The sequence below is a fragment of the Diceros bicornis genome, chromosome 10, assembly GCF_020826845.1.
Source record: "Diceros bicornis minor isolate mBicDic1 chromosome 10, mDicBic1.mat.cur, whole genome shotgun sequence".
Lineage (NCBI taxonomy): Eukaryota > Metazoa > Chordata > Mammalia > Perissodactyla > Rhinocerotidae > Diceros > Diceros bicornis.
In genome coordinates this window covers 69,463,829-69,574,078 of record NC_080749.1, presented here as the reverse complement: position 1 = coordinate 69,574,078, position 110,250 = coordinate 69,463,829, and the positions used below count along the sequence as shown (strand labels likewise).

Genomic DNA, 110,250 nt, shown 5'->3' with positions numbered 1-110,250 from the left:
ACCCAATGGGAAAACAGAGCAAAGGCTTTGCAGGAAGGATGATAACTGAGCTAAGCCTAAGCACAGAAGGAGAAAAGACATTCCAAGCAGAGCCAAGTGTGTTGTGGCAAAAACTGAGTTGTCTTCAATATCCTTCCTTCTTCCTTCCCCAGGATCAGAATTCCTGGGCCCATGACCACTGGAATGAAGACTACATTTTGCACCTCCCTTGTAACTAAGTGTAGTCAACGGACTAGGTTTTAGCCCATGGGGTTAGGTATCCCTTTGATACAGTGTCCTTAAATGGAGGAGGGAGAGCTCTTCTTCATTTCCTTCCTCCTCTCTGCTGGCTGGACCACAGATATGATAGATTATAGTGATTTAGAATGCTTCAGTTTAGCCGGTCTGAACTACTTTCCCCAGAATTTCCTTTCCTGTATGTTTCCATTTAGGGCAGGCCACAGGGAGAGTCTTGTGGGAGATCTAGACAGCTTCAGCCATTTTGTAGCTCTCACAAGTGGTTGCTAAGCTACTGACTCACTTCACTGGTGTGAGGAAGCAGCTGGGTGTGAGGCAGCAACTGCTCCATCTTCCCCTGGGTTGTCCTTCAGCGTCTGATTCCTGAGCCAAGTATGTGTGCTTAGCTCTGTGATGACAATGAGCCTTGGCTTCTGTGGGATACTCTCACCACCAAAGAAGTTAGAGGCAATAAGAATTGGCGTGGGTTTCAGTCAATCCTCATGCGGCTCTAAGCTCATGCTTGTGGGTTTGGTGTGTTCTTGATCTCCATCATCCCTTTCAGACTCTGCCTGCCTGGTGGACTTCAAGCTCCAGGTTCAGATGTGAAGACAACAGCCTTACAGTGACTGCTTAACTAGCTCCCACAGTTCAGGAAAATGAAAACTCTGTGTATATATACATACATATACCCATCCTAGTGGTTCTTCTCTGATTGAACCCCGTGCTGAGAGTGGAGTGCTGCCATAACAAATGCCTAAAAATGTGACTTTGGAATCAAGCATTGGGTGACAGCTGGAAGGAGCTTGAGAAGCATGTTAGAGAAAACCTAAATTTCTTTGAATAGACTGGTAACAGAAATCTGGACTTTGAGGATGCTAGTGGTGAAGACTCAAAAGGAAGTGAGGAACACTGGAAGAAGGGAGATCCTTGTTATGCAGTGGCAGAAATCTTAGCAATGCTATGTCTTCAGTTATGTAGAAAGCAGAGAATATGCCTAATGAACTTGACCATCTAGCTAAGGAGCTTTCCAAGCAAAGTATTGAAGGTACAGCCTGCTTATAGTAAAATGTGAAAGGAAAGAGATAGATTGAGAGGACTATTAAGCTAAATTCTCAGCCCCTCTAGACAGCAAAAGTTGATAAATTAAGAAATGGCTTTGGGGTCAGCCCAGTGGCATAGCGGTTAATTTCGCATGCTCAGCTTCAGTGGCCCGGGGTTCACTGGTTCGGATCCTGGGCACGGACATACACACTGCTCATCAAGCCATGCTGAGTCAGCGTCCCACATAGAGCAACCAGAAGGATGTACAACTATGACATACAACTATCTTTTGGGAGAACAAAGGAAAAAAAAAAAAGGAGGAGGATTGGCAACAGATGTTAGCTCAGGGTCAATCTTCCTCAGAAAAAAAAAAAAGAAAGAAATGGCTTTGAGTAAAGTTCAAATCCAAGGCACTGCCAGGAGAAAAGAGTGTGACATGTAACCTTTTGTTAAGATCATCAAAGATCAAAAGTGGTTCCTCAGAGTACAATTCAGTGACACAATGGGCCATTTAAAAAGATTTAGAGTGCGCCTTACAGATGCTTTTAATCAAACATTAGGGCCTCCAAAAAGCTTAAGAACTTGTCCTTGAGCAGTCTCTGCAGGAACAAAAGGTAGAGGAGGGATTTTGCAGGTGTGGAGTTTGTGTAATGGAGTGAACTGCAATGAGATTCACAAGAGACCCACAAAGTTTTTTTGAGAGAATTTTATCTGCTAAGACACTGCCAGCTTGGACTGAAAGGGACAAAAACAGTACAAAATGATGTTATTTTGATAGTACAGTATTGGAATGGTATGTTCCTCAAAATATCCAGAACTAATGGTTATTTAAAAAGTAACTCACTATAAAGATTAAAATGTAACAAATCCAAACCAACTTCATTAATTTTAACTTAATTTTTTTTTTTTTTTTTTTTTGTGAGGAGATCAGCCCTGAGCTAACATCCGCCAATTCTCCTCTTTTTTTGCTGAGGAAGACGGCCCTGGGCTAACATCTGTGCCTATCTTCCTCCACTTTATATGGGACGCCGCCACAGCATGGCTTACCAAGCAGTGCGTCAGTGCGCGCCCGGGATCCGAACCAGCGAACCCCGGGCCGCCGCAGCGGAGCGCGCGCACTTAACCGCTTGCGCCACCGGGCCGGCCCCTTTAACTTAATTTTTAAAAAGGGAATTAACAGTAGTTGCTGTAACAATTAAGTAAAAACAGTTGTCCAATATATAACATTTTATACACAAATAATAGTCACTCAAGTATCAAACCATTCTACCTTCCACCCTCTACCCCTCCTGAATTTCCTAAAATGGTTCAGGGAAACCTTGAATTAGGAGTAAAGAGACTTGGGTTCCATACCTAGAGACATCATCAGCACCATGACTTTGCGTCAATCTCTGTACCCTTCACTCCCTTGGCTTTCCTATTTGTCAAATGACAATGATCAATGATAATCAGTCCCAATCCAGGAGCCATCACCTAACTTTGCAATACAGCTTGAAAAATAATTTCATGATGAAAAATTATAAAGCTGCCCTTAGTGAACTGCTTCATAAATATGCCCATATATTATCATTTTAGTGGCTAAAAAGCAGTGTCACTCTCTCATTGATGTTTTTCAATTCAATGAATTGGGTAATGTAAGTTCTAAGACTACATTTCTCTGTGAGACCTAAAAAACCTATTTTCAATTTGGAAGGGGGAAAACCGGAACCTGTAAACTCTTTTGTTACCTTGAATGGCAAGTGAAGTTTGCTCACCTCTGGACTGGATGTTCTTTCTCTATGATGCCTTTGAGTTCTAATATTGTTCAGCTCTATCCCAACTTTGACCCAAGACTGCTTCAGGAGCTATTGCTTTCTCCACCTAAACAGTCTTCTGTATCCTTAAATAACTTTCTGTACCTCCTAAATGCATTCTAGGTGTCAGAATGTACCTGGGCAATCTGGCTCACCTAGCGGCTGGGTCACGTTATCACAGTTGAACTGACCTGACAAACTCAATGGATCTAAGCTGATAGTTAAGAAGTTCAAAGATGGATGGAGCCACTGGCAATAAGGCAACCCCTCTCCCCTCCTCCTATCTTTCACCACCCAGTACACATGAGCACATATACTACATAAAATGCAAAAAATAGCCTTAACTCAGTAGGTCCACCATGCAAATTACCATTGGCTTTTGGAAATTTTTAACTCTTTTAAAGAAATCTTTGGTCATCTAGGCATACAATATCAACTGTTGGCTTTCTGAAGTGGTGTTGGATAGATTAGGGCAGATATAAATACAGAGTGGGTATATAATGTGCTCATTTAACTTATATAAATTTAGCTATACATGAGAGAGAGAGAGAGAGAGAGAGAGAACGGTTTACACAGTGAGAATGATTCTGCTCTTCATGCTAGTCCATATGCTTGGGCAGTGGAGTGATCACAATACGGCAAATAGCTTTCATGACATCCTCACAGTGAGACCCTCATCTTATGCTCTTAGATAGTTACTGGAGCTCTAGCCATCAGGTCTGCATACTCTTCAGCCAGTAACAAGGGGAAAGACAAAGAGAAAAGGTACACCTACCAACTGGTTTTACCCTTTCCCCCCAAAAAGGTGTCTTCTAGATGTCCCTCCCAACCACTCTTCTTACTTCTCACTGCCTAGAACTGGATCACATCACGTACCTATACGGGAAATCAAGGGGGTTTTGCTGGGGTTTTTGTTTTGTTTTGTTTTGTTTTTTAAGCTGGGAACATTGCTACCCCAATAAAATCAGAGTTCTGGGAGAAATAAAGAATATAGGAAGGGATAGTGAGTAAAAATCAGTCTCTCTCATGAACCACTTTTGTTTATTCTCACAGTTAACTACAACTTAGTCATCCCTATATTTGCTTTTGACCCATGAGCAATAAGGAAAAAAAGAACTATGCACTCTCTTTCTCACTTTCATAACATACAAAAGTGAGTAGAATGTAATAAACAATAAAAGCAATGAAATAAATCATAGTGCATCCATACAATGGAATATCACTTAGCCATAGAAATTTGGAGAAATATATTTAATGACAAATAAAATATTAATCTTATATGAAGTGAAAAAAATCAGCTTCCAAAATAAAATGTGCAATATAATCCTATTTTCCAAAAAAATGGCTTATAAATGTATATTATATGTGTTACAAAGGTGTTTTATACACACACATATACACATAGGAAAAAAGAAGACTGAAACTATACACGAAAATCTTGATAGCAATTATCTTTGGGGGGGGTGGGATAATAGGAAACTTTAGTTTTCTTTTTTGCAGTCTTCTGTATTTTCCAGTGTTTTAATAATAAATGGATTACTTTTGTCTTGAGTAAGCAAATGTCTTAAACTGTATTTTAAAATTATTAGCTCCCTTTATTTATTTATTTATTTTTTTTGTGTGAGGAGATCAGCCCTGTGCTAACATCTGCCAATCCTCCTCTTTTTTTGCTGAGGAAGACTGGCCCTGGGCTAACATCAGTGCCCATCTTCCTCCACTTTATATGGGACGCTGCCACAGCATGGCTTGCCAAGCAGTGCGTCGGTGTGCGCCCGGGATCGAACCAGCGAACCCTGGGATCGGAACCAGCGAACCCTGGGCCCCCGCAGCGGAGTGCGCGCACTTAACCGCATGCGCCACTGGGCCAGCCCCATTAGCTCCCTTTAAATAAGAGAATATTCTAAGATAAAATCTAGCTATCTTTTTTGCAAACCAATATGAAGTGTCTGAGTATTTTTTTGAGACTACATTTGTTTGGTTATTTGTCACCAAATCTATCGCAACGCATTTATATTTATGAACTATCAAACACAATCCTAAATCTATGAATGAAATAGAAGAATCATGCTGTAAGAGTTACTGCTGGTTTCCTTCTTAACTTTCAAAAATTTGGTATTCTTCAAATGATCTCATTATTTACGCAATTAGTAAGCTCCCGGTATACTACGAAAGGCTATCAAATGCTTTATGAATTTCATTCTGCCCATTGAAGATAAGTAACTATACTAGTTATCTATCACTGAGGGACAAATTGGCCCCAAACTTGGCAAATTAAAGCAACAAACTATCTCACAATGTCTGCGGTCAGGAATCTGGGTAGAGCTTAACTAGGGTCCTCTGGCTCAAGGTTTCTCACAATGCTTAGATCAAGGTGTTGACTGAGACTGCAATGTAACAAATAAGAGTCATTTCAAGGTTCAGCTGGGGAAGATCTGCTTCCAAATTCACAGGATTGTTGGCAGAATTTATTTCCTCCAACCTGTTTGACTAAGGGCCTCACTTCTTCTCCGGCTGTTGGCTGGAGACCTCTCTTAGTTTCTTGCCATGAAGGCGTCCCATAGGACAGTTCATAACATGGCAACCAGAGTGAGCAAGTGAGAGACCAAGAGAAGATAAGCAAGATGCAAGCTAGCGTCCTTATGTTGTCTAATCTTAGTGGTAGCATCCCATCACTGTTTGTTGTGTTCTATTCGTTAGAAGCAAACCGCTAAGTCCAACCCACACTCATGGGTATGAATACCAGGAGCAAGGATCATCAGGAACCGCGAGCTGCCAACCACACTAACTAAAGGATAGTTTTCCAGCATTCTTATTTCAAAGCTGCAATGCAAAGTTCTGCTACAGAGATACAGAAATCTGTTCAAAATCTTTGTCAACGTATGTCTCCATATAGCAGGGATAGGTGTAGGCTTTTACAAATCAGTGACAGGAGTTCCAAGAAGAAATAGACTCAAATAAACTTTTGAAACCCACAGCAGGCAAAACTATGTGGTTCTTCCTGGTCTTGAGGGTATAGCTGCCCAATTTGTGCGCCACAAGTGGATGTTATGGTACTCTAGATACTGATTCCTTAGTGGAGTGGGGCGCGACATTGCGTCCCAAGATTCCTGCAGATGGCAAGTAGAACAACGTTCTTTATCCCTACTCTGCCAAGAGGCAAGGATTGCAGCCAACAAGGTCCTTTACCACCTGGCACCTCCTTCAACAGGCCACTTAGCGAACGCCAACATGGACCCAACATGAATGAAGAGACTGTCCTCCTGCTGGGGGAGTTTGTGTTCTGGGTGCCCCAGGCGCAAAAAGAGTGGGATTGCAGGGCTTGGACAGGGGCTTCTGACCGGTGTAGTTCCTGACCCAGTGTTAGCCCTAAATCTCTATTTTCACGTTTATTCAAGTCTCCCACCTATTTGCAGCCAATATGTCCTCTTAGGGACATCTAAGGTAGCTGCAGGGTAACTACACGGTTAATGCATTCACGATAGGAACACGTTAAGTGGATTTGAAAGTTTTTGATAGAATTCAGAAACCATTTATATTATCACAAGAAATGTCAACATTATGTTTGTCAGTGAAGAAAAGGAAGAGCTGTTAGTCTTTATATATGTTTTCAATAGCAGTGAATTTTTGAATTGCTATTAAAAAATTTTTACTTTTTCTATCACTCATTTGTGAATAGTTTCTCATCAATAGTGACTATCAAGAATTTGAAGAGCTCTTCACTGTAGAGCATTGATTGGAAGTACATGAAGCCATTTCAAGCATAAATCACAACATAAAATGTCATGTTTATGGAAGTAAGCACAAGTTTGTCATTAAAATTTCAAAATATTTTATTTGGAAGTTTCAGACAAATTCAATATCTAATATTTTTCCTTACACTTTGTATTGTAATTATTCATCATAACTATAATACAAGTAAAATTTAATAGATAGTTTTACCAAGACCCACATAGAGATCCCCAAATCTTCTCCAGTTTATCCCAATTTCTTTTTTTTTTTTGAGGTTCTACATAAGATTTTATTTTATTATATTTTTTTGGTGAGGAAGATTGACCCTGAGCTAACATCTGATGCCAATCCTCTTCTTTTTGCTGAGGAAGACTGGCCCTGAGCTAACATCTGTGCCCATCTTCCTCCATTTTGTTTGCAGGATGCCGCCACAGCACGGCTTGATAAGCGGTGCGTAGGTCCGCACCCAGGATCCGAACCTGCGAACTCCTGGGCTGCTGAAGTGGAGCGCACGAACTTAACAGCTATGCCACCGGGCCGGCCCTAAGATTTTTTTTTTTTTATTGTGAAATTTTTATTGTATGTTATTGTTTATCAGTCACCACATAAGTGCATCCCTCCACCCCTCCTGTCCACCCCCCACCCCCTAGCCCCTGGTAACCACTAAACAGTTCTATCTCTCTGTGTGTCGGTTTATCTTCCACATATGAGTGAAATCATGCACTGTTTGTCTTTCTCTTTCTGGCTTATTTCACTTAACATGATACCCTCCAGGTCACAGTTTATCCCAATTTCTATATATGCTATACCTAAAAAAAAGTTTAGGAAGCTTTGCGTTAGAGCAAGTTGCCTGACTGTGCTGATTATTTATCTGCTGTTTCTCAGCTTTGTACATAACCTTTCGTAATCTACTCTATATTACTTAGGGCTGGGAGTCTGCAAATTATATTTCTCAGACTGCTCGCCAGTGGCTTCCTGTTATATGTGCCAGTGGTGGGCACTGGGAAAGATCACAAGGTTGGAGGAAGGGAGAGGCATTCCACTTCTGAAGTCAGCAGCAGCTACTGTGGCACAGAGGGGTGGTGTGGCGGCAGGCTCCAGCAGCCAGGCAGCCGCAGAGTCTCTTTGTTGATTACAGCCCTAGCCACGGAGGGACAATTTTGACAATTCCAGTCCTTGAAGTGGCAGCATCTATTGCTGCCCAGTGGCAGGAACAGGCTCCTGGGTGGCAACCTAGAAGTATCAGGAGCTTTCAGGTCTCTGTGTATCATCCCTTCTTTTTGTTCCTTCAGCCCTTCCAATACTTTGTCAACAATATCCTGTATTAAATCCTTCATGTTTGAAACACCTACCATTGTTTCTGTTTTCCTAACGGAATCCAGAATAGGATATTGAGTTTTATGTGAGAAGGAGTTACTTTTCTATTCTGGAAGGCCCTGACAGCCCCTGGGAAAGAAGACATGATGCTTGGGTTCCGTGAATCTAGGTCTGCGGGGAGTATTTGAAGAGGTGTCGCTGCAGGTTATCCTCTTTCCTAAAGCTTGGAGAGAGGGCATTGAGGATGGACAGTGGATGAAGAAAGAAGCACAGTCGCAGCAAACGGCTTACAGAGGGCCGGCCCCATGGCTTAGTGGTTAAGTGCGCGTGCTCTGCTACTGGCGGCCCGGGTGCGGATCCCGGGCACGCACCGACGCACCACTCCTCCGGCCATGCTGAGGCCGCGTCCCACATACAGCAACTAGAAGGACATGCAGCTATAACACACAACTGTCTACTGGGGCTTTGGGGGAAAAATAAATTGAAAAAAATAAATTAATTAAAAAAAACAAAACAAACAAAAAAAACGGCTTACAGATCTACTGAGTGGGCCCTTAAAAGCCACCGGCAAATCTTGATTGGCTGGATAAGGACTCCTGCGTCAAAATTTACCTTGGTGTCAGAAAAAATATTCCTATATTGCTGATCTCTCTTAGTTGCAATCTCATCTCTTAGTTAAAATCTATACTTCTCTTTGGTATTTCCTTACTTGATATTATTAGTGGCTTTGCATTCCATTAGAAAATTACTACATCTGAACAGCATGTTGAATCCCTTTATCCAGCTTGAATTACAAATATCAAACATTACTATTTCCCTAGAATTAGAGAAAAACTTATAAATTTTTATGTGTCCCTTTTCTTGACTCACCAGCTATTGAGTAAGTGAGGTGCTTTTTTCTTCATTATTTGCTCTAAGATCAATGGAATAAAAGATCTTAAAATATACACTATAACTCTACTCTAGAGAAAAATAAAAATCACTTCTTTTTTAGCCTCTTTCTGTGTTAACCGACTAGTTGCATTCCAAGATATCTTGCATTTCCAGAAATGTCAGCTATTGAATAAAATATCATGTAAATTATATTTCACTCTTAAATTCCTCAAATACTTGCAGAAAAGGCAAATACACCTATGCTGATTACCTGTGCAACTTGATGTGCATTTGCTTATGTGCACCCACACTGCTGTGCAAGAACACCACAACACAACAGCCTCAAACTGCAGCCTCATGGTCTGCGTCTGCCTCATAATGTACTGATTGTTAGAGAGCATGACAGCTTTTCTCTACTTTCTCTCTGCCTCTACCTCTCCTGAAGCCTTGTGAGAATGGAGTAGTGTACAAGGCAAAGGCTGATGCCTGGAGAACCCGAGCAGGCATAGAATATATCAGCATGACTGAGGAGAAGAAAGGAATTAATTATATCCTTTTCTGCCCCATTTATTTTGACCTTAATTGAAATGAAATTTCCCTGGGGAAAGAAAGGTGCATTTTGCTTTAAACCCCAAACTGTCCATTCCTAGTAGTGGGCTGGTGATTGGATTTGAAACACTATACTCAGAGCCAGAATGTGAACTGCAGCCCATCTTACCTCTGCAGTGTGGGGTGTGTGGGATGTGTGTGAAATGGCAATTAATGATGCTCAGCTTGCCTTTTGGAGTCATTGTGGTAGCTATATGTTTTTAATGACTTTCCATGTAGTGGTTTCCAGTAAGACTTATTTGCGGAAGTAGAAAGGGGGTCCATAAATACGAAGGTCTCAATTGTTAATCTTAATGCAATCACATTAAAGTTATGTGGGGAAAGTGTTCCAGAATATTAGCCCAAAGATTTAATGTACAGTAGCAATTTTCTGTCTTTCTGGGCTCTCTTTATTAATAACTCAAGTTCAAAGACCTTATTTAATCCAAAGTTGTGTAAATGTTCTTTTGTAATATGCTTTCTTTTTGAACTTCGCTCAGTGTCATATTCTCAAGTTTATGCTTGATGCTAGTATGCATTTGACCCTATTTCCCAAAAACATTCCTATAGTTATTTTTATGCCACCACCTCCCCCCTTTACGTATTTCTTATACTCCTGTTCTTCTGCTCGGGTTGCTCAAGAGTCTGTTGTGACAGCAGAAGTGAGCTGAGAGCTTCACATTTTTAAGGTCACTGCAACTTAAAGTTCTGCATTATCAAGTTGGATCTGTCATTACTAGGGAAAAATATTTTCCCTCAACCTGCCTGGAGCCCAGCCCAGACTTTCAAAAGTCTTTCTAACCATAGAGCCTATCAGAAGGTGCGGTTTGAACACACAACCACCCAACAGCAACAAAAGTCTTCAGAGACTGTCTGCATATGCTGCTTTCTTTCATAAAAATAAGACTGGTTCCCTTTGGACAATCTCTGGCTGCAGAGGGGCAGCCTAACCACCAGGACCTTGCACTGTTCATGAAATTTACCTTTCCCTTGGGAAAGGTGATCTTGGTTGCTCTCTGGCCACAAATGAAGAAGTTAACATTTCCTAGCTTTGCTCATAGCGTGACTTCGATTCGAGGTAGGGAGGTCACAAAGGGGAAACTAGGGGCACAGTCCTGGGAGTGGCCAGCAGGGATCCCCAGAAAGGAGTGTACACACCTCAATGTGAGGGGATTCACTGGCGTGTGGGATGAAAATATTAGAATGCTCTACATCTATCTTTTATCTCATTCTTTCAACATTATTGTTTATATGTATGTTCTATGATGTACAGAAAATATCAGTATAATGTACATATATATAATATATACATAAGTACATATAAAGTTAAATATACATGTCCAAATTTGTTTTGGGGTACATAATCCAGAAATTTTGGAGACCACTGGCCCAGAGCACACAGTTTATAAAGGATGGATGGTTCTCAGTCCCATGAGGAATAAAAACTCTTGCTCAAGAATTTCCTCTTGCTCTTTTTTTTTTGTGAGGAATATCAGCCCTGAGCTAACACCCGTGCTAATCCTCCTCTTTTTTTTTTTTTTTGCTGAGGAAGACTGGCCCTGAGCTAACATCTATTGCCAGTCCTCCTCCTTTTTTTCCCCAAAGCCACAGTAGATAGCCAGTAGATAGCTATATGTCATAGCTGCACATCCCTCCATTTTCTGTATGTGGGACGTGGCCTCAGCATGGCCGGAGAAGCGGTGCATTGGTGCGTGCCCAGGATCCAAACCCAGGCCGCCAGTAGCGGAGCGCGTGCACTATAACCACTAAGCCACAGAGCTGGCCCTCCTCTTGCTCTTGTTTAACCAAATCTATTGATCCGGCTCAAAGGAAAAAGGAGGGAAAGGCTTGGTATTATTTTCAGAGACATACATCGAAGGGGGTAGGAGACACAGTAATCTATTTTTGCTGTCCAAGAGCAGAGGACGAGACTTTAATTCTGCCTTGAGGAGGCAAAATGGGAAGGTTTTATGGAAGAGGCTTCTCAAAAGAAGTTTCACATTGAAAATGGTGATAGAATCTTGATAAGAGAAGATGGATAAGAGACCTTTTGAGAAGGAATTGATAGCGTAAACAAAGGAAAAAGGAGGCAAAAATACAAGGCTTGTTCAGTGAGCAGTGTGAGGTTCCAAATGGCTAAAAGGTATAATACAATGAGTAGAAGAGAAAAAGATTGGCCTAGTGGCTGAGGAGGTTCGTGGAGGCCTTGAATGCCTTGCTAAGAAGTTTAACATTATTCGGAAATCAGTGAGAAAAAACTGAAGTTGTTTTGGTCTGGTTTGGTTTTAAAGCTAGAAACTCACTTATTCCAAGATTTACATTAGGAAGATTATCTTGGCAGCACTGTGTATCAGTGTGACTGGGAAGAGAACAACTAGGGAACTGATGCAATTGTCCAGATGGAAAGTATGAGGGCCTAAGTTACAGCGATGACGGGGCTGAGAACGCAGACAACACATTCAGGAGACATTATAGAGAAATGTTTGGAAAGACTATCAGCCAGTTGGGTGGGAGAGTTCTGATTCTGAGATTATAAAATTGGGGGACTGGAAGGATAGTGGTACAATTAACTGAAATAGAGCTGCAGGGAAGACTGGGTCTTGGATTAGCAGTGAGGAGAGGGGTGACTTAGGTCAGGTTTTCTGAGATGATGGAGATTTGCATGCCGGAAGCTTGCTGAGGAGTTGGGTGATTTGCTAGAAGGACTAACAGGACTCAACATGTAGTTGTACTCAGAGATAGAATTTATTACAGCAAACGGATGTAAAGAAAAATCAGCAAAGGTAACAAGGTGTGTGTGACAAAGCATGGAGGAAATCAGATGTGAGCTTCCAAGAGTCCTCTCCCAGTGGAGTCACACAGGACTTGTGTGGCAACACACACAAAATGTTGTCTACCAGGGAAGCTCATTAGAGACTCAGTGCCCAGCTGAGTCACATAGGAGGCTGATCACATAGGTATCCTCAGCCTAGTACATACCAAAATTCCAGACTCCCAGAAGGAAAGCAGGTGTTTAGCATAAACCACATTGTTTTTACAAGCAGTTTAGGCACAGCAAGCTGCTCTTAACAGCTCTGCGAGTGGTATAAACCCTGCTGAAACCCAAGTTCCCAGATACCAGCCACCAGGCCAAACTTCTAAGCAAGTGTTTTGAAGGATAGCAGTCTCTGGGTGCTATGCTAACTCTTTTCTGCATAGGTGGACCATCACCTGTACAGAAGGAAAGGAAGCAGAACTAGGCAGAGGGAAAAGTAGAATCATGAAGCAGTTGCAACAAAGGCCTTAGCCAATCCCACAGAAAGCTCTGGAGCTGGATGCCCCTTTGAAGATGTCCTAAATCAAGCACAAGGGGTCAGACTTTCCTACCCCTACCCTGAGCCCCCTTCAGCTGAGAGCATTTCCTAGGGAAGGAAGGAAGGAATTAAGCCCTCTAGGCAATCTCTCAGAAATTTGGGTCAATGAGTGTTTCAGTGCTGTGGTTGGCACACCCCAGCATCCACCTCACAGGGCATAATGAATTGAGTGCTGTGGGTTGTATAAATGGCACCATTGCTTCTTCACCAAGGGATCTAACCACTTTGAGGATGTTGGAATTCTAATAGCAGAAATTTGAGTTCCAGAGGGTCTAAATTCAAGCAATAAGGGTGTATAGGTATATAAGACAAGCTATACAGGTATATAGGATATATAGGACAGAATATTTTTAAAGCATCTTGGCACCTAAGGGCCCCCGGAACAGCCCTGACTTTTCTCCAGAAGACTATATGGGGAACTTGACGGAACAGGCATTGATATCTGCCTAGATCCTATTACCAACCCCACCAGCTGTTAGAGGAATTCTGCACTGGAATGCCTTGCCCAGGACCAAGGAATCTGCCCACTGGCAGATAGAGGTAGCATCCGATCCTTTAAAGGAGAATGAAAGTGCCCAGTTTCCGAGTAATGACACTCACAATGATTTTCAAACATCATTTTGCTTGACATCTTGGTTTTCACATCTCTTTACAGATATCAGGTCTTCCGATCTCACGTAGACTTCAGCAGGCGGTGTTACAATTCTGATAACTGAGGAAATTGAGGCTTACGGGTTACAGGATAAGGCCAGAGTTCCGCTGCCAGTAAATAACAGCTACGGATCTGAGATTTGATAAATCTGCTCTCTGGCATTCTTTCCACTGCCCCACACACGCCTCCTCTGCATCGTTGTCAAATCCCTCTCCTAGAAGATGGAACCAGAGCCCTGGATGTGCTTCAGGGAGATGGGAAATTTTTGTTTTAACTGAAAAAAATTAACATTAAAAAAAATTTGACTTTGTTTTATTTGGGACCAAAGAGCCAGAATCACTGGCAAATGAGAGACTAACAGACATACACTTAATGAACAAGGAGATTGTGGAGGTCTGCAAAGAACAATTCCTGCTCTGGGAATTCAAATATTCTGCTGTATGAGAAAGATTCTGTTGGTTTTGGAAATACCATGAATCATTTCCTGAAAAAGCGAAATAATGGAAGCTTTTCATTCCAAGTTTCCAAGAAATGTTGTCTAACAGCAGAAGACACTTGGGAACACTAGGCCATGTGTAGAGGCCTGTGCTGTGCCCTGGTCAGGGCTAGACCCTTCCTCTTAAACACTGGGCAACCATTTGAGAAGCTCCTATGCACTGGCGGGGGCTTCTTCCTCCCAGGTGGCTAGGCAGTTAAAGGAGAAGATTCGTTTCTCTTCGTTCTCACAGATCACATGGGTCAGGAATGCATTACTTTGGTGGTCAATGAAAGGTATCAGAGCCTGAAGACCCAATTTTCAAAATGTTAGTAAGGGTCTTTTTACTAGGGAATTTCCAGTGAAGTCAGCACATCTGCTGCCTCCCTCATCGATAACCCCACAAGAAACTCAGAAATGCAAGATTCGTGTTTACATCTGTGAGATTTAAGTAGAGTAGATGCTTGTCAGCACTGGTAAAGTCAGAAAGCAGTCAATATTTCCATTCTAAACCTCTCACGTTCCCCTTCAGTCTTTAGCCCTTCGTAAGTCAACCATAGAAATTCACCACAAGTTGCAACTTGAGGCCATTTTTTTTTTAAGGCTGGGAACAGTTTTTCTCAAATGATAGAGTTGAGATCAATGTGATCTTTCCCAGGGAGCATCAGGGAAGGAGAGTGGCTGGGAGACATACAACACGATGAAGGGTTCTGTCTCCAAGACTGAAATTGAGTGGGGATTGTGTCCCATAGGGACCATCTTTCTTAGTATCAGCAGGAAGATATAGAAAATTATGGGGATTTGTAGAGCCCAGAACAATCCTTTCCTCAGAAGCCTTGGAGCTGTGGAGAAGCAGGTAGCAGTTGACACTGATAGTCCCCAATTTAGTTGTCAAAGAATCGCCAATTTCTGTCACATTGCCTTTGCTGATGATCAAAATCAGCCTTCTCAGTTTGACTCAAACGATCTATTTGTATTTCTCTGTTATCTTCTTACTGGGGAGAAGGCAAAAGTTCAAGCTGTAATGATTACATTTGGCAGTGAACCTTTTTAAACAAGTTTCTTAGACATTTTGGGGATCTTTCTTGCTTTTTCGAACAAAAAACTAGCAGGGTGTAATAGGGGCTCATGCAGCAAGAAGTAGTGACCTCCACGAGGTCAGTTGTTCAAAGGTAAAAATGAACTAAAGTGCTTGGATGTGCTGTTTACACAACTGTGTTCAGATGTGTCTTTTTATATTGATAGTTGTCGCCTTTGCTTCTCACACCAGAAAGATATCTAAGGAGAGGATGTACAGGACACGTGGAAGTTTCTCAAGATATCTACAAACATCAAAGATGCCTGTAGTGGTGAAGGCGTTCCGAGCCTTCTAGCTAAACTGCTTGCCTGAATCCTTAAACCTAGGTAAACCATTTTGTTCTTATGGTAATACCTACCTCAGCTTGATCAGTTGCATGCAAACCAATGAACTGGACCTGTATGTTTTCATTGCACTAGGTTATGGGGTGTTAGAGTCACAAATAAACACTCTGTCCACACATAACAAAACTGAAACACTTAATTGGGTACTATTACAAAAATCACAAGCTTTGATGGTAACACCCTGGCAGTGTATTTGCGAAAGCTGAGTAAAATAACAACTTTTAGTTAGGCAACCAGCTTTTGTATAATGATACTAAAGCATTTTACAATCTCATTCATTTCAAGAAAATCCAGGTACTTAATAGAATTATAAATGCTTAGAGTTGTAAGGGATCTACTTAGCATCAAAATGTTGGGATGTTCTTCTAACTCCAATGATCTTCCCCACCTGTTCATTTCAGCCAACACTCCCAGGGTGACCCCATGCATCTTCTCATCATCTGGAAGTGCTCCACCTCAGAAATCTTAGATTCCAAAATCTGCTCTTGGAAAGCAACCTCCAAACATTTCTGCTGTCCCCATAGCTGCTTTTTTTTTTTTACCATCTGGCTCATGATAACTGCAGCCTCATTGACATTCCTTCCCTTGCCCTTTGCATTCCATACTGATATGCTTGGGGATCTCCCCACTCCTGTCCCCCTAAAGCTATGTGTGTCTTGACCAGGTGACTTTGCCCACGCTATCATTCAACTACCCAACAAATGTTTATTGAACTACCCCTCTGTGAGAATCACTTCGCTGGCCCCTCTGTCTGGAATGTCAGTCTCCTCTCACCCACCCCCATGGTGCTCCCTCCTTCTTATAACTCCTACACATCATTTAAGACACAATCGTGGAGATACATCCTCTAAGAAGTCACATCCCTTCCATTCCACTGTTCGCCTTCCATTATGCTGTCATGTGCCCCGTAACAATTTGTGCATATCTGCATCAATGAATCAGTCTATAATTGTTTGTTTCAACCTCCTCCACTAGACTAGCCTACTCACCTTTGGAATGAGTACAAGGTAATGGGTAGAGTTAGACAGCCTGTTGTCACACCCTATCTCTACTGCTTATTAGCTATTAAGATCTTAGGCAACTTATTTAACTTCTAAGCCTGTTTCCTCATCTATAACACTGGGTTACTAAGAGGGATTGTATATAAAGCACTTTGCACAATGCTTGATATACAGTAAATGCAAAAATAAATACATGTTGGATAGATAAATGTCACAGGAACACCCTTAGAAGACTCCCTAAAAGGAAAATATTTATCCTTTAAATGCTTGTAGTGACAAAGCTCATTCCATTGTTGGATAACTCTAATTATAGTGTAATTCAAACGATATGGCTTAACTCACACAAGTGGTATTGACATAAATTAGCCCCCCAAGCCCAGTGTCCCCTGCTACGCTTAAGAATCTTTAAACTCTCAGAGTCCCCTGCAGTGCGTATCCAGGAACCAGTGCCTCAAGTACCCCTATTTTGGCCACTACCTCTAACGTAATCGGCTCCTGTGAGATGGTCACTCTTCTCAGCTGGTGCCCAAGGCCAGCTGCTGCCACCACCACTGCAACCTCAGGACAGGAGTCACAACCCTCCTCCGTTTTGCCCCAAGCGTGGTTGTAGACCTTTGTCCTTAATTTCCCTCAGGACATCGGAAATCAAAATATGTTAGACACTGATCAAACCTTAACAAAGTTTCAGGGACAATGAATGGGAGAGAGAACACAGAATGAGTCAGTGCCGGAGCCTGGGCTCCTTCCCCTCCCAGAGGAAGCCTTCTGTCTTTCCCAGCAACCCACGTGCTACGGGGCACACCTCTGGCCTCAGAAGGTGCCCTTCCTGGGAGATCCGGGTCCCAGAGTTCTGATTCCCTGCCCCAGCGCCGACCTCTTCTGAGGACAGCTGGCCGTGAGCTGTTCCAGTCCCTTCAGGGGAAGCCCCACCCGCATAATCACACAGTGATTCATCACCAGTGCATTTCCCCAAAGCCGTATCATTCAGTCTTGCTTGTTGCCATTTTGTTGTTAATGAAAATAGTAGCTACCGCATCTGGTTTATCAAACAATTCTAGTTCATAAGAGGGTCAAACATAAAATGATTTTATTTTTCTACAGTCATTGCCTTCAACTCTGCAACGTTCACGATCCCCTCGTTGTGTCCCCTGACATCATCTCCAGCAGATCTGTAGGGTTCCCTTCATTTTCAGCGATAAAAAGCCCAACCCAGTCTAGTCCAGTTTAAATTTCAATCTCACTTCAATACAATGACCATGCCCCCTCTCTCAGCCCTGGCCTGTCCCCCTACCAGAGGGACTTAAAGTACAGAGGGGCTTACCTGCTCTTGGGCACCTTCCTCTACTGTCTGTACTCCTCCTCTCTGTGTGGAGACAGGAAAGAGGGACAGGAGAGACAAACAAGTGTTTTTTACCTGCCTGGCATGTTGAAGGACTCTCTGGCCATTGCTGGCTGGCTGTTGGCTCCCCTCTCTGTGGCAGACCTCCAAATCTGGCTCCTTCATTGGTGCTTATGTGAATTTTCCAGAGGCCCCATACAGGGCCTCCCACTTCACCACCTCCACCATCTGCTCCTTCCCTTGGTGATTCATCCCACTGTTTCTCGTTACCAGCATCCACTTTCCGGGCAGCCAGTTCTCTTGGGTGGGATACTGGTGAGACGGCCTCAACAGCATCCCTTTGATCCATGGTAAAACCACGTATCCATCAACCAATGCTAAATGTTGGGCGTGGAAGCAGCGCTGCACTCCTTCCCTCCGCTCTGCCTTCTCCTTCCCATTCTCTTTTCTACTCTTCAAATTGGACAGAGGTAGCCCAGCCCAGCTGTGCTATAAGCAGACACCCAACTGATGAATGAAGAGGGAGAAGGAAAGGCATCTTATCATAATACAGCCTTCCAAGGATGCAGACGACTTCCCAGAGTTCACTCCCGACTCTTGCCTGCCTATGTGGACTGGGAGCAGGTAGCAGAGAGGAAGGTTGGGGAAGCAGAGCAAGTTCAGCCACTTCTTGATAAGCCCTGAAAGGAATGTCTCATCCCTGTTCTTTTATTATTTATTGTTTGGTCCCCGACACTTCTTTGCCCTCAGCTTTGGATTCCAGTTGTTAATTCTGAAGCAACAGGAACACTTCCCACGAACATTGTGTTGTCACTACCCGATACTAGACATTGCATCAGGGCCTTTGTATGTATAATCTGATGTGAGCCTCAAAACCCTATATTATTACTTATATTTTGTTGGTGAGGACATAGTAACTCCGGGAGTTTAAGTACATTTCTCAAGATCACGCAGCTAATAATGGTTGATCCAGGACTTAGACCCAGTGCATCAGACTCTAAAGCCCTTCCACCCTTGTAAACTCTCTGTCATAGAGAGTTCTTCTTGTGGTTGATCTGAATTCTGCATCCTTGGAACTTTAAATTCCCCAGTCCTAATTCTGCCTTTGGAGCCACACTAAAGAAGTATAATCCCTTCTACATTCTAAGAGTTTTGGATGTTGATTGTTCTAGAATTTGGCATATGGCTGGCTTTATTAGGAGGTCGGGCGATTGTGGCTTTCCATTTAAACATTTGAAGACAGTTATCATGGTCCTTATGGCTTCTTTTCTCCAAGCTAGGCATCTCCATCTCCTTGCCCTGGTTCTCTCATGCATCAAACTCTGAGTAGTATTTTATGAACATACGTATTCAAAGACTAGGAGAGCTCTTGCCTTCCTTGCTATTTCTCCGTGTTTCCTTTTCCCTTCTCCCTCTCCTACCTCCAGTTCCTACTTTCTGTCCACCCTCTCCACTCAATTGCAGACTTGGTGGAGAAGTATTGAATGAAGTCCTCCCTTTAGGCCTCAAAGCTGTCAGATGTAGCCCGTGAAGGAGGTCAGTGGGCTACTAGGTGGAGGTGAGGGTGGAGAGCTTCTCAGATTTCCACCATGATCCATTTCTGATCCTTTTCTTTCAGAATAGGCCTGCTGATCCTCCTCACTAACTGGGAATACCACTGTACTGGTTCTTCTTCCTTCTTCCTTCCCAGGCCCACAATCTCATGGGAAACAAACTAAAATACCTGGGCTCACCCCCAGAAGATAATGATTTAATTTGTCTGGGGTGGTCCCCAGGTGTAGATAGGGTTGTAAAGCTCCCCAAGTGAATCTAAGATGCAACCAGCATTGAGAACAATTGCTTTAGGTGAAGTCCAGCTTCTCAGCCTTGTCCCGCCCTCGGCTGTGTTGCACTGAAGATGCTTATCTATTCCACAAGCTTGTCTGCTCCTACGAATCACCACAGTGGACCTCAAGCATTTTCTGTTTCAGCCCCCTCTTGAACTGCCCACTATTTTCCAACTGGAGAGAGATCCTAGTTCTCCAGTAATTTTCAGGGCATTAGTGATTGGCTTACTCTAGTCCATAGAATAATCAAGTTCTTCCTGACTCAGGTCACCAGCTTTGTTGGCTCTCTCAGATTCTCTTTCAGGCAGCTTTACCCCCTGCCTCTGCCTCTCTGGAAGGATCTCTGTGAATACCCTCATTAGTAATAAAACTAACATGCCTAAAACCCAGGAAGTCCAATTTGTATTATTCACACCTATATACTTCCTTCCCACAATCATTCTAGGCAGGACTAACCAATTAGGCTCTAGATTCCTCTGACATGGCCTTGGCATTCTCCTCAATGCAGCACTCCAGGTGGCCGCTACTAACCAATTAGAACTGACACTGAAAATGAAACTTATTAGCCTTAAACTCGCAATGAAAATGGCTGTAATAATATCCAACAAGTGAAGATAAGGGGCATCATTCTCACCAGCTCAGATCCTATTTTTACACCGTCCTTAAAAAGGAGTCTTCAAACAGAGAGATAACCTGCCCTGCGATAACTCGAGTTTAGATGTGATGCCACTAGTGACTGTGTCCCATTACCCAAGTCATTCACTAACCTTGCAATAACACTGGTCCTCATTTTACTTGACTGTACTTTTTGGACTCTGCTTATAGCATAATGGTGAGGTTTGACTCTGTGTTAAACTACGGTTTGCCTGTTGTTTGGGGCTGAATGTTTGTGTCCCCCCACCAAATTCATATGTTGAAGCCTTAACCCCCCAAGTGGTGGTATTTGGAGATGGGAGGTAATTACCTTTGGGAGGTAATTAGATTTTCATGGGATTATGAGGGTGTGGCTCCCACGATGAGATTAGTGCCCTTAGAAGAAGAAGAGTAAGAACTCTCTCTCTGTGCACATTCACCAAAGTAAAGCCATGTGAGCACACAGCAGAAGGTGTCAGTCTGCAACCCAAGAAGTGGGCTCTCACCAGACACAGAATCTGCTGGCTCCCTGATCTTGGACTTCCAGCCTCCAGAACTGAGAAATAAATGTCTGTTGTTTAAGCCACTCAGTCTTTGGTATTTTGTTATAGCTCCCCGAGCTAACTAAGATATTTATACCCACTTATACAATACTTGAGAGTCAGATAAGGACTTCAGGAAAAATTAGCATTTAACAAATTAAGGGCTGAAGGAGGATTTTATCCATCCTTTTTGTTCTTTTCCTTTCTACTCATCTCTTTCTAGTCTTGTTATCTTTAACAGAAGAGTCAAGATTAAATTCCCAACTCTTATATATTAAGTTTAAGAGGTGAAAAGGGGACATTCCATATTCATAATATATTCAGCTTTGTAAAAATATGCATAAGAAACAAACTACGACATTTAAAAGTCAGACCAAAATACAAGCAATTGCCTTTTTAGGCTGGTGGGGTTAGAATTGATTTCCTTCATCTCTAGTGTCTATATTTTTAAAATATAATGTGGGTATATTATTTTATAGTGAAAAAATTAGTGATTCATGTTTTGAAATGTCATAAAAATTAAATAAAATTAGTATTACCTTTTAAAAGAAGACAGATTAAATTACTTTTTTGTAGATGTTCTATCTTTATAGGGTTTTATATAAAATATTCTCTGGGTGATAGTGAGACAATAGGAATACTGAATTTCAATTCACAAGGAATGATTAGGTTAGTTTTCCAGGGTTTCATTTTGAAGATCCTGAACAGTCTGCTGAAAAGCTTAAAAAATAAGTAAAAAGACTTTCTCTTAAAATAGGATGAGTATAAAAGTTGAAGAAACAACTATTTCTCTGATAATTTTTTCCAGACTTTGATCAAGATCCATTTTTATCTAGTAGATCAGACCCAGTTTAAATACTTGTTCAGCCAATATCTGCTATACTTCACCACAGACGGGTTATATCCACTCTGGACATCCATGTCTTCATCTCTAAAATAATCTCTATCTTGCAACCCTGTTGCACCTGATGGAAAGAAATATATATGAGAGCACCACTGTTTCATATAAAAACATGCCTGAATATAGTTCATTACAGTTGAGATTCTGAGATCAAAATCTAATGTTCTTCTAATTTTCTAGCACAGTTTACTGATGTGAAACTCTTTTAGCAGGTACTATGCAGAGTTGTATGCTGTACTTCCTCATCAAATATTTAAACCATCAGAATTGTATTGACACATTTCTCAAAGGAACATACAATAATTTAGGTTGTAAAAACACGTTATTGAAGGAAATGGCATTTATACGTGAAGTTGGTGAAAACATTTCTTCCGAGAATCCTAACTTCAGTACAATTAAATTTTTAGTGTAATAAAGATTGGCTTCTCTATAGCACCAGATGGAACCAGCAAGGAGACTCTTCCCCATTCTAACTCCACCTCTGAAATACCCTGGGGGATCTCCTTGCCCAAATCTTGCCCAATATTGGCAATACATGCCCAAGCTTTCAGTGGCCTCAGCATTCCCTTTACTCGTGACTTCTCATATTTCATACACCAGTTTCTAAAGGTACACTAGAGGATAGTTGGAACCAGGTGGTTTCTGAGTTTGTTTTCACCTCTAAGACTTGATCATTCTAAAACATGACAAAAAAAAGTTAACTTTAAAAATTTTTCTTTTTTCAGAAAACTGTGGCTGATTGAGTAGCTGAACAGACGGGCAGGTCTCATCTAAACTGGATTATAAAGTCTTTGAGAGTGTATTCTTCCAGATACACTTCTTGCCATTTTCCACATTTTTGAAATGAACAGTATTAAATTTAAAGCAAAGAAATGTAAATGAAAATGTCTATTCTGCAATAGTGCATAAATTATACTCCTACGGAAAGCTCAAAGTTATCAAAAAATTTGTTATAAACATAATTATTTCCATGGGAGATGGGGTTAGGATCTAGCGAGTTTCTTATGCACAATTCTTATCACCTTCATTGTTATTACAAACAAAATACAAAATTGGTATGAGATAAACAAAAGAAAGCAGTTAAATGAGCAGCCAGCCACAAAAGCAGCAATGTATTCCTAGCCAGTATGAACCATAGCGTTTTCATTTTTCTTATTTTGGTGCTAGTTCTTGATTGTAATTGTTATAATCAAAAGAAATCTGTGTTATGCAAATCGCGTTCTCTAATTAGTCAATTGTCTTTCAAGAAATTCATGTTAAGAAAACCCACTTTGAGGAAGAAGTGCCTGTACTCAACACACATGAATGGAGATGTGGTCCACCTCACTCCAGATCTTTTAAAGGGACCCAGCCGATCCATCCAAGCCCTTCAGAATCCTTGATTTTGATTCTTTGCCCTATTTTGGTTCCATACCTTGGCCCTTGGTCTCCCAACGGGCCTCCAGATCGGTATCCGAATTTCAGACTTTGTATCTCAGAAGCCTCTTCGGGACAGAGTTCTCAGGTACTGCCACCTGGCATCAACCATCCCAACCGTGATTAAGAAGAGATGCTCTCTCTCTGAGCACTGGCCACGGCATGTGAGAGCTGCCAGCCTTTGCCCAGTTCTTACCTCGTAAGGGAGGAATGCTGTATAGGTGTGCCAGTATGTGAGGAGCACCCACAAGTGCTCTCAATTCTTTTTCAGTCTAATCTGTGGAGACTCATTGATATGGATGATCAGAGCAAGACAGATTCTTATCTCTGTGGGAGGTTTGAGCCAATCTAATTTGGGAAAAAAGACTAGGATTTCTTCCCATCTGGTGATTCCATAACCTATTCTTATCAGTGCTTGCAACTACAGAACAAACTTATTTTGAGCAAGGATTTGTAGTTTACGGCTCAATTCCTTCAGTGAGAACAAGCAGTGCTATTTATAGTTATCTCATTTTACTGCTTTAATTTATGTATCTGAAAGAACTGCTCTAATTGTGGGTGATCATCAGGAGGGAAATGTGCTCCCATGCACCTCAGGGGATTTGTTTGTGGGCCTATGGTTTTAAATAGCCCATTTATTCCCCAGTGGGCAGAAAATCAATTTTATGGATCTTCAAACATACATAATAACCATCGTGTATAATAAAGTAAATATTAAAGTGGTATTGGCACATTATACGTTTGCTGTAATGGTTTTTCTTTTCTGTCTGTAAACAGTGACCTATGTTTCTACTATGTACTTTCAAGGGTATTTCTAGTGCAATATAATACAAAAAGGGACTTTGACCCTCTCTATGGATTACTAGAAGTAATCATGAGCGGTTAATGGCACTGATGGGGAGATACAAGCAACAGAGGAGACCCTCCAAGGCATAAGAAATAGTAGGACTGAATTTCTGCTAGCTGCAGATGGCCTTAAGGAAGCACAATATGTCCAAGCAAAGCTCACCAGCCCGATCAAATATTTGATGTGTATCTTTCCAATCCAGCGCTCTCATTGGCGTAGAGTTATATTTCTCATCCAAAATTTGGATGAGAATCTTCTTCTCAAAACTGGAGATGCATTTTTGTTGCTTTACCTACACTGTTCCCCCAACAATGCCATATTCTCTGATACTCTAGGCCTTTATATCTTATTTCACCTGACCCTAATGCCATTGTCCACTTATCAAAACTCTACTCACACTGAAGGATATTAAATGACATCACTTCCAAGAAACCTTTTCTGATCAAAATGGACCATCCCCAATTAAAATCAACATCCCTCCTTCCTCATTTGCAACCTATTAAAGTAGTTATTTCATTTTGTATGTCGTGACTAGTTGCTGGCATACTTATATTGCCCATTAGCTTCGACACTCCTGGAATTCAGATTGTCTCATTTATCTGTGTGTATCCCACAAGGTCTACATGTATCTCCTACACATAAGTTATAAAGAAGTTATGTAGTTGCTATATGAGCACAATACTGAGAGATAGGATAAACTAGAATATCCTCCTCGTAGTTCCAATCCTATCAAGGGGAAACTTGGAATCCAAAGAATCTGATCGAAGGCTGAGCCACCTCTCGGACAGCTGGTGTGGTGGTTCAAGTCTTCCAGCCAGGCCCAGTGAAGAAACAAATGTTTCTTGGCACAAAAAAACAGCGGGTTCCATTTTTCTGAAAAAAGTAAGAAAAAAATAACAGGAGAAATATCTTTTCTTCGATGTGAGTTTGGACTGCTGTCCTAGACAAGAAGCAGTGCCTGCACTGGTGAAGTGTGATTACTTGCTAGGCAACCATCGGGGAAATTGATTGCCATTCTCTCTGTGGGGAAACTGATTCGAATAGCTACTTTCACCCTCATTCAGGGTCCTGGAGCCTGTCCATCCCCTGCCCCAAAGAACACCTTGTCAGAGCCTGAGGACCTCAAGTTTGCAAGATCCAAAAAGGTTTCTCGGAACAGAGCCTCCTCTTTCTCATGTGGAAGTAATTTCCCCTCTTTCTCATGTGGAAGGAATTTTCCCCAGAGAGAGGATGGGCCCTTTAATGGGGCAGGGAAAGACAGAGGGAAGATAAGACAGAAGGTTTGATCTACAGAAGATATCTTCCCTTGAAAGCTCAAGTTGGGAAGGGCTTTTCCTTAGATGGGATAAGGGAATATCTTGCATAGAGCCAGACCCAGTGTCTCTCTCACACTGCCCTACCATCCCAAGATCTGACACTCCCGTGGGAAAAAAACAATAACAACAACAAAACACTTCACATACTTTCATTGAGGCTCTGTTTGGTCACATAGAGACTGGCAGTCCAAGCGGTCAGGCAGAGACAGAGCTGAAGGATTTACTTTACTAGGAGTGGCCATACCTGGTTAATGGCAATGATGAGGAGACCCACCATCTACAGAAACAAAGAATATGATGAAGCATAGAGATGGTCACACTGGATTGCCAGACTGTACCCATGTTAGCAGAGAATATCCAAAAAACAAATAGGAGTGGCCTCATCATTCTCTGGTAATGAGTAATAGGGACTCTGATAAGGGAAATTTTCCTTTGGACTCTCATGGTTGGGGGCTTAGGGTGGGTTTAGTAGAGATTTAGGGTACCATAGGTGGACTCTTTGCTGAAATAAATCATTTGCATAGGGAGAGAAAGCAAAAAAATATAGACAGAGGCCATATTGAAGAAAGCATTAAAGGCTATCTGATCTCCCTTTCCCAGATGGCGAATGTCAGGGTATTGCTCCCCAGTTGAGTCAAATTTGTCAGAGGACATCATTGGCTGCACTGTATGGAGGTGAATTCCAGAAGTGTCTTTTGGGAAGAAGCTCAATCCAAAGCCAAGCAGGTATCCAAACTCACTATCAGTCTGAAGGGGCCAGACAACAAGAAATCTGGTGATGAGACACGGGACAGAAGGTTTGAAGTGCCAGGTAGGAGGATCCTCTGAACCAAAGCACATACTTGGCTTTTTCTAGTGAGCCCGGGGCGCTGGCATCAGTTAGGGAGAAAACTCTTAATAGTATTGACTTAGCCTAAAAAAAAATACTTGCCTGGGGAATTTGGATTTTACTTATTAGCAATGGAGAGTCATTGCAATGATTGTGTTGTGTTTTGCTTTTCTTTAGCAGGGCAATGAATGAGAAAATTAATTTGAGGGGAATCATTCGGGAAACAATATACAGAATGGATTGGAGGATAGAAGAAATTGAGATTGAAATTGCATGAGATGATATGGTGACAATGAGACTAGAAAGAAATGGACATATGTGTGAGAAAATACGAACGAAGAATCAGCAGGACTTGGTATCTGACTGAATGTGAAGACTAGAGAAAGATAAGTTCCAAAGATGACTCAGGTTTCAAATCTAAGTGAAGAGAAATATGTTGGCACCGATCAGGAGTAAGAGTACTTGGACCTTCTATTATCTCTCCTTCAAGTTTTCCCTAAGCATATTTTGGTGGAAATAGCTCATTTTGTGGAAGTTGATAAACTAAAAATATTTGAAGCAGAGAAATAATGTGAGCAGAGAAAGAGAAAGAATAAAACTTTTTCCCGATTACAAAATTCTTCCAACTAGATAGGGAAGATAATATAAGCAGAACCCAACAAAGATATCATAAATTCAAGCCAAATATTCTTTAAATATTGTTCTACATGTGTTTAAGAGGGTTGGGGATAAACAGATTTTTTATTAACAAAAGTTATATACTTCTTTATGTTCAAAAGAATTGATTTATTACATGACCTGAATGTAGCATAACATTTTCACTTTTCACAGTTTTCCACCACCCTGTCAATAACATCAATCAAATTTTGTTTTGCTGAACCCATTGGAATTTGCTTAGTTTGGAAAATAACACTGTTCCAATTTCAATCAGCTTTCAGTTACAGAATCTTAACTGGCCCAGAAGATATCCAACACTGTTCTATTTGATTTTTCCATATCACAATATTCTGCACAAGAAACTTTTTCAGAAGCAAGAGAAAGACACATTCATTTAGGGATTTTGTCCTATAGCCTAAAGTCAAGACTAAAAAAAATTGGTCAAAAGATCTCGTTTTTCTATATTTCTCTCTCTCTTTCTCTCTCTCTCTTCAGTTCTGTTTTGCAGTTTTTTGAAGTAGGAGACTTCTTGGGTGTCCTATTAAGGGTTCAAAATTTAGACAATGAAACAGATCACTTGTTGCCAGTAAACAGCACCATGCCTTACCATATTTGGTGTCATAATTTTAGCTGGTTGAGACTTCAAGAGACCATCGGTTGATCTCACGGTTGGCATCCAACTTACGATTGCAGTGTGCCACGTGCACTTATATGTTGCAAGATACTCACCGGTGATTGTTTGATATTTCTACTTAAGAACACCAAAGGAGTAGGACAATTTACATTTAGCCTATTATACAAGGAGTTATTTAATTAATCAGCATGATATTCCCCATTTGTTCCAGTGCATCCACGTGAACTCTTATAGCCTAGAGTCCCAAGATAGTCAACAAGCTAATTACCTTTTAAACCAGCTCTGAGTTTAAAATAATTCCTTTTGTGGGAAATCCTGTAGGATTCAATAACTAAACAGTTATTTGGTTTGTTTCAGAGAATGTTGTTATGAACTCATTTGAAAATGTGGCCATTTCGCTACCTGTGAGGCCTTCAGTCACTAGCTGGGCTGAAGGTGTACCTTTTTTTCTGTTCTATAATGACATGCTTAGCTTTACATGGATAATACCAATGTCTTCTCCCTGTTCCTAAGAAACCGCAGTTATAATTCAATGAATCTTATAGTCCGTGATATTAGGAAATCCATAAAATGCAGACATTAAGAAATTTCACTTGGAAAACAATGTTCTAGTGCATTAGTTCTCTAGAGCTGTAACAAAGTGCCAGACTTAGTGGCTTAAACAACAGAAGTTTATTTTCTCAAAATTCCAGAGGCCAGAAGTTCGAAATCAAAGTGTCAGCAGGGTTGATGCCTTCTGCGGGTTGTGAAGGAAGGATCCGTTCCAGGCCTCTCTCTTTGGCTTGAAGACAGGCATCTTCTCCCCGCGTCTTTACATCATCTTCCCTCTGTATGTATCTCTGTGTCTAAATTTCCTCCTCTTCTAAGGACACCACTCATATTGGATTAGGGCCCATCCATAGGACCTCATTTTAATTTAATTACCTCTTTAAAGGCCCTATCTCCAAATATGGTTACATTCCAAAGTACTAGGGGGGGTTAAAACTTTAACATATAAATTTTTAGGGGGACACAATTCACCCCATAACATCTGGAGATGAGGTTTTATGGATCTTAAATCTTTAGCCCCTATTTGAATCAGTGCAGGCTACTGGCTTTCAGGCAAAGTAAGTCCCAAATGTGTCCCCAAGACCACACTAGCACTGCCTGACATGCGCCCTGGGCTCTTTCTTCTACTTCTTTTACTTCAGCTCCAGCTTTCTCACATCTGCTCCTCACAAGGCTGCTAGGAGAAGGCTCACTGGGGCCACCAGCCTATGGGATCTCCAGAGTCTTTGTCCAGGGTGCAGGGTCTGCTCCCACAGCTGCCAGTCCTTGCTGTGTCTCAGCCGTGCTCCCAACCACATTGTCATCTGGAGTCCTGAGGCAGCTCTGCTTGTACTTAAAATCTCACAGAGTCTTCTTGACTAACTCACTCAGCTCCAGCCTCCAACCCCTCACTGCACAGAGGACACCAAACCAGTCCACGGGATTTGGAGGAGAGATTTCCCTCTGCCTTTTCCAGCCTTGTCTTCCCTCCACCTCAGCCTGTCCATCCTACAAAATGTCCTTTCTCCAATCACATTTCCAACATAGGAACTTTAATCCTGAAGAATGGAAACAACCAACTCTGGAATATGAACTACATGGTGAGGTTGGGCAGTGTGGGCAGGTGGGTGATGATGTGCTGTGTGGGTGATGAGGAGGTATGTAGTGTGTTTGTATGTATAGAAGGTATTGGTTATTCTAGCACAGAATTTGATTTTTTTATATCAGCTTTCTGAATGATCAGCCTGTAGCCATCTACAGATATGGTAAGATAGAGTCATAGATCTTAAATAAAGAGTTATAAGAAATCTTAGAGATACTTTTTGTAGGCTCTTTATAGTTTAAGTGAAAAAACTGGGGCACAGAAATACTAAGTGACCAAGGTCACATAATAGTTCATAAAAGATTAAATTTTATAAGTCTGAAAGCTAACATGCATAATGATCTGATACAACGAATTATAACTGTGTAAAGAGTTTCATGTGAAAGCGCTTTGGAGTGTAAGCCCAGTTCACAACATCTCCCTAAAATATACCCCCCACCTAAGCTGGCTAAATCTCCACGTCCCTTTCCACAGTTGGTTGGACTGGAGTGGACGCCTGACCCAGGCTAAGCCAAGCAGAGTCCCTTCCCTGGGAATTTGGAATTGGACTGGGAGATAGAGAGCAGCAATCTGCGTGACCCTGCGACAAGGTCAGTTTCCCCACTGTCCAGTAGTATCCAAGTACGGGTGCAGTGGCATCGTTTCCCCGCTACCACTAGCCCCCTCTGGGGTCAGGGCCCACCCTCGGTGGTGGAAGGCTTAGGAATGTCTTGCTCTGTTGAAAAGCTTGATTGTCCACATGGGCAGATTGGATGGGGATCTTCTAATTCCTGAGTCCAGGCGACCTGCTTCTGCTGGATGGGCCAAGGTGAGGTGATGTTCTGGCTGCTGTCAGTGAAAGGGCCTCTACAGGTAGCAAAACAACAAAGCCCAGCTAATTGTGGCTCCTTGGTACAAAGGACCAAGGCCAGTGTGAGCTCACTCCAGTGGTGACCTATGATCTGCAGACCTGCTTGGGCTCCCCATTTGGCTCCCAGCCCTGGTGAGTAAGGTGCTCATGGTCTCTCTAGGCCTACTCTGTCTCCATCCACATGGCTCCCCCAAGGTCCTGGTCCCTTATCTCAGGCTCTACTGACCTCCTCTCCCTTCTCTCTGGGGAGGAGGTAGTTATAGTCAGGGTTTTCTTCCAGCCTCTTTCCAATGTATTATTGTTAGGACATAAATTCTGTGCCCTGCTTCCTTCAAGGCCTGTCCTTTCAATTCTCACAATCTTTTTTTTTCTCTCGACAAAACCCACTTCATTCAGGTCAAAGGCCTTGGCTTCTATGCATGAGTAGGGGTAGGGAATATCAGGAAATCTCTGTACCTTCCCATCAATTTTCCTGTGAATCTTAAACTGCTCTAAAAAAATAAAGTCTTGGAGGGGCCAGCCTGGTGGCGTAGCGGTTAAGTGCGCGCACTGCACTGCTGGCGGCCTGGGCTCGGATCCTAGACGTGCACCAATGCACTGCTTGTCAAGCCATGCTGTGGCAGCATCCCACATAAAAAGTGGAGGAAGATGGGCATGGATATTAGTCCAGGGCCAGTCTTCCTCAGCAAAAAGAGGAGGATTGGCATGGATGTTAGCTCAGGGCTGATCTTCCTCACAAAAAAAATAAAAAAGTTAAAAAAATAAAGTCTTGGGTGGTGTAGTGGTTAAGTTTGCGCACTCCGCTTAGGCAGCTGAGGGTTCACAGGTTTGGATCCTGGACGAGGACCTACGCACCACTTATCAAGCCACGCTGTGGCAGGTGTCCCACATAAAAAGCAGAGGAAGATGGGCACAGATGTTAACCCAGGGCCGATGTTCCTCAGCAAAAATAAATAAATAAAGTAAATGAATCTTACTAAAAAAAAAAGCTTTGGCTTCCAGAACTATTGTTTCTGATAGACTCCTACAAAAGAGCCGACTTTGTAAATCAAAAAAAAGCAAGCATTGACCGTTTCTTCATTTTTGCCTACCTACTGGAACCTTGGAACCTTCTTAATTCTCTTTTAGTCAGTGTGAATGGCTCTGGGGGAGCAGAAGGAAGTACAAAACAGAAACACACATACAAATTCATATTTCAAGAAATCACCTCGCTAAGTGGGTAAACTCACTATCGTTGGCTGTCATATTCCACCTTATGAATTTGGGAACAGGTAAAAGCCAGTCGGTTGGGATAATAATGAAGTGGACTCACAAAGAGAAGCAAAGGAGACACTGGAGAGAGGACTGTGTGGGTTCCTGATACTTTTTAGGTTCCCAGTTTTTGCCCAACTAGAGCTGCCTTTTTTTCCTCATATCCTTAAACATCACCATATTTCTAAAATAAATTTCTAATTTTTCTTAAGCTAGCTCAAGTGAACTTATATATTTAGCAATCAAAACAGTGCTAATGAATACAGTTTTATAGTTTCAAAGCTAATCTACATTTTTTCAACTGTCTTTAAAAAAACACTATAGAGATTAGCGTTAATAGGCGGTTAAATGGTCCTATAACTTTTATTATGAAAATCTGTATGATTTATTGCAACTCTGTAGATTACACTTTCTTGAGGAAGATTTCAGGATGTGGTTGCAACATAAAATCTTAAGTGTTGGTACCCATCTGGAAAGAGATATGGACAAGATAACAGACTAGCTCCCCCACACTAACTGGTAGTTGCTAGGCTATGGACCTCTTCTCCAGATAAAGGCTCTCCCTCTGAGTGTGGAGGAGTAGCAGGAACAGACTGGTCCTTGGGAGCAAGCGTCAGTGCTCCATCCTCACTCGCTACCAGACGCTCCTGATGTTGACTCCCTTGCCTTGATTTGAGGTCTGCCGTATGCTGGGGATGCAAGTCATTTCCTTTCCCTATTATTTGACCTCTGCCGAACATTCTCCTTTTAGGGAACCTGTGCAAGCACCCTTCTCAGGAATTTTGCTCCCAAAGCTCCTACTAAGCAGACAGTGATGTGACTCAACTTCTCACAGCTCACTGGAATGTATTCCTGCCTTAGGCTGGAGCAATCAAATTCTCCCAGGGAATTTGGAACTGGGCTTTCGAGACTCTAGTCAGTCTTGGTTGGGGTCTGGACAGAAAGTCATTGTTGGGCTGCACCGGGCGGCCATGAGCATCCTGAAGTAGACACTGCTGTCTGACAGATAAAGCCGACCGGCAGAGGGAAGAGGAAACCAGGAAGCATTCAGCTTCTCTGAGAAGCGGGAGAGAATAACCTTCCCTTCTGAATTCCCAACTTCTTGGGCTCTGGTTCTTCCTGAGACTGCGCTGACTTCCTACCTGGGATTCCTTGAGAGGTCCTTGTATTCTTTCAGAAAACTTCCCTGTGTGCTTAAACTGACTTGAATGGACTCTATTGTAGTCAACCAAAGGCTCACTGTAGGGGTCAGTCATTACATAGTTGATACAGTATGTAGCCTGTCACCTGTTCACCTGATTCTCAAAATAGGTAATATCAAAGAAAAAGAACAAAATCCAAGTTTATTTCTTCTCTTTCCATGTATCTTTTCAAGCAAAGAGATATTTCAATTTCTTGAATTTGCTTTTTAGTATGAACAGAGATTTAAGAACTTGTTTTACAAAGGGCCATTTTATTTTAGTTGTAGGCCTAGATGTAAGAGACAAAATTTATCTATGCTTAAAATATGAGATGATAGATTTAAGAGTTCCCATTTCAAACAGTACTGAGGCTGTAAGATCCTTTTCCTCACAAATTTCAACTGTGTGATGACCTTGTGCCAGAAATCTGCTACCATCTGTAGGATTCAAGTTGAACTCTAAGGACTGAAAAACTGACTGAATATGGAATGCCATCTTCATCCAAAATAGATACAGACAGCTTGGTTGTAGCTTTGTTAGATGATTTAATCTAGAAGAGATCAATGAGGTTAGGGCTTTTTAACCTGGAGTCCATTACATATTGAGTGAGGCTGCGAGTCCACTGAAATGTATGCAAAGGTTGAGGCTGGTGTGCATTATGAAGACAGGATCAATATGCTTCATCAGGTTATCAAAAGGGCATGTGAGCAGCTGGCCCGGTGGCGTAGTGGTTGGTTTGTGCGCTCCACTGCTGTGGCCCAGTGTTCGCAGGTTGGGATCCCGGGCACAGACCTACCACCACTCGTCAAACCATGCTGTGGTGGCATCTCATATGCAAAGTAGAAGAGGATGGGCACGGATGTTAGTCCAGGGCTGATCTTTCTCACCAAAAAAAAAAGGGCACGTGACACAAAAAGTTAACAACCAGTGAAAGCCCAACCTCTTTTTACATTTGTGGAAATTAAGGCACAGCAAAGATGTGACCTGATAAGTCACACACAAAGACAATGGCAGAACCAGGGACTGGAACCCAGGTTCCTGAACCTTAGTCAAGTTTCCTTTGCTGCATGACTGCACCTCCTGAGTGCTCAAATAGGTAAGACGGTATCTGTACCTCCTCAAAGACTCTATTTTAGAGCACCGTTTGTCTTTTATAGGCCGTAATCCCATCACGATCCTGGATTTGGAGAGCATCTCTTATGATTCCTATCTTACAAATGAGAAAACTGAAGGTCAAAAAGCTTTAAAGACTTGCCTAAAAGACTCGTCACCTGAAGATAAAATAAGTTATAAAATGGACACTTGTGGACCCCCAGTCCTTTGATCTGAGGTGCATGGCTTTGAGCTGCCAAAGTGGACTTCTCTGGGTAAGGGAAATGCAGCTATAGATACGGAGATATAAAGTGACTTGGTGGTGGCAGTCAAATAAATGGTAGATGAGCCAGGACTCAAATTCATGTTTCCTGAATTTTCTCTACCCACGAATAGTAAAAAGGTTTTTGTTTGTTTGTTTATCTGTTTGTCTGGAGAAGTAATAAACATCTCACCTGATGGAGAGGTGGGGTGAAGGAGAAAGAGCACTGGACTAGAGACAGGGTCGGGGTCTTGCCCTGGCTCTGCTACTTGTGGGCTGTGAGACCTTTAATAAGTCACTTAACAGCGGGGCCCGGGGGAATTGGCATGTGATCCCCACATTCAACACTTTCAGTAGAAAAGCTTCCTTCGATTCTTCCATCAGCATGTGTGTATCACCGCCCACGCGATAACATCGACCTCATTAGAATTCTGCTGCCCCATCTGCAGTCAAACAAATATAAAATGGACACCGTGGGAGAGATTTTGAGAGAATGAAGTGAATTTAAAAGCTGCTTTTATTAGTTGAAAACAGCAAATTACAAAGAATGAGGCCAATTAGTCTAATTTCCTTAACTCAGAGGTTTTCATAAAAGTTAATTACAATGTACTTTAGCTCAAGAATAGTGGATGGTAGGCTACTAAAATTTTAATTTTTGTAGCTCTTTACTTCCCATTCCAAGGTTGAGTTTGGGTGGGTCCTATCTTCCCAAACCCCCAGGATGCAGTTGGGCACATACTCCTTTTCAGGCTCTGTTATTAATACATTCACTCCCTTCGGTGGCAGAAGCAAAGAGCAGATGTATCAAGTTTGCTTTCACAAAATCAAAGTCATCAAAATTCATCATTCCTGTGAGATCAGGGAGGAAATGTTTAGGCTGAATTACAGCTATTAGAGTGTTCTATTCATAACTCAAAGCTGCCCTTAGCATGAGGAAAACAAGTACATTCTAGAGGCTAAAACATATTTCAAATCTTTTAAAAAATATATTTATTGGTGAATTGTTACTGTTTTCTTCTAAACATTCTCTTCATTCTTGATTTTTACTACCTATTTTTGAAGCTATAAAAACTGCAAATAAGCAGTAATAAAATAAATGCAGTGTTTTAAACAAAGAAACACAAGATTATTATAAACAGCCAGATGTTTGTGATAGTGGCCTGTTATCGTGGGTCAAGAATCATTACTATTTTACAGTTAAAAGGTCATTTTACTGAAATATATAGAAAAACAAAGAAAACAAAGAAAAACAAAACCAACAAACAAAGAAAAACACAGACCGAATGTTTTCTTTTACACAGATCTGTTCTGCTGTAAAGTTTGGTGTCCCAATCAGTTGTACGGGATTCTACTTCCGCCTTTTGAGATGTCGACTGTGACGGGATGGGACGGGTTCTAGGTGCACTGAACACTGGCTTGCATAGTGAGCTTGGATGTGTCAAATAGCCTTAAGTAAATCTGTCTCACCTTCTGTGATGAAGGAGGGATGTGGTGTTTATCAAGGAATAGGCAACCCTTAGATTTGAATAAAAGATGCCTTATTTCAAGTCTGTTACTAATTTCTATACTTTCTGTTTACTTTTATAAGTATGTTGTGTTTTACTTTAGCAAATTGCACTAAACAATAGCATCAATTATTCTTCCCAATTGCCCATTTGGTAGCACTCTGTTAAAGGTTAACAATGACCTACTTAATAATCAAATCCAGCAGCCTGTCCTCATCCTAGTTGACTCTTGTCTAATTTGACATTCCTGATGACCTCTACTCCGTGGCTTCCAGAATGTCACTCTCTTTCTCAGTTCCTCTCTCTCTGACTGCTCTTTCCTAGTATCTTTGGTGGCTCTCGTTGTTCCACCTGCTCCATATGAGTTAATATTTCCCAGGAGTCTATCTTTAACTGTCTTCTATTTTTATCCTCTCTCATTCACTCCTATGGCTTCAACTACCATTTATGAGGCATCAATTACTCCCTAATCTATGACCCTAGTCTTGACACGAGCTCCAGACTTTCCTAAGCTCCAGACTTTTGTTTCCAAGTAAATCGTAAATAGCTCCTCTAAGATAAACTGAAGGCCTCACAAACTCGACATGTCAAACAGAGCTCTTGCCCACCTCGCTGTAGAAGGCAGCCTCCAAGAGAGGCCGAAATGATACCCATTTCCTGGTGTTCACGCCCTTGAGTGAAGGCAGAGAGTGGGTCTGGGAGATGGGCACAGTTTGTGATTCTTTCTCTTATTCTTTGCATTCGTTCAGAATAATGTTATTTTATGTCATAAATGTTTCAAGTTCAGGAATCGTACCTTAATTTGTTCTTATAGTCACCTTGTCCTTAGGCGTGCCTAAAAAATGTTAATGATGATCATTTTTGTTGTATTTAGAAAAATCCTTGAGTTTTTAAAAAATGTTTTAACAAAACAACACATGATTTCTCTGTCTTAAAAAAAGACCCTCAACTTAAGAAAAAAAGTACTATATATATATATATATATTTCATTTTGAATTTATCCCAACCATCAGTGCCTATGCTGCTTCTTCCTCAACCCTTCCTTAATGGTCTCACTGGAGCCCTCACATCGGCCCACATTAAGGAGCTGGAGGCAACCTATATTTTTTAAATGCACAGTCTGATTTTCCTTCCTCATTAAGGGCAGAAACAAAAACAGAAGCCAATTATCGCCTGCAAACTAATTCCTTCTCTAGGTATCAATGAGTTCCTAAATCTTTTGTGCAATTTTCCTCTTTTCATAAAATGAGGAAAATAATGCCAAATTTGCTGGTTTGTGAAAAGGATTAACTGGCTCACAACTGTAATGATGAAGATAGCTTTGCAAGCTTTAAGTAAAGGTGTTATTTCTAGAATTTTTCCACTCAGTTCAGGAAAAGAGAATAGACTAGATTTCACAATTAGCTTTTTCCCTTTGTAATTAATAAACAATTTGTGGGTGAAATTTGAAGATGCAAATGAAGTTGAGTGAACCGTGGTTCGAAATCTAGCTAATTTATTTTCTTCACTGAATCCTTCCTTCCTCTCCTCCCTCAAAACAACATACGTCTACAAAGCACACCTTAACCTTTTATCATGGGATTATTTAAGGTTATTAATGGATTATCAGTTTATCTGGAAATAACTTTGCTCTTGGTGGAGTCTCTCTTGGAAAATGACTTCAAATTCTCAAAAATCCTTAATTCCAGCTTGGACCTTTTACATTATCTTTGGTTCGATATCTCTTGCTGCCTCTATGGCAGCCCGACTCACATATACCAACAACCCCAACACTGGATGTGTCTGAAGCAAAATATTATTGAACACCAGACTCTCTTTGCTTCCTAAATTCTGTTTTGGAAAGTGGTGCTACTACTCCCTCCTTTTCCCAGGGTCACAAGCGTGGATAGTTTTCATCCAATTGGTCAATATGTTTCTTTCTCATGAGCCAGACATTTACTTTAGTCAGTTATCAAGTCTTGCCACTTCATCATCAACAATTGTTGTCTTCCTCTACTAGACAGCAAGTGTCCCTCAAAAGCAGGGATGATGTCTTATGATCTGTGTATCCCCAGTTCCTAACATTGTGCCTGGATATTTTTAAGCAGGTGGCTTACCAAATGTTTGCTGAATGAGTGAATTATTGAATGACTGTATAGCCTTCGTTCTTGTTTTCCTTGGTTCTTATTCTCACTGCTGGAGTTCACTTTGACCATCTGAACGCTGGACACTGCAACAGCATCCTGGTCACTCCTTCCACGCGTCAGAGCCAGAATCAAGCTCTTTGGGGGCTCCTTGGATCATCTCATATTAAAGATCCAATTTGTATTACTTTGTCCTTATGGTCCAAACATTTTTAGACTGTTTCACTTTCCTCCTCAAAAGCTTCATATTCCTTCCCAAATTAAATGAGAACTTTGCATGAGTTTCAAAAAATTCCATTCAGTGGGCATTCTTTTTTCTAGATGATTCATCTCTAATTTTTATTTGAATTCTCTGCTCTAGGCCATTAGATTTCCCAATGGTATCTGAATGTGACTTTTCTGATCCCCCATCTGGGCCTTTCACATGTGCTGGTCCCAAAGCAATGTGCCGTCCTTTCACTTCTCTGCTTAAATACCTGCCTTCAGAATGGCTTGATATTTACTTCCTTTAGGAAGCTTCTGCTGGAATCTAGACACTACTGACAACTAACCAGCTGATTAAGACTCACATGTAGCCTAGTTATTTCTATATATGTATAAAGTTAAGCTTTATCTGCATTTTAAAGTGTTTACTGTGTTAGAATGTAAAATGTTTACACAGTGCAGGCCACTCAGTTCAAAGGAAATTTGACGGGATAGAGTGCACCCGGACTTTGGCATCAAACAAGTGGACTGGCCCAAGTTGCAATGTACCTAATCTCAAGACCTCCGTTTTTTCTCATCTGCAAAATGGGGGTGATAATCATGACCTCCTGGAGTTGCAGAGAATTAAATGTACAGCAGTTGGCCCAGTGGCTAGGAAATGGTAAATATGATATATGGCACCACGTACTAGAATTACCACTGGACTACAAGTATAAGCCTGAGTTTTAGACCATTTGCTTTACAGAGCAGAACTAGTTCCTGTCTTTTTAATGAGGGAGCATAGAAGAAAGTGACTTATTTCTCCTGCAAACTATCATATACATGCTTAAAGTCTTGGGAAATGAGATCCTTATCTCTTCTCACTTTTAAATATTACAGTATGTTAATTTTTTTCTTTTTTGCTTAAATTAGGTGAACTTGAATTGATTTCACCTTGAAATGTTAATTTTTTTTAAAAAAGTGTAAATTGCCGTTTAATACCCTAAGAATTGGAGTTAAGTACCTAGCTATATCTGTGATGTCTGTCTCATTATACAAGCTGTCTTCTCATTGATAAAAATCAGAGAGATATGTCCACCTTGAGAGTTGGCCAATGCATGCAAAAGAAATTCACTCAATCAATATATGGGCATGTTCTGATGATAGAATCACTGGCTGAAGTCAGAAAGGAAAAGGATGTAATATTTTAACTGTTGATGGACAACATCCTTACACTATGTTGTCAGTGACTTGAGAGTGGAAAGAGTCTAATTTTTTTTTTTTTTTTTTTGAAACATAACTAAAATGAGACTCTGGAGGGCCTACAGTGTGAGAATATGCTACCAATGAAATCACTGTCTTCTGGGAAGGATAATAACTGGCAGGGTATGGGGCTAGACCCCAGATGTTTGGTTTAACAGTTCACAATTGAGCATGGTAGATAGTCTCAGAAAATTATAAAATGCCTCTGCTGAGCCAGTTACCGGTAAGATTCCACCTACGTATGCACTACTTAACTATCGGCCTACATACTTGAGCCTAAGTAATCTGTCAGCAGAGCGTGTCTGTGACAATAAGAGAATGGCCTTGCTTGCTTAGGATTGTGTGTGGGTGCTGAACATGGCACTTTAAACATAAATTTATGAGGTGCAAACTTTTAATGCAAAGATGACTCATAAGGTTTCAGAATGTGTAAATATGAAGCACAATCTAACTTATACCGTCATCGGTGCTCACCCACAGCAAAACTAGCCTAGGTGATTACCAAGTTGTTTGGACTACCAGGAAATTCAGAAAATTTGCCACTCTTAATAAGTTGACGAGAAAAATTCTTGGCTTGATTTTAACATTTGTGTGCACTACCATCTTGAACCAGGGTTATATGTACTTGATCTGCATTTTACAACACTATGTTTGATGACAGCATTCACTTAACTCTATTTCTCTGAGATTGTGAAGAACTCAATTCTCTTGAGACGTTACATTAGAAAACTTAGACAGCAATTGCATAAAAAAGTAAAAAAAATTAAATACAGGTAATTTCTCACTTAAGTGTCTGGAATCAGGCAATAAGACGACGGAAAAAGGATCATAACTAAATAGTTCATATGGATGTTGAAATAAAACTAAGATTGGTATTTTATTGGATTCATTTCCAATGTTCCTTGTTTCTGAGAGTTTTATCCAATTGCTACAAAAATGTCATGAAGATTTCCTTTAATTGAAGGTAAACTGGTAAAGACTAGACCTTTAACATTATTGGAGTGACAATTTGGAGGCAGATTATTTAGCTGTCAGAAGAATAACCTTGGAAATTGTGACCAAATAGACACAACCAGGAGACACAGAACTGAACACGATGTTGCTTTAATACCTAAAAATTTTGTGGCCCTTAAAAGACAGGAAGAATATGAAAGAATAAAGAAATAATGGAGCTAAATTAACCAATTTCGTAAGTGGAACCAATCATTATTCATGGTTCCTTTAAAAGTGATTGTGAAAATTTGCTAACCTTATGGATAGAAAAAGATTTGTAAGTTGAATTTAAAAACTTAAAGTTTTTGGATTCTAACTTGAATAAGTTGGTTATAACCTTAAAAAATAAATTTGATTAGCTTTGCACACAAAAAATAAAAACACCTTCAAGATGATGATTATTATTTTTTTTTAATTTTCATACGTCAGTAGAAACAAAGCCAGAGAAGAGGTTTTAAAGCTTTAACCTTGCATACTCAAAAAGTAAAACGCTAGCCCTAGCATTTAGCTTTTGATCACTTCTGCGTAAAATACAAATCATCTTACAGGGTCACTAAGGAAATAGTTAACAGTAAGGTTTTTGAGATTAAACATATTTACAATAAAAATAAATTTCTGGACATTGGATCATTCTTTTAACTCTGGAGGCCCACTTGAGACTCTCACTTAGGAGGACACCCACAGATAATAATGAATAAATAAGCTTGGATTCCCTGAAACACCCACTACCCATGCACACAGCTGGACCATAAGGTGGTTTTTAGTTAAACAGCAGCTACCATATTTGGTCATATGCTTCAAGCTGTTAGAAACACAACACATTTGTTTGATTCTAACTTCAGCTCTTTACTAACTGAATTCATTTCCTATAAGAGACAGACCTCCTAGTTTCATTAGGTTAATACTTTGGTTGACTTTCTTTTGAAGACTCTGCTGTCTTAGGCGAAGTCACAGCAAAATGGGTATTGTGTCAGTAATACTTCAACATTTGAGCAGCCAACTGAGCAGACCATATGTTAGGAAATTCCTTGCCTGCTTATTAGGTTTTAAGTCTTAAATACCATCAACTGTAATTGTAAAGGTACACTAGATGCTAGTAGCCTCATAATCACCAAATCCTAAAGCTTTTACCCAAGTGGTTTTACTAATTAAAGACAGGTAAAAGCACATTTTTCCGTCTTTTGACAGGTTCAGTGGTGGGACTGTGAAAAGAATTATCATCCCGGCAAGCAGATGTAACCGATATTCAAAATAAAACTGTTATAACTTGAAGTGGCCTCAGAGTGAAATGCACTACCACTATGGCTTTATGTCACATCTCACTTCTTTCTGTTAAGAGACCCTGGCTAATCTAAGTCTCACTCACTAACTCTGCTTTCTCTCACCTGTAAGGTGCCTACTCCCATAACACCTTCTGAACACAGAACACACCTAAATGTTAGCTCCTTATTCATCCCAAGTCTGTAACACACTCAGCTTTGTATTTTATCTGAGTGGGATTAGTTTCCATTCAACTAGGCCTTGGGGTCCCCAAGGGCAGGGAGCAGGTCTTACATTTCTCCCGTGGCCTCCACCCTCACCCCAGCACCTAGCACAGTGCAGACGCATTGAAACTCTGCATTCATCTACAACACTCGTCAATTACAACTTCGCTGCAAGGCTTTTTGCTAGTTCTCTACCACAGGTTAGCTCAATTTCATATAATTAGCCTGTAATACTGAGGCCAAATCACATTAACACTTTTACAAATATTAGTATAAGTGCTAAATCTTAACGTTCCTCTTTTTAATTTAGTTGGTTAGATATGGTGGGTAGTTTTTTAAATGTCTTTGTAAGCTTCCCATAAGTGAGAACAATGTAAACCAAACTTTCTCTGCCAGAGTCAACTGAATACCTATTTGCCAAATAACTTTCTGGAAATAAAGATAGCTGACAATAATATTTAGTCTTAAGACATAAGCCCCTGGCCCCTAACACCCAGGCCCAGCCCAAATAATCAGGAGGGGAGGCAGAGTAGGCTAATATTACCTACTGCGGAAAGTGCTAGGCAGAAAGTTCTATAAACGTCAACGTGTGAGGCACAGAAAATCTTTATTGCCACAGGAAGCAAGTGTACTCGTCCCACCTCACCAACAGCTCTAAGAGTCACAGAAACACAGACTTCACATAATAAAGTACAACACAGACTTGGGGAGAAATGGTCCCTTGGACTATATTGGCTGTAATACTGAGGTAACCAATTGACCTTATTCAGTGAAAATACCTCTAATACAACGAAAAAAATCAACTAGTTATAACATCCAATTCATATATACAATTCAAATAAAAATATATATTATTTGTTTCAATGTATAGCAAGTTTAATACATTAGTGTTTACAAAATAAAAACTATATTCTACTGAAAATTTTCTTGTGCTTCCGCTTTATCACTACGCTCGAAAGACCAGAAAAGTATGATATTTAAGGAAACTTATTCATGGATTTAAAGATGCAGTTTGTGGGGCTATGAAAGATGGATAAATATTAGTTGGAAGATTACTGCATCTTTAAAAATTGTTGCTTATTAAAATCCATAAACTCGAACTCGAAGACAATTAAAAAAACCCACAAAATTTCTCAAAATAGATTAGAATACAGGAAACGTTTCATGAAACTACTGAGATACTAACCAGTTCTATGGCTAATATTAAAAACTCAACAATCTATTTAAATCGTACTCATACTATTTCTACACACAGGGAACGATACAACCACAATAATCAACCTCAAGCTAGCAACAAAGTTGCAAGGTCCATAGAAAGCTTCTTCAGTGGGCAAAACACTATGGTACAATTAAAACATTTAGGAAGGGAAAAAGCCTTTTAATAGTATAAAAGTTGTTTACTGGTGTTTCTACTGTAAAGCTTTTCTACAAATCGAAATGAAAAGCAATTATATATGTGACAGTGATCAGAGACTACAGTGCAGACATTTCATCTAACATTTGGCTGATGAATTTTAGTATAACAGATTATGACAATATTTTTTACACAGTTATGACCTAAAGCAGAACTGAAAACAAAAAAACACATATTCCAAGTCAATACGCTCTTCTTGGCAATATCTGGGTTTAGATGAATCTGGAAGGAAGTAGGTAAAACTGTCAAATATCTTTTCCTCTTAAACCAACAGAAAAAATTAAATTGGTACAAGTGGTATTTGTTTTTTTTTTTTTTTTACTACGGATTACAATGTGAAATTCACATAAGTATACAAGTACGTTATTAACATTTAAGCACACCCCCATATATATGCACACAGCCCATTAATTAAATAGGGGGAATCAATACATACTTTCAAGTTAAAATGGGAATTTTTAGAAAAAATTGCATTCACAAATCTGAAAGGTGTACAAAAATGAAACTGTAAAATAAATAAAGAATATAGGTGTCAACTAAACCGTGACAGAAATACGCCTGCACATGTGGATGCAGTGATTGCCCACACTTGTGATGGTCTGGGTGGGAAGACATTCCCCAGGGAGAGCCACCTAGTTCCTCTGACTCTGGTACGTAGAGAAGAATTTCTGGATATAAAATGGTACCAACTCCATTACATATTATAGCCTTGCTAACAGTCACCATCCTGATCACATTTAGCGTTAACCTCCTAAATCTTAATCTATTGAACACATTCTGAAACAGCAACATTTAAGTCAAGCTTTTACACATCAGTCTACTTGTTTCAAGTTCTCTAAGTAATATTTTTTGTTTTACTTCCTATTTTTGTGACATCTTAAGTAGCTATCATATAATGCAATCTGGGTCAACTAGGTAAAAGAGATTTTCTCTGATGCTCATCTTTTTAACTTTACTCCAATATTTATTAATTGTGTAAACGTGCCTGATTAAGCCAGTAAAAATGACATTTTACTACTAAAAATGACATATTTCTTATTAAACAAAATCAGTGTTATCAAATATTAAATCCACAATATCGTCCTTCGTTTGAGTATTTGCTTTCCATTTTTCCAAAGTCACTGCAACCTTGCCAATAACTACATCACTTAAACTTTCTTTTTTATGACTGAAAAGATTCTAAACTCTGACACATAATAATATTTATGCTAAATACACTTAAAGTAGACAACGAAATTTCAAGTAAAATAAACTATATCCACATCTATTCGACCGAACAGGTCCCAACATCTAGATTTTACTTCTATAAATTACACAAATACATTGTACATTCTTAAATAACGAATGCTTACAATATTAATTTGTAAGCCTTTCCACATAAAACGATTTACACAGGAATGTGAATAGATCAATATTTCTGTTACAGATTGCAACATTCTCTCAATTTTCTCTTTTGTGGCTGTTCTGTCTTCTTGGTTTCCACAGACCACTGTATCTGTCCTGATGCTTTGGCTATGAAATCTGTTTGAGCTGAATGAGGCAACATTGGTTATTAAGGCTTATTTCTATGATGGAGCATTATCCTTAAATCTGATGCCATTTCCAGAGAACAGTGGGAGAATCACAGCTATCTTGAATCTTCAGGCTCTGTTTTGATGACTTTCTTTTCTAACGTAAAAGCTGAGTGAGGGTAGTCTTTTAAAATCCCAAGGCTCTCTGCATAAAAATAGAAACAAAAAGTCTGTTGATACTTTAAATCAACGGATCACAAAAAACCAACTCAAACAAACTGATAAAACAAACCCCCAAATTCCAAAGCAAACAGTACCAACTATTCATGATTCTGCAATTCCATATAAAAAATTTTATGTTTATAGAATTGCAGTTAAGAGCTTGGATTCTGGATTTAAATTCCATCTCTGCCAATTACTAGCTGTATACACCTCTGGGCAAGTTACAGCCTCTCTAAGCCTTACTGTCTTCATCTACAAAATGGAAAGAGTATCCATATAGGGTGGTGTGAGAGTCAAATCATGAAATGCAAATAAAGCACTTAGCATATAGAACATATCAATTTTTGGGGCCGGCCCCATGGTTTAGCGCTTAAGTGCGTGCGTTCTGTTACTGGCAGCCCGGGTTTGGATCCCGGGCGCGCACTGACGCACCACTTGTCCGGCCATGCTGAGGCGGCGTCCCACAAACAGCAACTAGAAGGATGTGCAACTATGACATACAACTATATACTGGGGCTTTGGGGAAGAAAAAAAGGAGGAGGATGGGCAATAGATGTTAGCTCAGCGCCGGTCTTCCTGAGCAAAAAAGAGGATTAGCATGGATGTTAGCTCAGGGCCGATCTCCCTCACAAAAAAAAAAAAAAGAACATATCAATTTTTATTTAATGCTTGGCCCAATATGACAAATAAAATACATAAAACCGGTCACTCATATACAACAAAATTACTGGCTAAAATATTTACTATCAATGAAGAAATGAGACAGAAAAACATCTTCCATGTTTAAACAAGGAACTATTTTTAAAAGTTTCTCTAGCCATGGAACATTACAGTGGGAGAAACAGGGACAAAAGAATGAAGACTCTCCTTTCATGAGGAGTCAATCCTTGAAGTTACGTGTGTATTGTTAGTTCAATCTCACACAAACACTACAGAATGACAATAAAATGTAATATTCCCGTGAAGTACTAATACTGGGGGTTACATATACACACACATACACACACACGTGTGCTTACATATACACACACACTCTGAAAAGGATTCTAGAAAAGTAAGCAATACCAATAGCTTATCTGAAACTAGGCAATTCAATTTATGAATTTACCCTCTCTATATGAAGTGGATTTTAAATTCCGCATAATAATAATAATAAAAATAGTAGCTACCACTTATTGAATTCCTATCAGCCAGGCAATTCATACATGCTATCTTGTTTAATCCTCATAACTACTCTATGAGTTAGAAATTATTTCTATTTTACAGATGGAGCAACTGACTTGAAGTGACTCCTAAAGTTCCTTTAACTCCAAGATTGAATGATACTAGATTCTTTCAAATGGTGTTGGTCTCTAACACTTTAACTTTGTCTAACTTACTTTACTTGGGTAAAAATATGTAAACATCTATCTATAATAAGGAACAGCTTATCCTTTTATGGAGGAGTTCAGTTTACTTTTGAGATATGAATATCATCCCCAAAATGCATCTGCATGAAAAGTTTAGATTTTGGTACACAAGGTTTTCTTACCATGAGAGCAAACATGTAACCCACCAATTTCATATTATGAAAGGCCAGAAAAAGGCAATTACATAACTCAAACCAGCCATTTATTATTTGGCTTAAAATTCTGTATAAAAGTCACTATTCATGTAATAGCTAATCAAAATAATCTCAACCTTCATGAGTTTTTCCCTGTCAATTCTTTGGATACCATGTTCATAAAGACTGGCTATTATTATGGCAATCTATTATTTCCAAGGCAAGAAAAACTGACTAGTAACATGGTTAGTAATGACCTTTTTTGTGGGGGAGACAGTGGGAGGTAGGAGAACAGAATTTAAAGATGCTTTATTCGAGTGTTACTCTCTCTAATCATATAGCACATTCTCACCTGACGAGTGGGACTTTGCCTCACTGGGGTAAAGTCTACTCAGCTCCCCATCCACCACAAAATGATGGGGCTGTCTGTTCTGTAAATTAGGCATTCGGAGATTCAAAGGTCTTTCTCCTAATGAAAACGAGAGAAAAAAAAACCCAACATGAATAACATTAAAAACACACCATGGTTTTTCTTAAAAACAAGTTTTCACAAACTGCCTAAACACTCCTTAGGAAAGAAGTAAGGACAGTCAATAGGCACTGAAGAATTTAAATAATAGTTGGAGAAATATTTTAAATAATAATTGAGGAGGAAAATGGCAATTTGTGCTAGTCCCAAGGTTTACAGTTCTGCCTGGACATTTTTAAACGCTAAACATGAACTAAACAAAAGACTGATATTTCCAGTAAGCACTCCAACTTTGGCATGTAATACATTCCCCCCTGGAAGGCAGTTTCTTACCAGTGGAACCATTTTACCAAAGCATGTCATTAACCACATAATAACAAATACTAGAGAGACAGAGATGGCTTCGAGCCAACTGCCTATTAATAAAAATAACAACAAAACCTATGGCAAATCCATGAAAAAACAGAATTAGCACAGATACAGTAAAAAATGCTTTATACACCACATCATATTCTTTGTCATAAACCTAAATCTATCACACTTAGCAAATTGCCACCCCACACCGAATTATCCTGGTGTCACAAATCAGAGTCATCAAATCTTTCACTAATGCCTTTGCTTCTTAACTCTTAAGTCTTACCTGTCAAGGATGACTGGGGAAGTTAAACAAGACCTCAACTAAAAAGCTTCTGTAATATTTAAAAAAGGAAGAATGTTCTCCAATACTCTGATCTGCTGACACGTAATATTTCACTCTAGAGCTGGAGAATGCTGGCTAGGATGGTATTCTTACTTAGAAAGAAATCTTATTTTTTTGACAATAATAACCACTCTCTAGAAAAGTATAACAATAATATATAAAAAAAAGAACGTTCTACAAAATTATTGTTTTTCTTCACTTATCACTCTTTGAAACCAGAGGATATATTTCTGCACTTATATACTGTACATCTTCCTCCACTAGAGTATAAGCAGCAAGTGAGAAGGGTCTATGTCTCATTCACTGCTGCATCTTCAGTGCTACTACAACTGTGCCTGGCACATAGGAGACACTAAAAAAATGCGTTGAATGAGTGAATGACAATGACTGGAGATTTTATTCATGTGCAAATACAAAAAAATGAAATAATTTTTTAAATCGTAAAAATATCCATGAATCCTAGTTTTCTAAACCTAAGAGTTTAGTATACACCACATGAAATATTTTCATAGGGTCTGCAGGCCAATGTGAAACCTGGAAGAAGACAAAATTTCATCAAGTCTCTCCATTCGTATACCATCTCTTCAAATCTCTGTATTCTTTTTAAGAAATGAAAACTCTCCATTCTTTTTATTTTTTTTTTGTTTTTTGTTTTGTTTTGTTTTGTTTTTATTGATGTTTTAATGGTTTCTAACATTGTGAAATTTTGGGTTGTACATTTTTGTTTGTCCATCACCCCATATATGACTCCCTTCACCCCTTGTGCCCACCCCCCACCCCCACTTCCCGGGTAACCACAGTCCAGTTTTCTCTGTCCATGTGTTGGTTTATATTCCACATATGAGTGAGATCATACAGTGTTTGGCTTTCTCTTTCTGGCTTATTTCACTTAACATAACACGCTCCAGGCCCATCCATGTTGTTGCAAATGGGACGATTTTGTCTTTTTTTATGGCTGAGTAGTATTCCATTGTATATATATACCACATTTTCTTAATCCAATCGTCAGTCGAGGGACACTTAGGTTGCTTCCACTTCTTGGCTATGGTGAATAATGCTGCAATGAACATAGGGGTGCATAAGCCTCTTTGGATTGTTGATTTCAGGTGCGTTGGATAGATTCCCAGTAGTGGGATGGCTGGATCATAGGGCATCTCTATTTTTAATTCTTTGAGGAATCTCCATACTGTTTTCCATAGAGGCTGCACCAATTTGCATTCCCACCAGCTGTGTATGAGGGTTCCTGTTTCTCCATATCCTCTCCAACGTTTGTTGTTCTTTGTCTTGGTGATTATAGCCATTCTAACGGGCATGAGGTGGTATCTTAGTGTTGTTTTGATTTGCATTTCCCTGATGATTAGTGATGTTGAGCATCTTTTCATGTGCCTATTGGCCGTCTGTATATCTTCCTTGGAGAAGTGTCTCTTCATTTCCTCTGCCCATTTTTTGATCGGGTTGTTTGTTTTTTTGTTGTTCAATTGTGTGAGTTCTTTATATATTATGGAGATCAACCCCTTGTCAGATGTATGTTTTGCAAATATTCTCTCCCAGCTGGTTGGTTGTTTGTTCATCTTGATTCTGGTTTCATTTGTCTTATAAAAGCTCTTTAATCTGATAAAGTCCCACTTGTTTATTTTTTCTTTAGTTTCCCTAGTCTGGGTAGGCATGTCATCCGAAAAGATTCCTTTAAAACCCAAATCTCTGTATTCTTGTCACAATACTTTAGAAGCAGTTACCATATTCTCTTAGGAACCAAATGTTATACATTTCACAGACAAATCTGTTTTAGAAGTCTAAAAAAACACAAAGTTTTGATCTTTTAAAAAATGATAGGGGCCGGCCCCGTGGCATAGTGGTTAAGTTTGGCGTGCTCCACTTCAGCGGCCCAGTTTTACAGGTTCGGAGCCCAGGTGCAGACCTACACCACTCGTCAGCCATGCTGTGGCGGCGACCCACATACAAAATAGAGGGAGACTGGCACAGATGTTTGCTCAGGGCTAATCTTCCTCAAGCAAAAAAGAAGAGGATTGGCAACAGATGTTAGCTCAGGGTGAATCTTCCCCATCAAACAAACAGACAAAAGTGATAAACATCTCTCACAGAATCTGTTTCTTTGGGAAAAACGATCTCTACTCTTTACACATCTCTCATTCCCACTCACCCTTTACAAAATACATGTCAACTGCACGTGCCAGCTACTGTTTAGGGATAATAAGGTAAAAAAAAAAAAAAAAACTTTACAAATTAAATTTGTAGGATGAATTCTTTCATTTTTTGAAAAAGGAACAATTTAAAAATTAATTTTGATAGAGAATCTATAAAACAATCTCTATAAAATATCAAGATTTAAAAATCAGCAAATTCTTGTTTCTCTTTGAAGTGCACATAGTAACTGGCTCTAAAGGTGTAGGATTTTCCAGAGAGGTACCTTGTCCCTCAGGGTTATCAGAAGTCAAGCCATTAGGGCTGTGCTCTTCTGAGCTTTGCCTGTAAAGCCCTGCAGATAGTCTCCTTTCAGCATGCTGCAGTCTCTCATAGCCAGCTTGGGTGCAAAGGAACTCCATCTGCTTTTCCATCACCTTTTCAGGCTGCTATAAGTAAAGCAAAAATAAAATCAGTAAATAAAACATTCTAGATTTTTTAATGGTTTAAAGACGCCAATTTCAGACTCCAGCAAATATATTTAGTATTCATTAAAATTAGTTTGCAGTTCATGTAGGATACATGTTCCATAAATATGCACAGATGTCTATATCATGTTAAAACATAAAATGTTGGATTTTGTACAAAAAAAAATCTTTCTGCTCAATCCTATAAAGAGAATTCCATTTCAGCTCAAAGCAAAATAACCTTAGCTTTGTTTTTCAAGGTACTGAGTCCTTTAAAAGATTTTTTTAGAAAGGACCCTCAGAGCAACAGCAACATCTGCTATAAACTGCTTCTAACGCATAAGGTGAGATCTTGGCATTTTTATTTTAGGATTTGGCACTACACAGATTCTGATATGATGACAGTATGTTTGGGGGAGAAAAGGTGTAAAACGGTTGTCTAGAAGAACAAGACAAACACACCTCCCACTAAAATTAAACAATGCAAATTATGCAGAAAAACATCAGTGCCAATGAGGATCTTCACCTTCATCATGGAATGAAAGTGCAGTATTTTCCAACCAATCATAAAAAAACATGTTTTAAAATCCACAATTAGTTGGCTGACATATAAATTTATCTCTGCATGTGTTTTATAAGTTCCTTCCCTATGCATGGCTCTAAATTACTTATACGTGATATTCAAAGCAGCGCACTTGTGATACTTTGCCAAGGAGGTAATAGTCAAAATGCAGATATGAATCACTACCATGCTATATAAAAGAGTAGTACAAGGAAGCTGCTATATAAAATTAGTTAGAAAAAAATCCCTATTCACAATAGTAAAAACCAATAGGTAAAATATATTAATTCACAGAATAGAATAAAAGCTTATACTATTTTTTTGAACACACATAAACCAGATCAAAAGCAACCATAACTTCAATTCATTTGAACTTGTTACTTATTAATTGATAAAATTTCAATAAGATTTCCAAGGGGGAAATGTATTTTTTATCCTCTTAAGGCGAAAAAACAAAACTTGGCACCACTAAATTTGACCAAAAGCAGTCACTAGGGAAAAGAGCAACAGGAATAAAACTTACAGCGCTTTCTAAAAGGTGATGCTTGCAGAAAGGACATTTTATTTTATTTTATTTTTTATTTTTTTGTGAGGAAGACCAGCCCTGAGCTAACATCTGATGCCAATCCTCTTTTTGCTGAGGAAGACTGGCCCTTGGCTAATATCCGTGCCCATCTTCCTCCACTTTATATGGGACGCCGCCACAGCATGGTTTAACAAGCGGTGCGTCAGTGCGTGCCCGGGATCCGAACCGGCGAACCCCGGGCCACAGCAGCGGAGCGCGCGCACCTAACTGCTTGCACCACCGGGCCGGCCCCAGAAAGGACTTTTTAAAACATTAATTTCAGCATACACAATTAAATAACTTAATAGCAAAAGCACCTGAAGCTACATATTAATTTAACAATTAATGTTAATTATTTTCATTTAACAATTAATATGTTAAATCATTATATGTGAAATAAATCATAACTATAGCTACAATGTTCACTATTGATACTTTATTGAGAACAAGTACTATTTTACTTTATCTCAGAATTGTATTACACACAGCTATAATCAACACGGCTGTTTCCTGTACCAAATTGCTTCTTTTGAGTTTTCTTGAGAAGGGAATCTGTCTTACTTCCTACAAAAGTACAAAGAATAAATAAGTATCACTGTATCAGATTCTGCTCATCACCCAAATCAAACCAAGCTATTACTGCTATCTTGTTTATACAGCTGTGGGTCAGGTGACATTTTAAAAACCACCAGAAATAAATTCAGTCCTTGGATGCTTAGAACTGTAGCTAGTTGAAGCAGCCATTTATTTTCAACCTATAGATATTATTATGAAATATTAACTGGTGGTTCCTGTTACCTGTGAACTAAGAGCAGCGAGTTCTTCACTCTTGGCTTTAGCCTGCTGGAAGAGTGTCTGCATGGAGTCCTGGAAATCTGGAAACCCATCCTGTGGATCAAAGAATAAGTCCTTTTTACTTAGTGTTTGTACCTAAAACAACCATATTATCAAAAACTCAGAAAATAAAGCAAACTACCATAATCCTACTACCAAAGTAATCGTGATTAAGAATTTAACGTATAATATTTAATTTCAGTCTTCTATGGTACAATTACCTTATTTCTACAGTTGTAACCTCAGTAAAAACACAAATGAAAAAGATAAAAAAATTTATACAGCCATATTGTTTTCATCGGAATGCAAACCACACGATCACTGATAATAATGGTTATAAACATTTCATATAACGTTTCATTTAGCAGTTTGATATTTAATCACTAACCTCATACTGGACATGTAGATTCTTTTCCTTAATTTTGGTTTTATGAAAAACACTGCAAAAATATTTTCATGGAAATAGCATTTTCCATAGTTTAGATTATCCAATACAATAGATTCCCAGAAGTAGAAATATTGCAGAGGGATGAACATTTTTATGTCTTGCACATACTTTCCCCAAGGGCCTTTACTGGTTTATCATACCATCAGCACTATATGACAGTTTTTTTGCCAGCACTGGGTGGTGGTGTTTTCTTAATTTTTGCCAATTTATATTTTAGTTTTGATATTCAAAAAACTTTGTAATTTTATATATTGTAGTTGGATATACTTATAATTTATTTTGTGATTTTTCTTTTGCTATAAAGCTATAAAGCTTAGAAAGGCATTCTGCTTTAGAGATTTGATAAGTACTCAAATCTACCCTCCACTTTTTCTAAACCTTTATTTTGTTGTTTGTTTTTTTAATTTAACTCTCTAATTCATCTGGATTTATTCTGTTATATATAATGTGGTAAAGATTCAAAGTAAATTTTCTTTAAAGTGCTATTCAATAACCCTAATCTGAATTTCTGAAGAATTCTTCCATGTTGACTTGTGGTTTCTCCTCTGCTGTATCATGGGACAGGCAACGGGGCTTTGGAATCAGAAAGATCTGTATACACGTGCCAACTCCACCACTTTTGAGCTATGTGACGCTGGATGAGTAACTTAACCTTTCTGAACTTTAGTTTCCTCATATCAAAAATAAGGATAAGAGAACCTATCTATTAGGGTTGTTGTGGGGACCAAGTGAGATAGAGCAAACGAGATATTACCTTTAGCATGAAATAACTGCTGAATAAATTTATCAATATTACTAAATTCTTATTTCAATAGAGCCCATTTGGGGAACTCTACACCTGGACAACACTTCAACTTAAATTATTTCTGTTTCATACCTTATATACATTAGTGCCAATCCATCTACCACTTTTTTCAAGTTTCTTCTTTCTGCCTGTTTATAGCTTCACACAAAACTTATAAACTACAAATATCATGATGGGGATTTTTCCCCACCAGGGTCTTTTCAAAAAATTATTTTTCCACTGCAGATCTCATGTTTTCAAATACTTCATCTACCAAAATTCATTTCCTAAGTAATAATTAATTTGCCCCTTTTTTTTTTTTTTTTTTGCTGAGGAAGATTCTCCCTGAGCTAACATCTGCTGCCAATCTTCCTCTCTTTTTGCTTAAGGAAGATTAGCCCTGAGCTAATATCTGTGCCAATCTTCCTCCACTTTGTATGTGGGTGACCACCACAGCATGGCTAACAAGTGGTATAGGTCAGCACCTGGGATCCAAACCCACAAACCCAGGCTGCCAAAGCAAAACATGCCAAACGTAACCATTATGCCACGGGGCTGGCCCCGATAATCTGCCATTTCTTAAAGTTCAAAGACATGAAATAAAATAGAGTCAATAGCAAATAAATGTTACATCTTTACATCTTGAGATAGTCTTATGTAGCTTTATGCTGGGTCTAGTATAATCAGCATTTTTAAAGTATTGAAAATAGCCACCTTTCTAGGCCCCAACAAGACCAATGACCTTTGGCTTAGAGGAATGTATAGAATATAATCATTAGCTGAGCTAGAAGGAACTTTATACAGGTGTACATACTCTAAATCTAAATGAAAAGTGCACTTTTTCTTAGTCATTCCATTGTTCTCCTAAGAACTTATGTAGACCTAAAAATCCAACTTTCTCTTTAGCCAACTCTCCTTTAAGTTCTAAGTTCAATGCGGTAGGCTAGATAGAAGACTTAGAAAACAACATCAGTGAGAGCAGCTACCATTTTTCAGTGCCTACTATGACCTGGCTCCTGCCTATGTTCTGTATTTTACATTTTTATCTCATTTAATCCTCACACAAACAACCCTGGGTTTCCCTCATTTTACAGCTACAGACAATGGCTTCCAAACCTATGCTCGAACCATAAAATCCCAGAGTCACCACCTTTATGAAACTCACAACAGTAAACAGAGGCATTTCTCCTACAGCTCTATGTCATAAGCTGAACTGGTTTAACTCTATGATTTGCACTGAGTTAAAAATCCAATTCTACTGCTTATTTGCTGTGATACTGGAATGATTGTTTCATCTTTCTGTGTCTGTTTCCTCATCTGTAAAATGGGGATAACAAGAGTACCACAGTACTTGGCACACAGAAATTGCCCAATAAGTGTTTGTTACTGATATTTATTAAGTTCACTCAAAAAGCCATCAGATTTAATCTGAGTAAAAAACAGCATACTATGAGTGACTTACTACATCTCTGTGATACAGGGGAATAAAATAAACTTTAGGGATATTTACACAGTACAAATGAGCAGGAACTAGGCATTTAACACTAAAACCAGCAAGACAATATTGACTATACTGGTGAGGAACTGTTTTAGTGGAAAAACAATGGAAATCTGGAAACACTTGTTTATTCATTCAACAAAAAGATCTTGTTTGCCTAACAGGTTCTATACTCTACTCAGTGCTAGAGAGACAATGAGTCCTGCCCTTCTGACAAATACAGTCTAGACAGGGAAACGGACAAAGATCCAGTGCACAGCGGAGGACCTGACGCTTCCCAGAGGGCATTCCGTCTTGGCTGAGACTTGAAAGAAGAGAGTTCTCTAGGGAAAGGGAGCAGTTTATATAAAGGCCTGGAGGCAAAAAGAACAGGATACTCCTGCGAAGCTGGAAAATATTTAACACAGGGAATACCCCGAGAAAGAGGGAGTGGTGAGAGAAGCTGCTGACGCAGGGCCAAATTCTGTGAGGCCTGGTAAGCCACGTACGGAATTTTAGATTTTATCTTGAATGCAAAGAGAAGCCATTGCAGGTCTCAAGGAAGAGGCTAATCAGATCCACACTAGAAAGCCCAACCTGAATGCAACGGGGACAGGATGGTGGTAGGGAGACTGATTAGAGGGCTATGGTGAATAGAGGGCCACAGAATAGTGGCCTAGCCCCAGATGGTGGCAGATGCAACAGAGAAATACAAGAATTCCTGAGATGTGGCTTTGGCACCCAAGGGTTTGGTGGTAACATTCACTAGAATACGGAACTGAGGACCAGGAAGTTTGAGGAGCAGAAAGTTGATGATTCAGTTGGAGACATGTCAAGTCTGATCTGCTGGTGAGACCTCCGTGTATGTCATCAGGTCAGTAGGCAGGTACACTGACTTTGGAGCCTGGGGCAAGATCAGGGCTGGAGAACCAGACTAGAGAGTCATTAACAGGGCCTGAGTGGACTGTGCCCAGACCAGAACCCCCGGGAGCTCCAAATCTCAAAAGTGTTCAGGAGCTTGCAGAAGGAGAACACAGTGATCTGGTCTTCTCATGTTAGGAACTAGATGTGCGCTCTCAGGCAAGAAAGTCAGCCTCATTATTTCCAGAGTTCCCAATTTTTAAACGGAGATTAAACCATCTGCTTTATGTGCCAAATGGAGATCTGTGGGGATTAAATGAAGTAATGCAAATGGTAAATCTTGGAAAAGTACATACTGCTATACAAATACAGGGTGGCACCACCGTCAGGATCACTCAACCATGAGAATATGGAAAAGCTGGAAGGGGGAACTTCAAACTCTACATGTGAAAGGTTTTGGAAAATGGACACTGCTCCATCATTAATAAAGAGAAATAAAAGCATGCAATAAGCAGTAAATAACAATATCGAAGTAATTAGTGGTCTCTCTATAACTGAGTATGTTAGTCATCCTGATTTTCCCCACCAGTCTTTGACAGCTCATCATGAACAGGAAAACTACAGGACTGAGCAGCTATCACTTCATGACATATAAAGCAGGTTTTAAGTACCCAAAATATATGACTTAGAAACAGAAGTGAGAACATTCCCAAGAAACTGGTCCCTTGCACATTATATTTGGTGGAGGACTTTTGTTATGCGTCTCTCAAGCTTTTTTCCCAGGAACCAGCTGTACCATGCTATGAGCAATTTATCTTCATGTCACATTCTTGGCTGCTGCCATTAATCACTGTGTTCCCTTACTGGCGAGAGTCTGAGCACTGACAAAATAAAGGATATAGGGTGGGATGCTGTTCATGACCTAATTACTCTCATCCCATTGGTCTCCACCCCCATTCCTCCTCAACCTTCTCACCAAATACTAGCAAGTTGCTTTAAAGCCACTGCTTGGGTGTCTTTAAAATGACTTGTTGCAGCAGATGTTCTCAGCCTCACACGTGCATTTTCCTTTTCTCTACTCACACTTTCTATATGAATAGCAGACTGTAATGCTTCTGTTTTTCTGGTCCAGAGGTGAACACTCTACATCAAATTAGACCAGCTTTCTTTTCAAAAAGCTTAGTAACAGCGTAGGTGGATATTCTGACCCTCTTCCCTCCCGCTTCCTCACTACCCCCAACCACCCTCTGGAACTGCTAACAGATGTTTCCTCTAAGTCTTTCTTCTTCAAGCCCCACTTCTCTGACTTTCTGGTCTCTATTAACAAATTTCATTTCTCTCATCCAGTTATCTCTGATTGCTTTGCACTCCCAGCCCACACAGGATCAAGAACACTGTCACCTCCCATCTCTTTGCTGAGTCTCCAGGATTTCAGTGAAGGAAGAAAACTTGCAGATGAGATCAGAACAGTAAGAGCCCATTCAGTCAGCTACACAGCTGGTCCTGACTGCTTGTTGTACATATCCTTCCTCTCCTCTAAGATATTACTTATAACACTGGAGGTAATGACAGTGTTTGTTCATGGAACATGATAAGTTCTTAATGAAAAGGAAAGGCTATCAACTGAATCCACTTTTAACTAATGTTTAAAAAAATGAGGGGAGGACAAGAGTGCCAGGGACTTTGGCTCTTGGTTTTTCATCTCCTTTAACTGGTTGTCAAGCTGTCTTAGATACATTCTGTCACAGGTACAGTATAATAAACTATTTTTTCTTGATTTACTCCATCTCCCCAACACACTGTTTTTCCTCATTCTAAACAATTAGTTTGTCAAATGGTAATGACTTACACTGAAATACATTTTGTAATTTATACTGTTAAATTTTCTACTCAAAACTAAAAATTTTTTTGGATAAGCTTCCTTGCATTAGAAAATGATAACCGTCACTCTCTCCCCGTCTTCGAAGACTCCCTGTCCTGTGTACACTTCGCCCTTCACATCACACTAGTAGGAGGAAAGGTATAAACCCAGTAGTGTTTTTCATACTTAAGTGCTTTGCGAATGAGCATTAGCACCCAGGAAGGTGGGACTGCTTTGAAGTTTAGGAGTCAGATCTAGATTTGAAGCCATGGCTCTGCCACTAGATACCAACGTGGCAACCTGGTCAAGTCACTGAGCCTCTCTGGGTCTCTCCTTGGCTGGAAATGGAAACCACAAAGCCTCCATACAGGGCAGACAAGAAGGTTTGTGATAAGGAACTTCAAATGCCCAGCAGGGACAGGCATGCAACAGAGTCAATAAAAAGTAGTTATTTTTACATCTGCCCCAGAGCTAGTCTTGGGGTCTCTGATGAGAAATAAAAGAATAAACATAATTTATTTTCATTTTAGCTGCAAGTGGATTCACACGGAGGGTTGTAGTGCAGATGGACAAGCTACTCATCTAGCCTGGGCAGGAGAAGTATTCCCAAACCTCGCTTACTAACACAGAGGCTAACGAAGTGCTCTCCCTAGAGACTTCATTCCGAATGATGGTACCCTAAGGCCTCCACCCAAAACTACAGCTTTTGCCTCCATGTCTATCTCATATTTTCTAGGAAGTACAGAAATAAAAGTTTAAAATCTCTGTTTTTTAACATCTAACATGCCCTGGAGGAAGGAGCGCTATTTAAGGATGACAGATTAACCCGAGTACTTCACTACAACACATATACTGATATTAAACAACAACAACAAAAATAAAAACAATCAGGGGCCGGCCTGGTGGTGCAGCAGTTAAGTTCGAGCATTCCGCTTTGGTGGCCCGGGGCTCGCCAGTTCAGATCCTGGGCATGGACCTACTCACTGCTCATCAGGCCATGCTGAGGCGGCGTCCCACATAGAAGAACTAGAAGGACCTACAACTAGGATATACAACTATGCACTGGAGGCTTTGGGAAGAAAAAAATAAGATAAAAATAAATCAATAAAATAAAAAAAGTAAAAACAAATAAATCACTAACCACCCTTAAGGGGGAACAATCGAGTACATAATATGAGGAGAAAATCAGACAAGGATTTTACAACTTCATTCCACCCAACCCATCACAAATAGATCAGGAAAACACAGCCTTTAGCAACAAGAAAACATCTCCCTGAGCTTGAACAAAGCACTAGATTGATTAGTGTGTCTTAAGACTCTGACAATGGCACGTGAGGAAATGTTTCTCTTCCCCTTACATGTCTATTTGATGTCACTTCTATTTCATCTCCTAGACTTTACATTTCTTTTTGTTCACTGTAAAAATTATCTTTAAGATGGAAAGAGAGTCAGCAACATGGCATGTATGCTCACTGGTTGTTGTAAAGGATTCTGGAAAAATAAAGAGGAAAAGGCAGAGAAAACATTGTCTCATTAATTTGGGCTTAGTAATTAGGAATCTTATACTTTACAATGAGCTAAGTTTAAGTTTATATTACTTTCTTTTAATAGAGAATTAGTAAGCTAAGAATCACAAAAGAAACATTCAAATGAAATAAGAGAAATAGTATGCTCAAAGAATTCTAAAATCTCTCTAGTTCTACTTATGAAGTCCTTTGTGTCAGTCACATCTCCTGGACAAACTGGTCTCATTGTTCCCTAAACATGCACAGTATTTTCTTACCTCTGTGTCTTCACCCATGCTAGTCTATCTTTGTAACACCCTTCCACCCAGCAGCCCTACCTTTTGAAATTCTACCCTTCTTTTAAAACTCAGCTCAAATGAGAGCTCCTCAATAAAGCCTCCCCTAATCTCCTCTCAAGAGGAGAAATTCTCCCCTCCCCAGCAGCCACACAGAAGGGAGACATAAACAAAGCACTAATACTTGCTGAAAAGGCTTCTTAAGGCAAAAGTAACCTTATACAGCCAATAGTAACTACCTCAGTATCAGCTTTCAGAACGAAACGAACAGCTCTAGTATCTCAAATTTGACTCAGAGTACACCACAAGAGAATTTACACAAGGATTTATGCCAACACTGCATATTTTGCAAAGGAGAACACTGGAGACGTGCAGGTACACACACATGCATAACACACACACACTTTGAAGAGATACTGATGCCCTGCAATACATGAGTGGTTTTAAAAACCTAAGCAAAAACAAAACAAAATTAAAAACAAACAAACCAACAAAAAAGTAAACCATTGTCCTAAATTCAAAGCTAAAGTCCCTACTTATTTCTGGGAGACAAAATCAAGAGTTTAGCGTCTATTAGAGCATTTAAAGAAGCTTGGGGTTGATTAGTCTCTTGTCTTATTTAGGAAGGGTTAGAATTGTTCTTCACAGAAAAAGGAAACACAGATTATCTTAATTCTAAATCCAGAACTGTTCAAATGGCTTTGTGAATTCTAATAAAACAATAAACTAACCCTACAGAACTAAAATTCAATTATCTCTACGGGAATATACTTAAAGAAACAGAAGGGCCCCATCTAATGCTTTAACTCAACTCTGAGCTACTAAAAAGAAACTCAAACACTGTAACTGGAGACAAGAAACAGTTTGCTTAAATTTCAGATCAGGGCCACTGAGATGGTCAGAAAGACTTACCAATATAGCCTAATGAGAAAAAACTACAGCTCAAACAGGCCATGAGAGTCAGGATCTCAAACTTCAATGTTCAGCAGTGATCGCTGAAGACAGATAAAAGGAAAGTGGGGCTTAAATGTGACAGCAGCTTGAATCATCATCACATGGGGGCCAATGGTGAGAAACAGAGGTGGACATAATTTTTAGCCTAGCAGCTGACTACTTTTCCTGGCCACTGGGTGGGTTTTGTACCTTCTTTCCTGTAAATCCTTCGATGGCACAAGCCTTCTTAGCAGTTTGTTTACCTGCCTTCCCTTTCAGTGGCAGAGTCACTAACAGCTAAACCCACAGGGATCCTCTCTCACTCATCATCTTGGGGTACAATAGGATAAAACTATTTCACTAGTTAGATCATCTTACAATGGCCTTTCAGATAATTTCAACAAATTTTTTGAGTGGTATCTGAGACTAACCCATTTTAAACATTGCTCCAGAGCTAATAGTGAGGTAGATTACAAATATAAGCACAATTTTTTTTAATGTGCCCTTTTTTAGACAAAATTCTTCTTTCTTTGAGAACTACTGTTTTAGGCTAAAGTTTTTAGAAGTAAAGATGCTTATCCATAGCCATTCATTATTTCATCTAACAGATTTTATTAAGTGCCTATTAAGCGCAAGGTACTAGTATAACGCTGAATGTAAAGTAGTAAGACTGACAGATAAGAGCTCTATTCTCATCTAATGGGGCAGACTGATAATAAATTAAAAACAAATACGTAATAGTTTCAGGTCTATGGAAATAAACAAAATAAACCAGGAGAATAAGCCTACATGGGATTTCGGGGCAAGGGTGCCCCTTTAGAAAGGGAGGCAGGGAAGTCAGTGGAACCTCTCAGCTAAGAGCTGGAGCCACATGAAGGTCTAGAGAAACATCTAGGTGGGGGAATAAACACTGGTTGCTGCAGCACAGAGGAGTTTGGCGTGTTCCGGGAACAGAAAGCGGTCATTGCAGATGGGACACGGTAAGAATGGGGAAGTGTGGTAGCAGATGAGGTCAGAGATGGAAGCCAGAGTCAGATCACAGAGGGTACTAGATGCCTCAGGAAAAGGTGTAGATTTTATTCTAGGTACAGTAGAAAGCCACTGGAAAGATTTAAGCAAGAAAGGGATTTACGTTTTTAAAAGATAACTCTGGCTTTGCTACAAATGAAAGATTATTCCATACAAACAGATGCTTAGTAAGATGAACTTGATGATGGAAATTTAGGGTAGTCAAACATAGCTCATTTGCTTTAACTTGCAATTAAATAATGGATGACTAAGAGAGTACCGACCCCCGTCCCCTGCCCAAGAAAAAAAGGAAGGAACCACCTGACTTCAAATTTCTACTCTGCTGCAGACTGGCCTTTAAAACAGTATTCACTCCAAATTAAGGAACAGTAGTTCTGAAACCATTCTACTGTTCTGAGAGCCCTATGAAAAGCACATTTTTCTTACTCAGCTCCCACCTTGCCACTTACAGGTCTAAAATCAGAAGGACACCCTCAACATGATCCTCTAAAAGAGCCTTTAATAACATTAAAGTCGCTGTAACCTGCAGCTATAAATTGTCGTTTCTCTCAGTTAACATAAAGAAATTAAACCTTAGCTCCTCTGAATGTATTTGATAAGATGACTAATGATGTAAACAAGATTATAAAAGGAATATTTTAACTAGTAAAGAGTTTTAAATCTGTAAGAAATACCTATTTACAAATCAACCTTTGACAAATTGACTGGACATCAATCTCATCATTATTGTTTCCTTCTAAGAACTTCCTTAGTATCATAGTTCAAATTACTATAGATACTTCAAAGCAACAAAATTCTGTATTGTTTTTAAGATTCTACAATTCACATTTTTCACTCATTTATGGGACCATCCTTTTATTTAGTTTGAACTAGTAAGCAAACATTATCAGCATAAGAAACTATAACATGTAATCATACCTCCACTTTAATTCTCTTTGGGGATAATTCATCTCTTTCTCCACATTTTGACCTGAGGGGAATGGGAGAGAGAGAAAAATTTGAGAAGGTAACAAATCTTATTCTAAAGGCATCTCAATCTATACACTTCTACCAAAACATATAACCCTGAAACCCTGATACTCGAAATAAGACATTCATAATGAACACTGAAATAATGAAAAAGAGCCTTTTCATCATTTCTAAATTAACATTAGGAAAATATGCAGACACAATTATATTATAGATTTTAAAAGGCCACTACCTAAGAACTCCCCACACAGAAAGTACTCAAAAAGTATGTAATGATTATCATATAATGAAAAAAGAAAAACAATCAAGGAGGATACCTTTATGGATCAGTAGGAACAATTTTGGATAAAATGACAAAAATGGCCATTTAAGATGAATGCCTAAGGCTACATGACATTAAAATGTATTTTGTCTATCTATGGACACTACAGATGCATTTTCCCTTGACCTAGAGATAACCTCTGCTGGGAATCTATCCCACAGAGCTACCTACACATATATGAAATACTATTGCCAACTGAACTATGACAAGCCATCAATTTTAAGTTATATTTCAATATAAAAGACGTTAAAATGCAAAAAAAGTCGGGCCAGCCCTGGTGGGGGCTAGTGGTTAAGTTCAGCACACTACGCTTTGGCGGCCCGGGTTTGGTTCCCAGGCGTGGACCTACATCACTCGTCTGCCAGTGGCCATGCTGTGGTGGCAGCTCACATACAAAAACAAAGGAAGATTGGCAAGAGATGTTAGCTCAGGGCCAATCTTCCTCAGCAAAAAAAGAGGAAGACTGGCCACAGATGTAAGCTCCGGGCCAATCTTCCTCAGCAAAAAAAAAAAAAAAAAAACCTACATCTCAGAATCAACAAAATATGATATGTATGATGTTATTTATTGTGGTATTATTTCTAATGACAAAAGACTAAAACAACTCAAGTACCCATCAATGGGGGGTTGACTAAATGAATCATGGTATATCCACACAATGCAATACCATGCAGCTCTAAAAAATAATGAGGAACATATATATGTACTAATATAGTGAGATCTCCTAGACACGTTAAAAACAAAATATAGAATAATGGAGACCCATGCTACCTATTGCTTTTTGAAAAACATGAAAATATATTTATATTTGTTTGCATGTACATAAACAAACACTGGAAGGATGAAAAAGATCCTAATAAAACTACCTACATTGAGAAGAGGAACAGGGTAAAAAGGGAGGAATGGGAGTGCAACTTTTTTGTACGACCTATTTACATAGTTTTGGCTTCTATATTATGTAAAAGTGTTATGTATTTAAAAATATGTTTAACTTAAAAAAGAAATATACAAGTAAATACTACAAAAAACAGCCAAAAATGGTTGGAAGCAGTTGCCACTAGGGTGTGTATTCAGGAGGGGTGGGAGGTGGGAGCAGGGACCTGCTGAGTTTCATTATAAGCCCTGTGTACTACATGACTTCTTAAATCATGTACGTGTATTACTTTGATTAAAGAAAACATTTAAATAAAGCACTCAAAAAGTAAATTTTGTATAATACAGTTAGGAAAATGAAAAATCACTAAATCAGCTCCTGATTAGCCAAAAAAAAAAAAAAACTCTGTAAATAATCCTGCAATACTGCTGCATATTCCTACTCTCTTCCCTTTAGTCTTCATAATTTTACTTGTCAGTTTGTGAATATGCGGGTTCTCGAGACAGGGTAGAAAAGGAAGCTGCTATGAGTTAGGGAAAATAACGGTGGTGACAGCAAATGCCTGTAACGGTAGTTTTCAAACTTGAATATGCACAAGAATTATCTGGGATGCTTATGAAAGCTTGGATTCGAAGGCTCCACCCCCAGAGACCATGATTTATGAGGGCTGGGGAGGGTGCTCAGGACGTGGTTTTTCCACACCTCTCAGTTACTCTAATGCAAGAGGCCATGAGCATCTACTCAGAGGCGGGGCATGCGCGACTGATGGAGCGCTGGAAATCAGGGTCCACGTGGAACCCAGGGAGCAAAAGCAAAATGGACCCACACCTGCAGACAATGCTTAGGGTTCAAGTGAAGATAAGACCAAGAAAAATACGGCGCGTTTACATTAAATTTTAAAACCGCAATTGCCTTTCAACATTAAGTTTTTTATTTCAAATGCATGTTCCATATTCTACTTGCTAGTAATAAAATTATCTTCCAATTTTCCCTTAAATGCTGGTCAATGGAGTCTTTCTCTATTCAGCTAATCTCATTAGATTACAAACACCTTGCAAAAGGAACCACTCTGCTTCCTCTGCGAGTTCAACAAGTTCATGTAGTTAGTGGGCGTACAAGTAAGTCTATAAACGCTGACTAACTAAATCCCATCACCACACTCAAAACCAAAGCATCTGAGTGAGAGACGAATGTCTAAAACCACCCGCAGAACAATGCTGCAGTGCTAGGGAGCTGTCTTTCAAAAGACAGAAGACAACAGAGAATTAAACAAAACAACAAAAAGCACTTCGGCGATAATGTTTTGAAAAGTCACTTCGCTGTTTAATTTTACAGAACTATAATCATACTCCTACTTTTTGAGAAATGCTTATATTCTATCAATGGACGGTGTTTCACACTCTACTTCTATCAAGCAATACAAAAAATACTGCCAATTAGTTAAACACTTACTTGGTGGTTCTGTAAGTATATTTATAGGTGACTTCTCGAGAAATCTGCCTAGCCAGGGCAAAAAGTTCATCTCTTCTCGTCAGCAGGGCATTATCCTTCACACAGAGCTGAGCGGCCGCTTCATTAACAGTGAGCTGCATATCCAAAATAAAGTTGTAAAAATTACAAACATTTTTATTTCATTAATAGGCAAAATGTTTCACTTAAAGATATGAAAATGTCACAGAATTATACAATGAAATCATAATTTATAAAAATCAGGATGGTCTTTATTCCTAATTGGTTCTAATGCCTAATTTCAGAAGAAAACCAAGTTCATCTACCATCTCTCAGAACTCAAACTGATCAACATAGTACCTTGGTTTTATTTATTTACATGTTTTATCTATTTTTGTTTAGGTATGAGAGGTTATGGAAAATAAGCAAAATAAAAACAAAAAGTAAAAAATGTTCTGCATCTCATTTTTCTAATGAAAAACCAAGGGATTTGATTATATGATCTACGGTGATAATATTCCCCTACCTAACAGTGAGCATACACTGTCTGACAGATATTTTTTTTTCAATGTGAACTGACATGAAAATTCTTAGACAGGAATAAAAATCAAATTATTTTATTTAAATATTTATCAAATCACTTAGTAAAAAATAGAGTTATCACAAACTAGGGTTATAATGGAAAATCAAGGTCTTGGAGTCACTAAATCTCTAAGATTCATCTAATTCTACTCTTTCACCTAAGTGTTAAATACTGCCAATACCAAGTTGCTAGCTGACCAAACACCTTGTACTAAAACTTAAAATAGTAATCGTTATCCTAAACTCAAAACCTATAGTTGTTCAATAAACTAGAAAATGTTTTTTTCACATAATTTTGTCAATTTAAATAGATGTAAGAAACTGCCAAGAGGTATATCAAACAAACTTTTTTAAAAAGCAAGAAACATACTCATTCAAGGCATGACTGATGGCCAGAAGAGGACGTGATTTGATGGCAGACAGACCCGAGAGGAGCTCGTTCCACACTTACCAGCTGTGTGACTCTGGACAGGTAAAAACCTCTTAGAGCCTCAGCTTTCTCAGAGGCAAAGCGGGTAACATCACCACCTCAAAGGACTCAAACGAGGGGAATGACGAGACAAATGCGGCACAAAGCTGTTGTTAGTGTGAGTTCTTGTTTTCCTCTCATAAGAAGTCAGGCATTTACTCTTTCTCCCAACCCAGGCATCCCACTTTATTCACAATAATTTTTCTTATTTAAAATTTTTCAAAATACAGAAAAGCAAAGGAGGAAAATAAATGCAGCATATAATCCTTCCATCCAGAATGACTATTAATATTTCTATGTAGACTATTCCAATATTTCACTGTGTATATATCACATATAAACGTATATGTGAATACAGATTTGTAATCTCCTTTCTTTCACTTATGTACGCTGTATTTTTTACTTTTATCAGGTATTAAGGAAGAGACTTGGTTTGTTTACATCAGCATCTGGCATGAGTTGAATGCCAATAAATATCCGTTGACTGATTTGACTTTAAATATTCTTTACAATATCATTTTTACTACCTAGACATTTAATGTTCCACTGCAGGAAAGGGCAATACATTATTTACCTCAACTTCACTCTGGACATTAAACTACCCCCATTTTTCATGTACTACAAAGGAGGCTGGAAAGAACATTCTTAAATGTGCATCTTTGCATGCATATTCAATTATTTCCTTGGAATAAATTCCCACAAATAGACTTGTTAGGTCACAGAATAAATTTTAAGAGATTTATATGTTTCATCAAATTACTCTCCAGAAAAGTTGCTCCAAATCGTAACACTACCAACAATTATATGGAGAGTCCTTTTCCCAGAATCTTGACCAACACTAGTTATTACCTTTTAAAAGCTTTACCAACTTGATATGCTTTCAATGATATTTGGTTATAATGTACATTTCTTTAACTAGAAAATTGAACCATTTTCTTATGTTTTTGACTTATTTTAAAATCTACTTGCTCATGGCAGTCACCTGTTTCTGTTACTGCACTACTTTGTTTCCCACAGACTTCAGGAATTCTTTATGTTTTAAGAGCATTAACTCTTCATCATATGTAGTGGTTTGGTTTTTTTTTAATAGTCTGTCACTAGTCTTATAGTTTTTGTCTTGGGTGCCATGCACAGAAATTCCCTTCTCACCCTAATAATACGTAAACATTCTCCTATAATTTAGTCTAACAGTTTTTTTTTCTACTTAAGTATTTAATCCATCTAGAATGTGTTATGGTTTACAGTATATGGTGTGATATAGATTAGCTATTTAACATCCTTCTCCCCAGATTTCTGACTGTAATTTACACTGGCTTATTCTCAGAGAACGTGGCTACCGACAACAAGATTATAATAAGCCCAGGCTTCCTATTTTAAACCCATAGCTGAACATGAAAGCATAATAGGAGGAATTTATTTTCAGTCTTCTCCCCTCCTGCTAAAGAATCATCAATAGATAAATTTCTTCCCTTAGTGCTTTTGAAAGACACAATGTTACTGGAGCTAAAAGTAAAATATACTTTAAAGAATGATTTCCTAAATAAATTAACTTCAATTTCAGCTTAGCAGTAGCTACCATGACCTTGAAGACCCTTCTCAAGTTGCTTTTTATGTAGCTGTTTCTTTTTTGTATTCATAAATCTAAATCAGTTTGGAGAACTTCTGATTGTCAGTAAGATATTTTAATTGACATTTCAGAGGTACCAATTTATGCACAACCACAGAAAATAACTTTTCAACATAAACTGAAAACAACGTTCTAGTATTTCTTCCATCATCCTACCAGAAACCAAGAAAAACAAACATAACACATTCTTTGTTACTGAATTCAGGCTCCAACAGACCAAAAAAGTAGATTGAACTCTCCAGGCCCACAAGGAACCTTCTGGTAGAAAAGCTGAGGCTGGAGAAATAACCACAGTTCAGCCCAGGTTGTAATAAGAAGCCGACTCATCAAGCTTCCCCCTCAAAGAGCATTTTCTGTCAGTGTTTTCTAGATTTCATGTTCCCAGTTGCTAATAATTAAATAACTACTATGATATATTTAAAAAAGAAAAATGATACAAATACTCCAAAACAGTAGTCGCTCACTGCAGCACCATGCTAGCTTTTTAAAAATTCTAAGTTTCCAATTCTGTTAAAAGTATAAAATACGATTTTCTCCCAGATTGGTTTACTTACTTCCTCCACTTCCTACAAACCAGGCCATACCTAGCCAGGTCCTAAGACCATCAGTGATGCTTTAGATTAAAAAAAAAGTGTTTCTAACAATGATTCATTCCATAATTCTTCACTGTATGCCGTACAATACATTTGAAAACAAGTATAAAAATGCACATAAGAAAGAGAATTTGAGGTACTTGTGAGAGTTGAAAATTTTTTTTCAGGTGTAGATACTTCCTGATTTTCATCCACTAGTGACCGACATACAGCTAGCTCCATGTCTTGAAAGATGAAAAGAACAGTGTCCATACCGTTTACATGAAGAAAATTCTCAGAAACACTACCAACAGCAAATTAAGAATAAGTCATATATTTCCTTATTGGAAATTGAGGACAAACTAGTAACATTCTTTAATCTTAGGAATTTAGAAAATCTCAAAAATGTTTCTCCCAGTTTAAATAGTCAAGTGAAAAAATGCAAAATTATCATAATACCTAAAAGGCACTCTTAATAGTACCTTCTTTCAATTCCCTCAGGATTTCATAATTTCTACCAAGCTCTTGGATGGTTACTAGTTTGAAGAAAGCTTCCTGATTCATAAACTACTATCCTAAACTATATTATTGGACCAGATTCACATTCTTGAGTTACAAGTAACAAGTGGTCTAAGTTTCAAATACATAAGCCATATTTTCCAAAGCCCTCACTCCGACACCTCAACCTACCGGCATTCATTTTGAGTGTTCTCTTATTTTGGGAAACCTACAACGGTCTCATTACTTAAATACCACCTGTACCTATTTATGCAAAGAAGGAAAGAGCCCCTTAGCAAAAGCAAAGCATGAAATAATTCGTTTCAGATTTTTTCTAAAGTAAGGTAGGATTTAAAAAAAAAACAAAAGTGAAGTTGATTGGGTTTACTAAAGTCATCTCTTTAACATACTTTTGCTTTGATAAAAATACAGGTCTTCTGACTCAACTTTGTGTTTCATCTACTACATTTTAAAAATTATATGTAAACTGGATTAAAGCATGAAACTAAAATTACCAACAGGTTTTGCCCTCTGTTTTCTATTAATGATAACCATAATAGCCTTTTAGTAGACTCCTCTGTTAGTTCACAGGTAATAAAAGTGCCAAAGTGTATCTGAATTATAATGCTAAGTGCATTTTCTAGATCTACTCACAAGTTGTTGTGAGTCAGTTATTGTATGGCAACAATACCTAACTGCAAAAAGATATGCCCAAAATAGATAAAATCAGATTCACTGTGATTAAGTAATTCTGCTGACCAATTCTCTGATCTTAAGCTCCAGTATCCACTCATATCTAAAATCATTTATTTAAAAAGATCAGACAGTGAAATTGCTGAAAACAAGATTAATATACAAAAATCAGCCAGTGATAACAATTAAGAAAAAAATTTCATTTACATCTCTTTTATCTCTTATATATTTGCATATCCTATATAAACAAATTTAGTAAATAATTAAATTTTATAAATATATATATAATATAGACACTAAACATACAGTCATGCATCACATAACGACGTTTTGGTCAACGGTGGACCGCATATATGATGGCGGTCCCATAAGATAAGTACCATGTAGCCTAGGTGTGCAGTAGGCTATATAAACCATCTAGGTTTATGTAAGTACACTCTATGAGTTTGTACAATGACAAAATCAGCTAATGATGCATTTTTAGGACGTATCCTGGTCATTAAGCAATGCATCACTGTAATATATTATATACAGTATTTGACTTAACAAGAAATGTGCAAAACCTACGTGAACAAAGAACTATAAAATTACTGAGGAATAGAAAAGATCTAAATAAGTAAATACATAGACTATATTACTGTATGGGATTTTTCATTATTGTAAACATGTCAATTTTTTCCAAATCAATCTACACCTTTAAGGCATTTCTAATCAAATTCCAACAAAAATTTGGGGGAAATTTAACAAATGCATTAAAAATTTCATTTGGAAGGAGAAATGCATAAGATTACCTAAAAAACAGAAGCTGCAAAACAAGACTATTGAAGGGGCACTTGCCTTTCCAGATATCAAAATATATTATTTAGCTATGGTAATTAAAATAATTCTATACTGGTGAAGGAATAGACAATTAGACTAATGAAATCATACAGGACAAGATCAACAAATATTACTACTTCCATACTAAACTTCCACATGGCAAAACAGTCTGAAAGGTCAAAGGACAAATGATAATCTGGGAAAATGTTTACAACATAAGACAAAAGGTTAATATCCTTAAAATATAAACAGTTCTTACCAATCAATTTTTTAAAGACAAACAGTCCCAATATTAAAACAAAGTATATGAACATAAAATTGGATGCCTATTAAACATCTGTGTGGTAATGGGTTGTAATTAGTATTTTTGTGGTGAACATGATGTAGTCCATGCAGAAATAGAAGTACAATGATGTACACCTGAAATTTTTACAATGTTATAAACCAATGTTACTGCAATAAACAAAAAATTAAAAAAAATAAATAAAACATTGATTGAAAATTAAAAAAAATAAAAAAAGAGGAGGTCAGATGGCTGAAAGCTGCCTTGGGTGTGGTGATAATGTCACCAACTAGGTGCCTCGAGAAACTCAAAGGTGAGTTTGGAAGCAGTTAACTGTTTGTCCAAGTTGTTTCTTTGCTTTTGTGTGTTAAGGAGATGTAACCACCAGCCATCCTGCAACTGACCAAGCGAGAAACTCAATGGAGATGCAACCACCAACCATCCTAAAACTGACCAAGCCTCACCACAAGAGCTATGCCCATGACCTTTGCCTTACTTTTAATGCAAAGATCTCTCCAGGAGGAGCTTAGGCCGCATTATGTGGAAGCATGTTTTCCAACTGAGCCTGTGCAAGTGAATACCTGCCTCTCCCTTTTGAATATTCATTCCCCAACTGAAATAAAAGTTCCTGCTTCCCTTTGTTCGGGGACACCATGACTTTGGAAATGATTCCTCATGGCCTGCTATTTGCTGCAAATACACTTTACTTTGCGAGACAACTTCCACTGGTGTAGAGTCTTATTTAACTCACCAGGAGTCGAGCCCACTTGGTTCTGTAACAATAACAAAGGAAGCATAAATGGAGCAAGTACCATAGATAGAGGATATTCTGCTTCAAAAAGTCAAGGAAAATTATGGTTGAAGAAAAGTGAGAGAAGAAAGTTGGTGGCTTTTTGATTATTCAATAATGAAAACATTATGACAAAGATTTTAAAAGCATGAAACATTTTTACTAAACAAGTGCACATTGTTGCCCTCGCCTTGTGTCATGAACAGTGAAGAGTTGAGAGAAGAATTATTAGAATTCAGGATTAAGTCTGTGGTCTCAAACTAAGCTAATAACATTAACACATTTTATTTTATTCTTTTGTTGAGTTATAATTGCCATATAACATTGTGTAAATTAAAGGTGTACAACATATTGATTTGATACATTTACATTGAAATATGATTGCCATTGTGGTGTTAGCTAACACCTCTATTATATCACATAATTATCATTTCTTCCAGTGCTGGGAACAATTAAGATCTACTCTCTTAGCAAGTTTAATGTTTACAATATAGTTTTGTTGTCTGTAATCACTGCACTGTGTATTAGATTTCTAGGACTTACTGATCTACTAGTTATAAGTAACACATTTTAGAACATAGAGCACAACTAATGTGATAGCTAATGGACCATATAATATAGAAGTTGATGTTATATTTTATGGTCATACTGTATGAAGTTTTGCTGTATAATGCATGAGATGCTTGATTAAACACATATCCATTTTTGTTTAAAAAAAAAAAGTTGGGGGAAGACTAAATAAAAAAAAAAATAACTCTATACTGGTGAAGGAATAGACAATCAGACTAATGAAACCATACAGGACAAGATCAACAAATATTACTACTTCCATACTAAACTTCCACATGGCAAAACAGTCTGAAAGGTCAAAGGACAAATGATAATCTGGGAAAATGTTTACAACATAAGACAAAAGGTTAATATCCTTAAAATATAAACAGTTCTTACCAATCAATTTTTTAAAGACAAACAGTCCCAATATTAAAACAAAGTATATGAACATAAAATTGGATACCTATTAAACATCTGCAAAGATACTCATCCTCTAGTAAGTAAGAAAGTAAATTTGGGCAATGAAAATTTTTCATCTGTTAGACTGGCAAAGATTAATGACAAATGCAATATTAGCAAGAGTGTGGAGAAATGCACACTTGCACATAATGATAGTGGAAGTGTAAATTGTTGCAGCTTTTTCAGAAGGCAATATAGCAGTATCTACTAAAATATTAAATCTACATATTCTTTGATCCCATAATTTTACATGTTGGAATCTACTCTATAGAAAAAACATGCACAAGTCTGGAAGTGTGTGTGTATAATGTTCATGTACCACCATGTGTAACATCAAAAAAATGGAAACAACCTAAATGACATCAAAAAGTGAATGGTTAAGATAAACAGTACATTCATACTATGAAACACAATGCAACCCATAAACAAATAAGGTAGCTCTATGTGTAGTGACTACACATAGATATCTAATCGTATATTGTTACATTTAGTTTAAAAAAAAAGGAATTTGGAAAACAGTGTACAAAATATGATTCCATATTTGTACATGTAAAGAAAAGTATCTGAAAGTTTATAGATTCAATTACTTTACATCATTTTTTAATGATTGAATACTTTTACAATATGTATATATTCTTTTTCATGTTAAAGTACAAGTCCGGGGGGAAAGATTTAATGTTTCCAACATGAAATATGAAATAGTGCCTTCAACAGAACATTTTTTTAAAGAGGATTTCTTTCTTTCTTCTAAAGGATAATAGCTACAAAAAATTTAGCTATGAAATAGCCTTTTTAACTTTTGGAAATGCATTTATCTTCCAAGAATTTATTGGGTGCGTTAGACTCTGAGGATATAAGAATGGGGCATTATCTCTGCCTTGAAGAAACCCAAAGTATACTGGGAAGGACAGACTAGTATACAAATAAGCACAATAAAGTGTCAAAGTCACCTTGACAGTGCTGTATGTACGGATAAAAATAGAAAGGAAAGGAAAGGCACTCTACTTGGGAGAAAACATACTAAAAAAGATTTAAGCTTGTGCTTGAGCTAAATCTTAAAGCTGATGTGTTGGCCAGATGGACACAAAGAGCAAGGGAGTAAATGCAGGCGCTATATACGCACTCTTATACTTAAGCAGAATATTTGTGCATACAGTGCTACGAAGATAAAACAATGAGAATTTTTCATGCCAAAAGTCAAACCAAAACAATATAAATAATTCCAGATAAATGAAACCAAAGCTATAATTCTTCCAATATTCATCTAATATAATTTTGTTTTCTATGCTCGCTGAAAATTACTTTAAGTTCTGGTTATTTCTACAAAATGTTTTTTTCTAAAAAAAGTCTACAAAATGTTTTTTAAATAAATAGTTATATTTAAAATCCTTTTATTTCTTCATTAAAAAACAAACTGCCTTGTAAATGGAAAGACTTCATGCTTTCACTGTTTAAATTCTGGTATTTTTCTAAACGCCATCCTACCCCGTAGTTCCAAAGCTCAACGTGTTTGAGTTCAACATAAAAACACCCTAACACAATGAATACGGTCTAATCACAAGAGTTATATTTTGCTGACACCTAAATCTTTTTACTACTGCTTTCAGGCAGCGTATCTCCCCTTTGCTGCCAACTTCTCTCTTAGGAACACAACACGCCACGTATACACAAAGAACAAGGTGGGCTTCTACCTCATGAAGCGTGAGGTGTTTCCCATCCTTTCTCTTCGAGTCAAACCTGCCATAAATTGCACTGTATTTTCGAATCTCCTCCTCTTTGTGTGGATCGTCATCACTCATCTCAAAGATGTGACCAATCATTTTGGCCAACTTCTTGTTGGTTTTTAGCAGCTCTTTCACTTCGGTCAAGTCACTTTTTGGCAGCGTGGGGGCCATTCGCTCCACGCACTCGGCCACGGAGAGTGCAGCGGCAGCGTCCAGCGCCTCGCTGCTCTCCTTCGGGGAGGCGGGGGAGCCCAGGTCGGCTGGGGAGAGGCTATGCTCGCTCTCGGTGGCATGGTGGCTCTGCCAGAGTCTGGACTCACCGACGCCCTGCAGCGCTAAGCTCCCCACATCCGACTTCCCCTGTCCCAAGCTCTGCACACAGGTGGTGGCGGCACACTTGGGGAGTTTCAAGTGAGGTTCCCGGGCACTGCTATTCCTTTCATAACTGCTGCAGGTTATTCCCAGCCACGTGGGCGATCCCTCCGGTAATTTATAGATGGGTATGCTACTGACAGGCAGGGAAGTCAGCGGCTGATTGAAAAGGCCAGGGTTTGTAACCCAGTCTCTCAAAGCCTTCTGGAGCCTTCTAACATGAAGGGGCTTGCTGGCCATGCCTACGAGTGCCATGATTTCCAAGAATTCCTCTTCTCCAGCTTCACAGAGCTGCTGTACATCATCGCCACCTTGTTGGATAAAGGCATCAAAATAAGAAAGTAGATTGGCTTTTTGTAATATTCTATACAGCTGCAACTCCCCCAGGGTCCTGGGTAAGGCTGCGGCCATTACTGTGGATGGGCTTAACCTGCAAAAAGAAGAGAGGAAATACTCATCACACCTGCTCCAAACTTCTTAAACCTGTTGGTTAGACAGGACAGGATTTAAGAACGCAGTACGGGAAGAACAAAAGAGCATTTGCACAGGAACATACTATTAAGGAAGCATTCTCTCCACATGTTATCTCATTTTACACTCCCAAGAAGCCTAACGGTCAGTATAATTGTTTTCATTTTAAAGAGAAAAATATAAAGGCTCAAGGAAGATAAGTAATCTGCCTGAGATCTCACAACTAGTTAAGGAGGAGTCTGGGGACTCAAACCAAGGCTCTATGTTCCATGTTTTTGACTATTCACTTTGCTGCCTCCATAGTATGCACAGAGGTGAAGTGAAGGATAAGCAAAGTCAGGAGGAGGTAAGAAGCATATGAGGTTACCATTTGCTGAACACTGATTTTGTGTAAGACAGTATGATAAACACTTTGCATTACGTTATGTCTAATCCTCATGACAGCCCTGCAACATAGGTACAGTTCTTCCCATTTTATACAGAAAAATTAGCAAGATTAGTTTGGCAGGCAGAGGAAGATGGATTTCAGTATGAATTGGAGGTGAGAAGATAGAAGGTGGTATATTTAGGAACCGAGAAAAAAAGAGGCAGGAAAAATTCAAACAAATAAATGACAAGACTTGGTGATCACTTAATGTGTAAGTGACTAAGAAGAGGCAAGAGTTACCATTTATTGACACTTTCTGTGGTTCCAGGAAGAGAAGAGTTAGAGATGACTATGGGATTACCCATGTCAGAGTCTATAACTGTGACAGGCATTGGGGATACAGAAAATTCAGGATGATGGGATTCCCTTTGAAACACATGGCACTTGAACATGGTACAAGGTAGAATGCTTAAGAAGAACTGCCCTGCATTCAAGATAACAGCCTGGAGTCTAAGTGTGTATACAGGTTAGAGATACAGCATGAAACCAGAGAGGGTGGGAGAGCCCTCCAAAGAAGCAGCAAGAGAGCCTAAGACAGAGTAAGGAAGAAACAGTTTCAGGAGCCAAGCACAACAGAGAAGCCTGCCTTTAAAGAGATAGAACAAGACCCAGCAAAGTACTTCTTGACCCCTTAGCAGCCTTTAAAAGTTATTACACAGTTGCCTGGAGACCTCCCACATACAAAGAGGAGCTGGCCAAGTACTTCTGTTTAAGAGAAACAAACTTGTAATCAATGCACTCTTAAGACTAAAAGGACCCTGCAGCCCTTTATGGAGAAAAATTACAGAAGGCCCAAAGCATACATACATCAGAGGAAAACGGAAGCTCCACTCTCAACTCAAAATAGTACGGAGCAATTATTAACCGGGAGATGATGCAAGCAGGGGATTATTAGGAACATCCCTGAAGGCCAGGAGGTCACCAAATCTGGGACTTTCACTTTTTGCCATCAATCAGAATGCTACACAAAATTCTAGTCTCATTCATCCCATCTAAGGAGAAGGCATCTCCCTACCACCCTAAGGACTGACTCCTGGGAAGCCCAGCTCCTGGAACCTCTGTGTTATCCACTATCCGCTTTGATCAACTAGTGACCTCCTCAAATTTTATGGCTCTTTATTTTACAAGGGCAATGCCAGGTGACTTCCAAGAGACACATAAAAGATTGAATTGGGGCCTAGTAACTTCTGTTGACATGCAGGAAATCAGCTGGGATGCTTCTGAAAAATAGTTTCCCAGGTCCCTCAGTTGCATCCCAGAAGATTCCCATGATTGGGCAAATTTGGCAAATGACACTAGAAGATCCCTATTTAGTACATCCTTTGGGCACCACAAACTCCTACGTGTTCTGTGATCATCTAGGCTCTTTAAGTTCACTTTCATCTTCATGACACTGCAGTCCTCCGGATAAAAACATTCTCGCTTCTTCAAAATCACCCACAGGAGGATCTGCTTGTTCTCCCACTCCAGGAGAGACTCTCCAGGGAGTCTATCATCCAGCTGGACACTAAGCCACAAAAACATAGCTCTCTGGAGTTACTGACACAAGGGAAAGTCTGTACTGAACTACATTATACCAAATAGAAGGGCTTCTAGAAAGTGTCTGAGGTGGAAGAAACGAAACTTACTTTCCCATCATACACCTAATTCAATAGCTCCACAGGCTTTCAACTCAAGAGCATACAAAGAAATACATATACACACATACAAATATATGTGTACACACACACAATCTTTTTTATAGGAGGACTGTAACCTTTCAAGGATTATGGTGTCATCAATTATCTCACCAAATGTACTCCCCAAATTATAGAAAAAGATTACAAGAGAAAATCTAGATGAATAGTTTTTGAATCTTTTTATGAGCAATAAGAAAAGAATACCTATTAAGACATATAAAAGAGAAACTTAAGAAAAGGAGAGCTAAAGACACAAACTTAAGTTTTATTCTTCTGAGATAAGGCAATGATTTTAAAAATATTAATTTTCAACTTTTATTCTTTCTCATCTTTACCCAGAAAGAAAGGAAACCCCTTCGTTCCTAAGAGAAAGCCCTTATGAACCAGTAAGAAAGAAGTAGTTGTGAATATACTCGCTCTGTCAGGACTGATAGGACCAAGTGTACATTTCCAAAGTCAAGACACCAGATGAAAGACAAATAAGTGAGCCATTCAGAGTCCCAGCAGGCTTTCTGAAGGCCCACATTCACTGCTGGGAAAGGAGTTGTCTCCCTAAGCTTTTGCTTTAGGAGAATGTTTCAGTTTCCTACAAAAGCCTGTTGTGATAATTTAAACACCCACTACTTCATACATTAACTTGATTTGATTTAAAAGAAAATTTTTATAAGATGAGATTTTCTGTTTTTACGAACTATGTATCTGTTCATGCTTCAACATGAAGGTCAAATAAGAGAAAGCTTCTATCTGCATCTCTCCAAACTGAAGTCAATATAAAAAGGATCCTAACCCAACAGTATACCCAGGTAGCTAACAGTACAGTAAATCTACTCAGCTGAAAACCAGTTACCTGGCCTTTTCAAGATACGCTGGAACAACCATGCTGAGTCTGACCTTTTTATGAATTCCACAGGTAAGAGAAACCAGTTACTCATTCTCACTGCATTCAGAAGCTACAGCAACGGCCGGCGTGCAGCCTGCATGCAGCAAACCTCCACTTGCACCAGCATGAATGTTCCTCAGCCGGTCGGTGGTTCAAGAGGAAGAGGAATTCCACAACAATGGATTTAAGGCCATTTGTTGTTGTTTGTTATTCACTGATTTGTTTTAAATGGTAATGATTTGTTCCAGAACCTTAAAAAAACAAACTCACTTTGGCTCCTCAAGGGGTAGGATCAGTCATCTGCCAGATTCAAACTATGCAAAGTCAAATAAGGAACTAGTTTGGTCCAGAAAACTTCACTGGTCAACTCCTGCTTCGTCCTTGAACCACCAGGAAGCACTTAATATGGATGTGGGAAACACCACTTCCCTGGCATTCTCCAAGCTGGGATGTGGGGACTTAGGGTAGGACAAAGGCCTTTAATGGTCACTGGGACAAGAACCATTCCTTCAAACCTGCCTCAAGCTGTTCCAAGAAGCTACACCCTGCCTTCTGGTGAGACCCTCACAAAACCCTAAAGGTATCACCGGCCTCTCTCTCTAACCTCCCCCAGCTTGACATCACTCCTTGAAATGCTCTTCTCTTCACTTTCCCTTATTATATTCTAAGTGTAAGAATTCCCCCAAAGGTTTATATTAGATCTCTTTTCTATTGTCTTTCCATATTCTCCCTTGATGATCTCATCTACTCCCAGGCTTCAATTAACACCTAAAGTAGACTGACCTCCAAATTGTTATCTGTAGCCTGATCAGTGTTCACTGCCCAGAGGCCACGGAGTTACTGCAAACTGTTCTTAAATCCAAATGCACACCAAGCACTGTAAATCCAAATGCACACCAAGCACTTTTACTGCTGGTAAAAAAGATGCCTCTCACACACAGGTCTACTTTGCAAATGAAAGTAAATATACACTTTGTGATTCAATAAAATATAAAGTCATTTAAAAGCGTAACCGGGGGCCAGCCTACTGGCGTACTGGTTGAGTTTGGCGTGCTCTGCTTCAGCAGCCCAGGGTTCGCTGGTTTGGATCCCAGGCACGCACCTACACCACTCATCAGCCATGCTGTGGCGGTGACCCACATACAAAATAGGGGAAGATGGGCAAAGACGTTAGCTCAGTGCCAATCTTCCTCAAGCAAAAAGAGGAAGACCGGCAACAGGTGTTAGCTCAGGGCCAATCCTTCTCACCAAAAAAAAAAAGGTGTTAACTGAATTCATAGTAGTTTTTGTCATTATACGTATTCTCAATCAACAAATACTAAAAGTAAAATTATCAATGAATATTTGCAATTCTTTTACTTAAAAAGCAATCTTTATACCTGAAAAGTTTGGGAGGCATCACACCAATCATTTTTCTGATAATTCAGCATTTCCACTACCACTGGGAGATTTCAAAATCTCAAATTTGATAAGTCCAAAAGCAAGTATGTTATCTCATGTTCCTCCCTTCTTCCAGACTCCCAAATCTATTCTCCCCAACTCTCTTATTTCTTCCAGTTTCCTGGATTCATAAAAGCAGGGATTCCATCTTTGTGTTTTCCTCTTCCTTCCTCAAATCTACATGTCCTTAGGCCAGGCTACACCACCACATTTTTTCTTTCTCTGCCTCCAAAGCACCTAATTCTAGTTTTCCTTGCTTCTTGCTCCAACTATGAAAACAGCTTCCTCACCTTCATTCAACACATCCCACACTGCCAACTTCATTTTCCTAAAGTACAGGTGTGGCTCTTTACTTACCTGGGCAAATTTCCCCACTGCAGAGAAAAAGAAATCCAAATTACTCATATAGGCAACCCAGACCCAAACCTATCCTTCCAGCCTTCTCTCTGGTCCCTAACATGCCCCATGCTCCTGCCAAACAGATATACTGGGCACTCCTCAAATGCGTCTCCCACTTCCCTGCCCCTGTGCCAGACATCATTCTCCCTTCTACCTCCACGGCCTTTTCCATAAAGCCTCTCCCACACTCCCCAGCTATAGGTGTCTACTCCCTTCTCTAAACCCCACAATACTTTCTCTTTTTCTCTCATTTTTCCCCCCACTTATTCCAATATGCCAGTTACTGAGCCAGTCCTGGGGATACAGAAGAAAGATGGTCCTTCATGGAGAATCAGTTAAGAAGGAGGAGACAGACAAGTAAGCAGACATGTCAGCACCGTGATAAATGCTACACAAAGTGTTATACATAAGGAGCCACTGAACAGAGAAGCCTTACCAGGCTCTGCAGAACAGGTTACCAGTACGTTATAAGCTCCCTGAGGGTAAGGACTAGGTTTTATTCATCTTATGTCCCCCTCTTTATTCATAGCAAAGTGTTCAATGTAGAATAACATCTAAGGCTGCTGTTGAATGAAAGCCAGCGTTTGAGTCAGATTCTGATCAGTAGCCTCCTTTCCTATTGAAAAGGGACACCCTCTGAGTAAATTGGTGTCCCAGAGAATTACAATCTAATAACAGCACATCCTGCTACTTTACCTACAATCCTTTTCATTCTCTCATCCTCAATACTTCCTCTTTCTTATAAGGCTGTGTGGTGGATTCCCATAACACAGCTATTTTCCCAAGAGATCAAAGGGTGCTCTCCCAAATATAGGCACTACACATGCTTAGTGTTATAACAGACATCATGTGTTAGTCCAGCCCCAACACCAGCATTTTAAGAAGTCAATTTCAGTCATGAGAAATCCTAGGTCTTTTCCCTCTCTGTTCCTATAAATTAAAATGCAGTATAAGTTATCCTCAAATAATAAGTATCTATCTTATAAATGATCATTATATTCAAATGGATTCACAATCACTACTCTTGAATCCTCCTCTTCATGATGTAGGAAATATATATAAATATGTACACACATATATATTGTATATGTACATACACACACTTTTATGAAGTCTATGGCATTCCAAAGGAGAGAGACTCTTTCAGGAGTGGGAGAAACCAAGGGCAAAATTCCAGTAAGATCTGACTTATTTGTGCAGAGGACTATAAAGTCCTTCTTCCCAACAGAGCCTGAAATTTTTATTTTGAAATTATCTGAGCTAACAGCAGCCTCTTATAGACCTATAAAAAATGTGAAAAAACTCGGGAAAGGTTAAGAGCTCATGAGTCATTTACAGATTAAGATGAATTAGTTTCATCAGATTGTTTTCCCCTTAACATCTAGATGAGATCCGGTGCACACTAAGGGAATGAAAGACAGGGAAGGGAAAGGCAAGGAAGGAAGTGGGAAATCTGAGGGCAGAGACTACATTTACAGCCTCTGAAGCACCACCAACTTTGGGAGAGTATAGCTTGAAGGTGTACAGGCCTGGCTGGGGAGACGGGAGCGATAGGTACACTAAAGGTTGAAAAAGAAAAGGTTTATGAAAAGCCAGAATTTGGCTTAGGGAAGGATGGGCCTTAAACCTAGGAAATGAATTCTTCTCACTTTTGTCCTAGTCCTAGAACTCAAGCTAAAATAACGTAGTTCAGTTACATCATGGGTTACTTCAGATTGCAGGGTTGGCCTAGGTACCAACTCCTGTGTGTGTGTTTCAAGTACCAAACAATTTACCTAGGCAGATTTATTAGTAAACATTCAGTGATAGATCTTAAGTCAAGATATTTTTGAATCTTATTACTGTCACAGCTATGAATTAAACATTAGCTTCTAATGAATTAATAGTAATTTGGGTTAAAATGTTCTCCCCTATTGATTCTTTTCTGAATTCTGAATGAAGCCAGAAAAAAACTTCTTACAGACTCCTTAAAATTTTAATGAAAATATTCAATGTGTCAGTTTAAATTTATTTAACAAAATTAGAAAAAAGTAAATCAGATTTATTATGCTACTAAACAACAACTACGCACTAACTACAATACCAATACTAGTATTTCATATAATATGGCTGGAAATTCTTCAATCAATTAACAGTCAAGTCATCCAACAAACAGTAACTGCCCTGTGAGCATGTAGTATGCATGCAGTATACATAAATTTTATCATTTTTCAGAAATTTCTCTTTAAATATTATTAAATTAACAAACTAACATGCAAATTAACATGTAGTGGCCTAAACACAACGTACTGAGAAATAACAAACTACTTGAAAGCTTAATGGTATGTTTTAGCTGTGAGGATTCTGACAAGATGAGGATTACTATTTTTTCCCAACATCAACTTCTCTAATTTCCCCCTTGTTCCATTATCAAGTTTAAGAGAGTATATTCTACTATTGTACTAGTTATTGAACATGTCCGATCAGAAAGGAAATTTGCATTTAATATAATAACTGTGCTATTTTTCACTCTACTAAAAAGAATGTAAGAAGCAGGTAAGATAAAACTAAATCCAAAGCAAAGGGGCTAGGAACCTTATATTACACTTGAGTATTATTTATTCCCTAATATACTTAATAAATTCCACAACAAAATATGCATACCCAAGTTGATTATACATTAACAGGATCTTGAACTGTTTCAAACCCATATTACAAAACGGTCATTTCCGTGAAAGAAACATAAAATATATCATGGTTCTGTGGTATCCAGAATACAGCTTCAAATTTAAGGTAAATTTAAAGGTAAAGCTTTCATTTCCAATAAAGCACACGCATAGCACCAACAAAAACAGTCAGACTTAATATAATGGAACAGATGAGGCCCAAGTCTTAGGACAGAGTCCAGATCAACACACACAAAAAACTGCCATACTTCTGTTTCCATCCAACCATCTTTTACTTCAAATATTTAAAGTTCAAATACTTAAATTCTTCAAAGATTTCCCCCACTTCAATAAATTCTTCAAAGGTCTCCCCCACTTTGTAATATATATAATTTTTTCTTTCAAAGCATCCACAGTGCAAACTCCCAAAATCTTTAATAATAAACCAATACGTTCTTAAAGTGTGATTAAAAGAAAATATCCAACGCCTTAACTGATTCTCTAAATAACGAGAGAAATGAAAATCTATTAACTTTCCTATAGGGCATTGGATATTATTTACTAGTCACAAAAAAGGCAAATTTTAAATTAATTTAGCTCAGATTATTCAATTTTATTAATAATTCTGAAATAAGAAAGATGTCTTTATTAGATATCAAATTATTTACTAGGCATATAAACTCACTAAATTTCCCTGTATCAGCTATAGTATTCCTAAGGACTTTTGTCATTTTAATTACATCCATAATTAGCAGACAGAATGAAATAAAAGAAAAATTTACAATGCCTCAATGCTTTTATTATTATTATTATTCATACATTCACATATAACAGGAAATCACCAGAGCCAAGGAAAATGAAATTTTTCTAATACCAGGATGGCATATTCACTTTGGTGCAAGATGCTAAAAATGATGAAACAAGAAACCTTCCAATGGTTCCTTGAAATTATTTTCTGTCAAAATCTAATTTTCCAGTTTCTAATACCCAAACAGGAAGAAGTCTGACCTTGCCAGACATCTATGAATTCTCAAGAGAACCCTTCCATGCATCTTAATACCTGTCAGGACAACAATTTTTAAAATTTCATGAAAGGATAATATCAAATGTCTCAAATAATACCGAAAAATGGAGGAAAAAAGGATACCCTTGAATCTAAGAGCCACTTTTACTGGCTAGAAGCAGCTCTTTTAGGTTTTCAGGAAAATATCAGCCTCCCCCCAAAATAGACAAAGTAAACCCTATGCATCCTCTCTTCTAACATTTCTGAAAACCCACACATAAGTTATATCTTATAATTTGGTATGTTTTACAGGGAGAAATTTTTTAAAAAGTGAAAATCTAAGAATGTAATTCGCTGGGTGCACACTTTTCTAACAAAACAGCCTAGCATTCCCTACGTGACTAATCTATTTTAAATTCTGTTCCTCTGTTCCTATGCAATCTAATATTATCCATTAAAACTGCCAAAATATTTTTAAACAAGATCTGAGAATTTCCCTCTCAGCTTCTGATCTTTGCACTCCTTAAGTTTGCAGACACGTCACTGGCAAACCAAGTGGTAGTGACAGGTTACTCCAAATCAACTCTTTCGGATGAAATTTTAAATTGACAGCTACTCAAAAATTTCCCATGCTTCCCAGATCTCACGGTGTGAGAAATAAGTACTATATGCAAGTCAAGGATTCCTCCTGATCACCTGCTGCAAAATTTGGTCTGCGGAACCTACTAATGCATATTGCAAGTCAATCATCCTGTTCCCCTTAGCCTAAGATCTTACAACATTTAGGCTTCCTGGAAGTGTCGTTTCGTATCTTAAGCCTTGTGAACCCTGAGGTTGCAGGCCATAAACATATGATAGCACTTGCAACGTTTCTCCATGAATAAGGTCACACATTTCTGCATCCAAGGCGTGTACGTCCCACATGTGTCTGCAAATTCCACACTCGGCCTCAGCGAACACGAGTCTCCCGCTTCCCTGCACCTCGGTGCCAAGTTTCTCTAAGCCACTTCCAAGCAAAACTCTCCTGCTTTTAAAAAGAAAACTACATTCGCAAGGAGAGGATATCCAGGACGAAAATCAAGACTCTAAGTGCAACACAAAGTAAACAAACCAAGAAAAAGACTCTGCCCCCGGGAAAGGCGGCTGCAAAACTCTGGGGCCGACGCGCACCCCCCCTCCCGCGCAGCACACCAAGCGCCCCCCCGACCGCCGCGCCCCGACCCCAGCCCCGCGCGGAGAGTGGCCTCGGCACCCCGGATCTCCCGGGCAGAGACGCACAAGCCAGGCCCGCCGCCTCGCTCGCCATTCTCTCGCTGCCCTGCGCACCGAATTCTCTGGGAATCGCCCACACGAGCCCGAAGCTGCCCTCTCCTTCCGGCCGCGGCCGCGCGGGGCCCGCTCCCCCGGACGCCCACCCCGAGGGCCCACGCTGCCGGCGACGCCGCGCTCCAAGTTCGCCCGCGGCCGCTCGAGCGCGCCCGCACCGGCGGACGGCGAGTGGGTACGTACTCGGCCAGCGGCTGCAGCGGGCTGGGCGCGCGCTCCCCCGAGGACGGCTCAGCCCCGACTCCGAAGCGACGGCCCCCGGCTCTCCCTCCTCAGGCGGCTGCGGCGGCCGGGACGCCCCCGCTCCCATCGAGGGGGGAAGGGAAGGTGGTGGGCGCGCTCTCCCGACTCCCCCCCACCAGCTCGGGCTCGCCGCTCCTTCCTGCCCGCCAGCCCCGACGGCGCTCGCTCGGCCGCGGTGGCGGCGGCGGCTCCTCCCGGCTCGGGCGCGCGGGCGGCGGCGGCGGCACCTCCTCCGCCGCGTCCTCCCCCCTCCTCCCCTCCCTCCCCGCGCGCTGCACCCTCCCCCTCCCCCGCCCGCCTCCGCCGCCCCCACCCCCCGCGTGCTGTCACATTGGGAGATTCCGCTCTTGCTACATTCGCCGCTCCGGCTCCCGCCCACGCGCGGCCGAGTGACGCAGATCCCGGCGTGGGCCGCCGCGGGGCGGGGGCGGGGGTGGCGGCCGCCTGGGCCCGGGCTCGGCCTCTTCCCGCCGCCCCCTCCGCGGGAGCCGGAGGGCGGCCCATTCACACGGCAGCTGGGAGGAACCAAGTGGGCGCCGGGAGGGGGCGGCTCCCGCGAGTCCCGCTCCGGGCGGCGGAGGGGGCGGGAAGGAGGGCAGCGGCGGCGGCGGGGGAGGGGACGTCGCCTCGGGCCTGCTCTCCAGCTGCCGCGTGAACCGGGAAGGTTTGCAATTTAAAAAAAAAGAAATTTTTTTATTTTAATGTGTGAGGTTCCCAATATAGTATTTCAAAGAGCACACCCCGCCAAATCCGCCATCCCCCGGAGGCTGCCTGTGAAAAAGAGAGCGCGCGCTCGGCCCACGAATCTGGGCGCCGGGCTCGCCCCCGCCCCCGCGGGCTCCAGGCTGGGGGGCCAGGTGCGGCCCCACCACCCCCCAGCGGGCCCGGGCGCCCTGCGGGAAGTGGGCTCTAGCGGCTCGGAGGTGGGGCGGCAGGTGCGCGGCGCTGGAGGAAAAACTGGCGGTTCAGAGAGATCCTTCGCCTCGCGCATCTGGCCCCCTCCCCACTGCCGCCCTGGCGTTTGGAGTGGGGGAGGAGGGGAGGAATGGGAACCCACAAACCCGAAGTGCAGCTTTGACAAATGTCTTGCTTGCCGGGTAACTTAATTCCAACCTTCTCAGCCCTCCTGAAAACCTGCCTGCTATTTCACTGCTTAATATTTTCTATTTCCATGGTGTAGAAATCCGACGGCGCCAGTACTGTCCTGGGGTGTGTTAACATAAGAGTTCTCGAGGCACGCTATAGAATGTTTGAGTTTGGCTTGCATGAACTTTTCTAACCAAAGAAGGTATTAAAATACCTCCAAAAATGTACTTAACCTATTGCCAAAAAATTGGAAATTTGTTTTAGAATCTGTTTTTCCTTTCTTTGCAAAAATGGAGAAATGAAAGAATTCCCCGAATTTTAGCGTTGTGTTCTTGAAGGGTAGAGAGCATTTAGTAAATATAAAACTACTGCAAATACAGGTAGAATCCCCTTTTAACATACGTATAAAAATCCAATTACAGGAGGCCATTCCCACATCTTGGCTGGCCTCCCAGAGCGTCCCTACTTTGCTGATTGGGGATACAAGGCATTCTTTGAGATGGGAAATTCCTCATACCACATTTTTATGTAGCACCAGTGGATGGGATGATAACATGGGAAGAACAAGACCTTATTAAAGTACTGAACCTTTTTTTTTCTTTTTGCAAGAACATGTTATAGGAATGAGTAATGCCACAGTGGAATATATATAATTAAACCTCTTTCTCCAGTGTTAGTGAAAGATTCTGTCTGGAGTAGTTGTGTTGATATTTCAAATGAAGAAGCATGCTTACTTCCTTGAATTCTTTCTCAACTGAAGAAATCACTCCTGGAAGTTTGTCTTAGCCTGATTGTCACGGGTTTGCAGCAGTGGACTCTGTTGTGCCAGAGAAAGTTAACTCAGGTTATTATAATAAAATAAAGATAATTTCTTGGAAAGATATAGGTTAATAAATTTTCAGGCAGTGATGTCTGCAAAATTCTTCTCTTACAATTCCTGTCTGGGATCCTGAGGCTTTGCAAACATTGTTGGTTCTGAACAGCTAGAGAAAAATAACTGTCTTCCATCAGGATGCACAGTGATTCATGAGTCATGAAATGAGTAGTCTTACCTGGACTGTGGAGCCTTCCAGTGGAATTGTTTCCAGAGTTGGAAGAAGCGACATTAAATCCTGTTCCCAAACTTGTATATGTCTGGCCAGCGCTGAACATGATGCTGAAAAGGAAATGTGTCAGGGCAGATACATTTTCTTCTGACTTGTAACTGGTTATTTCTACAGTTAAACGCTGAAATCTCTCCTTGTTTGTTTTCTGGGCACATTTAGATAGTATATTCTTCCACATTAAGAGTGGGATTTGGGGCCCACTTTGCTTTGCTTAATTAAACACCCTCTGGTGCTGGGGGAGGTGGTGGAAGGAAGGAAAATGAAGGAAAGATGAAATTTTAAGCTTTTAGGCATCCAATTCTGTATGTCTGTCTGACAACACTGTAGTCAATATGGCTGCTCAAAAAGAGAATTGAGGCGTTCATTTGTATCTGAGACAACTCAGAAAAAGAAACACTGATTCTTCTATACCTCCTTACCACTTTTGTCCCTCATGCCATCCTAAACACTACCCCCTCAACATACACAGTCTTCTCCCACTCCCAGGCCGTCTGGTTTGAGAAGGGAAAGCATTCCATCCTGTAAGATAAGCATTATGGTGTCTAAAGGTTACATATTCCATTTCATCCTGTATGTCTTATGATTCTCTTGAATTCAGTAAATATATGTTTAACAGGATTCTTTAAAAAATGATTACAAATACTTCAATGATAAGTGCATTTGCAAAAATAAGGAATCCTTTGGACAAAAAAACCATTTCCACATTGTGGGACTAAAAGAAAGTTTTCAGTAAAAAAAAAAAGCATTGTAGAAAGTTGGTAGTGTTTCTGACATTTGAGTGAAAATTTCACTGAAAGAGTATTAATTTATTACTTTCTGAAAGATTTCTTACTTTAAAATGCTTCAATGATTTAAAACAAAAGAATGCATAATAGATTTAAAATGTTTTTAGAGGAGAGAAAGAATAACATTATGGTTTATGACCTACAAGATCTAAAATACAATATAATTTTATCCTTGTGATCTCCTATTATTGCCTCAGAACAATTCTATACTTAAATTTTCCACTCTATGTGGTGTTGGACCTACAATTAACTGAGTCATTGCAATATTCATATTGCCAGAAATATAATTAAAATTTCCTTTATTTTACAATATGAAATGTAAAGCTTTGGATGTGTATTGTAGATTAAATAGATTTTTAAATGTATGGAGATTTGAATATTTTAAAATAGATGGAGATTGTAAACAACTTTCTTAAAGGTAAGCTAATAGGAATATATATAATAACTGATCATTTCAAGAGCCAAGACTTTAAAAATACCTGCTCTTCTAAAAAATAAGCAGATTTTCATACATTGCATTTTATTACAAGATACCGTAGAATTTTAAGATGTAAAGGATTATGAACTTCACCTAGTTCAACCTCCTTTGTATATTCAAAGTATGTTCAAATACTTAGCAGAAATTCAACATACAACTAGTTTATTTTCCAATAGTTTATTTATTTATAAGTTGGTTATTTTGAACTTGTAATGCAATCCCTGTTGGAAAAAGAAGTGAGATAGTTAGATTCCTAGGACGGGCTACAAATGCTTATCAAATGCGTGTGGAAATACAGAATTATAGACTTTGGGGGGACTAGGTAGGATCTTAGAAGTCATCTAATCCAATTGACTTACAAATAAGGAAATTTATACTATACGTTGCTAATAGAGCAGAAACATGTTCATATAATATTAGGCAGTAAATGCAACCAAACATTTAATTGAATGAAGAATAATTTGGGTTTTATTTTTAAAGTTTGTGTTTAAGACGGAAGAGAATGTAAACAGAAACTTTTGAAAAGACTTTTTCTAAAGAGAATTTCCGGACATTTTTTAAGGATTAGATCCTTGTTTTTCTTCCTCCTCCATCCTCTCTCCGGCGGCAGTGGTTATAGCTCAGCTACTCCTTCTCTTCTCTTCCCCCTTTTCCCTTTTCTCGGACATCCACTGTGTAGGACTTGTGTTAACTGTTCTGTAACACTGTTTCAGGTCTCAACAACGCTGACTATTGGCCACTCATTCCTGGCTGTTACGGACTGAATGTTTGTGTGCCCCCAAAATTCATATGTTGAAATCCTAATCCTCAATGTGATGGTATTGGGATGTGGGCCTTTGGGAGCTGATTAGGTCGTGAGAGTGAAGCCCCCATGTATGGGATTAGTGTCCTTGTAAAAGAGACCCTGGAGAGCTCTCTTGCACCTCCCACCATGTGGGGCATAGGGAGAAGATGGCCATCTATGAACCAGGAAGTGGCCTCTCCCCAGACACCGAATCATCTGCTAGTGCCTTGATCTTGGACTTCCCAGCTTCCAGACTGTGAGAAATAAACATTTGTTGTTTAAGCCACCCAGTCTGTGGTATTTTTGTTATAGCAGCCTGGGCAACTAAGACACTGGCCATTAATAATTCTCAGCTAACTACGTAAGGAAGGGTGGAGAGTAGATAAAAAATATTCTGTTCACAGTCTCTGGAATTTATCCAAACCATCTTCCATTTGCACACTTCATTCCAGGCTTTCTTGTTCCTCACGATCCCATGTTTGGCTTTTGCTCTTCTCCGCCCAGTTTGCTGAGATTATTGGTAAGTCTGTGCTCTCTCTCCTGGCTTGTGTCTTTCTCCAGGTCTACACTCTGCAGGCAAAGGACCCACCAGCTAAAGTACCCCTTTTAAGCATTCCACATAAGAGTGGATGGAAGATTTTGTTTGTTTCCTTGACAAAGGTGTGTCAGCCAAGATGTGGGGCTTTTTCTAGCTCCTAAAAGGGCAAGGAAATAGGAAGAGAGCATGTAAAGAAGAGATTTACTTTCTTGAAGTAAATGGGCAAGAATTGAAAGAAAGTGGGGAGAGAGGAAGGGACAAAAAGAAGTGAACTCTGCACTTGTGAGAAGCTGACTCAAGTGGACACGTCTATTCTGGGAGAAATGAAAAACTGAAGAAAACCTCCCAAATACATGACTCCTCTGAAAATAAAAAGAGAAAAGACAGAGAAGAGCTCATGCAAACATAAATTCCTCTAAGCTATCCACAAAAGTGTGCTGTTGACCTGGGACAGAGGGCAATGATGGCGCAGAGTATTTGGAACAGATCTGCAGGAAGAAGGGACAGAGAAACAGCGGTCAGCCTGCTCTTCACTTGCAGAGAGCCTGTATATATCTTTGAGTTGGATTGGGAAAGGTAGTGTATGGACAGGTATGTATCAGGTACAGGTATGTATCAGGAAAAGGAAAGAAAAGCAGAACGGGTTCTAAAAACACCCACTATACCAAGTGCTTTCACCATGCTGGTTCAGACATAAAGAAATGGAGTATGTTAATATTAATGAGTTGGGCTAATTGTCACAACACATTACTCAACACTGACTGCCTCTAGGAGAGACACTTTGAAAGGACAATGCTTGTATTGTACAATAAGAGATTTAAAACTATTGAAATAAAGGTAAATCAAACATGGTTCTGTTCACATATAATTGCCGAATTACATCTCTGCAATTTGAATTATGTTGTTGTGCTTCCCCAGATTTATACATCATGACTCATAAGCTGGGCCAGGACTGGCAATGATATACGGTAGTCAAAATTTTAAGGACCTTTATTTCTTCATTTTCTACCTATTGCTATATTTTTTTGTTTCCTACCATCAGAACAATCTCTAATAGTGACAGAGTGAGAGTTTTTGCTAACTATAAAATATATTCCTTAAATAAAATTTCCTAAATCATCCTGGTGTTGGTACGGTTAGGGGCTCTTATGCAAATTGCTGGTAAAAAAAAAGGTAAACAACCTTTAGAAGGGCAATTTGGCAAACTGAACAAAGAGTTTCAAAGTTTTCATACGATTTGATCCAACATATTCACTTCTAAGATAGTCTCCTAAATGTATAAACATTTAAGAAGAAGATATTTATCACATCTTTATTTATAAAATTGAAAAACCAAAACATCCAAAATAATGAATTGGTTGTTATATCACATCTATGTGATGGAATATATTCAATTAATATTTAATATTATTGGGAAATGCCCATGATATAATATTACAAGTCAAAATAGAACAGAGCAGAACAATCTGTAATCTCTCTACCTAAATAAATATGGCAGGAAATTTACCAAATGTTAGCAGTAGTTATCTTTGGGTAGTATAGACCATCGTGTTATAGATAATTTTTATTTTCATTATGATTTTTTAAATTTTCAAAAATTTCAACAACAAACATGCATTACTTTGAAAATTAGGGGAAATTTTTATTTATTTATTTATTTATTTTTTGGTGAAGAAGATTGGCCTGAGCTAACATCTATTGCCAATCCTCCTCTTTTTGCTGAGGAAGAGCAAAACATCTCTGCCCATCTTCCTCTACTTTGTATGTGGGACCCCACTACAGCATGGCTTGATGAGCGGTGCATAGGTCCACGCCTGGGATCCGAACCTGCAAACCCCGGCCACTGAAGTGGAGCACGTGAACTTAATCACTATGCCACCAGGCCGGCCCCTAAATGTTATTTTTAATAAAGATCTTGCTTCAAAAGCAGTTTACAATGAAATAAAAATTAAAACAAAATTGTACTGTGTTTATCGACTTGTTTGAAGAGGGCAACAAAAACAGAAACTTATCTAACAAGTGTGTATTGAGCCCTTCCTACGTAATCAGTCTTGTATAGTCCTGCTTGTCGTGAGAGTCTACCACGTGTCAGATAGAGATAGAGATAGAGATGTAGATAGAGCTTGCTTGAACTGCTTTAATCTGATGTTACCAATACAGTCATATCTCTTGTTTTTCTGATTAAACATTCAAGCATGTATCCACTTGTATCTTCTTGAGGATGCCCCTACTCCTGGGACTTACGCAGTCTCAGGGCTTTTGTAATTCAAAGAGTGGCATTCATTCCTTAGGCTTCCAAATCCAAACAGTGACAGAATTGGCTTCTGGACAGCCTCTGATGTCACTGTTTCTCACTGCCTCTGTGTTGCTGCTGAAGACTGGGCCCACCAGAGGCAGTGCTGGTCCAGTGCTGCCTGAGACCCTTCTGCAGGCTGCTGTGGTTCTTTAAGGGAGGACAGAGGAGCCCACTCTCTCCGAGATTGCAGCTTGCAGGGCTTCGCTCTTCCTTCATTTCACAAACACAACCATCGCCCAAGAGTGCTGGCTGCGTGCCGGCCTTGATCATCTCCAGACTCGGAGCCGCCCTACCCCTATCCCAGGGATCAAACCGCTGGCAATGGCTCTTTCAGACTACTTTTTGATAGATTTTAATTTTGTTTTACAGTGTCTTTTCTGGATTATATAAATTTTGAGTCATTTTTCTCATTCCTGTTCTTCCCGCCTCTCAGTTTGCCGAACAGTTGAGGTTCATTTGGGTAAGGACTATTTACACTGCTGTGAAGGTTCCCGTGGCAGGCTGCCCAGATGCTTACGATCCAGATCCTCTAAGCACCAGGGCACTTACACAAGGCCCCTCTGTGTGTCTCGTTGTCGCCCTCCACTCCTACTCACACATACTGTGGATGGGTAGGAGTTTTGAAGAACTGGACGATCCACCTTCCTTGTATGCCAAGGTCAAGACATTAGGCAGGTTACGTATAAGGTGGCGTTTTGCAAGCCAGAATGGACACTCAGAATCAGATGGACAGCCTGAGGACAATTAGAGGCATGAAAAGATGTTGTAAAGAAGTCGGAACAGTCTAGGCTTCCCACACAGCACAATGGTCTGACAATTAGGGGTCCTGTCTGAAAAAGGAGAACTCAGGCAAGGCAGGTCCCCCAGTGCCGCCTGGAGCAGTCCAATTGCTCCTTTCTCTGCAGGGCTTGGCAGACATGGAGGCAACATCCCCCTAGCTCCCACCCACCCCTGTGCATTTCATCCCGCTTCCTTCACTTGCTTTCACCTTCCTCTCAGGCACCCAGTGTTCTCCTGATGTCTGAGTCTGTTTCCTAACAGGGAAGAACATGGTCTGATCCAAATATACCTGAGGTGTGTGATGTTGCAGTGTGCTGCTTTTCCAAAGATGTTCATACCTGGAGATTGGTTTGTTCAACAACTAAGCACCTAGTGAAAGACACACACTAAGCATATATGCTCAGGAAAATTTTTAAAAAAAAATTGTTTTGCCCTAATTCCTTCCCTAAAAAGGGGACTAGACATGTAAAAGAGTGGTTGCTCCACAGTATAATGTTCTTAGTCACACCATGGAAAGAGTGATGGTTCTGCCTTAGAGAGGGCACAGAGGTGAAAGTCATGAGGCTTCTAAGAAAGTGACAACTGGACAGGTCTTGAAGGGAGAATTTAATAGAAAGACTCAGGAAGTATGGGCACTCCCCAGCAAGTACAGAGGCACAGATGCAGTGAAACAGCATGAAGCATGAGCAGTGAATTAGGGCAATAATTGTAAAATGAAACATAACTGGTTCCAAAGGACTTGAGAATGAAATGTGAAGAGGGCAAAGGCAGAAGATGAGGCCACAAAGACCAAATTGTGCAGTGTCCTCATATGACACACTAAGCAGTGTGGATTTTATCCTATTGCTGTAGTTCTCATCTTGAGTAAGTGCAAGACTCAGGCTGGTAGTGTCAGACATCAGAAGAGTGATTACACATGGGGAGGGGGAAGTGATTGGGTGGGGACCAGGGGGGCTTCTGAAGTGCTGGCAGGGCTCTCTCTTGTTCTATGCCATGATTATGTGGACGTTCACTTTGTAATAATTTATTGAACTGCATATTTATGTTTTCAGTGCTTTTCTTAATGTGTGTTATACTTCTCAATTGTACAAAAGAGAATTTTTTAAAAATCAAGCTGGGTAATTTGTTGAAAACACAATTCCAGGGCCTCACACTCAGACATTCTGATGGAGTCAGCCTGGGCTAGGACTCAGGAATCTGCATTTTTTAAACAGTTGCCTTATAGGATCTGAAGCCCAAAGGGACCCCTAGACCACACTTGGAGAACACTGCCAGGGAGGTACCCAAAAGGTTTAAGCAAGAAATTAAGAACAAAGATTTGCCTGTCTGAAGGTGCTGGATTAGGGAGAGGAGGCAGTTGAGGATGGCCTCCATCTTACACTTGCAGGTCCTGTGTCCTATTCCCTTTGTGCCTTTAAAGAGATGGGACAGATGAGGTGCTAATGATTTATCAGTACTAAATGTATTTTGTGTGTGTGTGTGTGAGGAAGATCAGCCCTGAGCTAACATCCATGCTAATCCTCCTCTTTTTGCTGAGGAAGACCGCCTCTGAGCTAACATCTATTGCCAATCCTCCTCCTTTTTCTCCCCAAAGCCCCAGTAGATAGTTGTATGTCATAGCTGCGCATCCTTCTAGTTGCTATATGTGGGACGCAGCCTCAGCATGGCCGAAGAAGCAGTGCGTCGGTGTGTGCCGGGATCCAAACCCGGGCCGCCAGTAGCGGAGCACGCGCACTCAACCACCAAGCCACGGGGCTGGCCCTAAATGTATTTTTGAGATATGTTTTCTTTGGGAGGTTTCTTAAGTATGAAAAATTTTGACCCCAGTACGTTAATTTCTGACGGTAAAATTTAAGGCATGGAACAAGACAATGGGATAGATATTCTGGGGCAAGAAGCAACTTTCTAGAGTTTTTTAAATGAGTGCATTCTCAGCCTATGAGTAATAGTTGTTTAGCTACTGACCTACTATCATGATGGCATGTGCTTAGTGATGAGTGATCTGCATGGATGCAGCTAAATTCTTTTCCTTGTGTCCCTTATAATCAGAGGGATATTTTTGTGACATAAAGCAACCACATGGTATTCTTCCAAACCCTAATTCCTATGGGAAAAAAATGACAAATTTTGTTGCAAAGATTTTTTTCCTTTGGTGTTCACAGAGTTGGAAAAAGAAAGGGGAACATTTTCTTGGCCTTAAACAGAGAATGGAAAAGTCCAAAAATCTGACCCCAAATTTGCATAGATTTTTTTCCCCTCATAATTGAAGTTCTGAGAAAACACCATACGGTTTTTTAATTGCCACAATTATTACTTCTTTGTAACCAGAGTGCATCCATTCATCAGATCATCAAAAATTTTAAAGTCCAACAACACAAAGTGTTGGCTAGAATTAAGAACATAAGGACTCATGTACTTCTGGTAAGAGATTAAATTGGTGCAGTCACTTTGCAGAGCAATTTGGCAACATTTAGTCGAGTTAAAGGTGTGCATACTCTGACCCAGAAACTGCACTCCTAGATATATTCTCAGGGCAACTGTCTTACCTGTGCCCAAGGAGATATGTACAAGAATATTCACCACAGCATTGATTGCAATAGTAAAAAACTGGAAACAACCTACATTAGATCAACAAAAGAATTCATGAATAAATTGTGATATATTCATACAGTGGATATAGCTGTGAAAATAAATGAAATAGATCTACACATCTTCCATGGAAAAATCTCACAAATATGATGTTGAGTAAAAAACCAAGTTGCAGATGAGTATGTACAATATGATGCTATTTACATCCAGGTTAAAAACTTGTAAATACGATTGTCATGTGAGAAACTACCTTGCTACAGCAGAAGCCTGAAAGTATAATAACATGCAAGCTATCCAAGAGATCACAGAGCAGAAGGGCTTACAGACCAAAACGAGATGCTTAAATCACATGGTTTATTAAATCGATTGAAAACACACAGCAAGAAGCAAGGTGAAAGAGATGGGGTAGGTTAACACATTTAAGATATGGTGTAGGCAGTCTGGAAAGGTGCCACTACCTGAATCCTCAGTTCTGTCTCTCTCTTCTTTGTCTCTCTCTCTTGCAAGGACCAGAGTCGAGATTTGAGCAAAGTTTCCCAACACGTAGAAGGTGCCCAGGGTGAGAACACACACTTGCTCTGCAGGCTCTGCAATGCATCTGGCTGATATCTGTAGCTTACCAGTTAGCCTGGTGAGCAGCTATGGACTTTATTTTGCATTCCTTGTGCAGAGGATGTGAGGAGCCAATGGTTGGCCAAATTAAGAACTTGTAAATGATGAATGCCTTGCATGCCTCATGTATCTTCAGTGTGCCATGCATATTTGATGATTCATGGCCTCATATATATTTAGTGTATTAGGACTCTATATACATATAGTATATAAATTAGTGCATTAGGTGTCTCTTACTCTTTCCATCCCTTTCTAATTATATTACTTACACGAATCCTCTACTTACTTTATGTATGTCTAACATGTCTCAGAGGTTACTAACTTACTTATTCTTATTTAACATATTTTACAAATTTTGCCTATCTTATAGCTATTTGCTTCAATTCTTAGTTTCATTTTTCTCCCTATGTATTAATTGCTCGTATTTTCTATAGACAAATTGAATATTCTTAAATAATTCAGCAAACATACATTATAAATACATGTGAAGTACGGTAAAAATATAAATAAATACTTGGAAAGAGTAATCCCCAACTACAGGATTTTGGCTCATGATGGTGGAGAGGGAAAAAGATGTGTGCAGGATGGGGTTCACAGGGCTTGAATTATATTGGTAATGTTTTATTTATTAATATGGATGGTAGGTGTATGGATATTTATTATATCATTCTTTATAACTTTTCACATGTGAACTTTTTTGAAATAAATTTAAGAAAAGTTTCAAATAGTAAATATCTAGTGTCTTGCATGTAACAGACACTTGCTGCATACCATTTCGATCCTAATAAAGTTAAAGAATTTGGGATAACTAAACTGATATGTCGTCTTTCTATTGCTGGTACATACATATATTTTTCACCAAATATTTTCTGAGTACGTACTACTTGCAAGGAAGGCATTGCACCAGTTGACATGAAGAATGAAAAGCTGAGTAAAACAAAATTCTTACTCTCAAGTAAGAATTAACTCTCAAGCTTGCAATTTAGTCAGGGAGTTGAGACTGCTGCAAAAATAAGAACAATACAAGTGCCTTTAGAGATGTACAGATTGTGGTGGGTCAGAGTAGTGGCGCTTCCAGCAGAGGATGAGATCAGAACACCTTTAAGAGAGAAGTGACATTCGATCTGGGCCTTGAAAGAAGTAGATATGAATAGTGAGGAAAGCATTCCAGGAAAAGGAAATACAAGGGACAGAGAAGTAAAGTAGGTGTGTTCAGAGAGCAGTAACTTGTCCTAATTGTATCTAGGAGGGGTATGGGAGAGAGGTGCAGGAGGGGGTCGGGCAGGTAAGTTAGGACAAGAATCCTTCTATACAACATTAGCAGTGGCTAATATGGTTGGGATTGTGGATAATTTTGATTTTTTTTTGTAATATTATATATAGTCAACATATTCTACAGTGACCACATATCACAGTGACCACAAAATTGATCCCTGATGAAATAGCTGGACAACTTGAGTATGGAGCTCTGACCGTCTGGAAAGTGGGGACAAATACTCTACCCTGCCCTTTTTGAGACTTATCAGGGTAGCCTGGCCAAAGCCCATTATCAGAGAAGAGTAATGAGGTCCTGAAATAAAATTATCTTTAGGAATGGGCAAACCTAAGTTGGTGTCCTGGCATAAACATAAGGGTCTAGGCATTCGTGGAGGAAGCACAGCACACAGCTAAGTTGGAAGCTCCTTGGGACCAGCCCCCCTGGCTTAGTGCTGTGCATTAGGGGTAAACGGCTGAGTATGTGAGGGACTCCAAGAAAGCTGTCACTGCAAAGCCTGAGGTCAGGCCACACCGTGTCTGGGCAGGGACCAGAACCAGCATGGGCATTGTCACAGGATGGACTGTGCACTAGTGAAGGGGTCTAGGCCTTTCCCTCTAGACCAGTTCCTTCTAGACCTGGCACTGGAAATACAACTAACCCTTGCCCTCCTCTGGACTAAGCCTCTGGAGTCTTTAGATAATTTGAGGAAAGTATATATTAGACTTTCTGCTGATGGAGCAAGTAAGGATCTAAGAAATTATAAAAATAAAAGTTATGACTATAGCAATAAAATGGTTTTGTGGATTAGGTCATACAATATTGGTCTATATTATCCAAATATTCTGCAATAAATATATGTTATTTTATAATCAGATAGAAGTTACTTTTACAAGTCCTATTCCAAATACCAAATTAACTTGAAAACACAGCATATGATCTTTGAAGCATAATCAATGTAAAAGCAGTAAAAACTGTTAATATGAAGATTTCTACATATTAATCTTAGAAAATCACTTGATATTATAACTGGTCTCTGGCAATGTCTAAATAAGGTTTGTTTCTTTGACAAAAAGGATTTTTGCTATCCTGTGAACATAGACATCTTGGTCAAAAATTCAACATGATCATATCAAAGTTGGTGGTGTACTGTATGACCCATTCCACACAACCAGTGGAGGGAAGTTAAATTGTGTGTAATCTGCTTCATCTGGTTGGGTAGATAAGTGTCTTGGAAGATACCGTTTCTTCCTCATCTAAAACTCTGCAAAACTCATCCAACATCTTCAAGGGAATTTAAGTTAGTCATACTTTACAAATTCCTGAGATTTTTGTAACTGAAGCTCATGCTTGGCCTCTTGAAATATTAAAATACTAAAATCCGCAAAGTAGTATTATTTCTTAATCCACACTGAGGTTTTCCTTGAGAGTGAAATTAAAGAAGACTGCATTCTTTCACCAGTGTACATGAGTGCACATCACTGCTTATCTAACTTCCCCACTAGACTGAAAGCTCCGAGGAGGCAGGGGCTGTGTCTTGACGACTTTCCAACCTTCAGCATTTGACCTGGTACAGAGCATATAGCAGCTGCCCAATAGATGTCTGGTGACTTACTGTTTTTTGAGGAAGGTAGCTTGGCAGGGTCAGGCACAGCTGGGTGTGATGCTCTGCATCACTCTGGACCAAAACTTACCTTCTACTACTTGAATATGTCATATGATTACTTCTGGGTTCTTAACTGTAGTTCAGATTCTTGACAGTTTGGATAACTGAACTTGACAAAAGAACTGTGATTGTGCTTTGTTGTCAGAAAACTTGTGAAGTCGCGCTTTAGGAAAGACTTTTCTTTGCATGTAAGAGAAGTGAACCTCAGGCCAAGGGTGGAGGCAGCCCAGTCTCCTGAGGGACTAAAACCAAGAGCCAGGAGACCTGCGGGAAGCCAGGAAACACGCTCTCTCTCTCTCTTCTCTCTGCTCTTCTCTCTGCAGATTTATTTTTCTTTCCCTCTCTCTTTCTGCAGATGTTTTCGCTGCTGCAGGGCACATAGCCCCAAACACTGCTGATCCACAGCGCCCAGTGCACATCTTTTCTGTTGGAGTAACCAGGACAGACTGAGGTGAGCATTTCTGTCTCAGTTCCAGACTCTGGTGAGAGAGACTCTGATCCGCCCCACTCAGGCTGGGGGATACTCTTCACTCAATATTTGGTGTCATAACAGAGACTGGGGTAACAGAACTGATTTTTATATTTTCTAAGGAAAATTGTGCACAGTATACATCGCTAGTTAAAACCCAGTTATACTGTTGGGCTCTATATTCTCAGCAGTCTGGAGGTTTCCTTCCTTGAAGGGTGAAGAGCAGTAACAGATGGACCTCCTCCATCAGGCCCATCCCCCTAGAACACTTCTCTTGACCTCTGCCTTAAGAGGAGACTGAGCGTGCCCAGGACATCGCAGCGGTCTGCTGCGAAGGTCCCAGTGCCTTCTCCAGGCCCTTCCGGATGGTGTAGCGTGAAGGAGTCTAAACCGGAGTAAATAATCCGCAGAAATTCAGTGATGTCAAAGGAGTCCAAAGTCACGCGGTGATTCCATGATTTCAATGACACCCAGGGACACGAGGCGGCCGAGCCCCAAAGGCGAGCGTGCAGCTGCCGGGGGAGCAGCTGGTGGGGCTCCCGGCGGGGCCGCGGGCGGCTGGGCCCAGGGGGGAGGCAGGACCGGAGCGAGGGCGGTAGCGGTGGCCTCCTCGCCGCAGTCTGTTTCGCTCCGCTTATTAGGTTGGCACACGGATTGAAAAATGTACGTCTAAATCTATTTCTGGCTTTTAAATGTGTGAAGGAAACACATAATTTTATTATCATATTTTTGTCGAGTTAAAGGCAGAGACAGATGCCCCTAAAGTGGATGCATTCTATAAAGAGCTCCTATTCAGTGGTGCAGCTTTGGAGGCAAGAATCAAGGACAAATAAGTCATCTCCTCTAAGTTTTTTGGAGGAATATTGGCAATGAAAAGGAGAGTCAGCACTGGTAACTAATGGAGATGAGGGAAATAAAACTAGGGGAGATGTTGAATTTTTTTTTTTAAAGGAAAAACAATGATGTAAGTGTTGATGTAATATGAATGTTATTATTTGTTAAATGCCAAAAATACTGCGGATATAAATAACCTTTTAAAATTTACCGAGAAACCTATGAATGCTTGCAGAAATTCCCTCGCCAGAAGCGTTCAGAAATCTCCAAAGCTGAATATCCTTTTGTGAATGGTCAGAGTAAATTAGGAATGAAAGAAATCCGGGAAAAAAAAAAACACACATTGCCAATACAACAGATATATTCCTGGGAGGGGTTATTACCATCAATTTAACTTCAACTGTAGTGCCTCACAGTCAAAGAAAATCTTATAAAACAAAATGCTGTAGACTTTTATTTATTCAAAGACTATCTTTGAGCACACACTATGTGCCAGGCACTGTGCTAAGCATGGGGAATATACTGGTAAATAAGATAGATGTTGTCCCTGCATACCTGTCCCCACCCAAGTTTCGAATTGATCAGGGAAAATTTCATAATCACCAAATCAATAGCTGCATGAGACCTAAGAGATCAGTCAGTCCAAACTTTTATTTTATAAATGAGGAAACTGAGGCCTAAACGTGGTGTAGGTGAGACTGGCTGTGCTTTGGGCCTCTCTATTTTTGCCATCTAAAAGAAGCATTCTTTGTCTTATAGGTTCTTCTAAAATTCTCAAATTGCATGCCATCTAACAAATATAGATATTAACGCATTTTAAAATACTCTTTGTAAGCTTTCAATATTCCTATGCTTTTCTGGAAATGAAACAGGAAATCAAATGAAAAAGAAAAACCAAGGTCCAATTTTCAATATCTAATCCAGTTTTTTTCAGGAAGTGTTAGCCATGTGATTCCTATTACTGTCACAAACAGTCGTATTGTGTGATACTGACCATCTGTTTAGAGTATGGCAGACACACTTGGAAAATCCAGAATAATGGGAACTCGAAACCATCATTGGTTAGAGAGGTTATCAGTCCAAGAAGATGCCACTTAGATCAGCTGTGGATGAGAACTTTATTAGATGGACCGTCTGGGTTTCACGCCTACCTGTGCTCTAGACTCTGTGTGATAACTGTGTGTCCCTTGGGTGTCTGACCTGCAGTACAACTGTTAGCACAATGCCTGCCACCCACAAGGATGTTGTGACAATTGCTGAAGTAAATGCTATAAAGCATTCTGAGCAATTCAAAAGAAGGGTGATGCATAACTACCTGAAATTATTATACACCCACAGGTACAGCTCTTTTTTATATGTATATATATACTCTTAATATGGTAATATAAAAGGGCACTCCTCAGGGTACATTTGAATGTCTGTGTGTGCTTCATTCCATTTGTTATTCATTCTAACTTTTAAATTGATTATTATTTTCAGGATATTAACCTAGCACTAAGGGAACCTATCATCTATATAATAATTATATGTCACCATGTTTGAAAAAGAGAAGTATTTGGGTTTCTAGAGGGCCTCTGTCTGTTAATCTATGACTAAAATGAATTTGGTCATGATTTCCTATCTGAATCCGGATCATTTGGCCATGGACTCAGATATGTTCAAAACACATGTTTGGAAATCTATTTGGCTGGATGATTTGGATTGAAGCCTCAAAATTAAAAAAAAAAAAAAAAGAAAAAGAAAAAAGCACAACTAAACACAAGCTAATAAATGCAAATACTTGACAGCATTGAAACTGTCAGGGATGACGGTGACCTGACCTACCACAGATTAGTTTCTGTACAGATCCCTTTATTTTTCTTTTTTTGTTTTTTTTAAATAACAGGTTTATTGGGATGTAATCCACATACCAAAAAATTTACCCTTCCAAAGTGTGCAATTCAGTATTTTTAGTATATTTAGTATTTAGTATATTGTACAACCATCAGCACAAATTCCACAACATTTTCCTCACTCCAAAAAGAAGCCCTGTACCCATTAACAGTCACTTCCCATTCCCCCTCCCCCAAGCCCCTGGAAACTACTGATCTACTTTCTGGCTCTGTGGATTTGCCTATTCTGGACATTTTATATAAATGGAATTATACAATATGTGGCCTTTAGTGTCTGGCTTCTTTCACTCAGAATAATGCTTTCAAGATTCATCCATCTTCATTCCTTTTTATAGCCAAATAATATTCCATTGTATGGACATACCACATTTTGTTTGTCCATTCATCAGTTGATGGACATTTGGGTTGTTTCTGCTTTTTAGCTGTTATGAATTATGCTGTTATGAATATTAGTGTACAAGTTTTTATGTGGACATATGTTTTCAATTCTCTTAGATATATGACTAGAATTGCTAGGTCATATGTATAACTTTTATGTTAACTTTTTTTAACTCTGTGTTTATCTTTTTGAGGAACTGAAACTGTCTTCCAAAGTGACTGCATCATTTTACATTCCCACCAACAAAGAATAAGGGTTCAAATTTCTCCACATCCTGGTGGAGAAATTGTCCAAATTTTTCATAATAGCCATTCTAGTGGGTGTGAAGCAGTATGTCATTATGGTTTTGATTTGCATTTCCCTAGTGACTAATGATGTTGAGCCTCTTTTCATGTGATTGTTGGTCATTTATACGTCTTCCTTGAAGAAATATCTGTTCAAGTCCTTTGCCTATTTTTTGAGTTATTTCTCTTTTTATTGTTGAATTTTAAGAATTCTATATGTATTCTGGTATCAGTCCCTTATCACACATGTGATTTACAAATATTTTGTTTCATCCCATAAATTGTCTTTTCCCTTTCTTGAAGTGAAGCACAAAGGTTTTTAATTTTGATAATGTCCAATTTATCTTCTTTTGTTGTTGTTACTTGTGCTTTTGGTGTCATATCTAAGAAACCATTGCCTAATCCAAGGTCACAAAGATTTATTCCTGTTTTCTTCTAAGAGTTTTGTAAGTTTAATTCTTACATTTAGGCCTTTGGTCCATTTTGAGGTAGTTATTCTGTATGATGCAAAGTCAGGATCCAACCTTATTCTTCTGCATGTAGATATCTAATTGTCCCCTTGAGTTGTCTTGATTGGCTCCCTTGCAGAAAATCAGTGGACCATAAATGTGAGGGTTTGTTTCTGGACTGTCAATTCTATTCCATTGATCTACCTGTCTATCCTTATGCCACTGCCACACTGTCTTGATTACCATAGCTTTGTAGTGAGTTTTGAAATAAGGAAGTGTGAGACAATTTCTGTAAAAAAGCCAGCTGAAATTTTGCTATGTATCACATCAAATCTGTAGATCAATTTGGGGAGTACCACCATTTTAACAATATTAAGTCTTCTAATCTATGAACCTGGGGTGTCTCTCCATTTGTTTAGATCTTCTTTAATTTCTTTCAATGATGTTTTAGAATTTTCAGTGTACAAATCTTTTACTTATTTTGTTAAATTTATTCCTATTTCATTGTTTTTGATGCTACTGTAAGTGAATTGTTTTCTTCATTTCACTTTCACGTTGTTTATTGCTAGTGTGTAGAAATATATTGACATTTGTATATTGATCTTGTATCCTGCAATCGTCAATGTTGTTTATTAGTTCTAATGTTTTTTTAGATTCTTTAGGATTTTCTATATACAGGGTCATGTCATCTACAAATAGAGATAGTTTTACTTTTTTCTTTCCAATCTGGATGCCTTCTATTTCTTTTTCTTGCTTAATTGCCCTGTCGAGAGCCTCCAGTACAGTGTTGAACAGAAGTGGCAAGAGTGGATATCCTTGTCTTTTTCCTAATCTTAGGAGGAAAGCATTCAGTCTTTCACCATCATTTATGATGTTAGGTGTGGGTTTTTTGTAGATGACCTGTATCAGGTTCAGAAGTTCCCTGTATAGCTCTCTTTAAAAGCCATTGATAGGCAGGGCTGAATTGTTAAAACTAATGAGATCTGAAAGTTCTTTTGGGACTTCATGTCCTTTTCAATGTTGTAATAAGCTGTGGAAACAATATCCACTAGAGACAGGTTGTCTATTTTTTCTGCAAAAGGCTGCATGTTGCAGAAGGAATTTTCTGTATCTCTCTTTTCCTATCCACCAAGCATTCTTCCTTATCTCTCACTACAGGAGAGCAATCAGCTGATTGTGGTAGGTAAATATAATAGCTTCTTTCCATACTAGCCTTAAGCTTGTAGGATGCAGCACATTTGTGCACAAACTTCAATAGCACATATGCATGGCATATTATATAAAATAAGCTGCAGGAAGTTAGTAAAGGTGTCAACTCCAGAAAACCATCTCAATAAACTTCTAAGAAGAAAAGACATTGTCAAATCCAGCTGAGAGTTTGGTTCTCAGGGGATCTGCTAAATTATGATTTGCTCTGCTTTCTGGAAAATGAATTGCTGATTTGATGGTCATGATGATGATGATGATGATGATGCAACATCATCAGTTTAGAGTGTAAGAGCTGCCAGGTGCTAAGTGGTACCTTTAAGAAGCTGAGGCCCAAGAGCCAGTGCAGCACCGGCCACCCAGATAAAAACAGTCCCAGCCAGGGAAGACACAGAATGGCAGAATTAATTGAAGGGCTTTGGTTCTATTCTCCAACTATTCTCCACCTTCCTATTGCCTCTTAGCTAGCCATTTTCCCCTGTGGCCAGTATTCATCTCTCACTCTCAAATTTTTGCACTTTGCCTTTAGCTCTGTGTAATGTCTGGGGACCAATAAGCGCTTCCCTGGGCTGCCCCATGAACGTCTCCCTTAGATGGCAGAATAGAAGTACCGCATGTCTCCTGTTTCTGGAACTGACCCTGCACACACCCCATGTTTGACTCTGCTCGGCCTTGCATTATTTATGTATGACAATTATAATCTAAAAAGCAAACCATACATTAAAAAAATCTTTAAAGTTCACCTCATGTGCTTTCAGAGCCAAGTAACAAATGGGTTGCTATGAGTCTTAATAGCAAGACCAATTCTGCCCTTTGAATTGAGAACCAGCTTTGCTCCCTCTGATAGAAGAGAGATGATTCTTTGCTTATTTCCATTCCTCCAGCTCCTAACATTTTAGGCAAGAATTGTAGGGATAAAAAAACTTTAAAAAGAACAAAGAATCTTCCTCTACTTTCAGATGAAAATATAAGCCAATCACAGAGTAAGTTAGAAGTTGGTAAGTGGGCATTACCTCCTTTGTCTAAAGATGATGTCATTTACCCCTCTTGATAACTTCTGCTTGGTGGAAGGGAGGAAAGAAGGAATGGTGGAAGAAGAAGGGATTGGGACACATGAAAACTCTCAACGGTACTACACCTTTTTTGGGTCTCACCGTGGGAGTTTGGGTGTTTCTCATGAAGTGCCATTAATCTCTACGAGAGATATATTTGTAGTGCTCCATGCTGGCCTGGAGAGTCCAAGAACTGCTAGAAACTGATGGTAAGAACCAAGGAAGTGCCTAGAACACCTGGCAAAGGGTGAAGAACTGATAGACAAATGGAGATGAGGCTCGGTTTGTAATTTGGGCCACACTAAGCAAACAGTGAGGCAAAGCAGTGGAAAGGTAGGATGATTTTGCTAAAGCTTTGGTGAGTTATCACACTGAGAAGTTGTGAGCAAAGTGGAGAACCTGCTCAGGTCTTGGGCTTCTGACCTAGCTCTGTGGTCTTAGGCTTCTGACCTAGCACTGTGGTCTTGGGCTTCTGATCTAGCTCTATGATCTGAGGCTTCTAACCTAGTACTGTGGTCTTGAGCTTCTGATCTAGCTCTATGATCTCGGGCTTCTGACCTAGCTCTGTGGTCTCGGGCTTCTGACCTAGCTCTATGATCTCGGGCTTCTGACCTAGCTCTATGATCTCGGGCTTCTGACCTGGCTCTATGATGAGAGAGCATATCCTCAGAGGCTTCTCCTGTGGCCTCCAAGAATCCCAGGAAAGGGATTTTCCTTTTAGCTACTTGACAATAAAATTTAAGTCCTGATTTTCAGGCAGTTTAAAGAAAGGACAATAGCTAATGTCATAGTAAAAGCCTGAGAAACTGAAACAATTAAAGAAATGATCATGAAACACTAAAAACCATTTCCAAGATTGAATCATAAAAATGTAGGCTGAAAACTTAAGAGCGATAATCATGGTGATAAGGACAAGGAAGACTGTATTGCAACCAAAGAAATTGTATGATTCCCACATGGCTGTCCTAAGAGAAATGAGACTAGCCTAAAGGAAATATCAAAACTTGTTTTTTAAAAATGTATAATCTTGTTATTTTCCAGAGAATTTGCATTTGGGTGTTTATTCTGAGTAAATTTCCCCAGAGAAACATTATGTTCTCTTAGTCTGAGGATGTAGAGAGTACAAATAGGGTTAGAGCAAGAAATGGAAATGACACTCATAAATTAAATCAGGGTCAAATGGAATTCTGTGCAGGTGAAATGCTTTCCAATCAGTGTATGTTCCTAGTCTCACTGATAGGGGTAAGTTAGTTTTGGGCAAGTGTGGGGTAGGATGCTGTAGGGTGGGAGTGGGGGTAAATTCTGGTATCCTTAAAACCACAGGACTAGAAAGGGAAAGGAAGAACATAAAATCTACTTTTGTTCCTCCCTCTGGATTGTCCTAAACCATTTCCAAATACATAGTACTTTCTCAGGAATACTTCTCAGAAAAAAAGATTACTGAGCCTCCAAATAGATGCCTGACTTCAGATGACATAAAGGCCTTGGACTTTAATTAAAACTGAAGGGGAGTGGGTTACCTAAGGGCTAGGAATTGAAGTATTCGTAAATCCAATTATTCAAATATTCTAAAAATTATTTTTAGGAAAAATGTCACAGAACGTAGTTACAGTACACAGATAAGATTATTAAGGAGAAATGTTTATGAGAAGCAAGTCTCAGCATTAGGATTGGGAACTCAGCACATGGGTTCTGTATCTGTGAGAGCCAAGGGGGCTGCCGGAGGGACCCACGGTGAGCATTCCCTCTGACGGTTTGGGGTTGTGAGAAGATCGCCATGCTACATGAACCACATTTATGAAGCCCCGTATTTGTATATAAGAGTTTACTGTTCTAATCAATTACAACTTGAGATAGGATTTAATTTTAACATATTTAAGTCTTAACACATTTTATTATATACTGAATTATTGTGCTGCATAATAATTAGACGTAAATATTAACTTTGTATTTTTTTCTTCTCATTTTGCCATTTCTTCAACATCTAAAACTAAGGCCAGTGTTTACTAGTTTATAATGCCAAGTACTATTTAAACATCATCCTTTTTCTTCTTAACTTTCTCATCATGTACATGCTTATTTGGTTCAGTATCTGCCCCTCAGTACCTGAGCCCATGCTCCTGGCCTGGGGTTCTCTGTACCTATCCCAGCGTCCCCCTGCTGTTCCTTCATCCCATCCACGCATACTCCAGGATCTGGGAAACTGCCTTCTCCTCCCATTCCCACTCACTGTGTCTTGGGTGATGAAAGGCTTGAGGTGGCAGGAAATCTGGGCCGTGACATTAAACTACAGTCTTCAACAGAAGGGCAACAGTAATATTACCATGTTGTCGAGGGTGAAGAGGGAGACAAGGATGGCAAATTGGAGGGTGAAGAAGGGAAGGGAGGGGTAGGCCCAGCAAGAATAGTCTGGGGATTCCTGGAGACCTTAGATTCCTCTCTAAATTACAGTCAAGTGCCAGTGGCACCCCAGCACCAGGAGACCAAAGCAAGCAACAGGAGACTTTTTTGGGGCTGTAGTGAATGATGCAATATGTCACCCAGATCCCCTTCCAGGAATGAAGGCCTTATTCCCCCAGATGCCAGCCGTGCTGGTGGCCAACAGCCCTCAGCTGTCAGCCTTCTTTAGAATTGCCTGGGCTGAAGAGAGCTGCCTTGCCCTCAGCCACAGCTCTTTCTTGTAGCACTCAGTATCCAATGACTGGTCAAATATAAAGGCCACCCTTCACCCTGACAAAAGACATCTCTGAAGGTCCATCTCAGTTTCAGAGTTCACTGCAGGGGTCAGTTGAGGCTTTTCTTGAGACTTCATCACAGCCCAACTTCTCCCTCTGCCCATGCTTCTTTCCCTTCCCTTCCACAGGTGGTGCTACAAGAGCACTACCTAGTACACTCTATGCACCAGTCTCCATCTCAGTCTGCTCCCTGGGAAGCCCAACCTGCGGGGCTGAGTGTGCACATGTATAAAACACAGGGGTTATGACCCAAAAGCATAGGCAACAAAAGAAAAAATGATGAATTGGACTTCATCAAAATTAAAAACTTTTGTGCATCAAAGGACGCTATCAACAGAGTGAAAAGGTAATCCATGGGCTGGGAGAAAATGTTTGCAAATCATATATCTGATAAAGGATTAATATCCAGAATATATAAAGAACTTCCACAACTCAACAACAAACAACCCAATTAAAAAATGGGCAAATGACTTAAATAGACATTTCTCCAAAGAAGATATACAGATGGCCAATAAGTATATAAGAAGATGCTCAACATCACTGATTGTTAGGGAAATGAAAATCAAAACCACGGTGAGATACCACTTCACACTCATTGGGATGGCTATTACAAAAGAAAACAAAAACAAAAAATAGCAAGTATTGGTGAGGATGTGGAGAAATTGGAACCCTTGTGCGTTACTGGTGGGAGTGTAAAATGGTGCAGCCACTGTGGAAAATAGTATGGAAGTTCCTCAAGAAGTTAAAATAGAATTAGCATACTATCCAGCAATTCTACTTCTGAGTATATACCCAAAAGATTGTAAACCGGGACTCAAATGGATATTTGTACACACATGTTCATAGCAGAATTATTCACAACAGCCAAAAGGTAGAAACAACCCAAATGTCCACCAACAGATGAATGGATCAAAATGTGGTTTATACATACAATGGAATATTATTCAACCTTAAAAGGGAAGGAAATTCTGACACATGCTACAACACGGATGAACCTAGAGGACGTTATGCTAGTTGAAATAAGCCAGTCACCAAAGGACAAGTCCTATATAGTGCTGCTTACATGAGGGACCTAGAGTAGTCAAATTCATAGAGACAGAAAGTAGAGTGGTGGTTGCCAGAGGCTGGGGGGAGGGAGGATGGGGGAGTTAGTGTTTAATGGGTATGGAGTTTCATTTTGGGATAATGAAAAAGTTCTGGAGATGGGTGGTGGTGATGATCACAACAACGTGAGTGTACTTAATGCCAATGAAATGTACACTTGAAAATGTTTAAAATAACCAATTTTATGTTGTATATATTTTATCAAAATAAGAAATTAATTAAGAAAATACAGGGATGGGATCAGATGTGCTTTCAGTATCCCCCATTCTAAAGGTCCGTGATTACATTAAGTTACCTTCACAGCCAAATTAGGGTTGCTGTGATTTCAGGGGCTAGATTATAGCAGTTCTTAATTTCAGCTGCATATTAGAATCACTTTGGGAGCTTTAAAAAAAATGGTGCTTCCGTTCCACCCATAGTGATTTATATCTAATTGTCTAGGGACCTGCCTTCGGTAGTATTTTTTAAAGCTCCTGGTGATTCCAGTATGCAAACACAGTAGAGATTTCCTGGACTAGAAGGACCCCAGCCTACACCTTCCCCTTCCACTTGCTATTGCCCCTGAGGATTTGGCCACCTGCTTATCTTTATAGCCTCACCTTCTGACTCACCCTCTCCTACACACACCCAAGCTACAGCTGAACCAAGGGACTTGTTATTTATCCTCTCCTGTCAAACCCTGTCTGCCTTCTGTCCCTTTGCTCATGTTTCCTTTGACAAGACGGCCCTCCACTGACTGACTCCAGCCCTAGTAGACCCTTTCTTTGGGAAACTTGACCTCAGCGTCCCTCACTAGGCTGTGCCAGGTGCCTTCCTCTGCACTCTGGAAACGCTTCACGTGTAAGGCCCTATAGTGCTGACCTTATCCCAGAGGTGGGAAATCCCGCTGCCCAGGGCTGGGTCCAGTCTTTCTTCCTGCGTTCCCAGGTGTGAAGCAAGGCACCAAGGAAGTTGTCAATAGATGTTAGTTGAACAAATAGGTTTCTTTAATAAGAGATAATTCATTCCATAATTAAGTAGCCAATTTTTAAGTAAATGCATTGGGAAGAATTAGCATCTCGGTATAAATAAGGCAGTTTTCTTTTAACATTAATTGGGCCATTATTATGTGCCTGGGATTGTGCTAATGCTTTATGTAGAGTTTCTTTAATAATTTTATTTTTTTATTTATTTTTTCCCCCCAAAGCCCCAGTAGATAGTTGTATGTCATAGATGCACATCCATCTAGCTGCTGTACGTGGGACGTGGCCTCAGCATGGCGGGAGAAGCGATGCATCGGTGCACGCCGGGGATCCGAACCTGGGCCGCCAGCAGCGGAGCACACGCACTTAACCACCAAGCCACGGGGCCGGCCCTATGTAGAGTTTCTTATTGAATCTCCATGGCAACCCTAGGAGGCAGGTATTGTCATCTCCATGTTATAAATGAGGAAACAGTTTCACACAGATTAAGAATCTGCCC

At 39.7% G+C, this 110,250-nt stretch overlaps 1 protein-coding gene across 1 annotated transcript; it reads right to left on the bottom strand.

The window, feature by feature from the left end:
• Positions 1 to 41,810: 41,810 nt before the first annotated feature.
• NAB1 (NGFI-A binding protein 1) lies at positions 41,811 to 84,605 on the bottom strand. Its single transcript, XM_058549444.1, has 8 exons — positions 84,351 to 84,605; positions 73,493 to 74,327; positions 64,461 to 64,594; positions 61,762 to 61,813; positions 51,614 to 51,703; positions 49,508 to 49,670; positions 46,263 to 46,379; positions 41,811 to 44,350 (listed from the first exon to the last, which is right to left on the bottom strand). Exons 2-8 carry the CDS (start codon positions 74,306 to 74,308, stop codon positions 44,262 to 44,264), a joined length of 1,461 nt encoding a protein of 486 aa, XP_058405427.1. The 5' UTR covers positions 74,309 to 74,327; positions 84,351 to 84,605; the 3' UTR covers positions 41,811 to 44,261.
• Between the last annotated feature and the right edge of the window lie 25,645 nt (positions 84,606 to 110,250).

Bases quoted from the DNA above. Each gene is read 5' to 3' on its own strand.
- NAB1 (XM_058549444.1), bottom strand. From the start codon at position 74,308: ATGGCCGCAGCCTTACCCAGGACCCTGGGGGAGTTGCAGCTGTATAGA. The intron at 61,814-64,460 runs GTAAGTGTTTAA...CATTCCCCTCAG, and splicing joins TATACTTACAGAACCACCAA to GTCAAAATGTGGAGAAAGAG. The intron at 49,671-51,613 runs GTAACAGGAACC...CTTTACTTATAG, and splicing joins TCGCTGCTCTTAGTTCACAG to CAGCCTGAAAAGGTGATGGA.